The sequence below is a fragment of the Rhinolophus sinicus genome, chromosome 6, assembly GCF_057876585.1.
Source record: "Rhinolophus sinicus isolate RSI-liver-muscle chromosome 6, RSI-T2T, whole genome shotgun sequence".
NCBI classification, from domain to species: Eukaryota; Metazoa; Chordata; class Mammalia; order Chiroptera; family Rhinolophidae; genus Rhinolophus; species Rhinolophus sinicus.
In genome coordinates, this window is record NC_142506.1 from 42,297,682 (window position 1) to 42,441,860 (window position 144,179).

The 144,179-nt window shown below is 47.4% G+C and overlaps 1 long non-coding RNA gene and 1 pseudogene across 3 annotated transcripts; both read left to right on the plus strand.

Moving 5' to 3' along the window:
- Nucleotides 1–16,223: 16,223 nt before the first annotated feature.
- Nucleotides 16,224–18,885, plus strand: LOC141567808 (eukaryotic translation initiation factor 3 subunit C pseudogene; annotated as a pseudogene).
- Nucleotides 18,886–22,302: 3,417 nt separating this feature from the next.
- LOC109459874 (uncharacterized) lies at nucleotides 22,303–102,210 on the plus strand. 3 transcript variants are annotated; one of them, XR_016021525.1, is made up of 4 exons: nucleotides 22,303–22,491; nucleotides 41,234–41,323; nucleotides 72,883–73,133; nucleotides 98,205–102,210. It is a non-coding gene; the product is annotated as an uncharacterized LOC109459874 (long non-coding RNA). The 3 variants fall into 3 exon arrangements; XR_016021527.1 differs by lacking the exon at nucleotides 22,303–22,491 and adding an exon at nucleotides 29,067–32,920; XR_016021526.1 differs by lacking the exons at nucleotides 72,883–73,133; nucleotides 98,205–102,210 and adding an exon at nucleotides 63,795–64,207.
- The last annotated feature ends 41,969 nt before the right edge of the window (nucleotides 102,211–144,179 follow it).

Genomic DNA, 144,179 nt, shown 5'->3' on the forward strand with positions numbered 1-144,179 from the left:
AACCACATGCCTGAAGGAGAAAATCTAAATTCCTCTGTGCAAAGATTTCCTCGCTGTTGATCTTACCTCCTGCCTGCCTCAAAGATCCTGCCCCTGTCCTGTCTGGTTCTCCGCAATGCACCCTGCACCCCCATATTTCTGGACTTTGGTGCACGTATTCCCAGAACGAGACAGACCGGCTGCAAGGTCAGTGGGCCTGAATTCACGACCGCACTGAGGGCACCGCAGAGTGGGCAGCAGCAGGCTCGGTCAGGGGTGGGATATGGAGGGGCAAATGCTGGCAGGGTACCCCTTGGCTTAGCTGGCAGATGTGGCAGGCCACCCTCAGGGGGCTGAGGGCTTCTAGGGTAGCAGTCAGTGGCTTTGAAAAGTTCTCGTCCCATTGGCAAAATCGTCTATTGTGAGACGGATGGCATGTCATATCTTGATATTATTAGACATCCATGTCCTATCTCTCCTTATTCTCCACGAAAATACAGCAGTGTTACTATGGTTGGCATCTCAGGAAGATCCCCACAGGGACAATGCAGTGACCATCCTGACAAGCTTCCTTGCCCTTCCGACGACAGTGCTTTCTCGCACTATGTTAGTATTATACAATGGCTCCCAACTAGGAATTGGCTTGAAGTGGGGAGAAATGTACTACAGATGCCGATGTGAACATTTCTTGTATTTGCTGATTTTGTACAAGATGGGGAAGCATGCTCCAAAGACTGTTTCTAGTATCTCCCGTCAATCAGACAGCCAGGGGAGAGGTAGCATCCATTTGGCCTGCAGCGGTTGTCAGCGTGGGTCCGGCTTCCACAGGGGCATGTGTCTTACAACCCAAGAGGGCTTCTTCAGATCATTTAAACCTAAAGCACAAGTAGAACTTAGACACACACGATTTCAGAGATGACACTTGTGTCGACCATGCTTTGACAGGTGCAGGATGATAGTCAGTGTGGACAGTAAGACAAGTACCAGTATTGTACATGGCTAGTGGGAGATACTTGTGTGCTTCAGGAGCAAATACCAAAGCTGCTTTCTCACTGTGGCAACCAGGATGCCTGACCCCCACGAGCTCCCATCCGTGGGTGTAGACTATACCTTTAGTGTATAGAGGTACTTATGAGGAACTTTGATCTCCACATCAAAAATGTCATCCACCATAGCAATGACAGTGGTAATAGTTTGGCTTGACTCATTTGTTTATCAAAGGTTTTATTGGTAAAAATACATAAAAATCACACACAAAACCCAGAACCCCCAAGCTTCTCCCTTCACTCAGGTCCTCTTCCCTCGTGCCCCTTCTCTCTCCCTGATCCTCCTGGGTTCCTAATTTTCATTCTGAAATAAAATCTCAGGCCAGACCACAAAACTAGGAGGGCTGCACCCAGTTTATTATTATTGCTTATGAATGATCTAAAGTAGACACAGTCCCTGATAAGTGGATTTCCAACACATTTGATCTACACAGTTTACCTCCTTTTCACTTATTTCAGGATCTAAGGGATGAGAGTGGGGAGTGGGGCCATTATATGAGTAGTTATTGTCTTTGTGACAACCTTCAATAATTTTTAAAACTGGGCTTTGTGTGGCCGAGAGCTCACCCAAAGTTAGACAGTCCTGTCTCACCAGTCTCCTTAATGACCTCACCTTCACCCCCAAAACTGATTGGGTGCTGCTGAAAGTCAAGTGTTTCTATTTCAAAATGGAAAAAGTAGAAGGGGACCAATTATTGATTAAGTAAACAATTGTTCAGGTAAAATAATGAAAATTTTTCTTATAAAAATGTTGGTAAAGGAGACCACGGAACAGAGAAAGTTTATAAGGGGAAAAACAGTTTTGGTAAATATCGTAACATCTGAAACTTGTGAACCACATCACATGTATTTATTAAGCATGAAAAATATTTCACCTATTTCCCTAAACTGTCTAAATCTCCTCTTGATCAAGTTGTGATATAAATGAATAAATACAGCATTGCTTCTAAGCTCACACCACCCATGGCAGGCATGTATTGGATTAGTTGCTATTATCCTTGTTTATTGGAGAGTAACAAAGAGACTAATTTGCTAAGGGACTCTTCATGAGTCAGTGGGAGAACCATTATTCAGTGAGGGTATTTTAAGACTGGATTTCCCTTTTCCTTTTCTGCTCTCATATAGAAGACATTGAAGGGACCTATACAACCCCCAGTGGGGAAGTACGTGCAATGATCTATTTCAGTATAAAAATCACCCCATCACTTGCTGGGGACTTAAACCAGCAGCTGTTGGCTTGTTCTTGAGATCCCATGGGTTGGCCAGGCTTAGCTGGGCGATTCTGCTGAAGTCACATGCAGCGGGGAGCTCGACGGGGGTGAGCCCTAACGCAATGCTGGGTCTCTCTCCCTGTGCCTGCATCTGGCCTGTTTCTTTACAGCATGGAGACTGACTTCCACGAGTGTGTGCTAAGAGAGAATGCTCCAGTGTGCAAGGGTTTAGCAGCCTGTTTGCACCATGCTTGTTAAAGTCCATATGTCAAAGCCAAGCCCAGAGACAATGCTGGGTGGGAGGCGGGGGAGTTGGCACTGGGAGGTGTGTTTACCGGGGCCCACCAAGTGGATACAGTGGGAATGGAAGGCTGTGGGGCTGCCATGCTGGTGCAGTCTCTCGTCCATCCGTGTTAATCCCCGATAAAGAGAGGTGGGTCATGTGCACTACCATGCAGGTGGGGGATGCAATGGGTCTGGCAACCAGAACTCTGGTGCTAAAAGCTATAGGCATCACCTACATTGTTTTCGGTGGGGTCTGTTATTAAAATGGTTGACACAACATGTTGCCTAAACTCTCTGTTGAATCTTCCTTCTTTTGGGGGAAAATACATGCTTAAAATGAGTGGAAATGGACACCTCGCTGAGCAAGCAGACAGCTGGATGGGACAGAGTTTGGATGTTTCCATCTGCTCCCTTTTCTAGCAACAGGGACAGAATTCGGCTGTATTTGGATAAATGGAACCATACTGAGCACAGAGTACACAAAGCTCTTTCAAAAACCTTATATGAAAACTATCACCGTTACCAGTGTGATTATCAGTAGTCTATTCCGCACAAAAATTGAAACTACTCTCAACTATGTGATAAGTACCCATTTCCCAAAACAGACAGGATTTACCCCTGCTGGGCTCCTCCTCCCTAATGGCGTTTTCCTAGGTAGTTACACCCAGGGCCCTACAGGAGACGCTGTATCTTATTGTACTTCTGCCATGCCCAGTCCTCACGTGGAGACAATAGTTTGCCTTTCTCATGCAGTTTATAATGTGCCCATATTTGGGATCTAAATGAGAATGATTGCTCTTGGCAATGGCACACAGCTGAGGGAAGCCCTAGGCTTTCTTCCAGGCTTCCTGGGTCCTTGTCCTTCCTTTGCCACTGACTTCTATGCGTTTAGAGGGTGAGTTTAATTTCTCTGGGCTTTAATTTCTTCAACCTCACCAGGAGCTGAAGTTGTGAAAGCTCCATTGTTCCTTTTCCCTATAATTTTAAGATAATCACACTTGTTTTCTGCCTCGATCTCCACAGGCTTAGGAGTTTTCATCTGAAGCAAAATCAATATCAAGTTAATAAATCTGTAGTTCTCACCAAACCCCAAGGACAGAAAATTATGTCTGGAGACCGTTGGGCTTAGCCGCTCCATGTGTAGCTTTTGCAGACGTGGAAGGAGAGGCAGCTGTGGTTCTGAGTGGGGCGGCCAGTCCTGGATCAACATGAGTGTCACCCCAAGACCGAAAACCTCTAGCATTCTGATGCCTGAGCAGCTCAATGAGTGGTCTTTCCACTAATCAAAACCTGTTAAAGGATTAAAGAAAAAGAAGAAAAAGGGAAAAAGTTAGATTCAAATAGTACAAAATAGAGAAAATAATGAAGTCAATTAAAGTGAGTGTATGCCATGAGAGTTTGTTGGTTCTTATCTCTATCAGGCAAAGAATTTACTACGCCCCTCTCTCTGAGTGCCAAGGAGAACCCAGGGCCTCGGGTCCTTGCTCTTCTGAGAACTTACTGTGCTGGTTTTGCAAAGTCCTATAGAGATAAATATGCTCCCTCTCTGATGTATTCTTGCTGAAATTTCCCAAGCTAATTAGTCTCTCTTGGGGAGACAGAGTTATCTCTTATTGCTGCAATAACAATTAACTTTTTAACAATTAACCACAGCCTGCAGCCGCAGATATGCCACAATTTAAACAATATGATAATATCATCAACTGACCAAGATGTGTCAGCCCTCAAGCACTTACTCAGTGGGGACCTTTATTCCTGAAGCCCCATGCTGAGTGCCACTCTGCCAGGCCTAGGAGACTGCCAGCTTAATGCCTAACACACTGGAGAGGTCACCACTGTGACTGCAGTGGGGTGGTGACGGAGCAGGACGGGAACTGCAGTTTAGGAGGAAACAGCATTTGGAAACTACCATTAACAACGGTTTGTTTTAATACTTTTTAAATCATAAAATTAATATATTCTCATTATAAGAATACTGGAAAAACTGGAAAACTAGAAAAGAGAGAAGCAATTGTAGTCCCGTCACCTAACATTTTGGTAATTCTGTTCCAGTGTTTTCCTTCATGTCCTCATGCTTCCTCATCACTGTCCCCAACCCGCCTCTCCCTGGGCACTTTCTATATGCAGGTGTCAGCCAGATAGAGCTGGGCCAGCCTGCCGTTTGTGGCTTTGATAAGATCCACTCAAACTCCCTTCCTCCATCTGTGGGAAGTTGAGGGCCACAGCCCACTTCCTCTGAAATACCAGCTCTGATTTTTTGCCTTGTGAATTTAATCTTTCACATTCATTTGATCCAAATGAGGGCCACAGCCCCCTCCTCTTTCTTCTGTATGTGACCATTGTGCCGTGGATCAGCCCGTTGCCAGGGACACCAGGGTTTCTACCCTAAATTGCCCCACACCCTGACAGAAAAGGTTCTCCACATAGGCCTGAGCTGCCTCTAATCCTGCTATCTATAACAGCTCTGCGACAGGTGTCAATCGTACTGTACACAATTGACCAACATTCAACATTTAGCAGATCCCGTTCCCTTATTTCCATTCTCAGGCAGCATTGTAAGAAGCCAAGTCAGGGTGGGCTTCTGCACAGACGTTGAATGTCAGGCTTTCCTGAGGCTCCTTTCTGAGGCTGAGCTTCCATTTGCCGCCCACAACAGAAACCCTAAGAGACAAAGTGGCCACTGAGGTCAAGGGAGCATGAGTTTGGGGATAGCTATTGTGTTACACCCCAAAGGTTATATGATCTGCTGGAACATGGTGCTGCTGAGGACAAAACACTGCAAGTGCATCTGGCTTTAAAATATGCAGGAAGCATAATTTTTTTCAAGAGTCCCAAATTATGCAACTGATAGGAGCAGCAGTTAGTGCTCAGAAAGAATGGGAAGTCGGAGGCAGAATGTCCAGTCATGGCTGGAGGCTGGCAGGGGGAGGCAGCTAGCAGGAGGTCTTGTCCTCTCCCTGCCACAGTCCACTGAACCTCGGCTGGCAACACAGACACCAGCAAAGAGCATCTTCACCGGTCTGTCAAATCGTGAGGCGGTTCTGGCCAAACTTGTCTCTGCAGATACTCTCAAGAGAGACATGACTGTCAAGAGACCTGTGACTCCATCTGTTTCCATGATGAAAAGGTGACATGCCCATATGATGCACACACACGTGTGATGTTGCTGAGAGAACATATAATATCAATGTATTTGGATTCAATTCAACAAGTATTTGTTAATCACTTATTTGAGGTATTGTCATTCCGAAATGACTAAGGTGGCTTTGTCGTTAAGAAGCTCACATTTCTTTTTAAGGCAGGAAGCTAGTGCAGGCATCTAGTACAATAAGGCATTCTGTAGCTGGAGTCTGGATGGAACCTTGACGGACTCCCAAGGGGCTGACAGTCCTTCTGAATAGAGCTGGATCCTACTTAGTTGTGTGTATCTGTCCCTTCTGATAGACGGGACACTGCTTGAAGACAGGGATCACATCTTCTCTGTTGTTGTATCCCTACCAAAAGTACAGGACTCACCCTACTTTTTATAGAAAATTAGAAAGAAAGAGATAGGGGAAGGGAGGGAGAAAGGGCAGGAGGAAAAAAAGGAAGGAAAAAAATGCTAATAAAAGGCAACTCGAGTCAAACATCAAAGAGTGAATATAATTTTTTTCAATTGGAAAAGGAAGAGGAAATGATGAATTCTGCTTGGTTTGGAAAAAGAGTCAGCGAAGATTTCATAGAAGAGATGACATTTAAGCCCAGACTTGAAGAGCACCAGAATTTACCACTTGGAGAAGGAGAAAAGAGGCTAAGGCACACAGGCAGAGTGACACTTTTATAAAGAAATATAAGTGCTTGGAAAATGTCAGGAGAGTAAGCTAGACATGGAGAACTAACAAGAGATGAGGCTAGAAGGCATATTGGGGACCAACTGTGTAGGGCTGTGACGGTGGACCAAGAAGGCAGTTGACACAGTAGAAATAATTGATCTAGTCTTTGATTTAGAGACAGACACCAGGAAGGAGGAAAGGAAGGGTGAAGAAACACCAGGAGAGAATTAGGGCCTGTCACATGGTCCAGACAGAAGGGATGAGGGTCTGACCTAGATAAAGGGCCTTGGGAATGACAAATTGAGGATCAATGTCACATACTGGGGTAGAATCTTTAGAAATGCCTGACCACAAGAGAAACCAAACTCGACATTAAGGTTTCATCTTAAACGGAAGGTGACTACACCACATGCAGAAATACTAGGTCGGGAGAAGTTGGTTATGAGCCGGGGGGAGATGACGATTTGATTTGGGATTTGAGGTTATGACAAAACCAACGATACATGTTGCCATGATTAGGAGAGATCTGGAAGGGAAAGCTGCACCCCTGGCAGGGGTTTTTAGTGCCATCTTGTCCCCATGCTGTATAGGCCATGTCATGTCAGAACAGACTTGCTGTGTCCCAGCCCTGTCTGCAGCCTCAGCCTTCGACGACCAGTGGGTGTATTGCCCCCCACCTTCCTGACTCCCGCCCCATGAAATGGAACCTCACTGTACCCTTCCCTGAGAAAGGACAGGCATGGTGATAGTGCCATAACATATGCCCCCAAACCTCAGTGGCTTAGAACACTAGAAGTTCATTTCTTGTTTACATTACGACAGTAGGTCAGCTGGGGACACTCGACCATGCCATCATTGTCCTTCCTTTGGGTTTAGGCTGATGGAGCCGCTGTTAATAGTTGTCACAGAGTGGCAAGAGAGAACATGGCAAAGCCTATGCTGGCACCAAAACTTCTATTCCGGTGGCACAGGGACAGACAAGAGACCAAGCTCTTGTGTGGAAAAATTCCACATAATGTGCATACATACTCCTCCCTCAGGGAGCTGAAACTTAAGGCCCCTCAACATGACATGTAACGTGCTCAGTGACTCCTTCCCAAGAGTGTGGAAGGCAGAAAAGGAACTTCACAGTGGAGAAGCCCAGCAGGTGCCCAATTAGCCAGGTGATGGACATCGTCAGTGATAAGTCACGTTGGTGGCATGTAGCCTTGATATGATGTGATGTGTCGTGCAGGAGACCCTGCTCGCTGCGCCATTTGTCGGGCAGGGCGGCCTGTGGGGTCTCTGCTCCTGCTCCCCACATAAGAATGCAGGATATGGTGAGGCCAAAAAGGAACACCCACGGAGCCATCGGTAGGGGAGTCATACCACTATGGTCTCACTGGAGGCTGGGTTCACTGGACGTGCGACCTGCTGTCCACTCCTCCGCCAACTGACCGACGACTCTCCTCCACTCTCCTCGGCTCTCCTTGGCTCTCCTCGGCTCTCCCCCTTAGTGTCCCCAGGTAATGATGAAGCAGACGCCCTAGCACGGGTCCGATGGTTAGAACGGGCTCCTGCCACTGATGTGGCCCTTTGGCTGCGTAGGAAATTGCAGCACGCCAGAAGCTGAACCATGTGGCAGGTGAGCAGACGCTGGGGCCTGCCTTTGAAATGGCAGGAGATAGCAGATGCCTGCTATGACTGTGCCATCTGTGCCCAGGACAGCCCCCAAAGGCGGAGACTCCCCTGGGAGACACAGCAGATTACGCGAGGGAGGGTGCCCCTCACTCACTGGCAAGTGGATTACATTGGACCCCTGCCTAAGGCCCGCAATGCGATATACGCATTTACAGCAGTGGACACTGCTACGGGGTTGATGTTTGCTTGGCCCTGTCCGGCTGCGGATCAGCGGCATACAGTGGTCGCCCTTACACGGCTGTGCGCCCTCTATGGGTGCCCCCAAGTCATTGAAAGTGACAGGGGTACCCATTTTACGGGGTAAGAAGTGCAGCGCTGGGCTGCCAGGATGGACGTACAATGGTTGTTTCACACCCCGTACAATCCACAAGCAGCTGGCATGATTGAACTCTATAATGGCCTTTTGAAGCAAGGTCTCCGGGTGTCAAAACACCCTCCCACGATGTGTGACTGGGCCTCTCGTCTATGGGATTTCTTGAGAGTCCTGAATGAGAGACCACGGAAGGGAGGGCCCGCGCCAGTATAAGCTCTGCTACATCGAACGGCCGCTCCCATTCAGTTACAAGTTACCACTAGTGAGACTCTGTTAAAGCCAGGCTACGGCAGAAATGGAAACACTTTGCTGCCAGCACTCACATGCTTGAAAGCAGGGGACCGGCAGCAATGGACTTGGCCCTGGGAGGTCAAAAGCCCCCACTGTCGATGGTTGGGCCTGATAGCCCCATGGGGGGCCGGTTTGACTCATGATTTGCAAGTGACGCCAGGGGTGGTGGCTGAGTGGCCACCGCAAGTGACTGTAGTATACAGAGGTTCCGATACCGGGATGATTTTGCGAGGAAACTATGTGCTCTCACTATGGCCTATTATGGGGTCCCCTGTTCTGTTACATGTTGAAACTATGCAAGGGACCCCAAGCACTGCCATAAAGGTCTGGTACCACAAACCGGGAAAGGTGCCAGTGGCAGTGACCCTCCTTTCCCAGGACAAAAAGCTAGCATGTATCCTCCCAGATGGAAGGGATTTGCCATTGTTGGTTCCTAAGACTACCATTTCTTTTCGTCTGTAGGTGTCAGTAGGCTAATATGGCACAGGGACCCTCGCAGAAGACGCTTGTTGCGTAGATTATGAGGCGAGACCCTGTAGGGGTGGAGTGTGGGGACAGAGCCCCAAAGAGCAATTTCTAGGCTCTCGGCCTCATATGGAGGGGTGCTGGCTCGGGTAGTGGATGGCCGTCAGCTGTGGCTGATTGGCCGTCAGCTGTGGCCAGTTAGCCAATTGGCCACTAATATAACTGCTGCGGCTACGGAGGAGAGCTGAGGAGAAGGGAGGAGAGCCGAGGAGAGCGGAGGAGAGTCATCGGTCAGTTGGCGGAGGAGCGGACAGCAGGTCGCACGTCCAGTGAACCCAGCCTCCAGTGAGACCATAGTGGTATAACTCCCCTACCTATGGCTCCATGGGTGTTCCTTTTTGGCCTCACCATATCCTGCGTTCTTATGTGGGGAGCAGGAGCAGAGACCCCGCAGGCCGCTCCGCCCGACAAATGGCGTAGCGAGCAGGGTCTCCCGCACGACAGATGAGAAGGGCACCTCACCTCTCTGGTCCCCTCACAAAGCCCCATGACCCCAGTCTGATCATGAGAAAAACATCAGACAGACCCCATTTAAAGCACATTCTATGAAATCCCTGATCGCGACACCAAAACTGTCAAGGTCACCAAAAAGAAGGAAACCTGAGAAGTTGTCACAGCCTAGAGGAGGCCAGAGAGACACAACAACTGAATGTGGTATGTGGCTGGGCCCCTGGGCCAGAAAAAGGACATGAGGGGAAAACTAGTGAAATCCAAATAACATGTGGGAGTTAGTCACCAGTGATGCACCGAGATTGGCTCAGCTATGACAAACATGGCACATTGATATAGGATGTTAACAAGAGAAGGAACTGGGGGAGGGCAATGCGGAGGGCGTACTACACTTTTCTGTACGTCAAATTATATTCTAAAGGAAAAAGTTTATTCAAATTAAAATGAAGTATGTGTCATTTCTGATCACAAAACTGACCCAAGAACGCAGAACCACTTGCTCACACTGGTGTCTCTCTCTTAGATACAGTCACTCAGTCATTAGGGGATTACTAAAAGAAATGAAGTCTACATTTCACTTGTAAATACCGGGGGCCAGGAGTGACCAATACCAAATAAATGTATCAACTGCGATTAAAGGGAGGAAGGAAATTGAGTTAATGTCTATAAAACAAAGACAAATAGCAGAGAAATAATAGTGTTCAGAATTGTCAGCCACTCTCACTGTGCTTACTGGTGCCAGTCTCATAGCCACATCTCACCCACGATGGGAGGGAAGGGGGTTGTCGTCCCACTGTGTGTCCAGGGTACTTACCTTCTTTGGATCTAAGCTTAGTGACACTTCTCATGTTCAATGATCTCGGCTTCCCCCTGGACTAGGACTTGGATTTTTTGTCTGCACACACTGGACATCTCCCTTGGTCCAGGCTGGTCCCTAGAACACAAAGTCCCTTCTCGTGTACTCCTGCCGAGTCTGTCTGGCCTCAGGAGCCCACTAGACAGAGATAACAATGTCTGGGTCATCAGAGGTGGGGAGAAGGGCAGAACTGATAAACAGGACCAATCCTACTCTGTGGGGACACCATGGGGGACCCAGCAGGCTGGACTGGAAGACCATGCTGGAAAGTGGGGTAAGGTAGAGGGAGAGGTGGTGCTGGACATTGGGGTCCTGTGTGCTCAGCAGAGGAACAGGCACTTGGCTGAGTGGACAATGACTGGCATGGTGCCAGGTGGAGGTGGCCATGTTCTAGGACGTGGTGTGATGGTGGTGGCAGCAAGGAGTGTGGAGACCAGCTGCTGAGAAGCAGCGACACAGAGCTATTACCCAGGTCGTTCAAGTCAACACCAGCCTTCTGGAATAGAAAACAAAAGAAGACCCGTAAGAGTGAGATGGATCAGCTCCAACACGCTTCTATACACTGACACAGTCTGTCCTTGAGACGCGCGAGAAGCCCTGGGGCATCCGTGTGGGTGTTTGGTTTATAATGAAGTGCTCCAGGAGCGATTTTTGTTTTTTCTCATCTGATGTTTTCTGAAGCACTTTATAGTCCTGATTTGCACTTCTACTCTTCTCACAGCAACCTGTCCCTTTGAGTGGCTCACAGGGTCACTTGTGCCTTCGATGAATTAGTGGCTGGGCTAGGAGCCAATTTCGTGTTTGCAAATTGCCTTGTTGCCTCTGCTGAGCTAAATCCCAGCTTGTGGGACTGGCCAGCCAGGCGTGTTCATTCTGTGCCCCTGGGACTGAGTGTCGTGTTTTTCATGGCAGTTCTCTAATCAGTATCACTATGTTCTCATTTCTTCAAATGCTGCCACTGATTGGGATTTCTGTTTCATGAGAGGAATTTATTGAGTTGGTTTCTTTGCCATAAGGATGCACGGACTTGTGCAGAAAATCTGGTAAAAGGAGAGTAGGAACTGGGCAAGAAAGGGGCCAGTGCTTAGGGAGGAGTGGGAGGTGACCGGTGTCTTCCTCCCAGGTGTGTGGACACGGTGTTTGGGGCTTGCACTCGGCCACCTGCCTCCTCTCTGCTGAAACACTGTCTGCCATTTTCTTAGCAGGATGGCTGTTTAGGTAACAACCATATCAGTGTTCTGGGCACTTTGGTCCTTTACAGAGGTTTTTGTAGCATCTGTGGGGTCTTTGCCAGTGAAGAATAGGCTTGTGGACAAGGGTCAGGCACAGTGCCCAAAGCAAGGTGTAAAGAAAGGCAGTATCAGCAGTTTGCTGTCAGTTTCCAAACATCTCTTGTTTCTTTCTGTTGCCTTGGCTTGATGTTGCTTTGTTTCAGAAGACATTAGCACATACAATTCAGTTTGGCTTTCCTCTTTCCTCCATTAGAAGTTAATGAATTTTTTGGTATTTGATCTGGCCACAGGCTATTTCATTAGCTAAATAAGTTTCATTAACTTTAGCGATCTCATAATTATTCCGGATGATAGACTCTGGTGTGAGCAGATAGTCACACTGTCCTTGTTCAGTTTAATCTTTTACATTTCCCCTGGAGATGGACAGTATGGACCCGCTGATTTATATAACTACATAAATATGGATGAAAAACGGCATCTAAGATTGGACACTGTCATCGTTCTCCTCTCTGCTGTCAGGGTAATCACAGGGTGCTTTTTTGTGGTGGAGCATCTTCCTCCAGAAACACCCCACCCCTGAGACTTGTGGCAATGGAACAGGCAAGAGGACATGCAGACAAAAGCCATTAGGCACCTGGAGAATTTGACAGGCTCTGAAGAAGTACATAAGTCATGGTTCCCTTGGCATTTCTTTTTCATAAAAGAAAGAATTTTAGATCCATTATACGAATATGTTTTAGATACAAATAATTCTTTGCTCCTTGGTAGCTTTTAAGACAAGCAGAAGAAATGATTGTTCTAAATGGCATTTGAGTTGCACAGCGATAGCCTAATTTTATCTATTGCTTTACAGTTTAAAAACATTCAGAATGACAGCTCTACACAACAGTATGTTACATGATTTATTTATTTATAGAAAAAATAGGCAAAGCTAATGTGTGGTGTTAGAGGACCAGAGCATGGTTATCACCAGGGGTCCTGATGGGCAGATGTCACAAGGTTGGGCATCTGGGGTACTGGTGACATGCTCTGTTTCTGATCCTGGGTGGTGATCACACGAACCGATTTGCTTTGAATTAGGTCTTGGCAAGTCTTGCACGGTTTTGTTTTGTTTTTTTAAATTGGGGAATACTGGGGGACAGTGTGTTTTTCCAGGATGTCAAATTGTTGGTTTTTCAATCTAGTTGTGGGGGGCGCAGCTCAGCTCCAAGTCAAGTCATTGTTTTCAAAAGTTGTGGAGGGCGCAGTTCACTGGCCGATGTGGGAATCCAACCAGCGACCTTGGTGTTAAGAGCTCGCGCTCTAACCAACTGAGCCATCCACCCGCCCCCAATATGTTTTTTAAAATAGGTTGCACTTCAAAAAGTTTAAAAAAGGAAATAAACTCCTACCGAGAGAGAGAGAGAGAGAGAGAGAGAGAGAGAGAGAGAACATATTTATTCACTTAAATTATTTCACATAATTTCCTGACCACCACCCATGAAGGAGGCATGTGGGGTGTTAGGCACCCACCCCACAGGTGCTGCTCTTGCTTCTGAGCTGCAAAGTGCCTGCCCATCCATCTTCTGAGGCAGGTCCAGTGCATTCTCTCCTCTGGACCGGTGGCCTTATCAGTTGGGATGTGCCAGCAAAATTGGAAGAACTGGAGGAAGGCAGGAAGCCCTCTTGACACTGATGTGATGTAGGGAAAAGAAGCAAAAGGCATGCACCATCCTGTGCTTTGATTGATAAGCAAACTGAGACATGAAATAGGCAGTTTCAAAGCCAACTGGACCTATTGTTATCCTGCTCAGCAAGTGTATATGGCCCTTGTCTCTGACCCTGGATGTGGAAGTTGTCACAGCTGAAGGTGTTCACAAGTATGTGAGGGAGAATATCTGAAAGGACAGGCCACTTCCAGGAGCTTATTGGCACTCTGGGGCCATGTGGGGAATGTTTTCCTTTTTGGGAGAAGGCCATTGCATCTCTGGTCACTACCTGCCAATGAGTGTCTCTTCTGATGGTCCGCGGGGGTGACCCTCCTTCTGCTCTACACGAGGAGTGAATCTTAGGCCTGTGATCACTATCCTTCACTCACCCAGTCACAAGATATGTCTGCTCTGAGGACTGAGGATTCTCAATGGCCTCTGAAACACAAGGACAAGCTAAGCCGGGAAGATTTTTCTTCTTTATTTGCAGTTTCATCACATGAAGGATTGAACTAGACCTCTCCCACTTGAATGTTATATAGCTTTGACTCTTAAATTTCTGTAGGGCTTCCTGTTAAATGTAGAGGATTGAACCACTGCTCCATTCTAAAGCCCCACTGAAGTGACAGTAAGTGAATGAGTGAACCCGTAGGACAAAGAAATTGGCTGTGCTGAGCACAGAAGACAAGAGACATCAGTCAAGTTCAGGCAGATGAAAGCAGGTCAGAGACGGGTAACTGATCAACAGGACAGAGCAAACAGAAACCGCAGGTCTGTGGGGAGCAGGGCAAACAAGGAGCCAGAGCTACTGCATTCAGAAGAATGTCTTTGCTTGTTACCAGAATAAAAGTGTGAAGACCATCACTAAACCCAAATCCAAATGGAAAAGGACTCATGGCGGCATCCAAACTGTCACACCCACAGATGGAAGCAAGTCAGCCTCTACTGGCTGCCGGGTTTCAAATGTGGTGGAACCAGCAAGATATCTATGGGGAAGACGGCTATCTGCAAAGGGCTCTTCAAACACCACTGGGGCATAAAGAAATGAAGACTAAGCAGGAGTATGGACCCTGCCGATGTCTTCTTATGAGAGTTTGAGACCAGCAAGTACAATGTGACCTCCACTGACAACTAGTGTATGAATGTCCCCTTTCCTCAGGCTGCTGTAACATATAAGCACAAACTTAGTGGCTTAAAACCACACAAACGTATTATATTCAGTGTGCCCCACACGGGTCTCGCTGGACTAATGCCAAGGTGTCGACAGGGCTGCTTGCTTTCTGGAGGCTGGAGGGAGAACCCAGTTCCTTGTGGTTGTAGCACAAAGGTCCCATTTCCTTGCTGGCTGTCAGCTGAGTGCCAATCCCAGCATCTAGAAGCTGCCCACATCTCGTAACTCAAGGCCCCTTCCTCCATCTTATAGCCATCTTAATGTCCCTCTCATGCTTCAAATCTCCCCTACCTCTTGTCCCATCTTTTCATCTCTTTGACATCAGCAGTCCCATCCAGATAACCCAGAATAATCTCCCCAGTTTGAGATCCATAACCTTAATCAACTTCCTCTGGACCATGTGATGTAGCCCATTCCCAGGTCCTAGGGATTGGGGCCATTATTTAGCCTGCCACACCTTAGAACACTTTACCAGAAGCATGATCACAGCCATATCTCAGGCTGACTTCTGATCGTCGCCGTGCTGTGGGTGAATTTGTGGCTGGTGACTCAAAGAGTAAGCAGGGGATGTGAGGATGGCACTGCAGAAGTCAGATGTACATTTCAAAGAAAATGCTGTAACCCAGACACACTAGCATTTGTGTCACTTTCAGATGACAACACAGAGCCGAGTGCTTATGGAGATGGGGCTTATGGAGATGGGATGTCACTGTGAGAATGGCCACATCGGCTGACTGCTTACCCCCTCCTACCCACAAGGCCTCTGTCCGTTCCTCCAGGGCAATTGGTGCTGTCCCCGTGGGTCACATGGAGACTGGTTTTCTAAGAGCAGACGTAGGGGTCACCTTCGCCCAGTCAAAATCACAACCAAGGAGACATCTGTGGAAATGTTTTACTTTTAGTGAAGTTCAGCCTCAGGATAATGTGGCTTCAACATCAAAACCTGCCCATCAGAGACACTCGTCACAGCAAGAATGAACTCTGCTTCCATGAAAACTGTCAGCTTCTGTGCACAGGTGAGAACCCCTAGCCATTCAGGCCAACTCAGAGGTGGCCAAACCCTGGGGCTGCATGGCCATTTGCAAGGGGAAGGATGATCTGGCCAGAAGCCGGGAGAGGCACACAGCCTTGAACTTTGCGAATGACATCATCATTACATGGTTCCTAGGGGGCTTCCTGGACTATACCCCCTGGGAGAGCTCTACTGTCGGGATATGAGAGGGTCTGTAGCTGTGGATGTCATCAAGACAGTTAACAGGAAGGCAGATGGGGCAGCCAGGTAAAAATGTCTGCCCAGAAAGCTCAGAGGCTAAAAGAACATTCTTTGTCATGTGTGCCCCCTAGTCTTACCACAGCCAAAGGCTGACTTGGCAGTGTTTGTCCTGATGGACTATTTGAATAATTTTTGTTCAAGAGGAAATGATTGACTAATGAAAACAATGCATCATAAAAGCTTCAAAAGGAAAATAATGTTTTGTGTACCAGTTATTTGCAGCATTTTACGTTTTTAGATTTTAAAATTAATATTAAAGCTGGAAACAACTTGATCAAAAATAGGTCTCAAAATATTAGGACAGTTAAAATAAAATTTAGTTTTTCTTTCCGCATTTCCGTCGTTCCGCGGTGTGACTCGCAGGCTTAGTTGGCCCATCTGCATCTGCTGTAGCCCCTCAGGGCCATCGCCATGTCGTGGTTTTTCACCACCAGTTTGGACAGTGAGTCCAAGTTGTCCCTGTCTCCAAACTCAGGGGCAACTATGGCAAACAGCCATTGTTGCTGAGTGAGGATGAAGAAGATACCAAGAAAGTTGTTCAAAGTGCCGAGGACAAGAGGTTTGAGGAGCTGACCAACCTTATCAGGACCATCCATAAAGCCATGAAGATTCGGGATGTCACCAAGTGCCTGGAAGAGTTTCAGCTCCTGGGAAAACTCTTAGCATATGGGAAGGCTAAGAGAACGGTGGACAAGGAAGGTGTCCCCCAGTTCTATATTTGCATCCTGGCTGACCTGGAGGACTATCTTAATGAGCTCTGGGAAGACGAGAAATGGAAGAAGATGAGTAAGAACAATTCCAAGGCCTTGAGCATGCTGCACCAGAAGATCCGAAAATTCTACAGGGATTTTGAGTCCCACATTACCAATCACAAGCAGAACCCTAAACAGTCTGCAGATGAAGAGCTGAGAAGAATGAGGAGGTCTCAGAAGGCTCTTCAGATAAGGATGAGAATGAGAACAGAGTCAGTGCTGCAACTTTCCTGACGAAGAAATTGGAAGCTCCATCTGGGGAGAGTCGCAAGTTCCTCAAAAAAATGGAGGATGAAGATGAGGACTCAGAAGATTCAGAAGAGTGGGCACAAATTCAACGTCTTCTAATTCAGACTCAGAAGAAGACAAAGAAGGGAAACAGACTATGCTGGCCTCAAGATTCCTTAGAAAGGCCCCTGCCACAGAGGAGGACAAGAAGGACGCTGAGAAGAAATGGGAGGACAAAGCCAAGAAGGAGTGCGACAGGAAATCCAAGCGCCTGGATAAGGAGGATGAGGACAATGAGGGAGGGAGAGGGTCAAAGGTCGAGTGCCCCTCATTAAAGAGAAACCAAAATTGTTTGCCAAGGGCACTGAGATCACCCATGCTGTCATCAAGAAACTGAATGAGATCCTACAGTCACAAGGCAAGAAGCGAACAAATCGTGCAGCCCAAATTGAGCTATTACAACTGCTGTTTCAGATTGCTTCTGAAAACAACCTTGGTGTGGGGACAGAGCCCCAGAGAGTAGTTTACAGGCTCTCGGCCTCACGTGGAAGGGTGCTGGCTCGGGTGGTGGATGGCCATCGGCTGTGGCTGATTGGCCGTCGGCTGTGGCCGGTTAGCCGATTGGCCGCTGGTATAACTGCTGCGGCTACGAAGGAGAGCCGAGGACTGCCAAGGAGCTGAGCAGAGCCGAGCAGAGCCGAGGAGAGCAGAAGAGGAGAGAGGAACAGAGTGGAGGAGAGTGGATGAGAGTAGTCGGTTGGTCAGTTGGCGGAAAGGCGGACGGCAGGTCGCACGTCCGGTGGGCCCAGCCTCCAGTGAGACCATAGTGGTATGACTCCCCTACCTATGGCTCCGTGGGTGTTCCTTTTTGGCCTCACCATATCCTGTGTTCTTATGTGGGGAGCGGGACCAGAGACCCCGCAGGCCGCCCCGCACGACAAATGGCGCAGCGAGCAGGGTCTCCCACACGACACTTGGGGAAAGTGTCATTGTCAAGATCAAGTTCAATATCATCACTTCTCTCTATGACTACAACCCCAACCTGGCCACATGCATGAAGCCTGAAATGTGGCCGAAGTGCCTGGGCTGCATCAATGAGTTGATGGACATCCTGTTCGCAAACCCCAACATCTTTGTTGGAAAGAACATTCTGGAAGAGAGTGAGAACCTGAGTAACGTCGACCAGCCACTGCATGTCTGTGGCTGTATCCTGGTGGAACAAATGGATGAAGAATTTACCAAAATAATGCAAAATACTGATCCTCACTCCCAAGAGTGGGTGGAGCACCTGAAGGATGAGGCATAGGTGTGTGCCATCATCGATCATGTGCAGTGCTACCTGGAGGACAAGGGCACCACGTCTACCTGAGGCACATCCTCCACGCCTACTACAAGTTTGATTACAAGGCCCATCAGCGGCAGATCACCCTCCCTGTGGGCTCTTCCAAGTCTAACCAAGCTCAGACAGAGAACAAAGGGGAGGACTCAGCTGTGCTGATGGAGAGACTGTGCAAGTACTTCTATGCCAAAGACTGCATGGACTGCATCCGCACCTGTGCCATCCTCTGCCACATCTACCATCATGCCCTGCAGTCCCTCTGGTACTGGGCCTGCAACCTCATGCTCATGAACCGCCTGCAGGACAACATTCAGCACACAGACCCTCCAGTACAGATCCTGTACAACCGCACCATGGTTGCCTGGGGCATCTGCGCCTTCTGACAGGGCCTGACCAAGGACGCCCACACGCCCTACTGGACATCCAGTTGAGCAGCAGCGCCAAGGAGCTGCTGGGCCAGGGTCTGCTGCTGCGCAGCCTCCAGGAGCTCAACCAGGAGCAAGAGAAGGTGGGGCAGCACCGCCAGGTGCCCTTCCACCTGCACATCAACCTGGAGCTGCTCAAGTGCATGTACCTGGTGTCGGCCATGCTCCTGGAGATCCCGTTCATGGCCGCTCATGAGAGCGACGCCCTCCGGCGCATGATCAGCAAGCAGTTCCACCACCAGCTGCGGGTGGGTGAGCGCCAGCCCCTGCTGGGTGAGTGTGGGCTCTGGGGGAGCGGCGTCAGTCGCCTGTTCCGCGATGACTTCTAACCAAGGATTAAGGGAAGTGGAAGGGAATGGCTTTCCCTCAGGTGATTCCATTTGGTTTGATGACTGTCTCCATGTTGTCTCCTGAAGGCGTCCTCCTTACTCAGCGTGTCTGCAGTCTCTTAGGATACATTGTCCTGGCCTGCAGATCAAACTCTGCGGCTTCCTGTTACTCTCCCCTTCAGTCCCTCTCTGTCAGCATTAACTTTCTACCAAATTTATGGTGTTACACACTCCCCACGCCTTACAAGTCCTTTACTGCCTGCAGAATAAAGTTCAGTCTCCTTAGTCTGTCAGTTAAACACTAAAAATAAATAAATAAATAAATAAATAAATATTTAAAAATAAATAAAATTTAATATAGAAACAAAATCAAAGAAAATAGTGTAGGATAAAGTTGAAGAAATCTCCCAGGAACTAGAATAAAAATACAAAGAAATAAAATAAATGAAAAAGATAAGTAAAGTAAATGACCCATCCACAGGCCCAACATCCTACTGAAAGCAATTCATGAGAGAATGAGGAAAGGGAGGGAAGAGCCTGTCAACACATCATTTAAGTAAAGACCTGAGATCTGAGAGGCAGGCTCAGGGTCTGCCCTGTACTCAGCACACAGTGGATGAAAAACACCTTCACCAAGCCACAATGGGCATGTTTTCAGGGCTGAGGGTGAAGAGAAGATCCTAAAACTGTCCAAAAGGGACAAGAAAGTTTTTATACAGAGAATTGAGAATTAAAATGCCACTAGATTTTCCATCTGTCCCACTGGAAGCTAGAAAACAAAAAGCCAGTCTTCAAAATTCTGCGGGAAGATATTTCTGTCCTTGAATTGTGCATAGAGTCCACTGGGTGTGGTCAGGTGGTAGAGACAGGCAAGCTCTCCAGAGTGTGTATTGCCCATGGGCCCTTTTTAAAGAAAATCAAAAGAGGAAGTAAGCAAAGAAAAAATGACTTGGGATTCAAGAAATGGGATCCCGCCTGGGAATTCCCGGCACTGTTGGAGCAGGCCTGGGGACAGCCCATCCAGGTAGGCTTCAGGAGGGATATTGTCAAAAAAAGAACAGAAAACAGATACATTACCTGATGTTTTTGTCTACACAGAGAGGAATTTTGTAGCTTTGGTTGCAGAATTTCATTAAGCGATAGGTAGATAGACAACTATGAAACAAAAAGAGTATATTTCCTACTTCCAGAAAACCAGTGTGCTGCGCTAGAAACAACATGTAGTCACAGTATATTCTGGGCTCAGCCTTGGGCCACGTTCACATGGTTGTGAATAACACAACCATTGACTGTGGATTGGGCCCTACTTGTGACGTGACTGTCTTAGGGGGTGTGGGGACAGAACCAGGAGTGCAGTTTCCAGGCTCTCGGCCTCACGTGGAAATGTGCTGGCTCAGGTAATAAATGGCCATCAACTGTGACTGAATGGCCATCAGCTGTGGCTAGTTGGCCGTCCCCTAACCAGTGAGCCATTGGCTGCTAATATAACTACCGTGGCTACGCTAGCAGCAAATGGGGGCTAGCAAGAAGATGGTGGCTGGCAAGCGCGGATAGCAGTTAGGACAGCAGGTTGCGGACAGTGTGGCTCCTGCTTCCTGTGTCTCCAACCCAGCCGCCAGCAAGAATATAGAGGTATGACTCCCCTATCTATAGCTCTGTGGGTGTGCCTTTTTGGCCTCACCATGTCCTGCATTCTTAAGTGGGGAGCGGGACAGGAGACCCCGTATGACACCCTGCATGACACATGGCGCAGTGAGCAGGGTACGGTGCCGGCCAAAGCTCTCCGAAGGGCAATAGAGTAGTTTGTGTGTATGAACACTCAGTCTCAGGAAGATCAGGAGGAGCAGCTGCTAGAGAGCTGGACCCCTGTGGAGGGGTGGGAAGACATGGATGGTTCTCCAACCAGCCTATGCCAGAGAAAGCAAAGTTCATTGAGGCCCTGTGGGCTGGGAAGTGCTTGCTGAAGCCCTCATCCCCAGGTTGGGGAGGACTTGGAGCCCTCGCCCTGCAGAGAGGGCACACATTGTGAGGCTAACGCACAGCCCTGGTGAATGACTGTGGACTGTGGGGAATGGGCTCTATCCCTAATTTAATGGACCGCTTGACTGTTTGCTTGGGAACATACCACCATGTAGTGGAACTGGTGGATGTTTGCTTTTGTGTCTCGACCAGCCACCATGGAGAATATGTGAGAAAGACTGGCTGTGCCCAGGAAGACTGATAGTACCCTGAGAACCCTGGCTGAGCCCAGGAAGTCTGGCTGTGCCCAGTGAGAGTGGCGGTGCCCTGAGAGGCCCCTGGCTGTGTCCAGGAAGTCGGGCTGTGCCCAGAGAGAGTGGTGGTGCCCTGAGAGGCCCTGGCTGTGTCTAGGAAGTCGGGCAGAGCCCAGAGAGGGTAGCAATGCCCTGAGAACCAAGCTGAGCCCAGGAGGTCTGGCTGTCCCTAGAGAGAGTGGCAGTGGCCTGAGAGGCCCTGGCTGTGCCCGGGGAGGCTGCTGGTACCCTAAGAGGCCCACGAAGTCTGGCTGTGCCCAGAAGGACTGGTGGTGCCCTGAGAAACCCTGGCTGTGTCCAGGATATTGAATTCACCTCCAGGCTCTTCACACACAGTCCCTCGCAGAAGATGCTTGTTGTGTAACTTGTGAGGCGACACCCTGTAGGGGTGGAGTGTGGGGACACAGCCAGGAGTGCAGTTTCCAGGCTGTCGCCCTCACATGGAAAGGTGCTGGCTCAGGTAGTAAATGGACATCAACTGTGATTGGATGGCCATCAGCTGTGGCTAGTTGGCTGTCAGCTTTAACCAGTGAGCCACTGGCCACAAATATAACTGCCGTGGTTATGCTAGCAGAAAAAGGAGGCTGGCAAGAAGATGGTGGCTGGCAAGTGCCGATTGCAGTTATGGACAGTGTGGCTCCTGCTTCCTGTGTCTCCAACCCAGCCGCCAGCGAGAATATAGTGGTATGACTCCCCTATCTATGGCTCCATGGGTGTCCCTTTTGGGCCTCACCCTATTCTGCGTTCTTATGTGGGGATTGGGACAGGAGACCCTTCATGACACCCTGAATGACAGGGGGCTGGGGGTGAGGAGTAGGGGATCGATGGGGGAGGAGACATTGGCAGAAGACAGCTAGATTCCAACCCCATGTAATAGGAAGTCAGAAAATGATATTTTAAGTTGTAAAAATTTGAAAAGCTATGTGTGTCACTTAAAAATACAGAGGTAAGTTCTAGGAGAAAAGCTAAATGAGCTGCCTCTGGGGGTTGAGGCTCAGTGGTGAGGAGAAGGTGTCAGGAGACCCCTTGTTTTGTATTGCAGGACTTGTAATACCATTTAAATGTAAAAACTGTATACATTGCTTTGATAAAAGTAGAAATTAAAAAATGTAAATAACATTAACATTCTTCTGCTTTTACAGCAGCTGTGTTCCAGCACCATGGACAGGTGACACTGGGGTAAAGCAGAAGTGCTGGTGATGTCACACAGCAGACAAATGAATTTCGGGGTCCAGTCAAGCACCAGGCCGCACAAGAAGCTGGGCCACACATGCCTTCCCAAGTCACACGTGGATCTCCTGAGGCCATGTCTTCCTTCTCCCAGAATCACCAGGTAACTGGGAAAGAGTTGCTTAGACATGTCAATAGCCGAAAGTACTATATCCTGAGGTCATTAAGTAATAATGTGGAGTGATTACCTGGATAGTTCCGAATAACTCAGGTAAAAACCATGCACTATTTTAATGGGGGGGTGTGGGGACAGAGTCCCAGCGAGCAGTTTCCAGGCTCTCAGCCTCACATGGAAAGGTGCTGACTCGGGTAGTAGATGGCCGTCAGCTGTGGCGAATTGACCATCAGCTGTAACCAGTTAACCAATTAGCCACCGATATAACTGCCATGGCTGCGTTGGTTGGTCGGTTGGTTGGGTAGCAGGCAGAGAAGCGGACAGCAGGTTGCAGGTCATGTGGATCCAGCCTCCAGTGAGACTATAGTGCCTCCAGTGAAACTATAGTGGTATGACTCCCCTACCTTTGGCTCCGTGGGTGTTCCTTTTTGGCCTAGCCATATCCTGCGTTCTTATGTGGGGAGTGGACTAGAGGCCCCGCAGGCCGCCCTGCACCACAAATGGTGGAGCGAGCAGGGTCCCCCACACAACAGGAGGTATTTTGAATGTAATTTTCCTGATTTGGGTATCTATCCTGCTCAAATTTGCTAGCCGTCTGCTGGACACGTACTTCCCTCTGCTTGGTAGCTGCATTTAAGAGCCTGGTGTTGGAGTTCACCCCTCACCCCAACCTGACTCTGGCCCCATATAGATGGCCTTGAGGCTCTTTTGTTGATCTCAGAAGTCAGTCTCTCTGTCTGCTCAGTGGCTTTGAGCCCAAATGAGCATCTTTTGACATCTCCCTTTGCTTCTCTGTGGCTCCCCATCTTTAAGTTCTACACTAGAGGCTGTGTGTGAGGTCAGTGGTCTGTGTACTTAGATGCTAGAGGCTGACCTGGCCAGGCTACCCCCACCTGACCCGGCTGTCCTGTGCTTGTCTGTGTGCTGGGGCAGAGCCTCCCGGGCCATAGGGCAAGCCCCTATACCTGGGAGCCCTTGTCCCTGAGAACAGTCTCCTGCCAGCCTGTTTCTCAGAAAGCTGGGCTGCAGTGGCCTTATCTGTCACCTCTGGCTTCTCTACCTATGTAGACAATATTAGCCTGGCATTGACATGAATAGAACTGGACGTGGAAACTCAGCTATGAGTCTCGGAGCTGACCTCTGAGGGGAAACGGTCTGCTTTTCTATAATAGTCATGTAAAACAGAAGACTGGAGTAATGACATGTACAGTAACAGCTCAGAGGGTCCTTCTTCACCTGGAACTTCTAGGATAAGGAGAGAAAAGGATGCAATGTTGAGGATATGAGCTGGTCCCTTGGTTCTTGGCATTGTTTTGCATGGGGACACAGAGCTGGGCTCCTGGCCTCGGTCTGCTCTAAACACTTGGTCTGTCTTAGCAAACTACACGGTGACACTGAAGTTGGATTTCACAGTGAGCTTGGGGGGTTGGTCTGCATTTAACTGCACTTGCAAGAGGTATGGATTATAGCTAGTTTGTGACAGGGCGTAGCCGTGAGCAACAATCCTAACACTGAGGACACTGAGCTGACTCAGGTGACAGTGATAAGGTCCCCCATAGCTAGGCACTGCAGTATGCTTTCACCAATGTCTGCTCATTGACACTCCCTGGAACTCATTCCAGGTGCATTATATCCCACTTTACATGGGAGAAAGCTGGGGGTAAAGAGCTCGGGTGAGTTACCGCAGGTAAGCATTGCCAAAGCCTGGTTTTGAACCCAGGTGTTTGGAATCACAAGCCCAAATTCTTAACCACACCCATGTCCCTCTCCTGGAAGCCAGGTGGCCAGCTCTGTCTGGAGGGTGATGTGACCCCAGGTAAGTCATTTCTTTTTTTGGAATTCTGGTACTTTTTCTTTATAAAATGAGAAGTTCTGACAAGAGAAACTCTGGGCCCTTTTTTGCCCTGAGTGTGGCAGGAGTTTGTTCAAAAACTGTTGGGATGGATGAGTAAACAATCATGAGGAAATCTTTCTCACCTACCTGTGCTGGGGATCAACCACGCTCTGGAAGCCAGAGACCGGGGAGATTGGAGTCTTCAGGCACAAAAATGTCCCAGAGATTTTCTTGTCAAAACTGCTGAGGAAAGATGTCCTGTAGTGACTTTGTCTGCAGTTACGTCTGCTTCTCGCCTCTAGGAGATTGCAGGCTCCCTGAGACTGGTCTTCACTGAGTGCCTTGTCCCCTTTGTTCCTAGCTTCAGTGGGTGTTAACACATCAGGGAGGCTGGAAAAATGCAAACTTCCCGGCCCCACCTGCAAGGAGTCCTCACTCAGGAAGTCTGGAAGGTGGCCCAAGGACCTGCATTTTCACAAAGAAATCCCGGTGCTTCATTCTGTGGTCCTGGCTATGGGGCATCTGAGTGAACTCTGGAAGAATCGCTTACAAGATTAAAATATGTGTTTCAAAAGACCCCCGCCCACCCCTGTAGAGCCCAGTTGTGGGGACCTAGAGTCCCAGAGAGCAGTTTCCAGGCTCTCGGCCTCACGTGGAAGGATGCTGGCTCAGGTAGTAGATGGCCATCAGCTGTGACTCATTGGCCACAAGCTGTAGCCAGTTAGCCATTAGCCACTAATGTAACTGCCGTGGCGAGGCCGGCAGTTTGGTTGGTTGGCAGAGAAGCAGATGGCAGATGGCAGATCGTGTGGCTCCTGCTTCCTGTATCTCCAACCCAGTCACCAGCGAGCATATAGTGATATGACTCCCCTATCATGGCTCCATGGGTGTTTCTTTTTGGCCTCACCTTGTCCTGCGTTCTTGTGTGGGGAGCGGGAGCAGAGACCCTGCATGACACCAGCTCAGGGGTATCTAGTGGGTAAGGCAGTGCTGAATCCATAGGGACTCAGATCCCAGCTTGGTGGCCCATTTTAAGGAGCAAGATAAAAAGTAGGAGCCAAGAGGGCACAGAACAAGACAAGTAGAATGGTGAAGAGCAGATTACCATAAAGAAATAAGTCGGTTTATATGTTTGCATGGGCGTGTCAGGTGCACATGGAGGGACCAATGCAGAGTAGACACCTAAAAAGTGACACGGTAGACCAACCATGGATGTCTGGGGCCCCCAGCTCAGGGTGTCCTGGGCAGAGGGGGCAGCTGGGAAGGAGGGGCTGCTGGGTGCCAACCTGGCCTGTGCCTGCGTGGTGCTTGAGCCGGGTCCTGTGCCCTGTGTCCCCTTACAGTGGCGTGGCAGCTGCTATGCAGTAGCAAAGACCACCTCTTCAGCTGCCTGTGGACATTCAACTCAATCAATCATTGTGGACACTGGTGGAGGCCATCACATGACGACCAGGAGCTGGGCACTGAGGGGATCCAAACAGGTCAGTGAGGTCTTGGATCGCAGTGGGTGTCTAATCTAGTGGAGGGACAGGTGGTCTCTGGCTCTCACTGTCACCCGTGTACACGTGGCCATCACACTCTTGGACGCACATTCAGTGCATCCCATGCTGAGGACGCTGCAACTCCTGTGCCTGCTTCCCCTGGGCTTTCTATTCTGTCACCACACCTCCACTGTCCTGGTCACTTAGGCTCCAAACATCCGCAACCCCTCCTCTTCATTGAACCCTCTGCAATGTCAGGGGGCCACAGGGGTTCTACCGTTGAGTCCCCTGCCGGCCTGTCCCTGTCCTCTTGTGGCTACCGCCCTGCTGCTGTTCTGTCACCTCAGTGGAGGAAAGCCAGAGTGCCTGGGCTGTCCCTTAGCCCTTAAACATCAGGTGACTTTTGCTAAGTCACGGCTTTCAACATATCCTGTCCCTGCTCCAAGCCACTCCAGGGCCCCCTCAGACCGAGTTGCTCTCCACCTTGGCCTTAGCATGCCCTCCAGCCTCATCTCTACCTAGTCCACAAACGAGCCCCCCGTTCTGCACGGGTTTTGCTCCTGTGCCCCCCAGACTTGCCCTGCTCATTCTCAAGTTTTTGTCTCTGACTTATTATTGTCCCTGAACCCCTCCTCCCCTGTCTGCAGATGGGCCTGCCCCAGTCTGTTTCTTATTAGAGAGGAATTAAGAGGCCTCTCCCAGTGTCCGGCAGTGGCTCAGAATCAAGCCCCTCTTGCTATGTCCGAGTCAGCCCAGACATGGTGGCCCAGTTCCAGTCATGGGCCTGCATTTCTGAGTCCAGGCTTGTGCTGTGTTGCAGGAACTGGCCAGATTCTCTTGTATTTCAGGGCATCAGATACTCACTACCTTTATTATCTCCTAGAGCCTAGAATCTAGACAGGACTTAAGGTCACTTAAAACCACTCTCTCCCTTACGCTCACCTCCCCACATCTATCATAGGGCACCATGTGGCATTTGCTCTGTATTCTCAAGTCTGTCGCCTCTTCAGAGCCTTCCTCCCATGGTGCCAGCCAGTCCAGGCCCTGGTGAGTTCTTCTTTGAAGGACTGGAAAGGCTTCTAACTCAGCTTCGAGAACCACGCCTCAGCAGACCATGTCTCTGAATAACGTCTTCAACACACTTCTCAGGGTCTCACCTCTGGTCCCCTCCCCGCTCTGCTGCCTGACTCTCCCCAGCAGAGCCCCAAGTCTTCCCGTGCACAGTGCCGTGCTCACTCCCATTTGAGATGCTGCTGTGCACAGCCCGGATTCTGAAAGCCCCTCACTGTGCCCTAGGGTGTTTCTTATGCCCCTTTTAGTAAACCTGAGGCCCTCCTGACACGCTGCCTTGCCCCCCACAAACCACTGGGCTGGGCTGCGCTCCAGCCTCACCAGCTTCTTTCTCCTGTTCAGCCCCTGAGCTCATCTGCCAGTCTAGGCTGTGCCTAGTTGGGGGTCTGCACTTCTGCTTTTGTAGCACTTACCACAATTATTTTGTTTTGTTTTGTTTTTTTAATTGGGGAATATTGGGGAATAGTGTGTTTTTCCAGGACCCATCAGCTCCAAGTTAAGTCATTGTTTTTCAGTCTAGTTGTGGAGGGTAAAGCTCACTGGCCCATGTGGGAATCGAACTGGCCGCTTGGGTGTTATGAGCACTGTGCTCTAACCACTGAGCCAACTGGCCACTCCCATAACTGTGTTTAAATAAATATGATCAATTATTGAGTACTAACTTGTGATGGGTTTTGTGGACCTTTGTACCCCCAGCACCCAGCACAACTCCCTGAACAATCACGGTCCCCTGAAAATACCACATGGAACCTGCTAAGAAGCTGTGTCCACTGCTCACTGTGGTCAGGGACAGCAGCACCTGGACCGTTTCACAGCATCTCAGAGAGGGGCATTTATAAGGCTTTGGGGGTGGGTTTAAGAGGGTCTTTCAGTGTAGCAGGGGTGGGGGTAACTTCAGATTGGATAAAGCTCATAACATTAGAGTTTAGGATTAGGGAACACAGACAGCCCCACGATGGTTTTGAGGCAAGAGGTTCAAGAGTCTTCGGGTGAAATAGTCATCAATGCTGTCTATTGAAATGTCTAATAATTTAATGTTCCTTGGAATGGATTTTCCTAGGAAGTTTTTGAAACCAGCAAAGTTATTTGGAAATTTTATTTTCCTGAACAAGAGCTTCCTAAAAGAGCAGTCATGTTAATGTTGACAGTTAAGCCACGAGGGGATATGTGATTTGGGTCCTCAGAATGGAGGATTCCAAATGTCCTCTAGACTTCTCAGTCACACATGGAACTGCAGGTAGCAGATGCTGACCTCTTGTGCAGTACTTCCCAGAAGTCCCTTGGGATGCTTGCTTTGGGTGTGGCCCCATCACCTCTATTGTACAGGGCACTTTGGAGCCTGAGGGCGCTTTTCTCTCTGCTCCAGTGTAGCCAGTGCTGTGGTACTGATAGTCCCCAAACACCACTAACACAAGGCCTGTAGGCAAAGCTGGCTCTCTATGGAGATGGTGGTGGGAACAATTCAGCTTCAAACAGAGTATGGAGCATTTGTGCTCCTGAGGTTTGTGGACCAAAGACCCTGCCCTGTTGTCCCTTACCCTTCAGACTCCTCCTCAGCCCCAGGGGGCCTAGACCCCCATTGCCCCCATTGCCATTGCAACAGTGAGTGAAAAAATACCTCTGTCTAAGACAACAGAAACAAAACAAAAAACTTGAGGACATCATGACTTGATTAAGCAGAGTGGTTTGAGCTCCCTTTAGTCTCACATCTCTGATCTTTTGCTCCAAAATTTCCATTAAGGTATTTCCCCAAAGGAAAGATAATCCCTTCCCGAAGAAGACTTCTGCTGTTACCTCAGCAAACAGCTCTAACCCCTGCCATCTGCATAAGTATGAATTCCATCAGTGTTGATAATATGACAGTGAACCACGAGAAACCATCACTTTACAAGTCAGAATGGTCAAATAACAACTTCATGTTGTCCAACGTAAAAACATGTAAAATACTAACATAATGAATCAATTTGAATTACTGGGAAATTCATTTTATTCCCATGATTAAGCACAAAGAATTCTAGCAACAAGGTTGATAATTTTTGTTGCTGTCACATTAACCACAAGGGTAAGAAGTAGCCATTACCAGAAAGAGGGGACACGTGGCACTGGATGTGAGCACGCTGATGCTGCCACCGACCAGCCTCTCAGTCCTCGGGTAATGTCTGCCCAGGAAATCAACTGGAGTTGCCAACTGTCTGCTTGTTTCCCTAATCAGGGTCCATTGTAGGTTGGAGAGGCAGGCAGGTAGCACATTGAAACTGCAGCTGAGGGAAGGACAGAGAATCTGATTCCTGAGCACATGACAGAGAAGCCAACACAGACATAGCACGTGCTGTGAGCTTCACCCCAGATGTAGCTTGAGAGATCTGCATACATCAGCTCTGGGAAGGAGCCACACCAGGCACAGCAGGTGGCGAGGTCCCATGGAGCCCTCCCAACTCCAGGCCACAGACGCTTGGGCACTAGAGCCGTTCGCTGTTCTCTCCCCTGGGATTGAGAGGCTGTGGAAGGAAAGGTTAGTATCAGGGAAGGACACAGCTTTCACAGTTACCACTACCCAGACCTCCACAGTCAGATCCTGTCTGCTAAGGGGACAGGCCAAGGTCACATAACACACTGTGTGGGTGGGATCAAACCACTGCATTCTCCATCACGACTCAAGAAACTGAGTGTCACTCCACCATCCAAGGTAGCTGTGCACCACTCTTCCAGAACCTAGATCTAGGCCCCCCTCGACTTTACTGAGAATTACACAGCCTCACTTTTGCTCTGGTGTGTTTCATTGTGATGCATGATCTGATTTCCTGTTGAGGCTGCCCTTCTCACCTGTGGGGACAAAGGTTACCCCAGTACTGAAAGGCAGACCCTGCTGGACTCTGCTTCACCCCGCTTAGCAGATACAACCTTCAGAGTATGTGGCACTGGCTCTTCTCTATTGCTGCCACAGAAAATCCCCCCAACCCTGGGACTGCCCTGTGTTTTCCCCTCCAAAAGACCAGATGCTGGTGAGGTGGGTTGATGGGAGCAGAGCGGCCCTGAGCTGGGCGTCCACAGAAGGCAGTTAGTACTGACTTTGGTGCATGCTATAGTGCTCCCCCAGGTAACTGATACCAGGTGAATATTCTAGAAACACCACATAGTTGCATTCCAGGGTGTAATCTGCCAGTGTGGCCACTGGGCGGGGAGGTTGTCACCATCTGCATCTCTGTTCTGGAGTTGGGGGAGTAAGGATGCTTGTGTCCAGGGTACATGGCTCAGGAAAGCTGGGGTGATTCCTCAGGTGCACACTGGGCCTCTGTCACATCTTTTACCCCACCAGTGAGGCCTGGAATAGCTTTCCATGGGTCTCAAAGTCTTCCGGGAAGGCTTAGTGCCCAGGTCATGCTTTATCCTCTGTGGGCATAAAACAAACTGTCATTTGCTCACTCCCTGAGAGGTAGATCCAGCAGCAGGTGGTGAGGAACGGACTGGAGACAAAAGGAGATGACCAGCCCCCAGGGTGCAGCTTACTGGCCGCCCACCCTGTCTGTTTTAGGGAAGCTCCTGCCGGCCCCACCCCACATGAGGGGGATAAGAAAATACATGAGCCCAAGCTCAGGCAATGATGCTACTTTATATTGTTGGGAAGTTTCATTGTTTTAAGACAATATTGAGGGACTTGAGAGAAAACATGCCTGGGGGCAGGAGAAAATACTCTTCAAAACAGGGACAAGGTGAGGGGGTCAGTCCGGTCACTAGAACCACAACTGGAAGAGTAACAGGAGAAACATCCTGCAAATAAACAGAATTAAACATGTTGCTCCAAACTGGAGATGATAGTTATCCATACGTTGACATCATGTTCTTAGATGACAAAGCAGGCCTGAAATAGGAACTGTGTGACTGTGTGTTTCTGGGTGTATGGACAGGGAGATGGGAACCCAAAGGGTACAGAAATGTACTCCCTTTCTCTGGTGCTCTTCACGTAGTTTGAGAGACAGATAGATAGTTGCTTACTGAAGATACACATGAAAAAATGTTCTTTATAAAGCACCACAGGCACAATTAAATACATGTACACACACGGAATAGATAGACTGAGGAGAAGAAAGATGTCTCCAGCGCTTTGGATTAAATTTACTTTATTTTCCTTTTAGCTCCATCTATTTCCCTTTCCAGCTGTTGCTCTCTTTTATTCTGCCCATTTGCCTTGTAGAAAACACATCTGTCCCTTCCTTGGGTAAGTCACATCACCTCAATGGACGTTAGTCTCCACGTATAAATTAAGGGTGTGGACTGGCTGAGCGCTAAGAATCTCTCTGCTCTGATTTTCTGAGAGCCACACTCGCATTTTCCTTCAACCCCCTGTCAGTTTCTCTGGTCTCATTCTTGATGTGCAACCTTGGACGAAGCACAGGAATTATTCACTCTCTGACCTCTTGCCTTGCACTCAGGACAAGTTAAGAAAATTTCTTGACCTGAGTATGGGTGACGAGTCAATGGGAGCTCTTGGCATGTGCAATGGGTAGATGATTATGTCCCCTCAAATTCAAATGTTGAAACCCCTAACCCCCAAGGTAGTGGTGTTAGGCGGTGGGGCCTGTCAGAGGATAGAGCCCTCATCATGGGATTTGTGCCCTTGAAGGAAAGGCCCAAGAAAGCTCCCTCACCCCTTTACCATGTAAGAAGAAGGCGGTCTCACCAGACACTGAATCTGCTAGTACCTTGATCTTGGACTTCCTAGCCTCCAGAACTGTGAGAAATAAATTTATTTTGCTTATAGGCCCCCTGGTTTATGGCATTTTGTTACAGCAGCCTGAACAGATGAAGACAGGGAGGTATGGAGCCCCGGGGCCTGTCTCACATTTTAACACATTTTCTTCCTTTCTGTTCTTAGGTACCATGTTTGCTTACATCTCATTTAACAAACCTCAAGTGTCCACAGAGTGCCAACGCCCATATTAAGCACAGGAATGTGTTTATAAGCAGCTGTAATTGCACTCGAGAAGTCATGGCTAGTGAGGTGTGTGCATGTGGGAACAGATACCCCAGACTAGTGACACATGACCAGGGAGGTGAGTGCAGAGCGGCACAGGAGCCCAGGAAATAAGGTCTGACCAGAAGGCACTCAGGAAGGATATGACAGAAGAGGTGACATCGGAGTAGAGTTCTAAAAGGAGCCAGAACTTACAGGTGGAAAAGGCAAGGGCCTGTGCATACTCTAAGGAGTGACATGGGGTTGAGGCTTCGAGTTCCTGGGCAGGACTGGGTGTAAAGTAAGAGGGATTGGTGGCAGACAAGGTGAGGACAGGCAAGTATGGGCAAGGGCAGGACTTCTGCTATCCTATTTAGGAGTTCAGATTTCATCCAAAGGCAACAGGAGACAGTTGATGGTTTTAATGCAGATCTAAATTTTGATGGCATATTGGGGTGACTGATGTAGGAAGAGGCTGTAGACATTGTTTCCTTTGGAGGTCATTGAAGTGCTGCAGGCTGAGAGAGGAAGAGGCAATGAGGATGGGGCAAAATCATTGAGGACAGATTCTCAGGAGCTCCCTTCAACAGAACTGCTAACTGCTGTGGGCTGCAGGGAGGTAGGGATCAAGAATGACTTTGTTTCTAGTTCAGACAGCTGAGTGAAGGGAAAGGGAAATGCAGGAGGAGTGGGCGTCATCCATGGTGGCACCCTAAAGTGCCCACAAGAAGACTGCAGCCTAGCTCTGCAGTGTCTTCAGGTGCTGTGGCCCTCCTGGCAGGCCCTTCCTGCTCGCCTGTTTTGGCGTCTTGGTTGTGGTCTCACATCTGGCTCCCACATCTCTGCTGAGCCCTTTTGAAGAGAAGTCTCACTCGAGTTTTCCTGTGGATACTGACACTGGATGTCCTTGACCGTGAGGCCTCCAGCTCCTGCCTGGACCATCCTGCTCCTCCCTGTTCCTGGGCTTGGAGCATCCCAGCCCTGGGCCCTGCCTGTCCAGATTACCGAGCAGAGGAAGAGGAGAAGGAGATTGCTTTTGACACGTTGGGCATGAACAGTGCAAAGATTTCCAGTAAGCAGGTGAGAAAGCGTTCAGAAGAGGCAAGTGACTATATTTGGAAGCCAACAACATAGGGGAGTGGCCAAAACCACTCAAAAAGAGTGCCAGTGGGGGAGGAAAAAGAGAAGGAACTCTGAGGATTGACCTATAAGCAATGCCAATGTGAGGTGCACAGGGCATGAACATCAGTGAGAACAAGGAAAAGCAGTCACTAAGGTCACTGTGGACTAGGGTGGGGGAAGACTGGGGGGGGGGGAGTGTGCCAGAGCCAGTGGAGGTGACTCTGAGAAGGAGGTGACGAACATTCGTATAAAATTGTTCAAATGTGAACACATTTGCTGGCCTTCCACTCTGTGACAAATACTGTACCAGAAATAGTTTCTGCAGCCCATACCCAGAGGGCTTTGCAGTTTAGCAGAAGAGATGACATAGGTAGATTAGTGGACTGAACAGGGGGAGCAGGTTGTTACGGCTCCAGAGAGATAGCATTCAAAGTGGGACAGGGACTCTGTGTAGGTCCCCTCGGGTGGGCAAAGGAGGAGGCAGTGGGAACTGTCACAGCGCTGTCAGTGTATGCATAGCCGGGGTTGAAGCATGGGGTAATGAGCAGAAAGCCAAGCCTGAAGAATATTCAGAGTCCAGACTGCCTAAGGTTTTGTGGTTTGGAGCAACTAGGTTTTGTTCAATGTGTGTTTCCTGTAGCTACCATAATAAATCACAGACTGGGTGGCTTGAAGCAAAAGAAATTTATTTTCTCACTGTTCTGGAGTCCAGAAGTCCAAAATCAAGGTGTTGGCAGTGCCACACACTATCCGGAGGCTCTAGGGAACAACCTTGCCTGCCCCTTCTGGCTTCTGGTGGCTGCTGGTGTTCCCTGGCTTGTGACCGCACTACTCCAATCTCTGCCTCTGTGGCTGCCTTGCCTTCTCCTCTCCTGTCACGGTGATGTCCTTCTGCCTCCCTCTTAAGGACACTTGTGATTGCACTTGGGACCCCTCTGGATGATCCAGGATAATCGCCCTATCTCAGGATTTTTAACTTAATTATACCTGCAAAGACTGTCTTTTTATATGAGGTCACATGCACAGATTCCAGGGGGCCATTGTTCAGCCTATGACAGCCAGGAATGTAAAACATTCAGTATGCTCCCTGGAAGCAAAAGACAGAATGGATTGTGGGGACCCATACTGGAGTCAGGGGTGACTGTCACTTTGGAGATTACTGAAGCAGTACAGGTAAGAGGTGACCAATGGCTGACCTGCAAGTGCAATGGCAAGTGGGAAAGTGTCAGTCATTCTGTGTGATCTGTGATGACTTTAGGTTCTGAGGACAGAACCCCAATCTCATGGGTTGAAAGTGACTGGAGGTTTCACTTCTTAAGCATCTGCTGGATACTGAGCAGGCCAGTGACAAGCCTGCATGTGTGCGGTGGTGTGGGATACCCTGTCAGAAAGAAAAGGAGGACACCGATTCTTTAATCCCTGAACATCTGAAACAATCAGTGCTTTGTGGAGACATTCTGTTTCTATGTCACTGCAACTAAAAACCATCAAACAGGTAGACAATATTTAGTAGGTAGGAATTCTTTGAAGTTCTGAGCCTAAAAAAAATCCTATCTAAGAAATTTGCTTAGAAACAGGCCTTGATGAAATAGGAAATCTGGATTCCAAGCAAAGTTACTTGCAAAGTGGAACCAGGGGGAAGTGACCTGCGGCCCTGCTTTTCCTGTGTTCAGGAGATTAGGACTCACAAATCCCAGCCCCCCAGCTCCACCCACCCCAGCAGCACCACAAGCCAGGATTGAGCCACGGGGTCTCCACTCCCTTGAGACCCCAAAGGGTCCTGCAACCTCTGGATGATGCCGGAGTAAGAATCCTGGACTTCCATCCTCAAGGGGCAGTAACTTTGGGGCTGCTGAGCATGTCATTTGCCCTAAAATCATGCAGAATTGTACCTCATTACCCACAGGAACAGGGTAGTTGAGTTTCTACAGGTGCATTGGCTTCTGGGTACCAGAGGGGATCATATGAGTGTCATGAGTTCTGGAATAATGTGATCCTGTCTAGTGCTGGTCTTCTGCTCCCACCTCCCCCATCCCGGCTGCTGACTGTCTGGCTGCTGGGTGAGGCCATTGTCCTCCTGGGCACTGCCTGCCAAGGTCCTCAGGGGGCCAGAGTTGGGCTCTTTGTGGAGTAGGACTCCGTGTCACATGGAACTAAAGCTACACTGGTGGGACTTGGTGCCCCCTCCCTGCCAGCAGCCCTTCTCCCCAGGGGCACCGGACAGGAGGACCAGCATCTAGGGCAGACGTCAGGCTTCCTCCCCACCCCAGCCTCCCAACTTGTTGCCAGGGGTGCAGCCCCTCTTGCTTCTATCCTGCACGCCCTCCTTTCTTTACTCCATTACCAGAGAAGAGCCTCATGCAAACTGGTTCCCATCAGCACTCCTCAGTTGTGCAGACTCTGAGCAGCCCTCTCCAGTGTGTGTTCCAAGTCTTTGTATGGAGCACATCCTGCTTGTCAGGTGCTGGGCTAGTGCCAGGCACACACTGGTTGACAAAACAGACTTGGGGCATAAGAAATGTGTCTTGTATATTCCAACAAGCACGAGTCCTGAGGAGCTCACACACCCACAGGAAGCAAGTGTCCTGAGGAGCTGACATACTCACAGGAAGTATGTGCATTGAAGAGCTCACACACTCACAGGAAGCACGTGTCCTGAGAAGCTCACACACTCACAGGAAGCAGGTGTCCTGAGAAGCTCACACACTCACAGGAAACAGGTATCCTGAGAAGCTCACACACTCACAGGAAGCAGGTGTCCTGAGAAGCTCACACACTCTCAGGAAGCAGGTGTCCTGAGGAGCTCACACACTCACAGGAAGCAGGTGTCCTGAGGAGCTCACACACTCATAGGAAGCACGTGTCCTGAGAAGCTCACACACTCACAGGAAGCAGGTGTCCTGAGAAGCTCACACACTCACAGGAAGCAGGTGTCCTGAGAAGCTCACACACTCACAGGAAACAGGTATCCTGAGAAGCTCACACACTCACAGGAAGCAGGTGTCCTGAGGAGCTCACACACTCACAGGAAGCATGTGTCCTGAGGAGCTCACACACTCACAGGAAGCAGGTGTCCTGAGGAGCTCACACACTCACAGGAAGCAGGTGTCCTGAGGAGCTCACACACTCACAGGAAGCAGGTGTCCTGAGGAGCTCACACACTCATAGGAAGCACGTGTCCTGAGGAGCTCACACACTCACAGGAAGCAGGTGTCCTGAGGAGCTCACACACTCACAGGAAGCAGGTGTCCTGAGAAGCTCACACACTCACAGGAAGCACGTGTCCTCAGGAGCTCACACACACACACACACACACACAGGCCCTGTGGAGCTCACAGTCATGGGCACAGGTCCTGTTTATTATACAAGAGGCTCTTGGTTGTGGCCTCTACTTGTGCACGGGCTGTTAGCCACTGAAGATGCACAGAGTGGAGGACTTGTAGTTTCTCTCTGTGGCTCTTTTCTTAGGAACCAAACAAAGTGCTTGGCTTGGACATCTGGTTTCCATAGAAGGAACACTTACCTTGCCATCAATTAGGGAGGAAGCTTGGCTATAATATCATTGTAAGATGTTATCATTTTTATCATAAAATATAAAAAATTATAGGGCAAGTTTTAAGGTCTTTTTTTGCCATAAATACAAATACACACACAAAAACACATTTTAAAAATCAATCATAAACCCGTATCTTTGGCAGTTAATGCAGGGCCTAGCCACTGAGACGTCCTGGCCCACGTGCACATGTGTCCTTTTCGTGCTCTGGGGCAGTCAGGCAGGGAGAGGCTCATTTGTAAAACTACAACCTTTGTAGCCACCGCTCCAAGAAGAGGGGATCCATACATCAAAAGTGCTGTGTGTGATTGTGTGGCTGCCAGGGCTTGTGAGGCCAGACAAGGTCAGGAAAGATGAGACATCAGATAAAATGAAGCCCACGAGAAAGAGGAGCAAGGAGGACAATCAAAGGACATTGTGCCGCCACCTACGCAAGCAGAGACTAAAGACAGAAGGGGAGTGCCAAGGGGAAACCGAGGGGCTTTTTATCTCCCCGACAGCTAACACGGGTTAAGATGAGACATTGACTACATCAGCAAAGAGGAGGAAGGTCAAGGCAGATAGAAAGTGCATCATGGGAAAGCAGGTGGAGGTGGGTCTCTCTGGTGCCCAAGGCTGTGCTTGGGCCTCTGATGGGAGGAGCCTGACCAAGGAGCTGCCTGTCAGCAGGGGGGTCTCAGTACCCCAGGTCCAGGGAGAAGCACAGCTCCAACCTTTCACACCAGGAGGCAAAAGACAGACAATCTCAGACTCCCGTTGGGATGACTAAAAGTGACAACTAGTTTTCTTTAAAAGACAAGTCAGTGGAGGACCTTTAGAGGTCGGGGTCCATTCTATTAAAGCATGTCGCACTGATTTCTGAGATTCTGTTTTGTTGTGAGGCTTGTTTGTTTGTTTTATGACATTTGGCCATCAAAAAGCCAAAGGCACCAACTCTCCATGATTGGTGTTGATTTAATGGTTGTTACTTAAAGGATTACAGGGCGACTGCCTCTTTAAACAGTACGTGTGGCAGCCAGGTTCTGCCACTTGGCCATCCTGGCCTGTTCCCTGTCTGCTATACTGAGGTATCAAGACATGCCCTCTGTACACTGCTTCAGGCCCAGCTCTACCTCTGGTCAGCAGGCATTTCCGTGAAGGGCCGGGTAGGAAGTGTGCTTGGCTTTGCAGAGCATGTACTTTCAGTCTTGCTGTCACAAATTGAAGGACAACAAGTAGGGACACATGGGCCTGTCCCAGGAAAGCCTCACTTAAGGACACGTATCATTCATATGCCTCAAAATATTATCCTTCCTTTGACTTTTTCAACCATTGAAAATGTAAAAACAATTCTCAGCCGGGGGCTGTACAAAAACAGAAGGTCGGTGGCTTTGGCCCATGGACCACGGGTTTCCAAGCCCTGTTCGTTGTATGGCAGAGTAAGGACTTCCAAGGGGATGAACCTGGAATGGGCCAGGCAGGTTTAGGAATGTGGCAAAGCTGTACCACTCAGCTTGTCGGGGAGGTTTCAGTTCTCTTTTTAAGTTCTGCCCTAGTCTTTCTCTCATTCTTCCCTTTCCTCCTTAATATTCCAAGTGTGTGCTCATTTCTTCTGGAATCCTTTTTCTTGTTGTCTTCCAGGCTGTGAATCTGGGTTGATTTCCACAATAAGTGAGTGTCCCTGAAGATAGTTTTGTCTTCCTCATGTTCCTTTGCAGCTCAGTCAAGTTCCCCTTCTCCTCCTGTCACCTCTTTGCTCAATTTGCTGTTGAACTCGGGCTTCCTTACAAAATTCTACTTGTGAATCTCCCATTTTGTTGAGGGCATCTTCCTATAGTTTCTATCCTTTTGGTTTTGGAGGATTGAAATGGGGAGCTCGAAGAGAGAGAAGGATGGGGACTAATGACACTAGACATCGGACTGAATGCAGTACCTTGAATAGTCTTTCATTGACTAGGGTAGAGCTTTCCAGTCACAGCTCACGATACCAGAACAAGGCCCAGAATAGGAAAGGTCTAGGGTCTCCTCATGGCCCCTGCCAAATCGCCTTGTTCTCCCCCCGGTGGCCTGCTTTGGCATATGACACAGTTGTCCTGTGAAGTCCCCACAACACAGAATGAGTGAAGCCCTGCCATTGCTCATAGGGAAAATGCCGTTAAGTTCTCTAGTTACGCGCTTTTGTCAAACAATCAATACATAACCTTGTTCTGGGCCTGCTTCTGTTTGAAGACACCCCACTTCATAGCTGCTGTGGGTTCATTAGCATGGGACAGCTCTGTACTCAGGCCTGAATAAAACTCCTCTAACACTCGTTTTCTCCGTAAAACATCGCAGGCTTCTTGCACTTAGAGAGAGCACTTCAGTCCTGCGTTTGGGAGCTACTTTAAATAGTGATATCATCAGCAAAAAGCACAAAAATGCAGAAAATGTCATACTAAATAGGCTGTGAAAAGGACAGTTGTCTGGAGTCTGAGAGCTGGGACAAGAGGCAGAGGGTTCTCGGGTAGGACACATGGGCATCTGTTCCCTCAGAGTCTCAGCGCTCGTCCTGTAAATCACCATGGTAAGACTGGCTTGGGGGTTGGAAGTCAATTTCAGCAAGTAGGCAAATTCATAAGTACAGACTCCACGAATAATAATCCATCGTACATTTGACCCCGTCCATAATCGGCAACCCTGTACGTTTTATATTATTTATATCTTTAAAATTCTTGCAGTTATCTACACCTTCCCCACCTCAGTGCACCCCACAAACCATCTCCTCTGGCTTCCGCACCGGTCAGCCCACAGCAGGTCTTGACCTCTCCCATCTAGCATTCATCAGTGGGAAAAGAGGAGGTGGGGACAAGAGCTGTGGGAAAATAGGAGAGCCGGGCAGGTGTCAGGGAAGAGGGCATTTGGGTTAAGCAAGGCTGTAAGGAAGCTTGCTGCGCTTGGGACATGTGTCTGAGGATGCACTTTCTTTGCCTGTGATGACCTGTGGACACTGTCACAAGAAGAACGATGAGAAGAGGCCCAGTATTACCTGGGTTACATGCACACCACTGTCTCAGTTAACTGTTCCCACAATCTTAGATGGAGATACTATGATTACTTCTTTTTCCAAATAAAGAGATTTACACTTGGAGTGGTTAGTAACTTGCTCAAAGTCACGTCCAAGCGAAAGAAAAGGGGCCGAGCCCAAACTCACACTGAGAGATCCTGCACCTCAAGCAGTGGCCTCTCCTTGGGGCACCGTCACCTTCCAGCAGATGAAGACACCTGGTTTGACATGCACGATTATTTTCTGCTTAACTTCATGGAAGTGGAATATTCCAGAGAGCAGAGTGCTCTGTGATTTTCGGAACCATAAAGGACCCCTCTTTGCTCTGCCCCAATCCTACAGCTCTATTGCAAATTGTGTTAAATGTAGAGAAAAACATTCAACTGGAATTCAGTGTGAGGCACCAGGCTACTGGCCTCGGACATGAGGCCTCATGGAACAACTGCCTCAGACAGGAAAACCGCAGGGACGATTTGACAAAGGATACAAGCTTCCTGGTGCCCAACGTGACGATCATTGTCTAAAGGTGACATTTTTTTTATTTATAGGAAGCAACATTACATCTGTGATGAAGCATGAGTCTCAATTTTTGGAGGGGAAAATGACCCTCCCAGTCTCACACCTGCCCACCAGCCTCTGGGCCTTAGGCAGCGGCCCTTGGGGACAGCAGTTTATCCCCCAGAGAGGTTCTTGTGACTTTGGCTTTGAAATGGAGTAAACAGCTCCTGCCATGAGACAGGGAGCCAGCATACCAAGCCTCAGAGGATGCCTGCTCTGGGGAACTGACGTTGATTCTGAAAGGGAGCCCTTTTTCGAGCCGAGAGAACCCCATCCAGAAACTGCTTTGGGATTTTTCCCTATCAGTGTTGTGGGTGACTTTGCCACATGAGGTTGTCATCATAGCGGAGCCAGGCAGGCCCCACCCAGCCTTGCCCCTCATGTCTGCTCTGAACTGTGTGTGCTGCCATCTGCTCAGAGGCGCCCACGGCCACAGTGATGAGGGCGTGGTCTCAGGTCTCTGGTCCCCTACAGCGGCTGCTGCCAGCACAGCCATCTTTCTGTCCTCAGTTCAAATCAGGCTGCAGCCTGGTGTGAGCTGGGAAGAACTAGAGACTCAGCGACTGCCTCCACGCACGCCCTCCATCCTCCAGTTTGCCTCTTGTCAGCACTGCTCAGGGTGGGGACGCGTGCGCCCCCAGCGTGGCTCTGGCTGCACAGGGCTGACACAGTCAGTCAGTCAGGCATCCCGAGCAGTCCCTCCTGTGGTTCGGTGGCAGCTGCTGGAGCCAGCGTTAGCGGTTATTTTCACAAGATGTCCCCAGGTGCAGCATCTAAAGAACTTGGGTTCTTTCCAAAGCAGAACAGTGTGTTTTGACTGCAGAAGCAGGTGGCTCATCGGGGCTGCCCCTGTGATGCCCGCACCCATTTGTGACCTGAGACAGATATCTGCCCAGGACTTCCAGCAATAGTTAATATTAACAGAGACAGAAATAAAGGTAATGACCATTGTAAGAGGTGACCCTTAGGGGATTAGCAAGAAGTGGGGGCGAAATGTGTCCAAGGCACTGCCTGTCCCACACCTGAGGCTATAGAAGTCGCTTTTGTCCCCTTGCTCTTTGGGACAGTTCTCCCCGGGACCAGCAGCACAGCATGCCACGTTGACACCCCTATTCCTCTCTCTTCTTCCCCCTCCCAGCCTGCCGTGGATGCTCAAGTCTGGGTCCACCCTCGCCTCCCACTGTTTCCAGTGCCACCCCAAGTCAGGACAGCCAGACCCACTGCACAGGTGAGCTTTTCTGGTCTTGGGTGGGGAGAGAGGAGGGTCCATACAAGGAACTGGATAACGGGTTTCATGCCATGTGCTGGTCTTCAGGCTCAACTCTGCTTTTCTTCCCTTCCTGTCCTGCTGAGCCAAGAGTCTAACCACAGGTACGTGGGATAAGCCACAGGAGAACTTAGAGATCCAACTTCCATGCCTCAGTTTCTCTACTGTAAAATGAGAAGAATGAATCTGTTTGAGTCACTCTTACAGAAGGTTGGTGTCTGCATGGAAGCTGTAAGGAGGTCCTGGTCCTGAGATCAGGGCCCCAAACCAATGGCACTTTGATAGACAGTGACTCCTGAAAGTGCAGCCCAAGCTCATAAATTGCTCAATGGCCAGTCAGACGTCAATACCCCTTTAAGTCTCCTTTATGCATTTTATGGGAATGACAGGCATGAAGTGCTCTCTGAAACAATACAAAGATCACTTACCCAGAGCCCGCTTCATCTCTCTTGGTCTTTTTCCTGATGTTGCCCATTCCTGGAACTCCAAGAACCCCTTTCTCTCTTTTATTGATGTTTTATTGACTGATGACCTCTCTCTTACTTGCTGTTTCCTTTTCCTTTTGATGATTGACTTTTAGCATCATTTCAGTGTCTGTAACTAAGTAGGCAAAGCCACTGGGTCCTGCATATGATTCTAAATTTCACTGTAAATACAAATGCTTAGTATCCACAGATTACACTACCTTTAAAGCCCAAGTAAGCCATAGGTTTTGTTTTCAAGCCAGTCATTTCTCAGTGGTCTCTGAGGACACCAGGCACTGTGCCAGCCAGAGGAGGCACAAAAATGGCTACAAAATGGGGTTCGTCCTCCAGGAATTCACTTGTTGGGAGACAGACAATAGCTGATGAATTTAATGATGACAATCCAATAAGGGTCAGTGATGATGCAATGACTTAATAACGACAACCCATGTGCTAAATGCTATCACAATGGCAGATTAACCTGCTGGGGCAGCCCAGAGGAAGGGCTGGCCAAGTCCATGTTGGTCAGAGCAGAGACAGGGCTGCATGGATGAGGGAAGGTTTGTATGGGCCCTCGAAGATGAGGAATTGCAATAGGGTGAGAAGGGGACAAGGATTTACAGATAGAAGAAAGGGCATCAGCTCACCCAGTGAACAGAGGTAGTGAGCCTCCACCACGAGGGAAAATGTGAGCAAACAGAGATAGGACTCGGTCCCCTTGGGCGTGGGAGCTTGCGGTTGGCACATGAACAAAAGCAAGAAAACATGGCAGGTGTGCGGTTTTTAAAACATGACTAGTACGGAAAATTTCAAACGTATGTAAAAATGGAGAGAATAGTACAATAAAGCTCCATGTAACCATCATCCAGCTTTAACAAGGATCAAGGTTTGTTTCTTGTGCACATTCACCCATTAAAACCAGCCCCCAGCCCCCGCTGTTTGTTAAAGCAAACACCTGACGCCATATCACTTCATCTTTAATATTTCAGTAATAGGTGGTTTGAGTTGTGGAACTATAAGTACTGCAGCGGGACTAGGAGGCGGGATTTTTTGGGAGTGTGTGAAGGAAGGAAACTGGCTGAGACGCCAATTGCTCCCCAACATTCATCTGGGTCAGCTTGCTTTTCTACTGACACAACGCCTGCATCATTTGGATGGTATTGTACCCAGCCTGCCTTGCAGCTAGTTGTGCTCATGTGACTAAGTTCTGGCCAGGACAATGTGAGTGAAAGTTGTTGAGGAGGAATTCTAGGAAGTCTTCTTAAAAGAGGGACAGAAGTCTATAGAAGACTCCTGGCCCCCTTATTTTCATTTTTTTCAAAGGTGGGTTTGGTGTCTGGAGCCCCAGCAGCCATCTGGACCTTGTAATAACTCTGATGATGGAAGCCAAGTGCTGAGTGTGATGGAAAACTAGGATTGAAAATATGTGATGAGGGGCTGGCCCGGTGGCTCAGGTGGTTAGAGCTCCATGCTCCTAACTCCGAAGGCTGCCGGTTCGATTCCCACATGGGCCACTGGGCTCTCAACCTCAAGGTTGCCAGTTCAACTCCTCGAGTCCCGCAAGGGATGGTGGGCTCCGCCCTCTGCAACTAAGGTTGAACACGGCACCTTGAACTGAGCTGCCGCTGAGCTCCTGGATGGCTCAGTTGGTTGGAGCGCATCCTCTCAACCACAAGATTGCCAGTTCTATTCCTCAACTCCCGCAAGGGATGGTGGGCAGCGCTCCCTGCAAGTAAGATTGAACACGGCACCTTGAGCTGAGCTGCCGCTGAGCTCCCGGATGGCTCAGTTGGTTGGAATGCGTCCTCTCAACCACAAGGTTGCCGGTTTGACTCCCGCAAGGGATGGTGGGCTGCGCCCCCTGCAACTAGCAACGGCAACTGGACCTGGAGCTGAGTTGCACCCTCCACAACTAAGATTGAAAGGACAACAACTTGACTTGGGAAAAAAAAAAAAAAAGGCCTGGAAGTACACACTGTTCCCCAATAAAGTCCTGTTCCCTTCCCCCCCCCCAAAAAAAAAAAAAAGAAAATATGTGATGACTCCATGGAAGCACCATCCAGCTTAGGCATTCAGAGCTCTTTAATGCATCACTGTGTGGCTAGGCCACTATTATCTTGAGTTTTCTATTCTATCCCATTAAACTAACCCGAACAGAAGGCACCATGAGTCCTTTCCGGACAAAGGTGTGTCCTGCACTGGACAGACAGCTTCTAAAAGGCAGACTGGGAGTGTTCCCCAAATTCCGAGCCAAGTGACAAGCAGGAAATGAAACAATCTGTTAATAGCCCTGCTCATGTCAGTTATTCATATCTGGGTGAGGATCAAGGTGGGTGCTGCCGTGTTTCCCCAAAAATAAGACCCAGCCAGACAGTCAGCTCTAATGTGTCTTCTGGAGCAAAAATTTATATAGGACCCAGTCTTATTTTACTATAATATAAGACATAGTATATAATATAATATAATATAATATAATATAATATAATATAACATAATGTAATATAATATAATACTGGGTCTTATTTTACTGTAAGACCAGGTCTTATGTTAATTTTTGCCCCAAAAGACACATTAGAACTGATGGTTTGGCTGAGTCTTATTTTTGGGGAAACAGGGTAGCAGAGGTGGTATAGTATCATAGAAGAAATGAGGACTTTTTTCCCTTTTTACTTCTGCAGATGCTCCCACCAGCCCAGTATCACCTTGTTATATACTAGCTTGATTCGAAGGAGATGAGGGAGCTTTACCAGAAGCTAACAACATGCAGCATAATTGCACCCCCTGCTTCTGGAGTAGTTGGCTGGTCTGTAGAGCAGGTCCTCTAACTCAGAGGTGTTTTCTGCAGTGGGGCTCAAATCAAAGAGTTACAGTTGATCTATGAGCACTGCCATCCCAAGTTGTTGGTGCCGCTGGAGGGAGGTGATGCTTCCTGTCGGATGAGGGCATCACTGCCCAGTGAGCACCTAGGTGCTGAGACCCTGCTATGGTTCAGCAGGACAGGGGTGAGAGCCCAGCTTGAGTGCAGGGTGTCAGTGAAGGTGTCTTCTGTCCTGCAACTCTGGTCAAAGGGCTGTCCTTCCACTTAGGGCTCCCAGAGGGCTAGCTCGGTTTTATCTTCAACCTTTTGTGATGGGTAATTTCATATGTCAACTTGAAACACTCATCTAGAGGTCACTGGTGAGGTATCTTTTTGATCAGATTAACATTTAAGTCAGTAGACCTTGAGTAACAGGTTACCTTCCACACTGTGGTGGGCCTCGCTCAATCAGTTGAGACACTAGGAGAAAAGAATGAGGTTCCCTGAGAAAGCAGGAATTCTGCCCCCAGGCAGCCTTCCTGCTTGAGATGAAACATCAACTCCTGCTAGAATTTATGACCTGCTGGCTTGTCCTGCCAGGCCCCTGATCATGTCTGCTAACTCCTTAAAATAAATCTCTTTCTAAATATATACATACATCCTACTGCATCTGTTTCTCTGGAAAACCCTGGTGACTACGCCTTCCCTTAAGAATGGAAACTCAAATAACATTTCATGGATACTGTTGGTCTCTGTTAGGCACAGACACGAGAGGACAGGTGACTGCACAGTCTCTCTGTGTAGAAACTCTTGATAAATACCTCGAGCTCAGTGCACAACTGTGTCAGTGACTTATTGGCCTGTGGCCTTGGGCAAGTGACCTCACTTATCTAAGGCTCAGTTTTCTCATCTATAACATGTGGATAACGTTTGCTTTTTCATAAAGAAATATATTATCCTTGTGAGAAGTGAAAGAAATTATACGTGAAAGTTTTCACACAGGCTTGGCAAATGGAAAGACTTACCAGTTCCTAATAACAGCTCTGCTTGGGTTCATACTTAAACAATAAATTTGGTTTGAATGATGGCTGAGGACTGAAGGGGGCTTCTCTGAAGAGATGATAACGAGGGTGATAAGGAGAGTAGGTTGGTGTAAAATGAAGTGGAAGACGCTGAAGACAAAGAGGAGGAGGAAGACAGCATGACGAGGAGAAAAGATGTGAAGACGCTCAGTGGGGGGAACCCACGTGTGATTAGCAGGAGGTCACAATGCATGGATTCTGAGCTGGAAAAACTGTCAGGAAATCATGTGCCATACCTCCTGTCTTCATGAAGGTCAACTACTCTTCATTTCATAGGAAAGCAAACAACTCAGAAGAAATTGTGTTTGCACTCATCCGAAAGGCAACGAGCAGCGACTGCGTTTTAAGCCGGGGTGTATCAGGATTCAGCTCACATTGTAGGAAGATCGCTGGGTTCGCGCTGGGAACAGCACAAGAGGAGGTAAGACAGCCAGTTAGGGTCAGTGGGAAGTCCTGGAGTCAGTGTGGTCTGGGTTAGGGAACTGATGTGGGGACGTAACTCAGAGTGCTCTGGAGGCAGAATAAAAAGGTATTGTTAGATGAGGACTCAAGTGGGACAAGTGGCAATGAATTTATGGGATCCCTGCATCAGTTTGGAATACATTTGCCTTAAGAAGGTGGGGCATGTGACCAGAATTCCAACAGAGGCAGGGTTTGCCCTTGGTTCAGAGGCTCGGTGATATCCCAGCTGGGGTCCAGGCCACTCTCTCAGTCTTTGTCCACGGGTCAAAAGATGGCTGCTGCAGACACAAACCTCATGTCCTCAAGGCAGGGAGGCACGGAGACAGGGGCCTGGGAACAAATGTGGGCTAGCCCAGGCCTGTGGAGACAGCACTCCTGGAGATTATGTGATTTCTCCAGGACCTCAGACTGTCATGGAGGAGCCCCGTGTATTCACTCACCTCCAGGCAAGGCTGCTGAAGGTCAAGGGGGCTGTAATGATGAGCAGGGAAAAGAAAAGGGAGAGACACATGCTAGAATGGGGCTAATGAATTTATTTATTTAATATCTAATCAATTTATTTAGCAATATGCAATAGCAAAAGACAAAGGCAATTAATAGAATGTGCTAATGGCAGAAAGTAAAGGTGGTTAAGACTAAACTATATGCATTAATACCAATGTCATGTCAAAGGAGTACACATACATATAAGTTTAAGAGACCTCAACATGTTTACTATTGATCAAAAATCACTTGGCTAAATACACAAATAACATCAGTAAGCAGTATCCAAAAGCAATAATAAGCTTTATAGGATAGTAACTATTACAGTAGATGTCAAAAGCTCACCAAACTGGAGGAGAACAGCACTGGAAAAGTCATAAATCAAAATCTTGCCAGGTGTGTAGCTGAGAGAAACTCAGGCATCTCCCACACTGGCTGCTCGTTAGTTCCCAAGAATGTTGCTGTTGCCGTTGTTGTTGTGGTTGTTGTTGCTGGAAGTTAGGGCATCTTCTGATGCTCCAAGCTGCAAGCTGCATACAAGCTTCTAAAATGTTAACAGTTCTCAAGAAGACTAACCGTGGGGAGCAACACTTGAGAAGTCGGGAACCAGCCAGGCCTCACCAGGTTCACGGCTGGAAGTCAGGACATCCCCTGGTGTTGTAAACTGCATGTTGCTGGGAGTCTTCAAAATGTCAGAATGATGAAAAATCACCAATGACAAATGACCAAATGATGAAATAATAATTACACTGCCAACTAAGGTCTGTGTTACATATTTTCTCAGATGTACCTTAGAGTCAAGCTTCTTTTTCCTCTCTCCCCCTCCGGGAATGGCCAGTTCAGGGAGGGTCCAGCAGTTACTGATACTGATACTGCCCATCCAGCCATAGGGCCAATTCATCAGGATAAGCAACAAGGCCTGGCAATGTGCCTGTCACGTCATCCTGATATAACTTAGCTACTTCTCCACTTCATCTGCTGATGTGAGCAAAACAGACAGAAAGCAACATCATCTCCTATCTCCCCTACTCGGGAGGATGAGACCAAAGGGGGAATTTACTCAACCCCTAATCATAGAATTTTTTTTTAACCCTAAGCTAACTATCACCTCACACACAGACAGAACAAACAGTAGCCTCATCTCACATCTCCCCTACTTGGGAGAATAGGACCAAACAGAAAAGCAACCTCATCTCATGTCTCCGTTGCTCGGGAGAACGAGACCAAAGGGGGAATTTACTCAACACCTGATCACAGCACAGAAATCACCTCACATGCAGGAACAGATAAAACCTAATAGACAAAAGCTCACATCAACCAATGAAGGCAAATTTTCCTCAACATCTACCCTTCAGGGGCAAAGGGGTGGACATATTTGTAGGGAAAGGCCCACGAGCTGCAGCTTGGCATCTAAGTGACTGGAGAAGGGAGGGGAAGGCAGGAGGCGTGAGGGAGCCACAGGGGCAAGAGGGTACAGAGCATCTGGGCCTGGAACGTAGAGCTGGTCCTTGTTGCTTGGACATCTGTGCTGCAGGCGAGGAAAAGCATTTTAGGGACAAGAAGTTCAAGAATCTGGGTAGGTCATCACACACGCAGCAAAGTCACTGAGGCCAATGGCAGGAGGGTGGAAGGTGACAGAGAGAGAGGGTGACTGGGTCAGGTGCTACCATGTTCAGGAGGGCCAGGGAACCAGAATATCCGCAGATGACAGCAGATGAGGTCCCCAGTGATTTCCTGGGCTCACAGGGCAGAGCCAAACAGCAGTGCCCTCTGAAAGGGGGCAGGGGGTGGCAGAGATTTGGGGAGTGACACTGGGCCTCTCAGAATGTAGCTGTCAATATGAGTCTAGGGTCCAGGCTGGGATGTCATCTTACAATGAAAAACTTTAGAGATTCTGAACTTCTGGACGTTCCTTTTCCTGAGGACAGTCATTTGCCCCCTTCCCCTCTCCCCCGCTCTGGTGTCTTCTATGACTACAAGTAACATCAAGGTGATGTTAATTGTGGTTTTTGGCCTTGATGGAATTGTGTGAGCTGAGTTTGTACCCAGGAACACTTCAATGAACTCTGACTATTGTAAGGGCTTATTAGAGCTTTTAAGAACCGATGTGTATAGAAAACGGCCTGAGAAATGGGCAAACAGTTTCATCCTCCTCCATCATGACAATGCTCTGTGTCACACATCGCTTCTGGTACGGCAATTTCTGTCAAATGAAAAGATTACCTTGTGTCCTCATCCACCTTATTCACCGGATCTGGCACTGTGCGACTTCTGACTCTTCCCCAACGTCAAAATGACCACGAAAGGCAAAGGTTTTGAATCAATTCAGGACATCGAGGCAGCCACCACAGCGCAACTAAAAACACGAAAGAGGACTTCCAAAACTGCTTCAGAAAGTGACAAGAATGATGGGATAAGTGTGTTCAAAGTGAGGGGGAGTATTTTGAGGATTAATGGCACTGTGTCTTTTACTGTAGTAATTTTTTTTAATTTAAATATTCACTGTATTTTGTGATCACACCTTCTGTAGTATTTGTCCTTCTCTGACTTATTTCACTGGCATAATGCCCTCAAGATCTATCCATGTTGTCACAAATGACAGGATTTCCTTCTTTTTATGGCCAAATAATAGATCACAACTTCTTTATTCAGTCACCTATGCTGATGGGCACTTAGGTTATTCCCACATCTTGGCTTTTGTAAATAACACTGCTATGAACATGGGGTGCCGATATCTCTTTGACACAGTGTTTCCATTTCCTTCAGATAAATACCCAGAAGTGGGATTGCTGGGTTACAAGGTAGTTCTATTTTTAATTATTTGAGGAACCTCTAAACTATTTTCCACAGTGGCTCCATCAATTTGCAATCCCACCAACAGTGCACGAGGGTTCCCTTTTCTCCACTTCCTCGCCAGCACTTGTATCTCTTGTCATTTTGATGACAGCCATTCTGACAGGGGTGAGGTGACATCTCACTGTGGTTTTGATTTGGATTTCCCTGATGATTAGTGATGGTGAGCACCTTTTCATGTATGAGCCTGTTGCTCATTTGTATGTCTTTGTCAGAAAAATGTCTACTTAGATCCTTTGCTCTTTTTTAAATTGAATCATTTGTTTGTTGCTATTGAGTTGTGAGTTCTTTAGATATTTTAGATATTAATCCCTTAGCAAATACATGGTTTACAAATATTTTTTTTTCCCATTCTGTACGTTGTCTTTTCATTTGTTCACAATCTCTTTTGCGGTGCAGAAGCTTTTTAGTTTGATGTAATCTCACCAATTTATTTTTGCTTTTGTTGCTTGTGCTTTAGGTCTCACATCCAAAAAATAATTGTCAAGATGGATGTCAAGGAGATTTTTCCTGTGTTTCCTTCTAGGAGCTTTATGGTTACCAGTCTTACATTTAAATCTTTAATCCATTTTGAGTTAATTTTTTGTGAATGATGTAAGATAGGATCTAGTTTCCTTCTTTACATGTGAATGTTTAATTTTCCCAGCATCTTCCTTTATCCACTGAGTATTCTTTGCTGTATGGTCAAATATTAGTTGACTGTAAATATACGGGTTTATTTCTCGGCTTTGGATGAGCCCTTCTAAGATGTGTGCTGGGACTGGCGTAGACGCACGCCTTCCCTGTGTCTGTTGAGAGTATGTCCGAACCCTCAGTCATGGTGAGTGAGGAGGTCGCTGGAATGAAGTCCGCATAGGGTCTGCAGTGCTGGTGCCAAGCCCTGAGCTTGTGATGCAATTCTGGATGCTTTTGCTTGAAAGAGTAACTCTGGCTTTGTTTGTGATGACTGCTCTGGATGATGTATGACTCAGTCAGCAGGTGAACGTGGAAAACTTTGCTGAAGGCTTTGACCTGGTGCCACGCGTTGAACAAAAATGTTCTTATTATCCACTGTGATGGATACTAGGAACAAGAGGGTTGAGGAGGTGTGTTGTTGATGACTAAATATGAAGGAGAACGCTGTGCTGTGAAGCAGGTGTGCCAGTGCTGACACATCGTACAGAAATGTGGGGAGAAGGTGAGGAGGGCTTGACCCAGGTGAAAGGGGCCTTCACAGACATGTTGGTGTCCATGTGAGTCCTGACATGTAATAGGAATTCTCAGGTGGACAAGGGAGCGAGGGCTCTCCAGGCTGAAGGAGGAGCAGCTACAAGGACACATTCAGATGCGACATGAGGGGCCACTTTGGGGAGTGGGAGCTGTCTTGTATAAGAAAGTGCGGGACTGTGCTCAGGAGGGGACAGTGAAAGTAGATAGTGGCCCAAGCAGGAAAAGCCCTGTTGTTATTCAGGGTTTTTTTCATGCTTGCTAATGGAGAACTTACTATGGCTTTATAAACAATAGAAGCAAATAAGTTTGCTTCTATTGTTTATAAAGCCAATGTCACAAAACTTTGTAGCATCGATGCAGAAAATTCAAGTGAATCCTTCTGGGCTTCTCCTAGGCAGCAATTTCCCTGATTTGAGTTCTCCTACACATTAAACATTAAAGAGAAAAGAAGAAGGAAAATGAGATGAGAAGGAAGACAAATGCATTCACTAGGATCCAAACTGAACTGGAGAAATGAGAAGGGCAGGAGATAGATGGCAAACTAATGTTTATTAATCCATCATCACCGAAGTTAATTAAACATTTGGGTGAGCATAATGAAAAAACATTTGGGAATCTCGCTCAGCTGAAAGGGCTGGGTTTGTTCCATATAAAGATTTATAGTTAGAGAAAACGATAGTATACTTTTCACCTTCCAGTGTGATTGATGGCTATTTTGGGGAAGCTGACCAAGAAATAACTTCACCAGACAAAGTGACTGCTTTGTTCCTCAATTACAAACCAAACATCTTTGATCTGGAAATTCATAAAAGAAAAATTACAATTAATAAATATATAAAGAGATGTAGAACAATTACAGTTAATAAATATACAAAGATATGCTTAACCTCACTTCTAACCAAAGCCATACAAACGGAAGTATCAGGAAAGAATCAGTTTATGTCCATTCATTTTGCCAAAAACACAGTAATAGTAAAAGTTGGCAAGATTGTCGTCAGCAAGTATTAAAAATTATTCATTCAACCAAGTCACGATGCCAAAGTCTGTATATCAGACTCCAGGAAAGGCGCTGATATAAGAATACTAGAAACCCTCATTTCCTTTCATTCCGTTTTCAGAAATATCCTAGGAAATAATCTTCACCCCTACTCTACTCCAAGAAAATCCTGCACCAAGTGAATACATAAATAAAGATAATCAATGCAGCATCATTAATTATAAATGTGGAAAAATGGAAGCCACATAATTGCCCAATGATACAGAAATGTAAATAATACAAATTAAGTATTATTACATTTTAGTCCATCCACTGCATTTGTCCGAACAGCTTATTGTCGCAGTAACCAATAATTCCAGAAGTTGCAGTCACCTAACACACCAAAGGGGTGTCTCTTGCTCATGTAATGTCCAAAGTAGGTCGAGCAGCTCACCATAGAGTCTCTTGTCCATGCAGTAGGGGAATTAGGGACCCAGGCCACAGCTCTGTGTGCTGCCACCGTCTTCACACATGGCTTCCGGAAGGGGGAAGAGAAACAACAGGAAAAACTCACACCACCACTTGTCTGTCCTGACTGGAAGTGACATATTATTTCTGCACCCTTCGGGCAAACCTCGTCAGTCACATGGCCTCAGCCTCACCATTCTTTATGTGTCTTACCAGTTTTCTGACTGCATTGTTTGTTTTCTACTGTGACCCTTTAAGAGCTTTTTTCTTTAAAAAGAAAAAAATGCATTCCACATACTAGTCCTTTGCTGGATACATGGTTTGAAAATATTTTCTCTTACTCTATTGGCTTGTCTTTCATCTTCTTAACAGTGTCTCTTTCAGAGCAAAAGTTTTAAATTTTGATAAAGTTCAATTTACCAATTGTTCCTTTTATGGATTGTGCTTCCGGTATCAAGTCTAAGAAGTCTTTGCCTAGCTCTAGCTCTAAGAATTCCTCCTACATTTCCTCCCCTAAAAGTTTCATAGTTTTATGTTTTACATTTGAGTCTATGGTCTGTTTGGAGTTGATTTTTGTCCCAGGTGTGAGACTGAGGTCCAGGCTCCTTTGCTTGTGGCTGTCCCACTGGCCCAGCACCATTGCTGAGAAAGCTGTCATTCCCCTGTTGACCCACTTTTGCACCTTTGTCAAAACCAGCTGACTGAAATTTTGTGGGCCTGCATCTGAGTTCTCTTCTGCTGCGGTGACATCTCTGTCCACTCCTCTGCCAACACCTCACGGTTGTAAAGTTAGGGGACTCATTCCTCCCACTTGATCCAATTTCAAACTTGTCTAGTTATTCTAGTTCCTTTGCGTTTCCACATAAACTTTAGAATAGTTTTGTCTATAGCTACAAAAAATTTTGGTGGGATTGCCATAACAATTGTTTTAAAATTGTGTATCAATCTGGAGGAGAGCTCACATCTTTACGATGTTGAATCTTCCAGTCTATGAACATGGTGTCTCTGTCTTGATTTAGGTTTTTTGTTTCTGTCATCAGCATTGTGCACTTTCCAATATACACAGGTCCTGCATACATTTTACAGATTTATACCTAAGTATTTTATTTTTTGAACAATTGTAAATGGTATTACATTTTTAATTTCAGTCTCTCTGTGTTCGTTGCTACTACATACAAATACAACTGATGTTCAATCTTGTATCCTGTGCCAGCTGAACTCATTTATTCTAGATGTTCTTTTGCAAATTCCTTGACATTTTCTGCATAAATAATGATAGCTGCAAATAGGCACTGTTTTATATCTTTCTTTTTGAACTGCATGTGTTTTATTTCCTTTGCTTGATTTAAATACTGGCTAGAACTCCCAGCACCGTACTGAGTGGGGGGAGAGCGGGGTGTGGGGGGGGGGCCGGGTCGCACAGGTACCTGCCTTATTCCCAGTCTTGGTGAAAGTGCCCCTCCTGTCACCACTAAGTACATTGTCAGCTGTAGGCTTTTTGTAGATGCTCTTTATCAAGTTGAGGAAGTTCTCTCTATTCCCATTTTTCTGAGAGTATTTATCATGAATGGGGTTAAATCTTGTCACATTCTTTTTCTGCATCAATTGAGTTAGTATTGGAAAGGGGCCACACATTAAACCTGACAAGCTCAGGAAACTGAAAATAACCACATAAGATGTGTGAGCATAAACAATTTCATAACTAAGTGGGCCATGGCAGGAAGTCACATCTTTAGCTTCCTTCATAAAGTCAATCTGTGCCTGTAAGTGGGCCTGTCTGTTGTCTTTTTGCACCTAAGATAACATCTTTGGGATGTCAGTGATCCTTTTTCCAGACCAGAGCTGGAAACTGCAAAATCCCTTATTATTATGCTTATGTCCTGCTTACCATCTCCATGTGCTGTAAATAATCGAACTATTAACTATCCTGTACCACCCACGTAAAGGAAGTACCTGTCTCTCCAACTTACTTTTATCCAATCATAGAGATTTCCCCACTTTGCTTTCTCCCACCCCCTTAATCTACCAGCAATGGATTTCATGTAACCCTCCTCCTTTGATTTTATGCATAAAATAAACTGCAAACCATCATTTCGCAGAGTATCTTCTCAATCCCTTGAGATTTTGCTTCCCAGCAACTGTCGTCAGATTGGCTCAACTGAACTTGCATAAGGTTTCTCTTAGGCTGGATGTTTTTTTTGTCGGCAGTATAGACTCACAGGTTTAGATCACCTAAACCAGACTGCCTTCACTTCAGGTGCCAGCCACAAATTCTGGGTTTCTCAGGCTACCTGAAGTTCTGTCCAAATGGCACAAATTCAGGCCTTCTCTCTCCCACCTTGGGTTTGATAATTCACTAGAATAACTCACAAAACTCAGGAAGGCTCTACACTTACTATTAGTTTTATTATAGAAGATAAAAATTTGGACCAGCCAAAAGAACACACCCAAAGGGCAAAGTCTGGGAGGGTTCCCACTACAGAGGTTCTGTGTTCTCTCCCCAGGGAATCAGGATGTCTCCGCCTCCTGGAACCAGCCAGGAAGCTCAACCAAATTTCGGTGCCCAGAGTTTTTATTGGGGCTTCATTACAAAGTCTTGATGATTGAATCATTCACCAGATAGATGATTGAACTCAATCTCCAGCCCCTTCCCCTCCCTGGACATTTGGAGGTTGGGTGGATACCCTGTACTTGAAAGGCCCGACCTCTAATGACACATTTGGTCTTTTTATTTTAGCCAGTCTCATCCTGAAACCATCTAGGAGCCCAAGTGAGTCACTGCATTAGCAAAGCTCAGGCGTGGCCTCAGGGGACCAACAAATAACAGACACTCATCACTGGACAGTTCCAAGGACTTAGAAGCAACTTCCCAGAACCCAGAGGCAAAGACGAGACACATTCTTTATCATAGGAAATCCTGTGATTTTCTTCTTAGCCAATTAATATGGTTATATCAATATTGATTGATTTTTGAATGCTGAAATATCATTGCATCCTTAGAATAAAGCCCAATTCAGCAAATATATATTGCTGAATAGTATTTGCTAATATTTTATTAAAAACTTTTGCTCCTATATTCATGAGGACTGTTAGTATGTAGTTTTCTTTTTTGTACTACCTCTGTCTGATTTTGAAGCTGGGTAATATTTGCTTCATAAAATGAATTCAGAAGCATCCCTTCCCCTTTTATTTTCTGGAAGAGATTTTGTAAAATTGGTGTTAATTTTCTGTAAACTGTTAGAATTCTCTACAGAAACCATATGTACCTAGAGATTTCTTCTTTAGAAGATTTTAAATTATGAATTCAATTTCTGTGATAGTTATAGGGCCATTCAAATTATTTATTTCATATTGGATGAGTTGTGGTACTTCGTATTTTTTAGGAATTAGTCCATTTCATTAAGTGGTCAAATTTACATAGAGTTGTTCACAGCATTCCCTTACTATATTTCTGATGTCTGCAGAGTATGTAATGATATCACGTTTCATTCTTGATTCTGGTAATTTGTGTTTTTCTCTCTTTGCCAGTTTTTCTAGAGGTTTGTCAATTGTATTGATCATGTCAAAGAACTAGCTCTTTGTTTCATTTATTTTCCTTATTAGTTTTCTTTTTTTAATTTCATTGATTTCTGCTCGAATATTTGTTATTTCTCTTCTTCTGCTGATTTTAGGTTTATTTTGCTCTTCTCTTTCCAGCTTTTTAAGGTGAGAACTTAGATTATTGATTTGAGATTGTTCTTCTTTACTAACGTATACATTTAGTGCTATAAATTTCCTTCTGGGCACTGAATTAGCTGTGTCCCATGAATTTTAATATCTTATACTTTCATTTTTTAAATTTAGAAGTGTGTTGTTTAGTTTCCAAATGTTTGGAGTTTTTCCTGTTATCTTTCTGTTATTAGTTTGAGCTCGTGGTGGTAAGAAAACACACTCTGTATGATTTCAGTTCTATTAAATTGTTTGAGGCTTGTTTTACGGCTCAGGATACAGTTCGTCTTGGTATGTATTCCAGGAGCATCTGAGAAAAGCATGTGTTCTGATGTTGCTGGATGCATTGGTTGGCCTGCAGCTGCCAGGCTGATCCTCTGGACTGCTGCGTGGCTGAGTTCTTCAGTATCCTTGCTGATTTTCTGTCAAACTGTTCTAACAATTGTTGAGAGAGGGGTGTTGAAGTCTTCAATTGTAACTGTGGATTTGTCAATTTCTCCTTTTAGTTCTATCAGTTTTTGCTTCACATGTTTTGCAGCCCTGTTGTTTTGGTGCATTTACATTTAGAATCACCCTGTCTTCTTAATGGATTGACCTTTTCCTCATTATACAATGTCCATCTCTGTCTCTGGTAATTTCATTTACTCTGCAGTCTACTTTATCTGATATTGATATAGCTACTCCTGCTTTCCTTTGATTAATTTTACATGATTATCTGTTTTCATTCTTTAACTTTCAAGCTGCCTTTATAGTTATATAGGCATACCTCATTTTATCGCACCTCACAGATATTGCATTTTTACAAATTGGTACGACCCTCCAACAGCAAAAAGATTATGACAAGCTTTACTGTGAGATTTGCTTCATTCATTGCGGTGGTCTGGAACCGGACCTGTAATATCTCTGAGGCTGTGTGTTTTAGGAGTGAATTTCTTATAGGCATCTTATACTGGGTCATGTTTTTAATCCACTCTGTCGATTTCTGTCTTTAATGGGTATATTTAGGCCATTTAAATGTAATATAATTATTGATATGTTAAGGCTTAATTCTGCCTTTTTTTTTTTTTTGCTCAGCTGTTAAACATTATCTAGAAAACTCAGTGGGGAGAAAAGCGTGTTTTGTGTCCCCATATTTTTGCTGACCATGTTCTTCCTTTCCTTCCTTCCTTCCTTCCTTCCTTCCTTCCTTCCTTCCTTCCTTCCTTCCTTCCTTCATTCCTTTGCTGTTTTCTTTCTGTCCAGAGAACTTTCTTTGGCCTTCCTTTTAGGGCAGGTCTACTGGTGACAAATTTTCTTAGTTTTCCTTTATCTGATAATGTCTTGATTTCCCCTTCAATCCTGAAGGCTGTTTTTGATGGTTATGTGATTCTAGTTTGACATTTCTTTTTTCATCATTTGAAAAATATTGTACCACTTCCTCCTGGCCTCCTTTATTTCTGATTAGAAATGTCTTGGAGTGGATTTCTTTGGATTTATCTGGTTTGGAGTTTGCTCAGCTTTTAGCCTTTGTTTTGCTGAGTGTCTTTTCAGTCCTGCCCTCTTTTTCCTTCCAGGACTCCAGTGACATGAATATTATGCATTTTATTATAATCCCATAAGCCCCTGAGGGTGTGTTCATTTTTTTTTTCCTATCTCTTTTTTCTTCTGTAAAGATCGAGTACTTTGTATTTTCTATCTTCCAGTTCACTGATTCTTTCCTCTGTGCCATTCTGCTTTGAGCTTATCCACTGAGTTTTATATTTTGTTTATTGTATTTTCAGTTTTAAAACATCCATTTGGTTCTTCTTTATATCTTCTGTTGCTGAAACTTTTAAAAAATTTGTTTCAAGCAAGTTCATGGTTACTCGTTGAAGCATTTAAAAATTTCTTAATTGTGATACGATACATATAACAAAACGTACTATTGTAACCATTATGGAGGCATAAGTACATTTACACCGTAATGCATTATTATGGCACTTTACCGTGGCTGCTTTAAAATCTTTGTCAGGTCCTTCCTACATTCCTCATCTCAGTGTTAGCGTCTGTTGGTTGTCTTTTTCACATGAGTTTGAGATCTTCCTGGTTCTTGGTATGACAACTGATTTTCAATGGAAACCTACACCTTTTCCTGTTGTTATGAGACTGTGGACTTATTTAAACCTCCTGTTTTAAATGGCTTTCTCTGATAGCTCTGTGGCAGGGGAAGGGAGATCTGCCTCAGACCTGCCAGGTGGGGGTGGAAGTCTGGCCTCCCTATGTGGTCCACACTGAAATGGGGGAGGAGGTCTCACACTGGCCAGTGTGGATGAGAGCCCAGCTCCTTACTTGGTCTTGTTGTACACGATTCCTGAAACGGTGATGGACATTTGCTCAGCCTTTTCTGGTATGGGTGAGGGTGACATCACAGTTTATTTTCTGTGGGGTTTGGCTGGAGTAAGTGTTAATTGTCTAAAAATTTTCTGTCTTGCTAGGCTACCCTTTCCTTGCCCTTTCGCTAGAGAGAGCAAGCTTCTGTTGTGACTCTTTGGGCCTGCACCCATTGTCATTGCTAGGTAACTGGCTTCTTAAGCCCCAATTATGGGTTTATAACGCAAACAAACCAAAACCAATGAACAAACCTAGAGAATTCACCACCATGTCACTTGTTAGGTCCTGAGGTCCCTGGCCTGTTTTCCTTTCTTCTAAGGGTTTTTTTCTATGTGCTGTCCAGGCTTTTTTTTATACTTAGAAGTAAGAGTGTGATGGGGTTGAGTTAATATTTCTGGGATGTCTGCTTACTTTTAAACATCTGCTCTGCCTAGCTTCAGATTTTGAGAAATTTCTTGAGGGAACACCTGGTAGTATGACAGGTCCACTTCTCCGTCCTTTCATTCTCATTGAAATAATTGGTCCCTCAAGTGTGCACAAAATGTCCCAAAGCTCTGCTGAGCCTCTGTCCCCAACAGCAGCTCTGCACAGGCAAAGTCTAGACTCTCAGTCCTTGACCTGTGCTTGGAACCAGCAGATGTCCAGGGTCTGCATGGCTGCATGGCCAGCTCACTTCTTTATGGTTCGTCCCTCTTAGGGATCTATAACCCTCGAGTCTTCTTTGCTTTGATGGCTCTCTGATGCATGGAAAATTTTTTTTTTAAGTTTTTTATCCAGCTTTTACAGTTATTTTGGCAGGAACATCGATCTGCCCCAATCATAACTGACAGCGGCAGTCTGTTTCTCAGAATTCATGTAACAGTGACAGTATTGTTCATGAGTGGCTTGATGTCAAAAGCGCCCTTCCCATTGACTGACATATTCCAAGTAGCAAAAGGATAGTGTTGCAAAGAGTGGTGGAAAGTGTGAGCTCCTGAGTCAGAGGGCCTGGCTTTGAATGCTGGCTCTGCCACTTACTAACCTTGGGTAATTCTTTAGACTTCTGAAGTCTTGGTTTTCTCATCTGTAACATGAGGATGATATAATATCCATCTTAGATCTCTGTTGTAAGGATTAAATGAGGTGATATGAGTAAAGGACTTAATGTGCTCCCTAACACATCATAAATGAAGCCAAAATTATTAGCTACTATTTAATACCAATGTTCTAAAAGATAGGTTTATATCAGTCAATAGAATTTTATGTAACCCACAAATACCTGAATTGATTATTTACTTATTTATGACATGCATTTGTGATTTTTTACTTAAACAGTAAAGTATTCCAGGTATCCAGCCTGCCTCCCTCCTTCTAGAACAGAATGGGATGAAATAGGTAGGACCTATAGTATGATACCACATAGTATCATAGTATCATGAACCATGTATGATACTATAATATGTGGATGGTATCACGACTTCAAAACATTAGATAGAATGGAGGAGAGGAGGAACTCAATGGGCAGCCCACAGAACTGTTATGATCACGATGGAGACTTTTTGGGTAGGAGTAACGGGAGGGAGAGAGAAAATGGATTTTATCTGAAAGTTGTAGTTCTCTGAATTGTCTTTCTGATACTGATAGCTTTGTTCATAGAAAAAAAATGAATGATAAAGGTGTGGGCCACTGCTTGGGAAAGATCTATAATGTTGGATAAAGCAGAGTCTCTTGATTTCTGTTTTGCTTTATTCTCTGTTTTATCGTGATTGGTGTTGAAAACAGGAAAGAGTAGAAGGATGATTAAGAGCAAATTAAATCCCGAGATAGGCAGGGATTCACAAAACAATGTAACTCAAGTGTCTGAATCTAGGATTAACCAAGTGAGCTGCACAGATCATAGGAAAGCAGCAGAGTGCAAGGGTAGGAGTTTGGTTTTGGTTTTAGACTGGCCTGGAAGTCCTGGCTCTGCCACATACCATTGGGAAAGGAAGCGTCTCTGGGCTTTATTTCTTTATCTCTGAAATGAAGGAAATCTGTGAACTCATAATGATCATCAAGAAAGAGACAAAGACGATTGTTTTTTACATGTGTCTGATCTTTAATTGCTTGTTGTTTGTGAGTAGGTGGGGTTAACTCCTAGGCTGACTAGTTGTGAGACTTGGCTCTGCCCACCGCAGGGTGTTCTGCTCTGTGAGGGTTGGCCGCTTAAATGTGGTTTGGCCTCTATGGGCTCTTGTGCCTGTAAAGAATCCCCTCGGGGTGTGTCACTTGTAGGTCAAACCCGGTAGTAGTCTGGTTTGGTCTGGAGTTGGCCTCTGGGTATGTTGAATCTGTGTCTCTTAAGCTGGGCCCTGGTAGGGCAATTTCAGAACAAAGCAAATCACCAAGCACAAAAACAACAACAAAGAAAAAATCAAATACTCTTTAACAGGACAATATACACAACACAAGAGTCACTTTTGGAGCACACGCAGAGGAGAAGAACGAAGTAGTGCAAGTTAAATATAAAGGACACATGCTACATAAGATAACCCAGCAAGAACTAAGAACTCCAGGGGATCTACCTAATATATCGAAGCAAACACAGAGAGTCAGCCAGAATGGGGAAACAAAGAAACATGTCCCAAATAAAAGAACAGAAGAGACCTCCAGAAATGGAACCAAATGAAGCAGAGGTAACCAACTTATCAGAGACAGAGTTCAGAACACTGATGATAAGAATGTTTGAGGAGCTTAGAGAGGACATCAAGAAGGATGTAGAAATCATAACGAACAACCAGTTAGAACTAAAGAACACAATTACCGAAATAAAGAACTCGCTTGAAGAAATTAACAGCAGGTCAGATGAAGCAGAGGATCGAATCAACGACTTAGAAGACAAGTTAGCAGAGATCACCCAAGCAGAACAACAGAAAGAAAAAAGAATAAAAAACAATGAAGATGGTTTAAGGGACCTATGGGATAACATCAAGCGCAACAACATGTGTGTCATAGGAATACCAGAAGGTGAAGAGAAGAAACAAGGGATTGAGAACGTATTTGAAGTAATAATGTCCGAAAATTTCCCTAACCTGATGAAGGAAACCAACATACAAGCCCAGGAAGTACAGAAAGTTCCAACCAGGATAAACACAAACAGGTCCACACCAAGACACATTATAGTTAAAATGGCAAAGGTTAAAGACAAAGAGAGAATCCTAAAAGCAGCAAGAGAAAGACAGAGGGTTACATACAAGGGAACTCCCATAAGACTATCAAATGACTTTTCTGCAGAAACATTGCAGGCCAGGAGGGAGTGGCAGGAGATACTCAAAGTGATGGAAAACAAAGGCCTACAACCTAGGTTGCTTTATCCAGCAAAGCTATCATTAAAGTTGAACTATCTTATGATCCAGCAATCCCACTCCTAGGTATCTATCCGGAGAAATCCAAAACTCCAATTCAAAAATCTTTATGCACTCCTATGTTTATTGCAGCACTATTCACAATAGCCAAGACATGGAAACAACCGAGATGTCCATCGGTAGATGACTGGATTAAGAAACTGTGGTACATTTATACAATGGAGTATTACGCAGCCATAGAGAAGAAAGAAATCTTACCATTTGCAACAACATGGATGGACCTAGAGAACATTATGTTAAGTGAAATAAGTCAGACAGAAAAAGACAAATACCATATGATCTCACTTATATGCGGAATCTAAAGAAAAGAATAAGTGAATGAACTAATCAGAAACAGTTTTGGGGACATAGAGGAAAAACTGAGGGTTTCTAGAGGGGTGAGGGGGTGGGGATAAGGGGAAGGTGAGAGGTTTAGAAAATAGTCGGTAACCACAAGATGGCCACGGGGTTTTGAAAATTAATTTGGGGAACGTAATCAATAATGTAAAGATGTTGTAGGGTATCTGATGGACATGTGTCCCATTTGGGAGACCACCTCAGGTGGTCTGATCTCTGCACAGTACACCTGAAGCTGAACAATACTGAATGCCAACTATAATTATATATATATATTTATATTTATATATTCGTATGTATATTGTTACAGGAAGCGGAGTACAGCATTAGGAATAGAGACAGTGGAAATGTATTGGCTCTGTGCGATGTCAGAGGGATAGTGGATAGGGGGAGGGGGGTTCACACAGTGTGAGGGATATAGATGATAAATGTCTAAGTTTTGCTTTGTCTTGTGCACCTGAAACTAATAAAATTTAAAAATATAGAAAAATACCTAGATTATAAAAAAAAAAATCAAACAAGCATACCCTTTGACCTAGCAATTTTGCTTCAAGATATTTATCCTGAGGAAATAATCAGCAGCCTACGCTAAGATTTCTATATAAGGACATCTTTTGTAACAGAGAACTTGAAAGCAACCTTAAGGTCCCAAGGAAGAGGTTATTTAAGGCAATAAAAATGTATTCAAAGGAAAAAGAAAAAAAAGAAAGAGACAAAGAGAAAGAGAGAGATGCCCTCCATTTTCATTATTTGTTGCAACAAAGAATCAGCTTATCTGTAGGTCATTAAAGGACTGTCATCTTTGCATCACGCTGGCCCAAACAGCTTCAGTGGATAAAGGCAAGCTCTACTTTGCAGAAGAATGGCAGGCAATAATGATTGCAGGATTGATAGAACTAGAAAATCATTGAAAATTCTAATGAAATTATTCTCCAGTAATATTAACAGGGAAATGCTGGAAAGAGATAGATTGGTTATCTTGGCTTTAATTTCCTTCTAAACTCCAAACTATGAGTGCTATGAGAACAGAGTTCTTAATTTCAAGGGATGGTAATGTGCTCTTTGGAACATTTAGAAAAGAGTTCAAGTGACTTTGACATTTGGTATCTTAGGGACACATTGTTACCTTTGGGACACATTGTTACCTTTATGCCTCTTCCTGATTCTAATCTTACTATACCATGAAGACCTCATTTTAATAAACAAAAAAGTTTATTTTAGAATAGTTTTAAATTTATAGAAAAATTACCTAGCCAGTACAGAGCCCTCCTGTACCCTCGACAGTTTAGTGATATTAACAAAAAGTATTAATGAACCAGTATTGAAACATTGTTATTAACTCAAGTCTACACTCCATTCACATTTCCTCAGTTTTTATCTAATGTTCTGACTGAGTTCCAGTGTGCCACCCATGACACCACATGACGTTTACTCATCACATCTCCTTAGGCTCCTTTTGGCCGTGACAGTTTTTGAGACTTTCCTTGTTTTTGATGACCTTGTCTTTTGTGTGTATGTGTGTGTGTGTGTGTGGTAAAAAAAAACAAAAAACAAAAATAAACCAATAACAACAACAAAAAAAAACATGTCATTAAGACCCATGTTAAGGTTTGGTGAGGAAATGGCGAAAATGATCAAAAACTGTCAGCTGGTATGAGTTTTCAGGAGCAAATGGTGGGGTTTGAGCCCTTCTTTTGAGAGAGAGAAAACTGACACCATAGGGTCCGTACATCTAGGTGACTTTGAAATGAGATCTACCCCATGGGCCCAACAAAAGAATGTAAGCCTCTAGGCCCGTGCAATGCTCCTCTGAAAACGTTTCTCCTTTCTCTGTACTCAGCCAGACTTTTATTTCCCTTAAGGGTCACACTGATGAGCCTGTTGGAGAGGGTGTGTCTCCTGCAAGTATCTCTTCGTCCTGAATTCTGACAAGTCACAACAGTATGTACCGTGCTGTTGTGTGTAACTCAGCAGCTCAAGCTGTCCTCAGAAGGTGTCTGTTTTGCTTCCTCAGACTGACTGGAAGGCCCTTGACATCAAGGACCGGGTCTCTGACTTCTTTACACACTTTACAACAGACGTGTGGTGTTACAGGCTGGGCCTGTGGGGAGGAACAAACAAGTGGCCAAAAGCCACAGACGACTGCCTGGAACCACACACAGCAACAGTGAGTGATACTCATTTCCAGGTCGCTGGGCTGTGCTGGGGAAGCAGGGCAGGCTCTCACCTCACATGCAGAATGGAAGGGGTGCCAAAGAAGGCAGTAAGCAAGATGAATATTATTTTAATGCAGTATTTCAAAATTAATGCAATGTATCCATGATAAGCAAAATGTCAAAATTTTAAATAAAGATAAGTTGTTAGTCTTCTGACCGTGTTATTGAGCACTGAAACTGTGCTTTGCAATCAGCCCAGGATTCCCAGGCCTGTGTAGCCCCTTCCCTCTCTCCCCCTCACATACACACCAGGTGACACGCAGGGGTGACAGTGGCAACACTGGCTTTAGATAGAGTCATGTGTTTTCATTGTAGAGCTTTAACTTTTTACCCGTGGTTAAAAACAGGTGACAAGGGCCAGCCCGGTGGCTCAGGTGGTTAGAGCTCCATGCTCCTAACTCCGAAGGCTGCTGGTTCGATTCCCACATGGGCCAGTGGGCTCTCAACCACAAGGTTGCCAGTTCAATTCCTCGAGTCCCACAAGGGATGGTGGGCTCCACCCTCTGCAACTAAGATTGAACATGGCACCTTGCGCTGAGCTGCCGCTTGGCTCCCAGATGGCTCAGTTGGTTGGAACACGTCCTCTCAACCACAAGGTTGCCGGTTCGACTCCCACATGGGATAGTGGGCTGTGCCCCCTGCAACTAAGGTTGAATACGGTACCTTGAGCTGAGCTGCCTCCCAGATGGCTCAGTTGGTTGGAGCACGGGCTCTCAATCACAAGGTTGCCAGTTCAATTCCTCGAGTCCCGCAAGGGATGGTGGGCAGCGCCCCCTGCAACTAAGATTGAACACAGCACCTTGAGCTGAGCTGCCGCTTGGCTCCCAGATGGCTCAGTTGGTTGGAGCATGTCCTCTCAACCACAAGGTTGCCAGTTCGACTCCCGCAAGGGATGGTGGACTATGCCCCCTGCAACTAGCAACGGCAACTGGACCTGGAGCTGAGCTGCGCCCTCCACAACTAAGACTGAAAGGACAACAACTTGAAGCTGAACGGCACCCTCCACAACTAAGATTGAAAGGACAACAACTTGACTTGGAAAAAAAGGCCTGGAAGTACACACTGATCCCCAATAAACAATAACAAAAAAGTCCTGTTCCCCTTCCCCAATAAAAAAAAACAAACAAACAAAAAAAAAACACAGGTGACAATATTTTGATAGGTGAACATAGGATACACATTTTCCTTTTCCTTCACTCCTATATGATTCTTCATGGCACTGCAATTTACAAAGAATTTTAGTTCACTTAATTTTCAAAAGCCAAAAAAATCCCGAGTAGATACTGTTATCCTCATTTTGGAGAAGAGACTGGGCCTCAGATGAAGCTCCTAACCCAATGGTGTCGAGCTGGCGGGTGGGGACCTGGGACTCACCTCCCTGAGCCTGGTCCCCCCGGGGGCAGCCTGGGCAAACTGCCTTTGTGTTCAAACCCAACCCTCTGCCCTCCCTTCTGGGCTCTGTGCACCATATCTGTCTCTGCTATTTTCCCAAGGGGTGTGTACATGTGACTGTGTGTGTGCACATATGTGCACATGCATGTGTGTGTGTATTCAGAGTATGAGCACACGTGACACAGAGAACAGAAAACGTGGAAAGGAGGGCCGAGGATGCTGCAGTCGGGCAGAACTCCCATCTGACTTCCTTTGGCTCGGGGGTCACATCTGGAGAACTGGCACCAGATGACTCGCCTTCTTCTGTCCGAAGGAACCACCACTATAGGCCAGCATCGCTTCTTGAGCTTCAGGGAGGAGGCTCAGAATCTTGGCAGATGATGTAGGAAAAATTGCTAACCCCACAACTATATGAATAAAAATAATGTGTTATTTGGGAAACCTCGGTTTGCCTTTTCCAAACTGAGTGTCTGAAACACCCTCCCACAAATATGCAGCCCAACTTCTGGTCTGTGAATGCAGTAGTGGGGTGGCTTTTGGAATTGTCATGCAGGGTCTCTAGTCCCGCTCCCCATATAAGAACACAGAATGTGGTGAGGCCAAAGAGAAACACCAATGGAGCCATAGATAGGGGAGTCATACCATTATAGTCTCACTGTCGGCTGGGTAGGAGACACAGGAAACAGAATCCACACGACCTGCAACCCACTGTTCGCTTCTCTGTCAACCAACCAACCCCACTTGTTAGCTGTTATCCGCCCTGGTAACTGCAATCCACTGTGCTAACTGTAATCTCACAGCTAGCACTTGCTAACTCAGCCACCATCTTCTTGCTAGCCCCGCCTTTTCTGCTAGCGTAACCACGGCAGTTATATTAGTGGGCAATGGCTCACTGGTTACAGCTGATGGCCAACTAGCTACAGCTGATGGCTATCCAATCGCAGTTGATGGCCATTTACTATCTGAGTGAGCACCTTTCCACGTGAGGGCGAGAGCCTGGAAACTGCACTCCTGGGTCTCTCCCCACACTCCACCCCTACAGGGTTTTGCCTCACAATCTATGCGACAAGAGTCTTCCGCGAAGGGCCCTGTGCGAGGTGCCTGGAGATGAATTCAATATCCTGGACACAGCCAGGGTTTCTCAGGGCACCACCAGTCCTTCTGGGCACAGCTAGACTTCCTGGGCTTCTTAGGGTACCACCAGTCTCCCTGGGCACAGCCAGGGCCTCTCAGGGCACTGCCACCCTCTCTGGGCACAGCCAGGGTTCTCACATATTCTCGACGGTGGCTGATCAAGACACGAAAGCAAACATCCGCCGGTTCCACTACATGGTGGTACGTTCCCAAGCAAACAGTCAAGCGGTCCATTAAATTAAGGATAGAGCCCATTCCCCATAATCCACAGTCATTCGCCAGGGCTGTGCGTTAGCCTCACAATGTATGCCCTCCCTGCAGGGTGAGGGCTCCAAGTCTTCCCCAACCTGGGGGTGAGGGATGACCTTGACTTCACCCGCATCCTCCACTGAGGACCAAGCAAGCGTTTCCTCCTTGGACTATAAGTCCTGCACCTGGGCTACCTGGGCTGCCTCAGCAAGCACTTCTCAGCCCACAGGGCCGCAATGACCTTCGCTTTCTCTGTCCTATGCTGATTGGTGAACCGTCCATGTCTTCCCACCCCTCCACAGGGGTCCAGCTCTCCAGCAGCCGCTCCTACTGGTCTTCCTGAGACTGAGTGTTCATATACACAAACTGTTCCCACACCCTTCGGAGAGCTTTGGCCGGCACCGTACCCTGCTCACTGTGCCATGTGTCATGCAGGGTGTCATATGGGGTGTGGGGACAGAGCCCCAGAGAGTAGTTTACAGGCTCTCGGCCTCATGTGGAAGGGTGCTGGCTCGGGTGGTGGATGGCCGTCGGCTGTGGCTGATTGGCCGTTGGCTGTGGCCGGTTAGCCGATTGGCCGCTGGTATAACTGCTGCGGCTACGGAGGAGAGCCGAGGACTGCCGCGGACTGCCGAGGATTGCCGAGGAGCCGAGCAGAGCCGAGGAAAGTGGAAGAGGAGAGCCGAGGAGAGCGGAAGAGAGGAGAGGAACAGAGTCGAGGAGAGTGGAGGAGAGTCGTCGGTCGGTTGGCAGAAAGGCTGACGGCAGATCGCGCGTCCGGTGGGCCCAGCCTCCAGTGAGACCATAGTGGTATGACTCCCCTACCTATGGCTCCATGGGTGTTCCTTTTTGACCTCACCATATCCTGCGTTCTTATGTGGGGAGCAGGACCAGACACCCCGCAGGCCGCCCCGCACAACAAATGGCGCAGCGAGCAGGGTACGGTGCCGGCCAAAACCTACCGAAGCATGGTGGAGCAGTTTGTGCATGTGAGAGCCCAGCTTCAGGAGGCCCATGAGGAGCGACACTGGGAACGGGAGGCGTGGTCTGCCTGGGAGACTCAAGCCTCCAGCTGGCACACCACCTTCTTGGCCATAGAAGGCGTTGTCCTCTTTTTGTTGAGCTGCTGCGGCCTTAGGATCCGAGGGTGGTGGACATCTTACAAGGAGGCCTCCACCCAATCAGACACCTGGCACGGTGAGCAAGATTCCGACCAGGTAAGAATGGCGTCTGACTCTGGGCAGAAGGACGTGTGGCCCCCACACAGTGTATGGTGTCCGGTGGCCACTGTTCTCAGGAGTTGGACCCCCAAGGAAAGGGGGGAGGACATGGACGGCTCTCCGGCCAGTGTGGAGAGGGCCCTGCAGGCTCTGGCTGAGCGGTTGCCAGAGGAGGAGAAGGCTACAGCCGGCCGCATGGGCTGGATGTTCCTCACGGCCTTGAGTCTCAACACGGAAAATGGGCTTAATGAAATGGTCCAGGTGCCGGACCAGGTGTCCCGGTTGGAAGCGCTGGAAGCCGGGTCCGCCTGTTAGAACAGGGGCCCCAAGGTGGAGACTCTGAGGCAGAGGCGGAGGAAGCGAGTGGAGACAATGTAGCTCCCAACCCCCAAGCCCGGCCAATCTTAAAGCAAAGGGTAAAACGTGAGCAACCTTTGGGCCCCGGGGGCGTTGCTGCCGGCAACCCAGCTGTGACTGAGTTCACGACCTACACCGCTTACACTCCCACTGAGGTGCAGGAGCTGGGGAGGCGGTATAGACAGCGCCCTGGAGAGGCAGTCTCGGCTTGGCTATTACGTTTATGGGATGAGGGAGCAGACAGCATTCTCTGCTCCCCAGGCGAGATGGAAAAGCTAGCCTTCGTGACAGTGCATCTGTCCCTGCGACAAAGGTTACAAAACTTCCATAGATTGGCAACAACCAGGGCAACCATCTCTAATGGCGTGGCTCACGGCTGCGGTACACACCGTATGGGAACAGGCTGGCGAGCTGCCAGACACTGTGAGTCACTGGCAGTCATATACAGAACTTACGCAAATAATCCGTGAAATGGGTATGAGACATGCTATTTTTAACCTCAACATGCAGGGCCCAGATGACGAGCTGTTTACTGCCAGCATGAGAGATCTGGTGTTGGATACTGCACCTGTGAATGCTGTTGGATCCTTGGTTGCTATTCTTACACCGTATGTAGGGCGACGGATCCATGAAGTTACAACTGCCATGGCCACCCTAGGGGATGTTGAAAGCCAGAGGTGAAGGAAGTTAAGACAGGAGGTCCGCACAGTTGAGACCTGGAAGCCCAAACCAAAGGTAAAGGGACGAGGTCGCGGGCCTCAGAGAGTAACACGCGCACAGATGTGGCGTGATCTCGTGGCAGCAGGGGTCGATAGGAAGAAAATAGACCGACAACCCAATGCACTCCTGCTTGAACTTTGGAAACAGTTGCGTCCGGAACAATTCCGGAGAAGCATAAAGGAGGAGTCTGGGAACGTGCGACCCGTGTCCCTCCAGGACTTCATGCAGCTGCTTGAGGCCGACTCCTTTCAGCTTGATTAGGGGTGGGGCCAAGGTACCCGGTCAGAGGGACGAGCAGGGACCAGAGGCCCCACGTGGAACTGTCCATACATTGGTCCCCTTCGAATGTACAGAGGGTTTTGTCTCTAGTTGACACTGGCGCCGACTGCAGTCTCGTTTATGGGAATCCAGAACTGTTCCCTGGACCAGCAATCTGCATTGATGGCTACGGGGGGAAAACTGTGACTATGAAAGCCGTTTCCTTACCACTGGGTATAGGAAGGCTTCCTCCTCGTACCTACAAGGTTTATGTCTCCCCCGTTCCGGAGTATATTCTAGGGGTGGACGTGCTACATGGCCTCAGCTTACAGACATCGGTAGGAGAGTTCCGTCTCCGGATCCAGGTGGTGAAAGCGGTGACACGCGGGCATGCTCACCACCCTCCTCAAGTGTTGCCACAGTCCTGGAACGTGGTTACAATGCGACAGTACCGCCTGCCAGGAGGACAGGAGGAGATTGGTCGTACAATATTGGAATTGGAGAAGGCACATATTGTGAGGCCAACGCACAGTCCCTTTAACTCCCCAGTATGGCCTGTCAAGAAGCCAGATGGGACCTGGCGAATGACTGTGGACTATAGGGAGTTAAATAAGGTGATGCCACCTTTGCACACTGCAGTGCCTTCAATTCACGATTTGATGGATCGTCTGACTGTCCACCTGGGGACATATCACTATGTAGTGGACTTGGCCAATGCTATTTTCTCCATTGACATTGCACCCGAGTGTCAAGATCAGTTTGCTTTTACGTGGGATGGGCGGCAGTGGACTTTTCAAGTCCTTCCGCAAGGATACTTGCACAGCCCCACTATCTGCCACGGGCTCGTGGCCCAGGATTTGGCACAGTGGGATCACCCATCCTCTGTGGCCTTGTTTCATTATGTTGATGACATTCTGTTAACCTCAGATTCTCTTTCTGATTTAGAGAAAGCAGCTCCCTCTCTTCTCTACCACCTGAAGTCACGCGGCTGGGCAGTGAATAAGGAAAAAGTCCAAGGCCCTGGCTTATCCGTCAAGTTTTTGGGTGTTGTGTGGTCGGATAAGACAAAGGTTATACCTGAGGCAATCATTGATAAGATACAAGCCTTTCCCCGGCCGACCAAGGTCTCTCAACTGCAGACGTATTTGGGTCTGCTAGGATATTGGCGGGCGTTTGTACCCCATTTAGCACAAATGGCAAGGGCCTTGTACAATATGATAAAAAAGGGGGCCTCATGGGATTGGACTGAGGCTATAGAGCAAGACTTCATTGCCACGAAACGGGCAGTGCAGCAGGCACAGGCTCTGCAAGTAGTGGACCCCAGCCGCCCATTTGAACTTGATGTTCATGTAACCCAAGATGGGTACGGATGGGGCCTCTAGCAATGGCAGGAGGGTCTCCGGTTGCCAGCGGGATTTTGGTCCCAATTATGGAAAGGAGCAGAGGTTCGCTATTCTCTAATAGAGAAACAGCTGGCTGCTGTGTATGCAGCCCTAGTGGCCACAGAAGCCATCACAGGAACGGCACGCGTGTTGGTTCGAACAACGTATCCTGTCCAGGGGTGGGTCCGTACATGGACCCAGGGACCCAAAAAGGGGGTGGCACAGACCACCACTCTCGCCAAGTGGGGTGCCTACTTGGAGAAACGTAGCACCCTTAGTTCAAGCCCTTTGAGCACAGCGCTACAACAGGTCCTGGGTCCTGTGGAGCTTGTAGCCCAGGCTGAGCCAAGTGCTCTGCCTAGAGGGGAGGACTTGGAGCCCTCGCCCTACAAAGAAGGACAGTCCCCAGTACGTGAGGATGCCTGGTTTACCGATGGTTCTAGCCAAGGGGCTGCAGCTGTTTGGACGGCTATTGGTGTGCAGCCCAAAACAGACACCATTTGGTTTGATACTGGGTCAGGCTAGAGTAGCCAGTGGGCTGAATTACGGGCTGTGTGGATGGTAATCAGCCACGAGCCTGGGCCCCTAGTTATTTGCACTGACAGCTGGGCGGTGTTCCGGGGCCTAACGTTGTGGCTCCCTACATGGAAACACCAAAACTGGTTGGTGGGACACCGTCCACTGTGGGGTCAAGCCATGTGGCAGGACCTCTGGGATCTAGGGCAGAGAAAGGAGGTGACCTTAATGCATGTCACAGGTCACTCCCCCTTAGTGTCCCCAGGTAATGATGAAGCAGACGCCCTAGCACGGGTCCGATGGTTAGAACGGGCTCCTGCCACAGATGTGGCCCACTGGCTGCATAGGAAATTGCAGCACGCCGGAAGCTGAACCATGTGGCAGGTGAGCAGACGCGGGGGCCTGCCTTTGAAATGGCAGGAGATAGCAGATGCCTGCTATGACTGTGCCATCTGTGCCCAGGACAGCCCCCAAAGGCGGAGGCTCCCCTGGGAGACACAGCAGATTACGCGAGGGAGGGTGCCCCTCACTCACTGGCAAGTGGATTACATTGGACCCCTGCCTAAGGCCTGCAATGCGATATACGCATTTACAGCAGTGGACACTGCTACGGGGTTGATGTTTGCTTGGCCCTGTCCGGCTGCGGATCAGCGGTATACAGTGGTCGCCCTTACACAGCTGTGCGCCCTCTATGGGTGCCCCCAAGTCATTGAAAGTGACAAGGGTACCCATTTTACGGGACAAGAAGTGCAGCGCTGGGCTGCCAGGATGGACGTGCAATGGTTGTTTCACACCCCGTACAATCCACAAGCAGCTGGCATGATTGAACGTTATAATGGCCTTTTGAAGCAAGGTCTCCGGGTGTCAAAACACCCTCCCATGATGTGTGACTGGGCCTCTCGTCTATGGGATTTCTTGAGAGTCCTGAATGAGAGACCACGGAAGGGAGGGCCCGCGCCAGTATAAGCTCTGCTACATCGAACGGCCGCTCCCATTCAATTACAAGTTACCACCAGGGAGACTCTGTTAAAGCCAGGCTACGGCAGAAATGGGAACATTTTGCTGCCAGCACCCACATGCTTGAAAGCAGGGGAACGGCAGCAATGGACTTGGCCTTGGCAGGTCAAAAGCCCCCACTGTCGGTGGTTGGGTCTGATAGCCCCATGGGGGGCCGGTTTGACTCATGATTTGCAAGTGACGCCAGGGGTGGTGGCTGAGTGGCCCCCGCAAGTGACTGTAGTATACAGAGGTTCCGATACCGGGATGATTTTGCGAGGAAACTATGTGCTCTCACTATGGCCTATTATGGGGTCCCCTGTTCTGTTACATGTTGAAACTATGCAAGGGACCCCAAGTACTGCCATAAAGGTCTGGTACCACAAACTGGGAAAGGTGCCAGTGGCAGCGACCCTCCTTTCCCAGGACAAAAAGCTAGCGTGTATCCTCCCAGATGGAAGGGATTTGCCATTGTTGGTTCCTAAGACTACTGTTTCTTTTCGTCCGTAGGTGTCCCCAGGGCTCATCCTTCCCACAGTCCGCTCCAAGGCATCCCACTCATAGTCCCCACCCTAGGATGCTGGTGCCTGCTAGTTACACACTAGAAGACATGCCTTACTGACGGGAATGTCCGGAAGCTAGCCGTCTGCAGTCTCCTGATCCCGGATGGACCTTCACTGGCCCACAGAGTTTGCCCTGAGTCCCTGATCACAATGTTCTTTGGTCCCATAACCCCCAGACTGGGTGGGTCACACACCTTGGTGAGTGTGCATTTCTTCATATTATTTTATATTCATTTTGCCTTCTCTTCCTTAGAAGGAAAACTCTCAGGAACGGAATTCAATCCTTCATTTCTTCCATATCTCCTCGCAGCCTCTAAGAGTGTTCTGCAGCCCTAAGGTCCCCAATTAAAAGGGTGACTTAAGCATTTTAATGAACCCGAGTACAGATCAAGGCTGGGTGAGAATACCCTTAGAATAAGACCTGCATTCATTCCTCGGGTTTCGGTGTATTTATAGAGCAAAAAGGATCCTGGCACTATGGGCAGGTCTGCTGCAGTTCCCCAACCCCAGGAGGTCCAGGTGCCGACAGCCATCACTCAGCTGTGTCAGAGGGCATGACTGGACCACCAGAGACATAGGGTGTTTTTTTTGGTGGTGGGGGCTGTTTCTGTTTTTATTTTTTTTAAGTGTGTGTGTGTGTGTGTGTGTGTGTGTGTATGTGTGTGTGTGTGTGTGTGTGTGTCTGTGTCTGTGTGTCTGTGTGTGTCAGAACCACACAGCAGCAGTGAGAAGCTTCTACCTGCTTGGAGCAAAAATATGAGCCTGCATTTCCAGGCCCAAGTTTACTTTGTGTGTTGTGTGAGCAGCGTCAACAGGAGAAAGGAAAAAGTGGTAAGATTGGTACACACACCACAACTTTAACCCTCAAAAGAGTGCTTTCTAAATTGCTTGGTTTTGTGTTTTCATTTGCTTTCCTGAATTCAACTGGATTTGGAACCTGCGAATTCCTGACCCTACATGAGCCCTCTGGGTGAGAGATTGCATTTTTGAGTTAGTACATGTCACTTCGGAATGTGTTATCATGGTGTCAAGGATATAGTTTGTTAAAATGTAGGAATTGCCATAAAGCCTCTCGTTAAAAATAAGCAAACAACAAAATTTCTCACCGAACATAAAACAACTTTTTTCTGCTGTTCCCCAAGCAACGCCTGACTCTTTTCTGTTGTGGTGTCCCACGGGTGTTAGCTGTGGCTCCCTGAGAGTCACAGAGTTACTGTAGCTTGTCACTCCTCCTCAAGCCCTTCCTGCTGAGTTCACAGACACCCCCCCCCCCCAGGGCAGCCGGGTGCTTCCTCAGTCAGGGGAAACTGGGGTACATGGCTTTCTTTCTGTAGAATAGTAGGATTTAGGGGTTCAGCAGCAGGCCCTCCCCCAACCCAGCTGCCCTCTCTCAGGTACTGTGGGGATCAGGCCCAATCCCACCATTTTGCACATGCAGACACAGAGGCCCCAGAAAGTTAGAGGATGGGATCTAGACTCCTCCTCCCTCCTCTGGGTCTGGCGGCCTTCGTTCTAGGCCTTTGGTGGGTGCTGGGCCTGCCCCCTTACAGCGCACCCCCCATGGAGTGGGGTGGCAACAGCACCCGGCGGCACTGGGCCGGGACTCAGCCTGTCGTCTACCCAGACCCTCTGGCCTCCTGGGAACTGGAAGCAGCTCAGAGGCTTCGGTTACAGAACTGGCTCCCACAGTTATGAGGCTGAGCACAGGGAGGCAGGTGTTATTGTGGTTCTCACTTCCGCTGTGCTGAGATGTACTCCAGGGGTCACGACGAGGTGGGGGAGGTGGGCAGGTGGGTAAGCAGGCTCAGCTTGAGAGCCCGGCCTGTGGGGGCCGCAAGGGACTGGCACGGGACATACTCAGTTTACCTGCCCTGGACCGGTGTCTCGACCATTCCTTTAGCAAACTGCTGGGCTGAGTGCCTACATCAGCCACCTGCAAAGGCCACGGATGTGCTGGGCTTGGTGGCGGCAGACATTGTGCGAGGGCCCTACACACAGCACCCAGCAAGACACAGAAGGTGTGGCCACTGGCTTGGGCTTCTTTGCTTTGGTTGTTTCTTTTCCTTTCGTGTCTTACCTGTATCTACGAATCGGGCCTCTGTTTGCTTTGAGTTAGAGCCAAATTACCTCAGAGATCAGTGACTCATGCTGTCGGCCTCTGTGCACAGGTCCAGTGACATTTACATGAAGCATTTCAGCCATCTGACGGAAGGGACAGTTTGGGTCACTCTTCTCCCTGTGGTTTTGTTTGTCAACTTAAAAGTAGGTGTGTTCTGCGGGTTCAGTGAATCCTGGGCTGGAAGAAGCCCAGTGGCTTTCACTCAAGAGTTTAAAGGACTCTCTGCATGGTAATTCAGCTCTAACTAGACAAAAATGCTAAAAGGGCCCCCACCTGCAGCCACAGGAGGCCGCACTCAGGGAGGCCAAGCTCTGTTCCCTGGGCCAAGTTTTGCCGTGGCTCCCACTGTCAGGCTGTTGCACAGCCAAGGTCTGAATGTGTGTGTCTCCCTAAACTTACATGTTGGAAGCCTAACCACCTAAGATGACAGTCCTTGGAGGTGGGGCCTTTGGGAGGTGCTGAGGTCATGAGGGTGGGGTCTTTGTGATGACATTGGAGCCCTTAGAAAAGAGACCCCACAGAGCTCCCTCCCTCCACCACGTGAGGCCAGGGAGAAGGCGCCTTCAGTGACCCAGGAAGAGGCCCCATACGACCACGCTGGCACCCCTATTTCAGACCTCTAGCCTCCAGAAACATAAGGAATACATTTCCATTGTCTATCAAACACTCAGCCTGTGGTAGTTTTTATAGCACTAGGAATGGACTGACACACACAGTGGCCACACAAATAGACACTTCCCAAGGAAAGAAGGACTTTGGGAAAGAGGTGATCTCAGCTTGTATCTGACTGGCTTCTGGGCATCGGGCCTGGCTTTGCTGTACCACTCAGCCCTGGGCGGGGCAGGGGTGAGGTGCTCAGGGTCCTGAGGCTCTGAGGGTCCTGTTGCTGCCTCCCAGCTCTTGCCAAGCTCCCTGGTGCCTCGGCTGTGCCACACGCAATCTCCTTGCTCTTAGCCACCAATAGCCAGGCCAGGCAAACAAGAGCATCAGTGCAGTTTGCAGATGAGGAAACTGAGGTTCAGGGATGTTAAATTGCTCCATCATGACTGTGATTCTGCGAAACAGCCAATTTGAGACTTAAGGTCTCCTTATTTCAATGTGCAGTGCCTGTCACCGAGGCCCACCGTCTGCCATTGATGTTTCAAATGGTCAGGGGCTTGCTGAGATGCTGGGGCAGGAGAGCCATGGGAGATGCCTGCTCCTTATAGGGGCTCCTGGGCAGGAGGTGCTGAGCCCACAAGAGTGGCCAGCACCCGGGTTCGACAAGGATGGTGAAAGGTGGCCTCTGAGCACCGTGGAGGGTGTGGGGCTGGGGAGTGAGGACAAGGGAGCAATAGCATTGGAGAGTCTTAGCCAAAGGGTTTCTCCAATGTCCCATGGCTCTAGGGGAAGGGCCAGAGTGTAGATTATAAACACCTGATACTGAGCCCGCATGGGATGCTTTGCCGAGGTCCCCGGACCCTTTCTCTCTGCAGACATAGAGGCTTAGATGGCCACATACATGCACACGTGAATGCTCACACACGCACATACACACACACAGACGCAGACACACGCACACAGACACTGTTTTGTTTGGTTGTGTTTTGTTTTTGCCACCAATAACAATTTATTCTATTCAGTAAGACTAGAGCATGCAGAATTGTCTATCTATAGCTGCAATTCTGTCTAAGACTTATGCTGATTTTGAAGATTCCCCCCCCCCCCCATATTGAAACTGAGAAGACTCTGAAAAGAAAGTTTCACTCAAGGAAGAAACATTTTGAGCTTTCCAAAATAATTGCAAGTTCTTCTGACCTCCACAGTCCTTCAGAATCCTCATCACAATTTGAGTGGCTTGGTTGTGGTTATTTGACGTCTGCTTCTCCCATCAGCTGAGCTTCGAAAGGGCTGGACCAGGCCTGCCAGTCCTTCTTTCAGCAGGCCTTTCTCCAGAGCTGGCATGTGCTCGACCTTGTCCTGCCTGCTGGGGATGCTGGTGAACTGTCTCGAGTGTGTCCCGACACTTGGAAGCCCCTACATCAGGCACTTAGCGGGTACTTACTGCATAAATGGTGAACACATTTCTAGCCTGTTTCTGCACCCCAGATTTTCCCTTAATAAGAGATTTGGGTCCTCACAGTCTTCCTGGATGAGCCCCCACCAGCCAGGCCCTCGGCCCCCTCTGTTCTTGGCACACAGGTCTGTGCAATAGGCCTGGGGTCAGGACCCCCCTGCCTGCCTGAAGCATGGTCTGAGGACAGACAGGGCAAACGGACACGGGCTGTCCCAGCACGAAGGGAGGAGGGATGAGCAGAGAGGGCTGACCCACTTTTCTGGTCCAGCTGTGCGCTGGGCTCTGGGGAGGAGCCTGGCCTGCTGCCCTAACCCTGCTTTGTGCTGCATTGTTCTCAGGACAGTGATGTGTGTCAGTGGGGTGGGTAAGCAGGCTGAAGCCAACAGCCAGGCCAGGCAAACAAGAGCATCAGTGCAGTTGAAGAGCATCAGGCTGAAAAAAGAAGGTGCCAGAGAGATCCAGAATCCCGCCACCTTAGCCTGAACACAGCAGGTTTCTCCCTCCTCCTGGGGCTCTGGGCTGATCCATCCCCATCCCCACCCTTTGTAGGGTTAGCACAGAGAAACTGAGCTTTAATGGGGGCAAATGTACCCGCTACTCCTGGAACTGCCACTTCCCAAATGAACATGGACGGACTTGTGGCCAAGTCATTCCACTTATCAAAACCTTGGTTTTCTTACCTGGAAGTGGGGATAATAGTACTTCCCTCAAGAAGCTGTGAAAAGACTAGAAATCTGGCCCTTAAACAAATGGTGGGTTGGGATCTGACCCCATTTCATTCTCATGAAGACTGCATGTCACAAATCACAACTCATTCATGCCTGCCCCTGTCTGTCATGGCCGGGAGGACAGAAGAGGGCCCCAAGCACCCAGACTCTCCCTGCTTGGAGGACAAAGGCCCTGTGTGTCTTATCTGGTCCTGCAGCTCTTGGGGTTAGAGCTGCTGGGCTTCAGTTCCAGTGTGAACCTGTCACCTGAGGATAGCCGCCCCTCCACGGCCGCTATCATATCTCATCCTCTCTCCACGTTCTTCACTCTTATTGGAACTCCCTGAATTTCCTTTCCTACAGTTGGAAATGTCCCTGACCCTTGCCACATACTCCTCTTGGGTGCTCTCCTTCCGTCTTGGCTTAGAGGAGGAGATGTGCCATCTCCACACCTAGCAGCCCTTCTACACCTTGTCCTCTCCTCGGATTTCCTGCCCACCAGCCACCAGCTCTCCTCCCTTCCTCCAAACTGTCCCAGGGAACTTGTACTGCAGCATTCCCTAAGGTGCAGTCGCTGGCCACCACCCCAACGGTCACCTAAGCATCTTGTTAAAATTCAGATTCTCAGGCTTCATCCCCACCCCCTCAAACAGAATGGGGCCTGGGGACTTGGGTGATGTTTGAAAAATGTTCTCCTTTAAAACACATTGTATTTATATGTTTTAAAATTACACAAGTGACACAGAAGTGCAACACGAGGCAACGTAAACAGTCACAAAGCTCTCACCACCATGCTACCCTCTTCTTTCCAGGTAACCACAGGCAACAGATTTGTCTGTTGGCCACGTCCTTCTCAGTCCTCACACAAACTATGCACATGTGTACAGCAGGTCATGTTGTGGGTTTTTACAGAAACTGAAGGATGCTGTATGAATGACTCTGCAAACTGCTTTCCTCTTATATCAAAACATCCAGGTCGAGAGACGATGCTACCTCATTCCTTTAGAAGTTGTATAACATTTCATAGTGCAGAGGGACACAGTAGTAAAACCGCTCTCTAGTTATGGGCAGCAAGGCTGTTTCCAGTTTGTGTTTGCTACCATTAGAAATGCTGTATTTAACATCTGTGCATATACCAGTATTTACATATTGGTGCTTTGGTTTATGTAGAATAGATTCATAAAAGTGAGATAGATCTGTAAAAGAATATATCTAATTTAAAAAACAGAAACTATTATTTTCCCAAACCGGAACAATTCCCACGCCCCTAGCAATGTACTGTGCATTCTGTTTCTTGCATTCTCAAAAGCATTAGGTGTTAATCTAATATGTCTGGTCTTTTCTTCATGGCCTGTAGGTCTCATGTCTTGCTTAGAAAAAGCACCCATACTATAAGAGTATACAGTCTTCTCCTCAATTAAAAATATTTTGATTACTTGTGTTTTTATTAAAGTATAGTTGACATAAACTATTATAGTAGTTCCAGCTGTACAACATAGTATTCAACATTTATGTGTCTTACGATGTACTCACCGCACTAAGCGTAGTACCCATGGGTGCAAAGTTGTCTCACTATTATTAACGGTGTTTCCCTTCACTGTTCTCACCCATCTCTCTATGTTCCCACCTCTCTGGCAACCATGTTTGTTCTTTGTTTCTATGATTCTGTTTCTGTTGTGTTTGTCCATTTATTTTGTTACACATATATGTGTAATCATATGTGTTATTTCTTTATGTTACACATATATGTGAAATCATATGGTATTTGTCTTTGTCAGTCTGACTTATTTCACTCAGGATAATACCCTCCAGGTCCATCCATGTTGTTGCAGATGGCAAGATTTCATCCTTTTTTATGGCTGAGTAATAGTCCATTGTATACATGTACCACATCTCCTTTATCCATTTGTCTACTGCTAGACACCTAGGTCACTTCCGTATCTTGGCCATTGTAAATAGCACTGTAGTGAACATATGGGTGAATATATCTTTTTGCATTAGTGTTTTGAATTTCTTTACATAAATACCCAGAAGTAGAATTGCTGGATCATAAGGTAGTTCTAATTTTTTCATTTTTTGAAGAAACTCGATACTTTTTTCCATAGTGGCTGCACCAATTTGCAATCCCACCAATGGCACGAGGGTTCCCTTTTCTCCACATCCTTGCCAGCACTTGTTTTTTGGTAATTTATTGATAATGGCCATTCTGACAGGTGTGTGGTGATATCATGGTTTTAACTTGCATTTTCTCTAATGATGAGTGCTGTTGAGCATCTTTTCCTACATCTATGGGCATCTGTATGTCCTCTTTGGAGAGATGTATATTCAAGTCCTCTGCCAATTTTTTGATTGGATTGTTTTTGTTATTGAGCTGTATGAGTTCCTTCTATATATTGAATATTAATCCCTTATCAGTTGTATTACTGACAAATATCCTTTCATTTTGTTAAGGGTTATATCAACTACAGAATCTTTTTAATTTCATGTAGTTCCATTTTGTTTATTTTTGTATTTTTTACCCCTTGCTCATGGGGATATATTAAAAAAGACGTTATCAAGATTTATGTGAAATAGTTTACTACGTATGTTTTTTCTAGGAGTTTTATGTTTTCAGGTCTTACATTTAAGTCTTTAATCCATGTTCAGTTTTTTCTTGTATATGGTGTAAGAAGGTGATCCAGTTTAATTTTTTAATGTATGTTTCAGTTTTCTCAACACCATTTACTTAATAGACTCTCTTTCCTCCACTGTATGTTCTTGCCTCCATTGTCGTAGATTAATTGATATAAGAGGTCTGACAATTAAGTTCACGAACTTGTTGCAACAATGTTGCTAACCTTTTTTGATATCAGAGGGATTATTCATTATAAATTTGTACCAACTGGACAAACAGTTAACCAAGTTTACTATTTGGAAGTGCTGAAAAGACTACATGAAAAAGTTAGACAAAAATGACCTAAACTTTTCACCAACAATTCATGGCTCTTGCATCATGGCATTGTACCAGTTCACACGGCACTGTCTGTGAGGGAGGTTTTAGCCAGTAAGCAAATAACTGTGTTGGAACACCCTCCCTACTCACCTTATCTGCCCCCCAATGACTTTTTTCTTTACTTGAAGTTAAAGGAAATATTGAAAGGAAGACATTTTAATGACATTCAGGACATCAAGGGTAATACAATGACAGCTCTGATGGCCATTCCAGAAAAAGAGTTCCAGAATTGCTTTGAAGGGTAGACTAGATGCTGGCATTGGTGCATAGCTTCCCAAGGGGAGTACTTCGAAGGTGACCATAGTGATATTCAGCAGTGAGGTATGTAGCACTTTTTCTAGAATGAGTTTGTGAACTTAAATGTCTGAACTGTTGTAGGCGTGGATTTATTTTTGGGCTCCCTATTCTGTTCCATTGATCTATGTGTCTATTTTTATGCCAATACCATGCTGTTTTGATTACTATTGCCTTGTAATACAGTTTGATATCAGATAGTGTGATACCTCCATCTTTGTTCTTCTTTCTCAGTATTGCCGTGGCTATTTCAGATCTTTTGTGGTTCCACATAAATTTTAGGGTTATTTGGTCTAGTTCTGTGTAAAATACCATTGGTATTTTCATAGGGATTGCATTGAATCTATAGATTGATTTGGGTAGTGTGGACATTTTAACGATGTTAGTTCTTCCTATCTATGAGAATGATATATGCTTCCAATTATTTGTATCTTCTTCAATTTCTTTCTTCAGTGTCTTATAGTTTTCCAAGTATAAGTCTTTTTACCTCATTGGTTAAATTTATTCCCAAGTATTTTTTTTTGATGCAATTGTAAATGGGATTGTTTTGTTAATTTCTCTTTCTGATAGTTTATTATTGGTGTATAAAAATGCAACCGATCTCTGAATATTAATTTTTTTATCTCACTACTTTATTGAATTCATTTATCAGTTCTAATAGTTTTTTTAATGACTCTGTAGGGTTTTTATATAGAGTGTTATGTCATCTGCAAATAATGACAGTTATACTTCTTCCTTTGCAATTTGGATGCCTTATATATTTTTTCTTGTCTGATTGCCGTGGCTAGGGTTTCCAGTACTAAATTGAATAGAAGTAGTGAAAGTGGACGTCCTTGTCTTGTTCCTGATCTTAAGGAGAATGCCTTTTAGCTTTTCCTTCTTCAGTATGATGGTAGCTGTGGGTTTGTCATATATGACCTTTATTATGTTGAGGTATGTTCCCTCTGTTCCCACTTCATTGAGAGATTTTATCATAAATGGATGCTGGATTTGTCAAATGCTTTTTCTGTATCTATTGATACGATCATATAATTTGTATCCATTTTGTTTATGTGGTGTATCCTGTTGATTTGCAGATATTGAACCAAACTTGCATTCCATGAATAAATTCCACTTGATTGTGGAGTATGATCTTTTTAAAAAAATGTATTGCTGAATTCAGTTTGCTAATATTTTGTTGAGGATTTTTGCATCTATGTTCATCAGGGATATCAGCCTGTAATTTCCTTTTTTTGTAATGTCTTTGTATGGTTTTGGAATCAGGGTAATGGGGACCTTATAAAATGAGCTTGGGACACTCTGCCTCTTTAATTTTTGGAACAGTTTGAGAAGAATAGGTATTAATTCTTCTTTGAATGTTTGGTAAAATTCACCTGTGAAGCCATCATGTCTAGGACTTTTGTTTGTTGAGAGTTTCTTAATTACTGATTCTGTTTTGTTAGTAGTTATTGGTTTGTTCATATTTTCTGTTTCTTCTTGACTCAGACTTGGAAAATTGTACATTTCCAGGAATTTATCCATTTCTTCCATATTGCCCAATTTGTTGGCATATAATTGTTTGTAGTATTTTCTTATAATTTTTTGTATTTCTGTGATATCTGTTGTTACTTCTTCTCTTTCATTTCTTATTTTATTTATTTGGGTACTCTCTCTTTTTTCTTGATGAACCTGGTTAAAGGTTTATGAATTTTGCTTATTTTTTCAAGAAACGAACTCTTGGTTTCATTGATCTTTTGTATTTTTTTAGACGCTATATCATTTATTTCTACTCTGATTTTTGTTATTTTCTTCCTTCTACTCAGTTTAGACTTTTTTTCCTTTCTTTCATTCTTTTTCTAGTTCCATTACATGTAAGGTTAGATTGTTTATTTGAGATATTTCTTTCTTGTGGTAGGCCTGTATTGCTATAAATTTTTCTCTTGGAAGTGTTTTGGCTGTGTCCCATAGATTTGAGTCATTGTGTTTTCATTTTCATTTATCTCAAGATATCTTTTGATTTTTTTTTCTTGATCTTATTATTAATCCATTCATTGTTTAGTAGCATGTTATTTAGCCTCCATGTGTTTGTTTTCCAGTTTTCTTCTTGTAATTGATTTCTAGTTTTATACCATTGTGATCAGAGAAGATGCTTGATATGGTTTCAAAATTCTTAAATTTATTGAGATTTGTTTTCTGGTCTAACATGTGGTGTATCCTGGAAAATCTTTCATGTGCACTTGAAAAGGATGTATAATTGGCTGCTTATGGGTGAAATGCTCTAAAAATATCAATTAAATCCATCTGGTATAATATGTCATTTAAAGTTACTGTCTTCTTGATTTTTTTTTCTATCCACTGATGTCAATGGGGTGGTAGAGTCCCCTGCTATGACTGTATTACTGTCAATCTCTCCCTTTATGTTTGTCGTTATTTGCTTTATATATTTAGGTGCTCCTATGTTGGGTGCATAAATGTGTCCAAGGGTTACATTTTCTTATTGGATAGATCCCTTTATCATTATGAAATATTCTTCTGTGTCTCTTGTTTTAAAGTCTATTTTGGCTGGTATAAGTATTGCTAGAGCAGCTTTTTTTTTTTTTTTTTTTTTTCATTTGTATAAAATACATTTTTCCATCCCTTTACTTTCAGTCTCCCTGTGTCTTTCGATCTGAAGTGGGTCTTTTGTAGACAGCATATGTATGGGTCTTGTTTTCTTATCCTTTCAGCCACTCTACATCTTTTGATTGGAGCATTTAATTCACTTTCCTTTAAAGTAATTATTTCCATTTTATTGTTCATATTCATGATCATTTTTTCTCTCATCTTCTTAAAGAAGTCTTTTTAACATTTCTTGTAATACTGGTTTGGTGGTGATGAACTCCTTTAGCTTTTTCTAGTCTGGGAATGCAGTTTCTTTATCTGGAAAATGCAAGACCAAAACTCTGGTTTCCTCCCAGCTTGTCTGTAGGGTGCAGAGCATGTCCCTTGCCTTCCCCTCCATAGGCACCAAGTGTTCTGCCCTGGGGTTGGTCCTCCTGGTTCCAGGATCCCTAAGGGTCTCTGTGCAGACTCCTCAGCCCTCCCATCTCCTCTCTGCAGCGAGTCTCAACTTCAAAGGTCACCTCTAAGCAGATGATGCTTAGCTTTTCACTTTCAACTCTGGCTTACACTTGAGTCAATTTCTGAATTTTTAAAAACTATTATCTTAGTTTGTAGAGTTACTTCCTTAGTATTTATGGTTTTTCTTTTTCCAAATAGGATTTGAAGTGACTCAGCCATGGTTCCAGAGCTGTCTGCTGGCCATCTCCTCAGAGACTTTTCCACGCCAAGGTCACTTAATAAGCCACTCTTTCCCCCTCAGATGTCTGCATCTTTCACTATTGTCCCTTAGCCAGGTACCAGCAGCCCCTAGTCACTCAGACTGGAAATGCCACAGCTGTGATCTACTCTTTCTCTGTGATGTCCAACCAAGCACAGAGTCCTGTTGGGTCTCCCTCCACAACATCTTCCAATTAAACTTCTCTCTAAGCCCTGTGGTCCTGCCTTCACTGGGGACCTCACAGCCTCTGCAGTGTGACTGCAGCTCCTCGCTGATCTCCCCCAGTTTCCCTGCTGCTTCCTTGATCAAAGCCCCCCAGAGTTCCCTATGGCCCATAAATACCATTCAAACTTTGTACAATGGCATAAGAAACTCTCCAGTTTCTGTCTATAGAGTCATTTTTTTGGTTTGTTTTCTATTTGTAAGTCTATTTTGTTCAAATGTGTTTTAAAGTGATCATGAAAGGAAAGACTTCATCCCTCTGAAGGAAATTTATAAACCTGGTGGGAAAATGCAAACGTGAGTAAAGCATCCTTTCCTTTTCATCAGTGCCTGTGTGAATGAACAATGTCCGTTCAAGGATGAAGGCCTGGGGGAGGACATCACTCCCTTCCTCAGTAAGCTGTCTGGTAAACTGTCTCTGCAGGGCATCTGGAGAGAGGAACTTGCCAGGAGCAAAAGCCCTTCTCTTCCCTGCTGAAAAGGTGCAGGTCCAAAGAACAATTAGGACAGGGAGGAAGGCAATTAATAGAACACTCACAGTAAGGGAAGGCAATTAAACTGAAACCCCACATACTAAAGGATAACAGATAATGTGAAGATTAGCGGGAGCAAGTCCCTGTTAATAACATGGTCTATCAATAGCTGCACCACTGACTGAGTTTATTATCAGCCAGGTCCTATGCTAAACGTGAAATTATTTCATTTAATCCTCACCTCAGGCCAAGGAGGAGGAACTGTCATGGCTCATTTACCAGCTGGGGAAACTGCTCTGGGTGTAGAGTAATTTGCCCTGGTTGTCACCCAAGGTGTGGGGTGCGCCCTTCCAGTGCCTGGTGAGTTCCCATGGTGTGAAAGCTGGAAAGATCGCACTTCAGTCCATGTTGACATAATGCCTATGAGGAAGAAGAGAATCTTTTTCTCTAAGTGCCCCAGAATTTGCCACATTGCTCCCAGCTCACACAGGAGCTGGGGCTCCACATGCTAGTGCTCCACTTTTCCCTTTTCAACTTGTGCCTCCTGGGGTCTCCCAAGTATGAGAAAGCAGCCTTTTGTAGAATCCTGCAGTCCTGAAGGGTTTGCCCAGCAGCTGCACAAATACAGGCAGCCGGAGCGTTAAAATGACCAGGTCCTCACTTGCAGGGAGTCAGATTTTAGACAAGAAACATCTTCCTTCTTAGTGTGTGTCAGAGTGGCAGTGGAGTATTTCTATTTCCCCTGTTACATTTAGACTCTTGAGCTGTGCAATCACTGTAAAACATGACTACTCTTAGTCATTGCTGTTGTAGATACATGTATTCTTATTTTAATAGAACTGCAGTTTCATGAGGAAAGCTTCTTCTTCTGGTTTTTATATTAGCTGGCTCAGGCTCTGGGTATACTTGGGGAAGCCTGGACAAGCTTAGCTCTTTCTAATAGACCCATGGTGGCCCTGCTCACCGCAACTGCAGGAGTGGGACAAGGAGCAGAAGTGACCACAGTGAAGCAGCATTCAGATCCTTCTTACAAAAGCCCTGCCCTCCTGTGCAGCCTACCTGCAATGCTGGCCCTCTGGGCTGAAGGATGGCTGCAATTCCTTTCCTAGCAGGTCTGTTGTCCTTCTTTGTAATCATCATAAAAGCTTACTATTTCATCCCCTCCAGTCACCCCAGTCTTTTAAAGACATGACCTCTAATAAGGACTCAGCTGTATACACTGAGTAGCATATGCCTCATTTAGTTTACAAAAATGTATTCCTGAGATTTCACTGTTTATGCTTATTTTGTAAACAGAAACTGTTTAAATGCAACGGAGGAAGTTTTTTTTTTCTTCTTTTTTCTTTTTTACAGGATCAGTAATAATGTTTGCATTTATTTCCATGTAATCCCTCTTTGTCAAAGTCACAGTTGGCTCTTTATCTGTCCTTCAGTTCTATAATAAATGATAGCTTCGCTGGGTACAGTAATCTTGGTTGTAGATCCTTACTTTATATCGCTTTGAATATTTCCTGCCAATCCCTTCTGGCCTGCAAAGTTTCTGTTGAAAAATCACCTGATAATCTTCTTTGTGCTCCCTTGAAGGTAACTAACTGCTTTTCTCTTGCTGCTTTTAAGATTTTCTCCTTCTCCTTAACCTTTGGCATTTGAATTATGATGTGTCTTCTTATGGGCTTCTGTGAGTTCATCTTATTTGGGACTCTAACTTCCTGGGCTTGTATGTCTCTTTCTTTCACCAGGTTAGGGAAGTTTTCCATCATTATTTCTTCAAATAGGTTTTCAATTCCTTGCTCTCTTCTCCTGGTACCCCTGTGATGCAAATGTTGGTATGCTTGATATTGTCCCAGAGGCCCCTTAAACTATCCTCATTGTTTTTGTTTGTTTGTTTGTTTTGTTTTGTTTTGTTTGCTGTTCTGATAGGGTGTCTTCCAATTGCTAATTCGATCCTCTGCTTCATCTAGTCTGCTGGTACTTCCTTCTAGTGAATTCTTAATTTCAGTTGTTGTAGTCTTCACTTCTGACTGGTTCTTTTTTATGGTTTCTATGTCCTTTTTAAATACTTGCTCTCTCTTTGCTGAAGTTCCCACTAAGTTCCTTGAGTATCCTTATCACCATTGTTTTGAACTCTGTATCTGTAGGTTGTTTGCCTCCATTTTGTTTACTCCTTTTTCTGGAGTTTTCTCCTGTTCTTTCACTTGGGACATCTTTCTTTGTTTCCTCATTTTGGCTATCTCTCTGTGTTTGTTTCTATATATTAGGTAGATCTGCTGTGTCTTGTAGTCTTCTCAGGTGGCTTTATGCAATAGGTGCCCTATGGGGCTCAGTGGCACAGTCTCCCTGGTCACCTGCAGTGGGTGCTCCAGCAGGGTCCCTTGTGTGCCCTCCTGTTACAGTTGAGCATTGATTGCTATTATCATGTCAGTGGGTGGGAATGACCCTCAGGCTGATTGGCTGTGGGGTTTGGCCATGTCCAAAGCTTACAGGCTGCTGCACAGGCACAGAGGGCTGATCCCATGGAGAGAGATTTGCCCCAGCAGGCTCTGGTGCCTTGAGACCATCCTTTGGGTGTGCCACTTATGGGGATATTGGGTGGTGCTCTGCTGTGGTCTGAAGCCAACTTCCAAGTATGTTGGCTCTGAGGCCTCTTGGCAGGTGCAGGCCCAGGTCACCCATTTCCTCTAACCAGCTGGAGACTACCTGGTAGAAGCTACAAAATGATCTATGGTTGGTTGTTCCTTGTGCTGGACCTGGAGACATATGGATGAGCCCATAATGTGAACCAAGGATGTCTGCCACAAGTACCAGGCCTGGGGTAGCTCCACAAAAAGCCTAGGGCATCCCGAGGCCTGCTGCTGCCTGCCACCTGTCCATGAGTCTCAGCTACTGCTAGAGCCTTGTGTGATACATGAGTTGGTTGAGGCAGGGTCTCAAGGAGTCACCAGGGTAGGGTGAGTGGTGTTCGCCAGGTTAATGCTGATTCAGGTTTGGTGCCAGAGCTGAGTCTGGAGTTACTCAGCAAAAGTCTCAGAGTATCCTGAGGCCAGCTGCTGCCTGCCTAGGGCCTTTGAGCCCCCAAGAGTTGTCCAAGAAAAAGTGCAATGGGAGTGGGGCTGGTTGCCAGCCACAAAAGGCCTCTGGCGATGCATGAGTTGAGGTCCATTGTTTGCTGCTGAAAGAACCTCCTGCAGTATGTGGGGCAGAGCTGGCTGCCTTTTGCAGAAAGTGCCTCCAATGTGTGTGAATTGGGTGGGGCAGGGTCTCATGAGGTCACTAAGATAAAGCGAGCAGAGCTAACCAGGCCAATCAGATTCATATTTGGTCTGTGGGGGGAGGGCTGAACACAGGAAAAATGACACCCACCTGCCCACTGCATGGAAGGAGGATTCTACATGAGGAAAATGGTGGCTATGTCTCCAGTTCTCACCTGCCACACAACTCAGTCTCTCCCTGTGTGTCTCTGATATCACCTAAGTCATGTGCCTCCGCCAGAGCCCCAGGTGAGTGCCTTTAAGCGAGTGAGTCTGTTTGCGAGCCCTTTAAGAGGATATCTGGATTTCCCACCACCTTCCTTCTCACATAGATCGTCAGAATCCCTGCTGATTTTCACAGCCAAATGTGCAGGCTCCTCTTCCTGACTCCACTACTCTGGGCTGGGGAGCTCAGTGTGGGGCTGGGGTCCTTCACTCCTCTGGGAAGAATCCCCATGGCCGAGATATTCCTCCTGATTTTTAACTGCCACACATGGGTGTGGGACCAGTCAGTTCCACATCTCTGTCCCTTCTACCAGACTCGGTGTGGCTTTTTCTTTATATCCTTAGTTATAGGACGCCTGTTTAGCTAAACTTTGGATTGTTCTCCAGGTTGATTGTCCTATAAATTAGTTGTAATTTTAATGTTGTGGGAGGAGGCAAGCACAGTGTCTATCTACTCTGCCATCTTGGCCCCTCGTTCTTGTCTTGAAGATTTCTGAAGTGAAATCTACTGATAATATTATTGGGATCCTTTGTATGTGACAAGTTGCTTTTCTCTTGCTGATTTCAAGATTCTCTCTTTGTCTTTTGCTTTGGAAAATTTGATTATAATGTACCTTCATATGGGCCTCTGAATTTATCTTGCTTGGAGTTTATTGAGCTTCTTTCATCAAATTTGGGAGGTTTTTGGTCATTATTACTTCAAATAATCTCTCTACCCCTTCCTCTCTCTTCTACTTCTGGGACACCCACAATGTGTATGTTGATCAGCTTGAAGGTGTCATTTAGGCTCTGTTCACTTTTCTTCAATCTTTTTTCTGTCTGTTCCTCAGACTCAATAATTTCCTATTTTCAAAGTCATTGAGTTTCTCCTTTCTGTCAAATCTGATTTTTAATCACTCTAGTGAAATTTTCATTTCAGTGTTTGTCATGTTCAGTCCCAGATTATTTTGGGTTACTTTTTGTGTTTTTTTATCTATTGATATTTCCATTTTGTTCATACATCATTTTCTTGACATTGTCCATGTCTTCTCTTAGCTCTTGTGGTATTTTTAAGACAGTTGTTTTGGAGACTTTGTCTAATAAATTCACCATCTAGTCTTTCTCAGGGACAATTTCTGTTGATTTCCTTTTTTCCTTTGAATGGGCCACATTTTTGTTAATTGGTATGATTTGTAATTTTTGTTGTTGTTGAAAACTGGACATTTGAATCTTACAGTGGTAACTCTGGATATTCAATTTTCTTCCTTCCCCAGAGTTTGCTCTTTGTTGTGTTGTTGTTGGAGGGCGTCTCTATGCCAGGGGTCAGCATGAGGTATAAACTTAAGGCCTTCACAGGTCTTTTCTGAGCTTATGATTTTCCCTGGGTATGCACAGTGACTTTCTAAATTCTTCCATATGTGTTGTTTTTCAGCATCTGGGTCCTTAGATGTCTGGTTCCCAAAAGGAAAGAGAGACAGAGAGAGAGAGAGAGAGAGAGAGAGAGAGAGAGAGAGAGAGAAACAGAGAGAGAGAGAGAGAAATGGAAGGAGAAAAAAGGCTCTAGCCCTTCAAATCCCTCTTGAAGTCACTCCAGCCAGAGGGGAGAAGCTTGCTGTTCATCACTGTATCTTAATCTCCACAATCAGAAGTAGCAATCAGTGATCAGAGCCCAGATTCCTGTTAGTTGGAGAATAGGGTCCTTGGTTCCCAACGTGTCTCCCACAAGCTGTGTGTGAGCTGCTCCTGGAATGTGATCACAGCTGCATGTCATAGACTGGAAGTTGGAGGATAGGACACTCCCACTGTAACCCCACTGTACTGAGAGCTGAGATTGACCAAAATTAACGCTTTACTGCCCAAGTCATCTTGTGGAATTTGCAAACCTTCAGTAGTCTCTTGGTATACACTGAATTATGTTGTCGCAAAATTCATATGTTTAAGCCCCAACCTTTTTTGTAACTGTGTTTGGAGATAGGGTCTTTAGGGAGTAATTAATGTTAAATGAGGTAATAAGGGTATGGCCCTAATCCAGTTGGACAGGTGTCCTTATAAGAAGAGACAAACAACACCAGAGCACGTTCTCTCTCTCTCTCTCTCTCTCTCTCTCTCTCTCTCTCTCTCTCTCTCTCTCTCTCTCTCTCCACAAAGAAAAGGCCATGTGAGAACACAGCAAGAAGACAACCATTTATAAGCCAGGAAGAGAGGGCTCATCAAAAACCAAATCTGGTGGCACCTGGTTCAGAAAATAAGTTACTGTTGGTTAAGCCACCAAATATGTGGTAGTCTCTGATAGCAGCCCAAGCTAATACATCCCTGGAGAATTAAACTAGTTCCATCAGATAGATTTTGCCAACGCAGTTGTTGTCTAGGTGGGAAACAGACTTCCGATGCTTCCCTCACTGCCATCTCCCCTCCAGTTCCCTAGAGAAGACTTCAATGGAACAAGAAAATTGCTGTTTGTGTCCAGTGAGAAACTAGGTCATCCAGGGCCCACTCTGTCAGTTTTCTGATTCCATACAGTTTACACCTTTCATTGCCTTTGAGCCATTTTATAACTAAATTGTAGATAACTGCAGCAAAGCAAATCATTCTGGTTGCTAGACATGCAAATAAATTCTGCCTAGTGAACGACAATTGATTTCCCTCACCACCCCTACCTCCCTCTATATGTCTTAGGGTTATTGTATGTTACAGCTCAAGATTTTCCCTTTATAAAACATATATTTATCCATTATAAATTAGACCTATCATTCACTGACTTATTTGAAAATAAATTTAAACACTTTTCTTAAAAATATTTTGCCTAAAGATTTTGTTTTGGAATAGCTTTATTTTCTTTGTTTCGTATGCCAGAGAAACAACCGGTTTTTTTCATCACATGCATTATTCTTATTATGAACTCTCATCACACTTTCTATACTTAAAAATTATCAGTAACAAGTTAACGATAGTCATTAAGTCTTTGTCATGTACAGATAGTTTTTGTTATATCCTGAGGCTTGCCTGAGGTTCTGTGATAAAGTATAGATTACTGATTGTGTTTTCAACAAAGACCATCTCAGTGACTAGTGGAAAAGAAGTGTCCCCAGTAATTTAAATTACTGGCACTTCAAAGAACAGACACTTGAGTACAGGCTTTTGGGCTGACATGACTTAGACAACTTATAGACTCTGCCAAGAGGCTGAGTCAGGACTTTTGGAATTTTTTAGCTGACACACATTTGACTTCATGAGACTGCAAGCCCAAGGTCCAGCAGAACAGGAATGATTTCATAGGACTGAGGGAATTAATGCGGGAACTATTATTGTGGCTGCCTGTATAGTGTATTGTGGATTTGCTTTAATGTTCTATTTTCTGGGTATACAGAATTCTCTTTTTCTTTCTTCTTAAGCTGTCCATAATCCGCAGCAATTTAGTAATTCCATTTTTATAAAGTGAAATAAAATATTTTAAAATGATGTTTTCACTGATCTCACAGAATTCAGAAATACAGTTATTTGCATGGGCTCAGTAAGAAATTGTCTTCCTTTGCAACAGGATATAATGAAATAAATTGATGGTACAACCAAAGCTTAACTGGAGTGTTACATTTGGAGATAATGCTCACTAAATCAGGTATGACAAGCCACTTTAAGGAATAAAGCTTGTTCATACTTTTGAAGACAATGTCTATAAAATCCTTCCAGGAACACTGGCCTGGTGGTTGGTTTACAAGAGCCCAGCCACCCGGGTGGAATGCAAGGTCACTTCCTGGCAGTCCAGGAGCCTTAGGACATCTGGGAGACCTCCAGAAAAGAAGAATTCACCCAAATTTATAGGACCACAGGGGAAAGCTGAGGGAGAGAGTCAGCTGGGCTTGATTTCTGAGCCTCAGGATGGCAGATAACTGAAGCTATTAAAATCTGGTCTGATCCCTTATGCAAACTGCAGACAGAAGGCTATTGCATGGCTGGCTCTAGGTGTTGCAAAGCACCCAAGGAGGCCAGTGGTGTACTGAGCACTCTTGCTGTACAGAGAAAGTACCCAAGGGGAACCTGATGAAAGTCATGTTTTGTGGTCAAGAATAATCTTTCTTTGAGATTAATAAGATTGCAAAGGAGAGACACTATCAGGAAAAAGAAATGTGAAAGTATTTGAAATTCACCTAAAGTATTCCTGGGTGTTCTCAGCAGAAAACAAGTTTCATGCACACCCTCCTGAGTTATCTGCTTCTGTGGGATTGGCGCCTATCAGTGTCTCTGAGCTGTTTTACAGCTAGACAAGTTGTAGGTAACAGAGCAACGCAAATAATGCTTGTCTGTAAACATGCAAATAAGCTCTGACAGGGGGATGACTGACTTCTACTCCCATGGAAAAAGGTGGTTTTGTGTCTATTTGAGTTGTAAATTAATTTCACTAACTGTATTTCTGGTCCTGTAACTAGTGTAGCATCTTACTTACTCCCCAGTGAGTTAAGTAAAATCTTTGAACTGTGTTTGTTTTGTATTTGTCAATAGTAGTACATTTAAGAAACACCAGGCTGGCCAGGTAACTCAAGCCGTTGGAGCTCCATGCTCCTAACTCCGAAGGCTGCCGGTTCGATTCCCACATGGGCCAGTGGGCTCTCAACCACAAGGTTGTGGGTTCAACTCCCACAAAGGATGGTGGGCTCCGCCCCCTGCAACCGGCAACTGGACATGGAGCTAAGCTGCGCCCTCCACAACTAAGATTGAAAGGAGAACAACTTGACTTGGAAAAAAGTCCTGGAAGTACACGCTGTTCCCCAATAAAATCCTGATCCCCTTTCCCAATAAAAATCTTTAAAAAAGAAAAGAAACACCGCTCTACTATTGTTTAGTCAACATTCCATAAGCATTTGAGATATGCCACCCTGGGAAACTAGCCCACCGCTTTCCACCCAAGGGGCCCAGCATTTGGAAAGAAAATGAACCAAGTTGATGTGCAGTGTTTACATCTACAATGGATCCAGGAGCACTGAGGAGTGTGAGAGTGTGTGTCTGAGGGGACAGACCAGAAATGAGCTTGTCCCCACAGCCACTGGAGCGTGGCATGTCAGTGGTTCCACAGGCAACTTAGCATGCCTACACCCTTTCTTGTGAGAGGCTTTGGCTGCTGTGCCATTGGCAAGGACATCTTTGGGGCTGCTCACTGACTGGTGCCCAGGGACGTGGGCCATGATGATGGTTCATTTTGTGTCCACTTGACTAGGCTGTAGGTGTAACGGTGAAATTCAGGAAATCATTAACACAGTTAGATTTAGCTAACTTGCCGTTTGACTCACCGCGTAGCTTGCTATCTAGCCACCTGTAATTAGACATAGTTAGTTTGCAGTTTGATTCATCCTGATACTCAGCTGTTTTCTTTGTTTCTCCCCTCACTGATTAACTTAAGAGCTCTTTTTGTTCCCTTTTTTCAAGGCTACCCATACCTCGTTTAATCAATAGAATCCTAACCTGAAAAGAGCAATTTTGCAATCCTCAGGCGCCCAGATGCTAGAATCCAATGTACAACTCCCTTGCAGTTTTTACTGGTGACGCACTGAAGTCCCAGGCCGAGCTGGGCGAATCCGAGTCCAGAGTCCGGAGATAACATCATCTTCAAACAGACCAGACCCCAGGAAGGATGTCAGCCCTCAAACCTACCTAAACATCTGCCCCTTTCCTATATAAGAAAAAGCTAACCTGAAGTTAGGTGCAGCTGTCCACTCTGAGACTCTACGCAGGCAACACCCCTGCTAATGTTTCTCTCCTTACTATCCGGGGCAGCTGTCATCTTTGGACACTGCCATGGGCATTCTCTCTCTGCCCTAACTTTAATAAAACCTTACTTTGCTTTTTCACTGTTCTGAATCTGTGAATTCTTTCACCTTCTGCGAACAAGCAGGGATTAATTCTACGCCAGGATAATAGGGACCCAGACATTTGGTCAGACTTTATTCTGGGTGTGTCTGCAAGGTTGTTTTTAGATGAAACTAGCACTTGGATCAGTGGCTGAGGAAGCAGACGGCCCTCCCATATGGGTGGGCCTCATGCCATCAGGTGAAGCTTGAATAGGACAAAATGGCTGACACTTCTGCCGCTAAGAGGGACTCCTCCTGCCTGACTGGTTTGGGTGGGGCCATCAGTTTTTTCCTGTCTTTGGGCTCAAACTGAAACAGCACCTCGAGCCTGCCAGCTTTTGGACTGGGGCTACACTGTTGACTCCTGGGCCTCCAGCTTGTCAGCCTCCATGTTTGTGTGGCCAGCTCCTGAGGACAAACCTCTTTTTATATGTACCATCCTGGTGGGCCTAACTGACTCCCTCTTCTCTCTCCTTCCAGTGCCAGAAAAAAAATAGTCTCTGGGGCTCTTCCACGTGACACCATTTTTTCCTGAATCTCTGTAGAATAAACTTGACTCCCAAGTTCCTTATCACTAAAACAAGCTCATCACCCAGGTTTCAGCATGCTTTTTATAATCCATACACACTGCAGTGACGATGGGCCAAGCTGCAGGACACCTAAAATGAACAACTCTGGCTCCCACACTTTATTCAGACTGGTTCTGGATCTTGGCTAAACTGTGTTTCAGCTCACCCATTCAGTGTCTTGTCACTCTAGGTTCTTTCTAGGAAGTCCTGCCCAATACAAGCTCTGCTAGATTCAGCTGGTCCCTCCTGCTGCGTCGGGGTGATGCTCAGCCCTGCCCGGCATCTGTTTGTGGATGTCTGACTGTGGCCCCGGCCACCTCTCCATGCCAGGCTGCTCTGGGGACCTGCTCCTGCCCACTGTGTGCCCCAGCATGCTCCCTCTTAGGGTGAATTGGCCTGCTTTCTCTCTCTTGTTAAGACCTGGTGGTCCTCAGAAGAATGGTCCCTGAAAGATGTCCATATCCTCCTCCTGAATTCTGTGACGGTGTAGGTTACATGGCAAAGGGGGATTAAGGTGGCAAATGGATTAAGATTGCAGTCAGCTCATTGTCAGATAGGGAGACTTTCCAGGATTGTCCTGGTGGGCCCACCATAATCACAAGAGTCCTGAACTGTGGAAGCTGGAGGGAGAAGAGGATGTGAGAGTGACACAGTGATGTGATGTGACCAGGATGAGGTCTGAAGCCACTGGCTTTGAAGACAGAGGATGGGGCCACCAGCTGAGGAATGTGGCAGCCTCTGCCAATGGGAAGGGTGGTGACACGGACCTTCCCTGGAACCTCAGAGTAGACACAGCCTGCCGCCAGCTAGCTTCAGTCCCACGATACCCATTTCCGACTTCAGATCTCTAGAACTATAAGATAGTGAATTTGTGTGGTTCTAAGCCACTAAATGGTGGTGATTTGTGACAACAGCAATAGGAACATATTGCAGAAACCCCCTTCTGAAATGGTACTCTCTGGAGGCCACCGGCCCAGTCCTTGACCTTGACCTACCCCAGCCCCTGTTGCAGTGGGCTCCCATTGGAAGCCATCCTTCCCTGATGGATGGCCCACACTGCTCAGCTTCTGTTCTCCTGCCTGAGGGATTTCCTTTTCTGAGCTCAGGGTCAGGAACGCCAGCCTCATGGGTGGGGCCAGAGCACTGTGCTTAGAGGGCCCCACCCTTGGAGCCAAAAACTCTGCAATTGCTATCTAGGAATTGTCAATAATTCCATGCTTGAACTTGTGCTTTGCAAATGAAGCCCGATAGGACACTGGTGCTCAGAGGCTGGGCACGGGCTCTGGAAGGTGCGGCCATGTGTGGGTCTGTGTGGCGCAGTGCCCGCCTCTATCTGGCAGAGCCTTAGCTGGTTTGGTGGTCACTTGGGGGTGGGGAGTGAGCAGGTCATATAGCCATGGTCCAGGTACCTGACAAGTCCTGCTCTGGAGGCTGCAGTGCCCTTGGGGTCACCTGTCTGCAGCAGTTGGGGTGTTGGGTCTGAGGGAAGCCAATGTGTCTGCTAGACATCCCTGCTCCCAGCAGGGCCTGGCACTTCTGCCCACTGTCTGTAGTGGGAGCTGGCATGTGAGTAGCAGAGTGCAAGGCGGGGCCCTGTGAAGGACTGCACTGACCCTGTGAGTGCCCTGGCTGAGGGTGCAGCACATTCAATGGCAAATAAAAACATGAGACCATGCGAGGAAGGAAAAAGCTTTGTACAGCTGCCCTCCTTATCCATGGGGACACGTTCCAAGACCCCCGGTCTTGGATTCCTGACTGCAGATAGTACCAAACCTTATGTAGACTATGCTTTTTCCTCTAATACATAATTATGATTAATTTAATTTGTAAATTAGGCACAGTAAGAGATTAACAACAATAATAATAAAGTAGAACATTATACCATAATAAATGTTGTGGGAATGGGGTCTCTCTGTCTCAGAGTAAGTATCTTATTGTCCTGTCCATACAGTGTGGAGACGCTGGACAAAGGGATGATTCATGTCCCAGACGGGACGGACTGAGATTTCATCGCACTACTGAGAATGGCGTGCAATTTGAAACTTATGAATTGTGTATTTCTGGAATTTTCCATTTAATATTTTTGGATTAAGGTTGACCGAGGGTAACTGAAACCGCAGAAAGTGAAACCTCGGCTGAGGGGGAAGACTAGTTATAGTACTCTTAGTGGCACTTTATCCTGCCTTTTAAGCAAGGGGCCCTACAGTTTTCTTTGGCTCTGGGCAACTAACAAAGACCATCCTGGCGGTCATGCATGTGCTGGGCTGCCCCTTGCCTGGGAGCAGGAGTGTCTGTGTGTCTCACCAGCCCCTCCCCGCTTCTCTTCCATAACCCACTGGTTACAGAGTGACTGTCTGTCCTACAGGGACACGAAGGAGGAAAGCTGCATGGGCCACTAACAGTAACGGTGTTCCCAGGGAGGGTGGCTTGGGCGGGCCGAGAAGATGGACCAAGGGGTTAGTGTGAGCCCGTAAATCAGCACGGCTTATCCTTGTGAGTGACAGGAAAGAAGGAGACTCCAGAAAATAATGGTCTGTAGAGACAATGTCAGCTAGCTTGTCAGTCTTTATTGTTGTTTCTAGAAATCTCCAAATACAATTTGAATCGTTAATTTGAACTTAAGTATTACATATTCTGTTTTGAATCTAATCAAGCTGTGAGCAGTGTTCAGTGGAGTAAAAATGTTGAAAACTGCTGATAGTTAAATGTCTAGACCGGGCCCTCCAGACTCCTCCTCGGTCCCATTTCGGATCAGCTGGGAGGGACATGAGGAGTTATATGGAGACTCCAGTGACCACCGGCCAGAGGGTGGCTGTGTCACACCAAGGACCAGGGACGCTCTGCTTCTGTCTCTTTAATACAATGCGGGCGTCATTGAATAAAGGGGATCAGAGAGGCTACTGTGTCCTCTGCAGTGGACCCCCCACTTAGGCGTGTGTGTGGGGAGAAGGTTGTGCCCAGGACCAGGCTTTGTGTGGGGCAACGAGGTAAGTAGACCCTGGCTTAGATCACCGCGTGTGCGCACAGCCCTCGCTCATAGCGCTCTCCCAGTTTGTCGGATCTCCTTTGGCCCGTGAAGCAGGGACGCTATTGCTGCCCTTTTCTTCCTTTTCAAGAATCTGAAAAGGAAGAAATGTATGCAGAGGGGCATTTTTGTGCAGAAGAGAACAGGTGTGTCCTGGCTGCTGGTCGGAAAAGGCCCCATCTGACTAACTCTGCTCACCACACCCGTACCTTCCATCCACAGGTGTGTCGCGCGCGGGCTCCGTGCTCCATGGCTTACACCGCTTCCTCCTGCGATCCGAGTGGGGCTGTGTGATACTGCAGCAGCCAACAGCAAGAACCACAGAAGCCGAAGCAAGCAGCTTGGACTTAGTGCGTTACCTTCTTCGCCTGTCTAGGTTGGTGAGGCAGAGTGGTCAGCTCAGTTCTGGATCAGTACATCGGTCATTGGGGCCGGCTGCACAGGCGGAGTGCCCCAACACCCGTCCTGCAGCCACAGCACCTGGACTGAGCCCTGCCTGTCCGCTCCCGCGGGGCCTGTGCCTCCAGGTGTTCCCTGCCCCATGGTCCTGGGAGGCCACCTGTCCTAACACAACGTCTACAATCACTAGCGTCAAAACAGATCCCAAGGTGCAGGTGTGTGTGTGGGGTGGGGGGGTGCGTTTGAGGAGGACTCTGCAGAGGAGAGAGAATAAATGCAAGTGTGGCTGTTGCCTGATGGGTCTGAGAGCTGACCCTGGTTTAAGACCTGGTGCTGTCAGCGTGGTTAAGAAGGCATGGGTGGCATTCACCTCCAGTTAATCTCCAGTGCACCCTTCTTGGTGTCATGCTTTACTTGCAAAGAGCAGTCTCTCTGGCTCAGCTCTGCCCTTTCTGACCCAGGTCCTGTGTCTACAGGCCTGCCAGAGTGAGGAAGCCCAATTCTCCTCTGTGGAGGCAGTGGCTGTGGAAACTAGGCGGAGAGTGGATTTGTGGGCACGGAGGTAATGTCAGAGCCAGGCTACAGCTTAGAGGGGCACTGTCCAGTTAGTTAAGTACTCATTTAAATTTTAATTCATTAACGTAATAAAAAATCAGGTCCTCTGTTGCACTAGCCGCCTCTGAAGTCACATGTGACAAGGGGTTACCTCACTGGCCAGCACAGATCTGGGATATTTCACTCACCACAGAAAGTTATGTTGGACGGTGCTGCCTCATGGACCAGGTGAGGAAACTGAGGCACGGTGGACCAGGACTTGGGCTCCAGGCTCAGTGCCCCGATCAGTTTAGACAGCAGTGAACCATGAGTTCCCCCCAGTTTTGGAGGGAAAAATTCTCTAAATCCTTCAGGTGATTTTCCTGAAAGCCAGTGGAGCAAGGAAGCTATTTGTTTATTTTGACTTAGTCTTTTTCTGTTTGTTTTTTAAGGAGGAAGAGAGTTAATGTCTGAGGTCATAGATCGGGTCCAGAGGGTCCCACACCTGGGTCTGTAAAGGGCCTGGTCAGGGGGCCTGGGCAGAGGGTCTGAGCCCAAGTGAGCCCAGGGCTTTGACTAGCAGTGGTTGTCACCTGGCAGCCAGCATGCTCTCTGCTAGGTCCCGCCATCCTGTTGGTCATCACCCAGACACCCATTGCCCTTCCCTGGCATGTGCAGTCACGGCCCCCAGGAGGAGTCCTCCGACAAGGGTGCACAGCCTACCTACCCCAGCCCTCCCAGAATTTGTCCCTGGATGTCAGGATCTCAGAGAAAACACGGCTATACATTGTCTAAATACTGGGATAGACAGAAAAAGTGCCATGGGCCAGCTGTCCAGGCATTGGAGGGCAAAGACAAATAAGACCGCGCTTCTCTCCAGGGCTTCATCTGCTAACAGGAGAGAGGAATGTGAGTAGACAGCGCTCCCAGGACAGGGCTGTGTTCACTCACCATCCATTCTTTCCTCTATGCACAGGCAACTTGTGAGCTCCTGTGTGCCCAGCACTATTCTAGAGCCTGGGCCTTTAATTCCGAGTAAGACCCGCTTCCTTCTTTAAGCAGCTTACATCTAAGGGAAGCAGACATCATCCAAGCAATTGCCCCCAGTGCCAGGGCTGGGGCAGCATGGAGGCATCTAACTGGTTTGTGGGGCTCCGATGTGCACAGGACACAGTGATGGCTCCCTGGGGGGGCCCAAGAGGTGGCTGTGTGGCTGGCAGGGGAGTTCTGCTTGCCAAAGGAGACCATACACGCTCCCCAGGCTGAGCTCGAGAACCCCTTAAAAATTCTGAGATCTCAAACTATGTTTTATTTGTCTGGTTCGTTGGTTTTTCTTGACAACACTCACCGGTACTTAGCATGTGACAGACACTGTGCCAAGAGCTCCATTTGTTGTCATAAGCTGCCCTGAAAGGTCAGCTTTACCATAATGCTTTTAACTTTTTTTTTAACAGATTGAGAAACTGAGGCTCAGAGAGTAATGGCACTTCCTGCCTATCTCACAGGGGTGTTGTGGGAAGTGAAGACAAGAGTGGTGACAGGGATTTGGCCTCCTTAACCAGAGCTCTTAGGTACTGAGGTGGCCTGGAGGGATGAAGTCCCCGAGCAGAGCAGGCCTACGTGACCGTGCCCCTGTCACAGGCCGCTGTTGGGGCAGGAGGCAGTGAAGCCACTAGAGGAAGACGCTGCTGAGGGTTCTGGACCTGAGGAAGGAGGGCCGGGAGCAGAGCTGCCAGACATGGCCAGGATGGGGAGGAGCTGCCAGCTGCCCCCTCCCCGCTCCAGGCATGTTTGTGGAGAGCTTGCCTGCAAAGGCTTCCCCTTGGGGCACCCAGCATACCTGAGCCCAAGGCCCAGGTCTCACGACCAGCACAGGGGATTCTGCGGAGTTGGTGATATTTTAGAAAAGGCTCAGAATGGAGATGACTTCTCTCTGTCCTACTCCAGACACCACTTGCAAATTCCAGTGGGCAATTAGAAAAAACATCAAGATTAGAAGAGTGCTACCTTTCCCACATTTCCTTGGTAAAAGCTCTCTGGGATTTTTACAGGGAGGTGGTGGGAACATAACAAGTCCCCTCATCTCACACTTTAAAGTTGAGGAAACTAATGCCCCAAAGTCTGAGGACCTTGCGTGGAGTACAGTGTCCTCAGGGGCTGCACACACACACACACACACACACACACACACACACACACATTTCAGTACTGGTGTCCGCTAAAGAAAAGGAAAGGGGACCCCAGTTATGTAGTTAAGTCACCTTTTCCACTCGTTCATGTGCACCATCTGTAACCCAAATGGTTTGGGGGCAAGTATTTCACCAAGGAAAGAGCAGGAGGAGCCCATGAAAAGTAGAGGAGGTGAGACCCCACCACACAATTACACCAAAATCTGTGCAAACATTTGGGAGCCTGGCTGCTCCTTGCAGGACACTCCAGGTGTTTGTATTCACCCAGCGCTGGAATTGTGACAGATGATTTTGCCGGCAGGGTCTCAACAACATTTTGAGTGGTCTTGTAAAGGAAAGCAAATATTTAAGGCTTCCTCCTTCTGTCTCCGGTCTGTTTATGTGGAGGGGAGGTGTGGGCAGCCCCGGCATGCACTGCGAGCCCCCGCTTACTGCTGGCTGGGTGCTGGACTCACCCAGGCCCGGCCAGCAGGGAGCAAGATTGCTTCGAGGCCACAGCACTGGGGGACATCTGTAAAGTCACGTACAGCCTAGATGTCTTCCTCAGCACCTGCTTAGTCGAGCAGCATTTAGCAGAGGGCACAAATGGATCCATTCTGCTGTCTAAGGACACTTGGATGATTGCACATAAGCGGTTTTCATGTTTGTGTCCTGTGCACCTTGAGAGAGCAAAGCTGACCAGTTAGTTATACGTCCATGTTATCAGTTCACATGTATGGCCATCACCATAAACAACGTCTGTGGAGCACTCACGGGGGTTCAGTTAGCTCCTGGACAATGACACAGCACTCTTAGGAAACTATGATGTTACCTGCAAGGGGATTAAAGACTGTGCCGGCTGTGATGACAGCGTGTATAAGGTTTTACAAGGGACAAAGTTCTCACAACACGTGATCTTCACCAAACACTGTGAAGTTCAGTGTCCTGCACGCAGGCATTCAGTGGTTAGAGCAGCTGTGATAGGGCCACCAGACCACAGGCTTCGGCCTGCTCTCTCCCCTGGGCAGCGATGTCCTCGGCACAGGACTGGGGTGTGGGGGCATAGAAGGGGACCCTGATAGCAGAGGCCATGCTGTGCATTAATTGGGGCTCGTGGTTTCTATGGTGTGGAGATGGGCGAGTGTGGGGCAGGGGTGAGGGGAGGACGGTGTGCAGGCTGCGTCACAGAGGGGGCGTCACCGCCAGGCGGAAGCCATCGGAGCAGGGCTGAGGTCTGCCCAAGAATGTGGCTTCTTCAGGGAGAGTGACGCTGCTGGGTCCCTTGCCGGGCTGTACCAGTGGGTTTGGTAGGGCACATACAGCAGGGGCCAGCGGCACCAGGGTGACAGTAAATGCTGAGCACTTGCAGTGTCTGGGATGCTGGCTACACCTCACCTCACGTGTTCTTCATAGACACTTTTATTCCCCCAGTTCTGCCTCTGAGGGGACAGAGGGTCAGAGTGGTTGAAACCATGTTTGAGGCCACACAGACGGTAAATCAGTCAGGCTCCAACCCCATCTGCTGCCTCTGAAGCCGGAGTGCCTACCCGGTCTGCAGGCTGTCCCCATAGTCCTGCACTTGGGGAAGGGCACGAGGCTAGAGGGAGCTCACAGCTGAGAGATGGAAACAGAACTAAGGATTGAGGCTGAAACCTAGGTACACTGAGACCCTAACCCTGGGAAGTCATTTATAACCTGTCAAGTGGTGACAATGTGCTCTTGTAAGCAGCACGAAGGGAAAGGACTTGGATCTCAGTGGTGTCATCTGTATCAGTTTCCTCACCTGTAAAATGGGATAATGACATACCTTTTTTATGGTATTATAAAGATAAAGCCATAGTATATCTTAAAGTATCCTGTAAACTGCAAACTGACAAGCAGTTGTAGTTTTTTTTTTTATTTTAACACTTGAAATTTAATTTCAGTATTTGATATCATTTTAAATGTTTCATATTTAACAAGAGGTTTATGGGACCTCCTGCTACTATCAAACAACAAGAACAAAAAATAAAATTTAAAAAACAAATCCGAAGCCCAAAAAACCAAAAACCATAAAATGACAAGTATGGCGGGATGTGGGGAAATTGGAACCCTGATGTTTTGCTTGTGGGGATGTATCTGGAACGGCCACTGTGGAAAACAGTACGGCAGTTCCTCAGAGAATTAAACCTAGAACTGCCTTATAATCCAGCAATTCCATCTCTGGGTATTTACTCAAAAGAACTGAAAGTAGGATCTGGAGATATTCGTCCAGCCATGTTAATAGCAGCATTATTCACAGCAGCTAAAAAGTAGATGCCACCCACCGCTGGATGAATGGATAAGTGAAATGTAATGTTACTCACCTTAGAAAGGAAGGACACTCTGACACCAGCTACAGCATGGATGGACCTGGAGGACATGATGCTCAGTGACGCAAGCCAGTACCGAAAGGACAAACACTGTGATCCCACTCAGATGAGGCCCCTAGAGGAGTCACATTCATAAAGACAGAGAGTAAAAGGTGGGGGCCAGGGCCTGGGGGGACAGGGGGTTAGTGTGTAATGGGGACAGAGTGTCAGCTTTACAAGATGGAGAATTCTGTAGGTGGACAGTGGGGAAGGTGGCACGACAGTGTTAGTGTGCTAATGCCACTGAGCTGTACACTTAAACGTGGTTAAAACTCTAAGTTTTATGCTATCTGTATTTTACCTTAATTAACAAAAAAGCGGCTGCTGAGAGTCATGGTGGAGACTCACAGAGAAGACATGCAAAGGCACCTTGCCTTTGGAGGTGTCAGAGTCAGCAACTGGGGGCTGCCAGGCACTCAACGACCCCTCAGAGGCCAGACCATTTCCTCTGACGGGTTGTGGTCACTGCCGTGTTGTCACAGGGACTGCTGGGCCCTGAGAGCCACTGGGAGTCAGGGACATCCTGCGCTTGGCGAGGTGCTCGTCTAAGTGTGGGACTGTCCCACGCCTGCTATGTGCCTAAAAAAAACTGTCAAGCTCAATTGCTTCCTTTTTGCTCTGGGGAGGGCCGCTGTGTGCGGCATCCAGTGAGTCATTGAGCTGGTCCAGAAACCGCCAGAGGTTGTGCTCTTTTAAAGAACACTTTGTGTGTAAAAGGCCACTTGGGGGCAGAAATCTGCGTTGTGTGCATGTTTCAGGCTCAAAGCTGGTGCTCTGGGCATTTGGGGGGACAGGAGGGCTTCAGGGAGCTCCTCAGATGTGTGTCCTGATGGAGGAAGGCTGCCCCGCTGTCACCTCAGCCCCTGGTGTGGGGACAAAGGGCAGCAGGTGCATGGTTGGCTGGGAGCTCTGGCCCGTCAGGTGGTGGGGACATGGCTGCTGCTGTCAGAGGGAACAGGTTTGTGGGGGTGGCAGGCTGAGGCAGTAAGCAGATGAAAAGCCCCTTGAGCAAAGTATCCAGGGTCTCTCTCAAGACAGGCCCTTTGAGGAGTGACTTGGTCCACACCAGGCTCTGCTCCTCTTTTCAGGAAGCTCAAGTCCCCTTTCTCAGAGCATGGCCATAAGGACTGCTCACCTCAGGGCTCCTGAAAGCAGCTTTGCTGAAGCACATATTGTGATCAGGGACTTCTGTGGCTACTCCCATTAGAAGTGGCCTTGGCGTTGGGCCATGCCCTTTCTGCAGGGCCTTGCTGGCCTGGCCCCTCTGACGCGGAGGATGGAGTTTGGGGGGGAGAATGAGTAGCCCAGGGAGAACCAGAGAGTGGGCAGGTGGGCAGTGAGCAAGAAGACTGTCTGGGGACTGAAGGACATGGTCCCTGGATTCCTCTGCAGAGCTGTCCAATTCACTGTACACGCTGAGGTCACTGAGCTGCGGGTTCTGCACTGCCCAGCAAGCGGACAGCAGGTGGGAGGGCACACAGGAGCATGAATCGGCTCACAGAGGAATTCTCCCAGGAAGGCAGGAGTGATGTGAACAGAAATAAAGGAAAATAGGGGAGTACACACAGGAGCTCCTCTTCCCAGAGAAGACCTGACCACTGAACAGGGATTTGAAGGTCCTGACACAGAACTGACTTCATCCCCAGACCATTCTAGGGGGCTCCTCCAATCGCCTTTACACTTGGGAGCAGTGAGGCTGGATGGGGGCTGGGACCAGCCTTGCCCTGTGGGTCCAGGCCCCATGGCAGGTGGGAATGTGAGTAAGGGCTCCAGACCCCAAGAGGCTGGGGTGATGGGGACCCAAGGGGACGAGGGTTGGGGGTTGGGGGCTCCAGGACAGCTCTCACCACCAGGTCAGGGGAAGGGCAGCTGGCCGATGGCATGGTGGAAGGTAGGCCCACAAACTCAGGTGGACTCTGCCTCTCTGGTTTGTTCTGGTTTTGAGAATTTGGGTGGCAGCCACATAACACTGTTCTTTAGGGCACAGGACCCCTCATGCCCCTGACAGCTGTGGGGACACAGCCCCCCGCCATGACCCCCACATCTGCTACTAATCCACGTGGGCCTAGGCTGAAGTGGTCATTGGTCCAGGACAGCCAGGCTTTGCCTTAGAAGAACTGGAGCCTTGATTGGGTGTGGAGGGCTCGCTGCCAAGCCCCTGAGTGCAGCTGTGTCTTTTAATCGTATCTGCAGCCCAGGCCAGGTTTCCTGGAATCTTCCTCCAGACTGGGGCTCCTGGCAGGAAGGCTGGGACCTAGAGCTGGCTTCGGTGGTCTAAGTTCCCACAGTGGGGCTGAGTCAGGGTAGCCGTGGACGACAGTGGCAGGCCCTGCTACCTGCAGCACTTCAAGCCGGGCCAGTCTGCCCTGCTCCCACTTTGTCCACTCTTGTCACTACTTTGAGCCCTTTACAAAAGTGCAGCAGTTCGGAGGCCATCAGATTTCTTCAGAAGTGGAAAAGTGCAGAACAAAACAGGCCATGGCTCCAGGCTGTTCCCTTCAGGGCCCTAGGGCCTTCTGAGGTCTGTGTGCTACAGGTTGCACTTCCGGGACCCCGCAGATCCAAGAGGCCCAGAGAGGTAGAGACACAGGCTCCTGCTGGGCAGCCAGGGCTGGGGATCAAGCTGGGCGGGGCCTGCCCACAGCCTGTCTGTGTTCCATGTGGTGTATAGGTGGGCACTTTTGAGAAGTGTCAAGGGCTGAATTGTGTCCCCCTTCCCAGATTCATATATTGAAGTCCTAACCCTCAGAATGTGACTATCTTGGGATAAAAGCTCTTTAAAGAAGTGATTAAGGTAAACTGAGGTCATTAGAGTGGGCTCTAATCCAATACGACTGGTGTCCTTATAAGAAGGGGAGATTAGGACACAGACACACATGGAGGACGACCATGTGAGGACATGGGGAGAAGACAGCTGTCAACATGCCAAGGAGTGGCCTCAGGAGGGACCAGCCCTGGGACACCTGGATCTCGGACGTCCAGGACCGGGAGAAGATACATTTCTATTGTTTAAACCACCCAGCGTACGGCACTTTGTGTCTTTGTAAGAAACAGCCAAACCTGCAGAGAACTGTAAGAGTTTATTTGAGCCAAACTGACGACAATGCCGGGGAGCAGGATCTCAGATGCTCCCGAGAGTGACAATTTGCAGCTACTTTTATGCACTTGGAATTAAGGAGGGGACGTGAGGAAGATGACATGGGAGAGCAAGGCGGGGACAGCTCACAGGGCAGGTAACATGAAACTGTGCTCTCTTGAGGGTGGTCACACTTATTTCAGAGGTGTGTGAACCCAGGTGCACAGACACAATGGGCGGGGCTGGCTTAAGGCAAAGGTAAGGCGTTTACTAAAAAGTTGTATGCCTGGGGCGTGACTGCCCACCGTGACCTGCCCGGGTAGGAGTTTATGATCAGGTCACCCTGTGAGGTCACTGTCATGGACCCCTTCTTTCGTCCCCACCATCATGGTCATCCAGTTGCTTTCATTTCTTGGTTTTCTACAGCTCCCACTGCAGTGCCGGAGTTCTCATCTCCATCTCCCACCCTCCTCCTTAACAAAGTAGGAAAGCCTTTCGTTCCAGTCCTCCAGGAAGCCCTCACCTCCCACAAGGAATTCTCTGCAGTGGAGCCAGGCCGCTGCAGGTGACACTGTGTTTTTCATCTGGGAAAGCTGCTCGTGTGCATAGGCAGCCCAGCCAGTTGGGTGGCCCAGCGTGGAGGCAGGACGGAGGGCAGCTGCTGTCAGCCATGGGGCCCACAGTGAGAGGCTCATCTCTACCTCACATGGCCCTGTCCAGTTTCTGTTCGTCTAGGTTAATGCCTCTTTGAATTGCGTCTTTTCAGACTCCTCCTTCTAATGCGCGACCACCTCCAGAGAGCACACGATCATGTTCACGTCCCGTAATCCAGCCGCGCCTTGCTTTCCCTCATGTCATCTTCCTTACGTTCCCTCCTTAACTCCAAATGCATAAAAGACGCTGCAAACTGTCATTTCTGAGAAATATTTTTTTCGTTCTGTTGAGATCTTGCTTTCAGGTGTATCCCCTGTTTGACTCAAATACACTTATAAAAAACTCTACAGGTTTGCATGTTTCTTAACATCAATAATGAAGGGGACCAAAGTTTTGCCACCCCAAATGTTTTTTGGGATATTGATTTTAAGCTGGTTATCAAGAAACAAAAGACTCAAAGAGTTTGTTACCTCCCCTTTCCTGCCTACAGAGATCCAGGTAGAGAAACCTGCTCCAGGGAAGGACTGGCTTAGTCACCTTAGCACATTCACTTTAGCACAGTGAGACAGATGGGAAGAAGCTAGTAAAGCCTGTTTCTGGGTTGCTTAGCAGGAATTTGTTTGCCAGGTGCTCTGCCCTTGGCCACCTGTGAATGGCCCACCCCCGTGGCTCCAGAATAGCACATAAGCCTCAACTGCCCTCTGCCTCTTTGGTGGTCGCATGACATCCCCGAATGTACATTTGTATAATACACTTTGGCATGTTTTCTCCTGTTAATCTGTCTCTGTTAATTTGATTATTAGCCTAGCTAGAAGAACTTAGAAGGTAGAAGGAAAGTTATTTTTTATGTCTCCACAGTGAGTTATGCCCTGTCAGCTGTTTTCAGTCATGGGTCCTGTAGCTGTAACTATGTGCCCGACACTCTCCGACCTGCCTCTAGTTTGAATCCCATACTATTGCAGCCAAGTAGTTCTGGGCTCAAAAAGGCCATTTCTCCCTAGGCAGATTACATTTGGAGAAATTCTGTTTGAGAGAAATATTGGTAAGAACCTATTGTGCCAACAGCAGGGCTCTGGTGACTCACCTGGGTTTTGTCAAGGGGCGAGGATGACGTGAGCAGCTGTATGGCTATGGAAAATTGGGCTGGAGGACATGGAGCACACAAGGAGCTCTCCAGCATGGCTAGTGGCCGGGATGACCATTGAGAAAAAATCAAGGCCAAGTGGGACAAAGGGGAAGGGCACAATTTGTGGGGCAGTTTGGGCCCCAAATCTATGGGGACAGTGAGTGGTCCTGATAGGAGTAAGGAATGGGGTACCTGAGTGATGTCCATGGAAGAGTTTGTTCTGTTTACACTGGCCTTCTTTATGAGGATTGATTTGCTTAGCTCCTAGGTTCGACCTATTTTTATCCCTTTGGAGTCAGAAGGGACTTCACTGGAGGGATCCTATACTGTATGTTGGGCACCATCCTTGGATGCCTGGCCTTTTGGCATGGCCCTCCTATGGCTTCTGTGAGCTGCTCAAGAACCTGTGATACATTTCTGCAACAAAGAACCCAGACTGACACTTATCCAGCAAGCTGGCCACTGAGATTGCCAAGTGCATTCTAGATTATGGAAGACCCACCCAAATGTCCTTCACCGTGACTTTGAACACAACTCCTGCTCTCTCTGTGCCTTGCTTCTTGTTCTTCACTACGCTGACACAGGAGCTTTCATTGGTCTCTGAGCCCTCCCTCGTTCCTTGCAATAGAAGGTGCTGAGAAAGTTTATTGTTGAGTAGTGAAGACAACAGGCCTCATCACTGTACAATTTGTAAACTTACCTTCTCCTCCACCTTGTTTTGAATTCCTACCCTTTGTTGGGCTAGCCTGGGTGTGTCTAATTTAGGACACTGTGCTGTCCAGACCCACCATTCATGTGCAAATGATGGGTTTGAGAAATCAAAGACAGTGCCAATAAAGTTAGAAAACAATAGAGAAAGAAACTGCTCCCATCACTATGACCCCAGGACATCCCATTGGAGACCCCTTAGGATCATACCATATGCTAGCCCTAACCAGCCCTTTGCAGTCTTAAACCAGATTTTCTTATGAAAATCAGCAGCTCAGCTAATTTAAACTTGAGAAGTCTGTGGTTTTTCTGGTTCTATTCAAAGCAAATCAGCATTTTCTTTTTGGTCTTGTTTAGACAGTTGTGTAAGAGAATTCATCAGTCAGATGGTACAGAATGCGCAGCCCCTTTCACTGTAGAGGAAGGTAAAGATTGTAAGAATGATAACCATGACTGATGGCTGTGGAACGCCTATGGCTGCTGGAGCCGTCCCTTCTCCTCAGGGAGGGAGCAGCTGGACATGGTAGGTAGGAGGGAGACCTGCTTGATCTCAGAATACCACCTAGGGAAAGGTGGAGTGTGTGATGCTAGCACAGAAATCTCCACTCCACTCATATCTATGGAGCTGCCGAGGAAGGTCAGGGGTGGATTACACAGAGAACCAAACTGACAGCACAAGCTGTCCCTGGTTGTCTGGTACCTGCCCTGGGTGACTAGCACAGGTGCACAGTGGCCAGAGAGCCCCAGGAGGAAGGGGGGCCCAGCTGGTTTGCCTATGAAAGGGCCCGTAGAGACCACGAGCGAAGTGAGCACCTCTGCTTTACAGTGGAGGAAAATTCACTGGAGTAAACTCCAGAGCTCATGGCATGTGATGATATTGTTGAGACCTCTTAGGGCCAGGGGATTTTAATTATTGGGTCATATTACTCAGCATTTTTATCAGTGGTTTGGGAGTCAGCAGTGACAAAAGAAAAGGCAATTTTCTAGAGCAGAGCTTCTCAAACTTGACTGTGCATCGTCACCTGGGGGCTCATTGAACATGTTGGCTGTTCATTTGGGGACTTAATTGGACATTCCTGAGTGCCTGCTAACTAAACGTCAGAATTTGGCGGCCTTCTCGGCCAGTCAGGCTTCTCCGCATGGTGGGGCTGACCCGGCAAACTCGGGCCCAGAGAACGCCCACTTCCCGCTCCACGAGCCAGAAGTCCCGCTGAAGCTGAAAAGAGAATACAATTATTCACCCCACATTTCCTCAGAAAATGAAATCATCCCTCCCTTCAGGCAGAATGAGAATGTACAGTGACCAAGAGAGGCCAGGAGTATTACAGCTGGTGGAAGTGTCCCCTCCCAATGTCCCCTGAATGTTTCTTCATCACATAACTTACTGAGCTCCTTCTCAGAAGAAAGGAGGCTGTAGAGAGGCCCTACACCTTCAGGACTCTCTGTGGGACTTTCTTAAAGCTACAAAGGCCAGAGCAGGCCTCACAAGTTGTGCGCCAGTGGGTTTGGCAGGGGAAAGCTGGGGCTCAGTTCCAAGGACAGGCTCTTCTGTCAGGCTGAGAAGTCTGAAATCACAGCATAGGCACAGCCACTGAAATATGTTCATCACCGGGGTAGCACAGTCAGAACCTGCCTGTGGGGACAGAGCCAGGAGTGCAGTTTCCAGGCTCTTGCCCTACATGGAAAGGTGTTCACTCAGGTAGTAAATGGCCCTCAACTGTGATTGCATGGCCATCAGCTGTGGCTAGTTGTCCATCAGCTGTAACCAGTGAGCCATTGGCCACTAATATAACTGCCGTGGCTACACTGGCAGAAAATGGGGGCTAGCAAGAAGATGGTGGCTGGGCTAGCAAGGGGGGATTTCAGCTAGCAAGTGAGGTTGGTTGACAGAGAGAAGTGGATGGCAGGTTGCGGATAGTGCAGCTCCTGCTTCTTGTGTCTCCAACCCAGCCGCCAGCGAGACGATAGTGATATGACTCCCCTATCTATGGCTCCGGGGGTGTTCCTTTTTGGCCTCACCATGTTCTGTGTTCTTATGTGGGGAGCAGGACCAGAGACCCCGCATGACACCCTGCATGACAAATGGTACAGCGAGCAGGGTACGATGTTGGCCGAAACTCTCCAAAAGGTAATGGAACAGTTTGTGTGTATGAACACTTGGTCTCAGGAATACCAGGAGGAGCAGCTGCCGGAGAGCTGGAACCCCATGGAAGGGTGGGAGGACGTGGGTGGTTCTCCAACCAGCCTATGCCAGATGTAGGGACAGAGCCCCAGAGAGTAGTTTACAGGCTCTTGGCCTCACGTGGAAGGGTGCTGGCTCGGGTGGTGGATGGCCGTCGGCTGTGGCTGATTGGCCGTCGGCTGTGGCCGGTTAGCCAATTGGCCGCTGGTATAACTGCTGCGGCTACGGAGGAGAGCCGAGGACTGCCGAGGACTGCCGAGGACTGCTAAGGACTGCCGAGGAGCCGAGGAGAGCGGAAGAGAGGAGAGGAACAGAGTCGAGGAGAGTGGAGAGTCGTCGGTCGGTTGGCGGAAAGGCTGACGGCAGATCGCGCGTCCGGTGGGCCCAGCCTCCAGTGAGACCATAGTGGTATGACTCCCCTACCTATGGCTCCGTGGGTGTTCCTTTTTGGTCTCACCATATCCTGTGGGGAGCGGGAACAGAGACCCTGCAGGCCGCCCCGCCTGAAAAATGGCACGGCGAGCAGGCCTCCGCGCACGACAAATGGCGCAGCGAGCAGGGTCTCCCGTACGACAAATAGCACAGTGAGCAGGGTACGGTGCCGGCCAAAACTATCCGAAGGATGGTGGAACAGTTTGTGCGTATGAAAACGCAGTCTCAGGAGGCCCATGAGGAGCGACACCAGGAACGGGAGGCACGGTCTGCCTGGGAGACTCAAGCCTCCAGCTGGCACACCACCTTCTTGGCCATAAAAGGCATTGTCCTCCTTTTGTTGATCTGCTGCGGCCTTAAGTTCCGAGGGTGGTGGACATCTTACAAGGAGGCCTCCACCCACTCAGACACCTGGCACGGTGAGCAAGATTCCAACCAGGTAGGAATGGAGTCTGACTCTGGGCAGGAGGATGTGTGGCCCCCACACAGTGTATGGTGTCCGGTGGCCACTGTTCTCAGGAGTTGGACCCCAAAGGAAAGGGGGGAGGACATGGACGGCTCTCCAGCCAGTGTGGAGAGGGCCCTGCAGGCTCTGGCTGAGCGGTGGCCGGAGGAGGAGAAGTCTACAGCCGGCCACGTGGGCTGGATGTTCCTCACGGCCTTGAGTCTCAACACGGAAAATGGGCTTAATGAAATGGCCCGGGTGCCGGACCAGGTGTCCCGGTTGGAAGCACTGGAAGCCCGGGTCCGCCTGTTAGAACAGGGGCCCCAAAGTGGAGACTCTGAGGCAGAGGTGGAGGAAGCAAGTGGAGACAATGTAGCTCCCAACCCCCAAGCCTGGCCAATCTTGAAGCAAAGGGTAAAACGTGAGCAACCTTTGGGCCCTGGGGGCGTTGCTGCCGGCAACCCAGCTGTGACTGAGTTCACTACCTACACCCCATACACTCCCACTGAGTTGCAGGAGCTGGGGAGGCGGTACAGACAGCGCCCTGGAGAGGAGTCTCGGCTTGGCTATTACGTTTATGGGATGAGGGAGCAGACAGCATTCTCTGCTCCCCAGGCGAGATGGAAAAGCTAGCCTTCGTGACAGCGCATCCATCCCTGCGACAAAAGTTATAAAACTGCCATAGGTTGGCCAACAACCAGGGCAACCATCTCTAATGCAGTGGCTCACTGCTGCGATACGCACAGTATGGGGACAGGATGGCGAGCTGCCAGACACTGTGAGTCAATGGCAGTCATATACAGAACTTACGCAAATAATCCGTGAAATGGGTATGAGACATGCTATTTTTAACCTCAACATGCAGGGCCCAGATGACGAGCTTTTTACTGCCAGCATGAGAGATCTGGTTTTGGACACTGCACCTGCGAGTGCTTTTGGATCCTTGGTTGCTATTCTTACACCGTATGTAGGGCGACAGATCCATGAAGTTACAACTGCCATGGCCACCCTAGGGGATCTAGAAAGCCGGATGCGAAGGAAATTAAGACAGGAGGTCCGCACAGTTGAGACCTGGAAGCCCAAACCAAAGGTAAAGGGATGAGGTCGCGGGCCTCAGAGAGTAACACGCGCACAGATGTGGCATGATCTTGTGGCAGCAGGGGTTGATAGGAAGAAAATAGACCGACAACCCAATGCACTCCTGCTTGAACTTTGGAAACAGTTGCGTCCGGAACAACAATTCCAGAAAGAAGCATAAAGGAGGAGTCTGGCAAAGTGCGACCCGTGTCCCTCCAGGACTTCATGCAGCCGCTTGAGGCCGACTCCTTTCAGCTTGATTAGGGGTGGGGCCTAGGTACCCGGTCAGAGGGGATGAGCAGGGACCGGAGGTCCCACGTGGAACTGTCCATACATTGGTCCCCTTCGAATGTACAGAGGGTTTTGGCTCTAGTTGACACTGGCGCCAACTGCAGTCTCGTTTATGGGAATCCAGAACTGTTCCCTGGACCAGCAGTCTGCATTGATGGCTACGGGGGAAAAACTGTGACTATGAAAGCCGTTTCCTTACCACTGGGTATAGGAAGGCTTCCTCCTCGTACCTACAAGGTTTATGTCTCCCCCGTTCCGGAGTATATTCTAGGGGTGGACGTGCTACATGGCCTCAGCTTACAGACGTCGTTAGGAGAGTTCCTTTTCCGGATCTGGGTGGTTAAAGCGGTGACACGCGGGCATGCTCACCACCCTCCTCAAGTGTTGCCACAGCCCTGGCACGTGGTTACAGTGCAACAGTACCGCCTGACCAGGAGGACAGGAGGAGAGGAACAGGGTCAAGAGAGTGGAGGAGAGTCGTCGGTCGGTCGGTTGGCGGAAAGGCGGACGGCAGGTCGCACATCCAATGAACCCAGCCTCCAGTGAGACCATAGTGGTATGACTCCCCTATCTATGGCTCCGTGGGTGTTCCTTTTTGGTCTCACCATATCCTGCATTCTTGTGTGGGGAGCAGGAGCAGAGACCCCGCAGGCTGCCCCGCCTGAAAAATGGCGTAGCGAGCAGGGTCTCCCGCACGACACAGAGAAAGCGAAGGTCCTTGCAGCCCTGTGGGCTGAGAAGTGCTTGCTGAGGCCCTCACCCCCAGGTTGGGGAGGACTTGGAGCCCTCGCCCTGTGGAGAGGGCACACATTGTGAGGCTAACGCACAGCCCTGGTGAATGACTGTGGACTGTGGGGAATGGGCTCTATCCCTAATTTAATGGACTTCTTGACTGTTTGCTTGGGAACGTACCACCATGCAGTGGAACTGGTGAATGTTTGCTTCCTGTGTCTTGACCAGCCACCATCGAGAATATGTAAGCACCTTAACTGTGAGTCGCTGTTGTTCCAGCACGGTAACCTCAGAGGCCCAGAGAGAGTGGCAGTGCCCTGAGAGCCCTGGCTGTGCCTGGGGAGACTAGCGGTACCCTAAGAAGCCCAGGAAGTCTAGCTGTGCCCAGAAAGACTGGTGGTGCCCTGAGAAACCCTGGCTGTTCCCAGAGAGCCTGGCTGTGTCCAGGATATTGCATTCACCTCCAGGCTCCTCGCACAGGGCCCCTCGCGGAAGACGTTTGTCGTGTAGATTGTGAGGCGAGACCCTGTAGGGGTGGAGTGTGGGGAGAGACCCAGGAGTGCAGTTTCCAGGCTCTCGCCCTCACGTGGAAAGGTGCTCACTCGGGTACTAAATGGCGATCAACTGGGATTGGATGGCCATCAGCTGTGGCTAGTTGGCCATCAGCTGTAACCAGTGAGCCATTGGCCACTAATATAATTGCCGTGGCTACGCTAGCAGAAAATGGGGGGCTAGCAAGAAGATGGTGGCTGAGCTAGCAAGAGCGGATTGCAGTTAGGATGGCGGATTGCAGCTAGAAAGTGAGGTTGGTTGGCAGAGAGAAGTAGACAACAGGTTGCGGATAGTGTGGCTCCTGCTTCCTGTGTCTCCAACCCAGCCGCCAGCGAGACTATAGTGGTGTGACTCCCCTATCTATGGCTCCGTGGGTGTTCCTTTTCGGCCTCACCATGTCCTGCGTTCTTATGTGGGGAGTGGGACCAGAGACCCCACATGACACCCTGCGTGACATTGCCTTTTAGGAGAATAGTCTGACAGTTACCTGTAGGAGCGATTTGGATGGTCATTGCTAAGGTGGGGGCTGCTGCGATGTTTTAGGCAAAATGGAGAGAGGGCCTTAACTAGGGACTAACTACATGAATGCAGAAGTGAGGTCAGAAAAAAAAAGAAAAAGAAAACTTTTTTAAGAAAAAATAACCTTTCATTGTTATAAAAGCCAGACCCATAAACCAGCTCCCTTGCACATTCTTTCTTTCGAATCCCCTTCTGCTGCAACCTGGAGGCCATGTACTGGGGCTGGTGGGTCCCTGAGGTGGAAGACACCAGATCTTTGAGCAACTGTGGAAAGCAAGGCCGGACCCAATTTCCAACCACATTATTTTTATATAAGCCATTGTGTGTGTATTTTCTAAAGAATAACTTTTTAAAATTTTAAAAATAAGAAATATGATAAAATAATATATTCCCACCACCCAGATATCATACTTTTAATAGGTTAGGCATATCCTCTGGCTCTTTTTCTATGTACTTATGTATGGACACACACACACATACATATATAAAATTTTTTAACTAAAATGAGATAATATTGTATATACTACATATTTGTATATAGCTTGGTAGGTATAGATATATGTATATATACACATAATCTATCTCTATTTTTTTTTTTTTAACCAAAATGAGATTTTATGTAATATTATCTGTGTACATACTGGGGGTGCCGAAAAAAATGTACACAAGTGGACGCTTTGGTCAATGTTGCTCAAGCAGCAGTTCGCCGTATTCAGAAGTGTCTAGATGCTTATGAGAAACACTTTGAGCACCTCTTGTAATTGCAGAAGTCAAACGTGACTTGTATTCATCTTTTGTTATCTGTATATATTGAGTATTACAATTTTAATAGTTTTTTCCTTTCTGAAAATATGTGTACTTTTTTGGCACCTTCTATATATCCATACACACATGCACCACATGTATGCTATATGTGTCTTTAACCAAAATGAGATCTAATTGTACATACTATATTATAATTTTTTTAGTCAGTGATCTCCATTCCTCCATTTTAGTAAATTTTGAACTCACAGAATAACCAGACCGTATTCAACTTTTTTCAATTAGCCAAAACTTTTTCACTTACTGCTGCTTTATCTAAATAGTATTCAATCTAGTATGGCAATTGGTTTTCATGTTTCTTAAGCCTCCTTTATTCTAGAAAAGTCCCTTTTAAAATTACGCTCATCTGTTGAAGGGACTAAGCCAGCTGCCTACGGGATATTCCATTTTCTGGATACTCCTGATTACTAGCTCCTATATTTCATGGAACTCATATCTAAACAGTGTTGGCTTGAATAGGTCACAGCTGGTCAGAAGGCCCATAATACCTGTTCGACCCATGATTGTATCAAGATGATTTTACAGTTATATTTTCCCCTTGTGACTACATTTTGTGTGATATTCCTGAATGTGCAGTAGGTTCTCCATCAGCTATTCACATAATGGTTTTAACATCAACTGCTGAAATCTAAGGCTTATGAAATGACTCTTCATTACCCTATCACTCATTCTGCATTTATTATTTGTCATTCTTAATTATAGTATCAGTTTGTTTCATCAACTGGGACTACTTGAATATCCCAAATATAGTTCCTGTTAAAGGCAAGATAAATGCTTCATTCTTTCTCTTTTTCTACATCTTTTCAAAGCAAAGCAGTATTTTAATAATTATCGTAAATGGTGATAAATGAATTTTCCTGACTTTATAAAAAAAATCAGTATGAATTCACAAATTTTCACTGATTTAATGCATTTCAATCCATCATAATTACTATACTTTTTGATGTTTACATTGTTGAGACTTTGGCAAGTGGGCCTTTTTTCAAGCTGTCTCCTATGTCCTTTTGACATGACCCCTTTAATATTTGAAAGTTGCTTACTTTCTAGCACAGTGAGGTGTTACAGTCTCATCTTGAAACTGATTCAGACAGAAATTAGCCATTTCTCCTGATTCCTTCAGGGGAAATGGTCATAGAGACTTTGTTCTGGCTTTTTAAAATCAACTTTACTTATAATTTACAAACATAAAATACATCCATTTTTAACACATGTACACGCCTGTGTAACCACCACCAGAACACGGCACAGAACACTTTCATCGCCCAGAAGCTCCCTCTGGCCACTTTGCAGTCAATCTCCTCCCCACCACCACCCCAGGCAACCACCGATGTGCTTTCTGTCACTATTGATTTGTTTGGAATGTTCTAGAATTTAATATAAATGGAAAATATAGTAGCTTTTTGCATCTTGCTTTCTTTTCCTCTCAGAAAAACATTTCCCTGTGGGGTGGGGATAATTTTTTTAAAACTCAGCCAAAAACTTATAGAAAAGTTGCAAGTGTAGTCCAAAAACCATTTTTATTCTGAAGCGTTTCAAATAAAGTTCTGGGCATAATGAATACTTTAGTGTTTATTTCCTATACTACAAGGTAGGACAGTTAAGTTTAAGAACTCATCCTATAAAAAGTGCTACATACCTCATTGCTGAATATCACTATGGTCACCTTCGAAGTACTCCCCTTGGGAAGCTATGCACCTACGCCAGCGCCTAGTGCACCCTTCAGAGCAATTTTGGAACTCTTTTTCTGGAGTGGCCCTCAGAGCTGTCGTCGTATTACCCTTGAGGTCCTGAATGTCATCAAAATGTCTTCCTTTCAATATTTCCTTTATCTTCAGGTAAAGGAAAATGTCATTGGGGGCCAGATCAGGTGTGTAGGGAGGGTGTTCCAGTACAATTATTTGTTTACTGGCTAAAAACTCCCTCATAGACAGTGTCATGTGAGCTGGTGCATTGTCGTGATGCAAGAGCCATGAATTGTTGGTGAAAAGTTCAGATCATCTTTTTCACGCAGCCTTTTCAGCACTTCCAAATAGTAAACTTGGTTAACACGTTGCGTACGGCGGGGTTTAAATCCCTCATACCCCTCTGTTCCGGCAGGTTTTTAAAAGAAACTACTTTAAAATGCACTCTTCTCTTTAAAGCGTAAATGCTTCTATGTCATTTATTATTTTTCTATGGAATTTTTTAGGATTTACTCACCTATGATGTTAGTAATCCCTCCTGGTGTGATACTACAGAAAGCAGCTTCCTTTGTTATTAACGAAACACAAATAATTCAATAAAATATGCAAAGTAAAAAGAGTCAACAGTAAAAACGAGGATTCTCGTTATCCGTCCTTAACGCAAGGCTCAGAAAAAAATGAAGATTTTCGTGATCCGTACGCAACGTGTTAACTATTTGTCCAGTTGGTACAAATTCATAATGAATAATCCCTCTAATATCAAAAAAGTTTAGCAACATCGTTGCAACAAGTTCATGAACTTAATTGTCAGACTCATATACCATCAAAATCAGGATAATATTGATATATGACGACCGTCTAATCCTCAGAACAGATTCAGATTCCATTAATGTCTCAATAATAAAAGAATACAGATCAGAATTATATGTTCCATTCAGTTGTCATATCTCCTTACTTTCCTTCATTCTGGAAGAGTTGCTCAGTCTTTGACTATAATAATTTAAGATCATAGGTTATTTATCTTATACAATAACCCTCAATGTGTGTGTCTGGCATTTCCTCACATTTGTATTGAGATTGGGCAACTCTGGTGAGAACATCATAGCAGTGATGACTTGTCCTCCTTGTCACGTCCCACCAGGACTTCTGTTTGTCCCACTATTGAGGGCTGTCATGTTGCTCATTTGATTAGTGTGGGCTCTGCTAAGTTTCTCCCCTGTGAAATTATTTTTAACATAATGATAATAAAACCACAACATATCAAAATTTGTGGCAAACAGCTAAAGTTTATGGGGAAGTTTATAGCTTTAGGTGCTTATATTTGAAAAGTAAAAAGGTCTACAATACTAAGCTTAAGAAGCTAAAAAGAGGGGGCAAGTTATACTGAAAGTAAGTAGAAGAAAGTAATAAGAAAACCATGAAATAGAAAAAAGACAATTAAAATAATCAGTGACATCAAAATATTGGTTCTTTGAAATGACTAATACATCTCTAATTAGACTGATTAAGAAATATCAAGAATCAAAGAGGAAACATCACAACCAACCTTACAGATGTTAAAATATTACTACAAGAATAACAACTTATGCGAATAAATTCCACCGCTTAAATGAAATAAACAGATTCCTTGAAAGATGCATATTATCAAAACTGTCAAAAGGAATAGAAATTCTTAATACACCCATATCTATTAAATGAATTGAATTTAGAATTAAACTTTCCCATAAAGAAAATTGTAGGCCCACCCAGAGGCTTCCGAGTTGAATTTCATTACACATTTAAGGAAGGAGTTATACCAAACCTACACAAATTCTTTCTAAAAACAGAGGAGGAGAGAACATTGCCAGCCTGGCACCCCCAGCACCAAAACCTGACAAAGACGTTACCAGAATGGAAAACTATAGATCATTTTCCCTTGTGAATATAAATGTAACCAACATGTGTGGAAGACCATGTAATTATCTCACAGGCGCAGGAACAGCACATGAAGAGACCCAGTCTTTCCAGGTTGAACTAGCTCTTCCATTCTTTCTGGCAGGGGCTGGCATGCGTCCTTGCCTTTGTGAGCTCACCCTGCAGCCACCTGACCTATGCTCTTTCTATATTTGCTGTGAGAGGAGAAGCCTCTGGAGGGGATGGATCCTCCAAGGGGACAGGAGAGGGAGGGGAAAAAGCATAGAGGGCAAAGGACAGGCTCTTGTAAAGGACGCGCCTTGCGTTGAGGGTACTAGCTACTAGCAAAGAGGATAGAACTTAATGGGGAAGTTAAGGAGCTTTCAAGGAATGAGTGTTACATATCATATCTGGTAATGAAAAGATCATGTGTGAGTGCTCAAAGATTTCCAGTAACTGACGGGGGCGTGACCTCGACTGCAATGGGTTATGGGGAGTGGGCACCTAGGAAGTGGAGGAGGGGAGAACAAGTGAAAGGAAAAGCAGCGACTCTAGGGCAGCTGGGGTGGTGAATAGATGTTGTTCCTTTGGGGGATACCTAAACTCACTCTTTCCTGAACTCCTGCTGGAAATCTGACTTGCTGGTGGTGTGGGTGTTTGGACCGTAGGAACTCCTTCCTACCCATCATGTGAGTGTTTACCTACTGTGTGCCTTGGTCCAGAGGGTTTCCTTCCGTCCGGGACCCTGGGCCCAACCTCCCTGTGAGCCTGTGCTCTGTGCTCGGGGACTGCACAGGTCTGCGCACGAGTACGGTTTCTGAAGTTGACGTGCGCTATGACAGGAGCACCCCGACACTGGCCCTCCTTGCTGGGGGAGCGTAACCTTAGCAGGTAGAGCCTTTTTTGGCTCAGCTGCTCCTACAGATTGCTGGCCAGCCAGCTCAACACCAGGCCCCAGCTTGTCCCTAAGAAGCCTCACAAGTCCTGGCTACTGTGGCATGTCGTGTCCTGCAGTGCCAGCCCCAGGTGATGGGTCCTGACATGCGGACGGACCCCCTGTCCCCAGGCATGTCTCACTCTGTTTTTCTTTTTTGTTTGTTTTAATATTTATATATTTGTATTCAACTTATTTAAACTAAAAACAAAAACAAAGCCAGTTCACCCATTGTTCCCACCCCCACCCTCCTCCTCTGGCAACCAGCAATCTATGGAGACCAGCACTCTTTCAGTATGGCCTTGCTGTCCCCTGCCCCTGTTTTACCTCAGCTAGGTCCTGTCTGCACATTTTCTGCAGGGCACAAGAGAGTCTGAAGAGGATGCTGTGTCACCTCAGCGGGCCCTAGGCTTCTTGAATGAACTCTACCCGTTGGGGCTTTTTCACCAGGGGATTTCAAGAGTTGCAGATGTGAGGCTACCTTCCTTCCCAGGCCAGCTGTGATAGCTTTAGCTTTAAAACACTTTCTCAGAAAAATGCAGACAGTAGCTAAGAGCTCCTTTGCTTGTCTGTAGCAAGTGTGTAAGCACAGGCTCCAAGAGATCAGATGACGAGTCCAAGGTCACAGGGACGCACTGTGATGGAGGAAAGACTGTTACCAAAGCCTCCAGCCTCTCACTGAATTCTATGGTCTTGCAAAGGGTCTGAGTCTTACTGTCAGACAGCAGGTTCCCTCCAAGTCGCCACTCTGAATATACAGTGTGACCCAAATTAATCCACAAAGCCTGGTGAGGCCATTAGGGGATTCTGTACATTTGAAGAGAACAAAAGTTTCATCGTCAGGTCCAAGGATGCCGCTGGGCTGGGGGCTCTGAACTTAGTCTTGGTGTCTGTGGGGGCGGAGCCCCAGAGAGTAGTTTCCAGGCTCTCGGCCTCACATAGAAAGGTGTTGGCTCAGGTAGTAAATGGCCAACTGTGATTGCATGGCCATCAGCTGTGGCTAGTTGGCCGTCAGCTGTAACCAGTGAGCCATTGGCCACGAATATAACTGCTGTGGCTACGCTAGGAGAAGGAAGGGAGAGAAAGAGAAGAAGGATGGGGCTAGCAAGAAGATGGCGGCTGGGCTGGCAAGCGTGGATGGCGGTTTGCGGACAGTGTGTATCCAGCCTCCAGTGAGAGTATAGTGCCGCCAGCGAGAATAAAGTGGTATGACTCCCCTACCTATGGCTCCGTGGGTGTTCCTTTTTGGCCTCACCATGTCCTGCGTTCTTGTATGGGGAGCGGGAGCAGAGACCCTGCAGGGTCTCCCGCATGACACATGGCGTAGTCGGCAGGATATGGTGCCGGCCAAAGCTCTCCAAAGGACGGTGGAGCAGTTTGTGCGTGTGAACACCCAGTCTGAGGAAGACCAGGAGGAGCAGCTGCCGGAGAGCTGGACCCCCGTGGAGGGGTGGGAGGACGTGGACGGTTCTCCCACCAGCACAGGAAAAGCCATGCAGCTGCTGCAGAGATGGAGCCCCGTGGAGAAGTGGAAAGATGTGGACGGTTCCCCAATCGGCACAGGCCGGAGAAAGCGAAGGTCGTTGCAGCCCTGTGGGCCGGGGAAGTTCCTGCTCAGGCAGCCCGGATGCAGGACTTATAGTCCCAGGAGGTAACGCTTGCTGAGTCCTCCATGGGAGATGAGGGTGAGGTCAAGGTCATCCCTCACCCCCAGGACAGCCCTGGTGAATGACTATGGACTATGGGGAATTGCCTTCCATCCCTAATTTAATGGACTGCTTGACTGTTTGTTTGGGAACTGTTGTTAGTGGAACTGGGGGATATTTGCTTTTGTCTCTTGACTGGCCACCATTGAGAATATGTAAGCACCTTGATTGTGAGTCGCTGATGTTCCAGCAGGGTACCCTGAGAGGCACAGAGAGAGTGGCAGTGCGCTGAGAGGTCTGGCTGAGCCCTGAAGATACCCTGGCTGTGCCCAGGAAGTCGGGCTGTTCCCAGAGAGAGTAGTAGAGCCCTGAAGGTACCCTGGCTGTGCCCAGGAAGTCGGGCTGTTCCCAGAGAGAGTGGCGGTGCCCTGAGAGCCCTGGCTGTGTCCAGGAAGTGTGGCTGTGCCCACAGAGAGTGGCGGTGCCCTGAGAAGCCCTGGCTGTGTCCAGGAAGTGTGGCTGTGCCCACAGAGAGTGGTGGTGCCCTGAGAAACCCTGGCTGTGTCCGGGAAGACAGGTGGTACCCTAAGAAGTCCAGGAAGTCTGGCAGTGCCCAGGAGTACTGGTGGTGCCCTGAGAAACCCTGGCTGTGTCCGGGAAGACAGGTGGTACCCTAAGAAGTCCAGGAAGTCTGGCAGTGCCCAGGAGTACTGGTGGTGCCCTGAGAAACCCTGGCTGTGTCCGGGAAGACAGGTGGTACCCTAAGAAGTCCAGGAAGTCTGGCTGTGCCCAGGAGTACTGGTGGTGCCCTGAGAAACCCTGGCTGTGTCCGGGAAGACAGGTGGTACCCTAAGAAGTCCAGGAAGTCTGGCAGTGCCCAGGAGTACTGGTGGTGCCCTGAGAAACCCTGGCTGTGTCCGGGAAGACAGGTGGTACCCTAAGAAGTCCAGGAAGTCTGGCCGTGCCCAGAAGCACTGGTGGTGCCCTGAGAAACCCTGGCTGTGCCCAGAGAGCTTGGCTGTGTCCAGGATATTGCATTCACCCCCAGGCTCCTCGCACAGGTCCCCTCGCGGAAGACACTTGTCGCGTAGATTGTGAGGCGAGAGCCTGTAGGGGTGGAGTGTGGGGGCGGAGCCCCAGAGAGTAGTTTCCAGGCTCTCGGCCTCACATAGAAAGGTGTTGGCTCAGGTAGTAAATGGCCAACTGTGATTGCATGGCCATCAGCTGTGGCTAGTTGGCCGTCAGCTGTAACCAGTGAGCCATTGGCCACGAATATAACTGCTGTGGCTACGCTAGGAGAAGGAAGGGAGAGAAAGAGAAGAAGGATGGGGCTAGCAAGAAGATGGCGGCTGGGCTGGCAAGCGTGGATGGCGGTTTGCGGACAGTGTGTATCCAGCCTCCAGTGAGAGTATAGTGCCGCCAGCGAGAATAAAGTGGTATGACTCCCCTACCTATGGCTCCGTGGGTGTTCCTTTTTGGCCTCACCATGTCCTGCGTTCTTGTATGGGGAGCGGGAGCAGAGACCCTGCAGGGTCTCCCGCATGACAGTGTCACTGGACCTTTTAAATTTGCAGACGATAGGAAAGGACAGTGTGCCCAGTCCTGCGCCCAGTGCTACAAAACAGATATTTCAGAATCACTCGTGCTGTATACTTTGTGTATTTCAGAGTTCTTGGTCAGTGTCAGCTAATTATGTCTCATGACTTTTTGTTGGTGGGTTAGAATCATTATCCTTTATCAGAGAAATGGAGAAAACAGTGATCCACACCAGACTGAAGAGGAAGTCGGGGACATAACTGACAAGGACTCTGGGCCATGGGACTTATACACAGGCAGCGCTGACTTTTCTCAGGAACTCTGTCAAGGCCAATCTCAGAATGACATTTTGGGCACACAGCAGTCTGGAATGAGGATAACACCTTTTAATAAAAGTGGATATCTTCAGCTCCCAAATACCTCCTCACTCAGCAGGTGAGGCCAATCACCCACCCCACCTGCCCCATCTTGCTGGAAATATAAAAATACTACCTACCCACTTCTTCCTATGTTCAATCTGGAAGTAATATCATCTGCCATAGACTGAATGCTTGTGTTCCCCTAAAATTCCTATGTGGACGCCCCAACTCCCAATGTGACTATATTTGGAGATAGTAACTTTGAGGAGGTCAGAAAGGTTAAATGAGGTTATAAGGGTGGGCCCCTAATCCGATAGGGCTGGGACCCTTACATGAAGAGGAAGACACACCAGAGCTCTCTGCCATGTGAGGACACATGGAGAAGGCGGCTTTCTGCACGCCAGGAAAAGAGGCTTCACCAGGACCCAACCATGCTGACCTTGAGTCAAATGCCCAGCCTCCAGCATTGTGAGAAGATAAATGTCTGTTGTTCAAGCCCCCCAGTCAGTGATATTTTGTTGTGGCAACCCAACCTGATTAATACAGTATCCTAGAGTTAGAGGGACCTCAGACAGTAGTTATTTTATGTCTTTAATTTTGAAAACGAGGAAACTGGGGCTCCAAGATGTGATTTGGTGTCTGACTTACCACCATGCCACAGCGACTTTTACAGGCAGCTATCTGCACCCACACCTTCGACACGCTGTGCTGCTCCTCTTCAATGAGCCTCTACTATCTTCCTGACTTTGTCACAGGATCAGATAACACATATCTGAAACTTTCAGCAGGAAGTCATTTTGATCCAAAGCTTTCGAGGCCTGCAAATTCACGTGTTTAATGGAGCTGGGCAGGCGAATGTGCGACATGGCTGGGTAGAAAGCAATAGAGAGGGGTGGGGATTGTGGCAAACTGGTGCTCTGTAGGGCATTTAAATTCCAATTGTTTTCACTGTTGCCCTGCTGAAAACAAAACACATCTGGCCTGTAGGCTACAATTGCCACCTCTTTGAGGGTAGCAAACCTCAGCCACCAAAATAATGAAATTGTGATGTCTCAGTGGCTTGTCACAATAAAAGTTTATTGCTCCCTCATGTCACATCCTGATGTAGTTGGAGGTTGGGAAGAGATCTGCTGTACACAATTGCCCAAAGACCTGGCTTTTTGCTCCTTGGGGAACCACCAGCCCCAACACATGGCATTTAGGTCGTAGCAGAAGGGGATTTGAAGGAAAGTGTGCAAGGGAGCTGGTTTATGGGCCAGGCTTGGAAGTGGTATCCCTCATGCCATTGTCCAGAGCCAGTCTGTGGACTCTGAGAAAGAAGATACCTGACAAAAAGGGCTCCTGGTGGTTAACTGGGCTCAAATTAAAAACAACAACAAAAATCCCCCCAAACAAAGAAACAAACAACCCACAGTCTAGCAGCCATTTCTATACAGGGGCCTCTCACTCAAACTGCACTTCAGGGAGAATCCTGCACTGAGCTGCCTGCATCCTACACTGAACTACCTGCCTGAGCTGTGTTCCGGCCATCAGAACCAGCACTTACAACGGAGTTCCCGGAATAGTATTTCAACCAATAGGAATGAGGCTTTCCTCCTACAATCAGAGCTGCACAGCTTTGTCTCCATCAGCATCTTCACCAAACAATCAGAGTGGCTGTATTCTGACCAATCAGGACAGTGCCTTTTGGACCCATCAAACTGTAAGGATTTGAAGTCCTCATTTGCATGAGGATGGCCAATCAGGGACCAAGGGCGAGACATCTGTCTATATAAGTCAGCTGTTGCGTAGCTCAGAGAGCTCACTTTCCTTTTCCATCAGAATTGGGTGACTGCATTCCAGCTGAAGCTGAAACACCGGAGGCAAAACGGGCAAATGTGAATAGCTTGTGAGCACATAGTATTCATTGCCTGGGTCTCAGCTACTCACGGGTGCTGTGCCTCATCACATCTGTCTACCAACTCACTGTGGGAAGCAGGCAACGTTACTTCAGTCTACTGACAACAGAGGGCCAGAGAAGTCAAGATATCTCTCATGGTCACACAGCACTAAGAGGATCAGGATTCCTGCTCTCCAGCCCCTCCCACTGCCCCTTTCAGCCCAGCTCTCAGGGCCATTGGGAACAGGCAGAAGGAGGTTAGCAGCTTCTCCATTCCATTGAGAAGGGGTGTGGTGTGGCCCCAACGCAATTCCTCCAACACTGAATACAACGCACTCTTTTTGGGTGAATGGGCCAAAGCTGTTCAAAGGGTGGTGACTTCTCTGTAAACAGGGTGACTAGATGTGGAGGGAGGAGCTGGGGGCCAGGGCTGGGCTGCCCCTGGGTTTGCAGGACAGTCTGGATGCTGTTGGGGCCATGCTGGGCACCTAAAGACAATTCAGAACTGTGCCCCCCAGTGTTGCTGACCAAGGTCCAGCTCCATGTTCCAGGATTTGGTGCCTGGGGAGGACCCCAGACAGGCTCAGAGGGGTGGAGCTGGTATGAATGAGATGCAGTCAGATTTAAGCATTAATTTGTGGGGTTGTGGAAATGGAAGCAACTCCAGTGGTATCAAGCTGCAGAAAGGCAAACCAACCACTGTTTTGTTCTTTATTTGTATGTTTTGTTCTGTTCTCCTTTGTTCCTTCCATCTGGGAACCTCAGAACACACCTGTAGTACATTTTTCATCATGGAACGTGAAGCTGCGGGGCACATGTGACCTCATGGGAACCCCAAAGAGAACTGGGCCTCTGGTAAACACCGGGGTGGCAACAGGCTGGTCTGGAGGTTTCTTCCAGCCACACCAGAGGCCCTGCCCTCTGTGCTGACTGCCTGCTCCTCCCTGTCCCTGGCCAGATGCCTCCCAGAGAAACTGTCACCACTTCAGTCGTCAGGAGCAAGGGGACATCCCCTCAGTGAGAAACCTGTCATGGTGGGCACTGTGGCTGATGAGCTCAACACAAAGACATTTTATTGACCCCCCAACAATCCTGAGTGTGTTGTTGGGAAGGGGTGACTGAGGTGGGGGGGTCACTGATTTGAACCCAGTATTCTTAACCTGGGGGGGCATGAGGGGTCTGGGACCCCTAAAGTTGTGTAGGACATTATGTGGGCAGAGCACTGTTATTTTTCTGGGGAGACTATCCAGACTCTTAATCACATTCTCAGGGTCTAAACCTAAACGGGGTTAAAAACTGCCAAGCACAAGGGGCTCTGAGATGGTTAAATACATGTTTGTTGACTTTTCTTTTTCTGGTACAAAAAATAGTCAATGCTGAACTGATGTGGAAACAAGAAGAGTAATGTAATAGAAGGCTGATGGAAAAGCAGAATGAATATACAACTGTATGTCTGCCACGCAACAGCAGGTCTTCCTGGAGTGTACACTCTGCACCCTCGCCGCTGAGGACACAGTCCCAAATCACTTCACTCATGGAGAATGCTGTCTGGTGGTAGAAGAGAAATAGCAGCAGTAGGGGATGTAAGGTAGTGCCAGTGCCAGAGAGGAAACAGGAAGCAGAATCAGGAGTGGGGGTGGGATGGTGGTGGCACAGGGGAGCTTGCAGGTGAGGGGCAGAGGCAGGAGGAGAGGAGTGAGTGCAAAGGCCCTGAGGGCCGTGTTTGTGGACAAGCTTCTGGGGCGAGTGCACCTGAACCAGCTGGACCAGCTGGGCTTGCAGAGGTGAAGCAGCAGCTTCCAGACGTTCACCACTACAGCCTGATGCCCTCATGACCCATGGACTGAAAGGTCTGGAAAAGTCCATGTGTGTCACCTGTCCCCACAGGGTGACTCACCCTGGGGTCCTCCAACAGCCTGGCCGGCACGTGATCCCGAACACGGGCAGATTCGGGATGACAGGAAAAGAAAGGCATGTTCATTGTGGAAGATTTAGAAAACACAAGAGTGGAAACAAGGACCTCACGGCTCACTCTTTGCCGCCTCAGCCGAGGGGCAGGCGGAGGAATCAGGAATCGTTGTCTGGGGCTGCTGGCCACCAGCCCTGGAAGCCCAGCTCTCTCTGCCTCCAACAGCTGCCCCAGGCCACTGTCCTGGCGTCCTGAGCCCCTGTAAAATGCAAGCAGACACGTGATTTAAGAGGCTCTGCAGCCATGTCTCCCAGGTGTCATCGAGAATACTGCAGGTGTCCTGGCCACGTGGCAGCGAGGCCTCTGCACTGCCAGCTCACCTCCCCCTCGCTGTGATGCGGCTCATGCCGCGCGTGCCGGGGGGAGTAGGCGGGTTCTCACAGCCACTCCCCCTCACTTAGGTGCCTGAGGTCATTATCCAATAGCATGGCCACAGGGACAGTGCTTCCAGGCTCCTGAAGTGATAAAAGGGCCCTTTCTTGATAAGAAACAAGTTAGAATAAAAGGGCTGCCTGGCCACTGGGATTGTTGAATGCATGTTTATTGATGATTCAATGCAAACCACAATTCCAGTAAGCATATAATTGAGCTACAAAAAGTGGATGTGGGACCAGAAGTGAGCAGAGAAGGAAAACATTGTGGCGATACAGAAATTGTTTTGTTTTTTTTTTACTTGAAAGACTGTTGTGATTGAAAAAGAGTTCATTTCTTGCCCTCTATAACATAATTGTGTTTGTACTTACACCCAGGCATCAGGTGATACTTACCATTTACTGAAATATGACAACAGGCTGGTACAAATGGATGCAAAAACTTTACACCTAACCAATCTTCCCCATCCTCTCCCTCCAGAAAAAAAAATGAAAACCCCAAACAGTTGGTCGTGAGATTTACTCCTCTACTCCTCAATGGACACGAGGAAAGCTCAAGGCCACATGGAGCTAGGTATATTTGCAAGTTCTGCATTTGGGCTTAGAAAAAAATGATGGGGTTTTATCCAGGGCATAAGCTCTTCTTGACTTGTGGCCCAAGCTCCAAGTGGCCACACAGAAAAAAAACAGTGAAAGTCCACCAAAAAAAAGGGATGGGGAGAAGGGAGGGCATTGAGATGTGTTTGCTTAGACATTCTCTGTGTTTCCTGCCTGCTGGCACTAAGTATTTATTCACAGCCTATAGTGTTTAGAAAGCATCTTACATTACTACCAGGCCTGTTGCAAGGTCTTGCCGCCACTGGGTGGTTGTGGCCAGTGAGGTGTGAGTGAGGGGAGGATGGGAGGACCCCCGGTCGGTCCATCCCAGGCTCTTGCCAGTGGCAAGAGCAAAGCCTTGTTATGGTTACTTTATCAAACCTAGAACTGCTCCCTGGTCCACGTACCCAGACCACACTTGAGATTACACTGGGCCTTATATATAATATTATATAATCTTCAGAGAAATACAAAACCCACATTGCAAAGCAGATGTTTCTATCTGCCCCTTACCTTTCTCACCCTGCTGTCTCAGGCAGGACCCGGCAGGAGGGTGCTGTCCAGTGTGTGTGAGCCTGCCCAGCGTCGGTCCTTCCTGGACCAACCCCTCTCTTCCATCTGGATTATGTGATCAATCCTCTGGCATCTCGGGACCTGCAGGGTTGTGGGCATACCCTTCACCTGCCCATTGGAGCAGAGGAGGCGGGTGCTGGAAACTCTCCTGACCCCTTTGGGCCTGTAACTGAGCCACCAGTGTCATGGTCCCAGGATAAGACCATGGGTCTCATTTGAGGTTCAGAAAAGCTATTCCCAAAAGTAGGGATCTGGGAGTGTGATGAAATTGTGTGCCTGGGCTGGAGACCAAGTACTGTCCCCTAAGGCGCGCTCTTCCCCTCACTCCTGTGCGCCTGCTCCTGGCCCCCCCAGCAAGCAGCTTCAGCCTTTTGGTCTCCTCCAGCCTCAGGAGCCTTCCGGCTTAGCCTGAACTACGCCTTCCTACAGGCCAGTCACTTACAGGGCACACACCCTGCAGGTAGATTGGCCAGAATTGATGGGAGTGGGACGTGGGGACCAGTACCCTGACTGAGCTCTCATGTGCCCCAGGGCCATGGTCAGAGCTAGAAAGAGGGGCTAGAGGCCAAGGGAAGAGGGTTGTTTCCAGGAAAGCCTTTGCCAGACTCTGGGAGTATGCCACCTTGCTTCAGGGCCAGAAAGTGACCGCTGGGCAAGGGGCACTGTCCTCCCTTGCACACAGTGGACTAAAAGGGAATGTTCGGCAAGCCTTTGGCAAATAGGCCTACTCTCTGAACGAGGCAGGCAGCCTGAGCCTTGTAAGGTGACTCCCCGCTGGGGTGGGGGCACGAGGAAAGCAGGCAAGTGCTGTGTATAAGGAACAGATCACTGCCCCTTGAGGATGACGGCAGCAAGTGAGCAGCAGCAAATGGCAAGGTGCCCACAGCTGGGCTTTTCCCAGGCTCTTTTTTCACATGTCACAAGAGACAGTTTGCTGGAAGAGAGCGTCAGCTGGCAGGACTCCACTGTTTACATTTGGTCATTTATTCCCAATTCTCATGAGGCAACCAGAATCCCCGCTGGTGGCGGCTGTGCTGTGGTATCTGGGTCAGTGCCATGGACTCTGTGTGATATGTTTTCCCTGGAGGATAAAAGGGACAGATAGCCACACACAGGCCACACACTTCACAGGGGCAGCCACAGAGCTGGAGTAAGTGAACCAGTTCAGCTGAAACAGGGCCAACCCCATCATGGACCCAACACAAACCCAGGAAATGTTGTTTAAAGCAGTAAAAGGTCAGGACTCCTGTCATCACTAGGGAAACCACTTCCTGGCAGTCCCATGGAGACTTCAGGTACAAATCTCTATCATCACACTGGTGATGGTGGTGGGCACCCTTGGCTGACTATGTTCTCCCAAAGAGCCCTCCTTCTCCTAGGCGCTGGAAAGGTCAGACCCAATCTCCTCAGCCTGAGGCCCTGATGTGACGGGGTTCTTCAGAGCAAGCTCCTTCCTGGGGGGGGGGGGGGGGGGGGGCTGACCTCAGAACTGAGCTCAGCACAGCAGGCACTGGACACCAGGAGGTTCTGAGGTGCAATGTCGCCAGGGCAAGGTCACAGCTCTCCAGGCACAGCTGTGATACAGCTCTCTGATTTCTGGGACAGTTTCCTCCTAAAGCCCAGGTGGGTTGTTCCAGAAACTGCACCCTGGTGCTGGCATCCAGTTTCAGTGGGCAGTATCCCCAAAGCAGCAGCCACTGCAGCAACTTTGGTGGCCAGTTGAGCAGCATGGCTCTGGGTCTGTTCCCAAAAGCTCAGCTCTCCATGGTGATTCTGTCAACCATTTGACACTCTAGATAAATCCTTCTCTGCTTAAATGAACAAGAACAGGTCGCCTTCTCTGCAAGTCCGTCCCGGGTAACAGAGCACCAAGTGGGCACGTCAAGGTCACTGCACAGTGCGTAGGACCACGTGGGAGCCTAAGCTAACTGTGGTAAGCTGCAGAAGCTAAGCCGAATTTGAATGATAAAGGAGAGCTTGCTAACTTTCAAACTACCCAGTTTAAAAATCCTCACTGCTCCTCATCTTTATCCCTTTCTGAGATCCAGGGAGAATTCTCCACTTTTTACACTGTGCTGAAAGTATGAGGCACACTGAGCTGGTGTAGCTGTTGGCGACAGAAACATTCCAGGGGCCCAACAGGGCCTGGGCACTCTTGTCACCGACACAGGTTCTTGATGCTCAGTTGGTCCCTGTGTGCTGTGCTTGGGTCAGGAAGCAGCTCTAAATTTCCTGTTCTTTTCTTTGCGGTCTGCGCAGTTCTCGTGTCATCCGGACCGAGGGAGGCAGAAGAACAGCCCCAGAGATGTCCTCGTCCGAATCCCCAGAACCATGAAAATGTTTCTTGGAAAAGGGGCCTTAAGATTGTCAGTCAGCTGCCCTTCAGAGAGGGAGGTCATCTTGGACCATTGGGCTGGGCCCAAGGTGATCACTAGGGTTCTTAAGAGCAGAAGAGAGGCATCGAGGAGATGAGCCCATAGGAGAATGACCAGAGCAACGTCCTTGGTTTTGAAGGTGGGGGTAATGGACCCTGAGCAGAGAAACTAGGTGGCCTCTTGTTGCAGAAAAACGGCAAGAACCGAGAAACTCAAGCAGCACGTGGAGATCAGGGAGAACACAGCTTTATTACGCTGGCGGACTCAGCGGGATCCTTCCCAAAGATTGAGCCCCTAGCAAGGTTTTGAGCAGGTTTTTATGGGTTGGGGACTTCCTTGAGGCGGGGAAGGAGTAGGTGTCCTCTGGTGATTGGCTCAGGGTGTGGCTTGGAGGGGGTTATGCGGAAGTGGGCTGGGGCTTAGACTGGGGACTTCTCTCTCCACTCGGGCCACCATCTTAGGTCAGTTTCATGGGGCAGGGAACCATTTTAGGTCAGTTTCTCCCATCATTTCAAACGCTTGCCACCACGCACTGTTCTCACGGTCAGGGGTCAGGGCAGACCTCCAACCAACGTTCTGGAGGATGGGGACTGGTACTGTGCCACAGAGGACACCCTCCGGGAGCTCTGCTCCTAGGGTCCAAGAGCAGAAATCTAAGAAGTATTTGTGGGCCCAAAGGCACCCAGTTCATGCCCACCACCCCGTGCCACGATTGTCTGTGCACGAACCCTTGTCTGCAGTAGTAAGGTATGAAGGGAGCTTCATGGGGGCCAGGCACTAGCTCGGCAGGAGTGTTGCCAAGGGAGAAAGTTCAAAGTGGACACCCCTTCAAGAAGGAAGAGGAAGAGGATGAGGCTCAGGTAGCAGCCTGCGCCAGATGGCCAGAAGCCCAGGGTTGGGGTGGGGGGAGGGGGTGGAAGAAGGCCAGCAGGGGGCTCAAGGCCATTTTTCCCACAGCTGGGAGCAGCTTCCCCTCACTAGGGACTCAGAGCACCTGGAGGAGCCTGGAGGTGACAGTGGGGAGGTGGGATCATAAAGAGAAGGTCTCAAAACACCACAGTATAGCTGTGGACTGTATTTCATCCACTTTAAGATTCATGCTTTTTTCACATTTTTGCATCCTGAAATAGGACTGTGAATTACAAGTGACAACGTTTTATAATCTCTGTCACTGTCTGTGTATGTGTGAGCGTTGTTGGTAAGCCTGGTGGCCTGACTGGACCACTGAAGCTCTGTGATGCCTCAAACAAGGACAATAAGAGGAAGGAAGGGAGGTGAGGCTTCATCTGAAGCCGAGGAACTGAATTTCAGTAGAAAAGCTTTTATAAATGGATCATTTCCAATAAGGTCATGAGAGCATCAGAATAAAAGAAAAAGAAAAAAGCAAAAAACAAAAACACGGTCTTAGGGCTTGAAAGAAGATTCTGGGACACTTTATAAGAAATGCTGCATCACTAGATTGGGAACAATGCTGTCAAAAACTGAGTAAAACGACCTAGAAGAATCAGACTCTGACTGCAAAGAAGTTTTAGGAACATTTTTAACCAGTTCATTTCCGTCCTATTTTCTTTTTTATGCCTGCACAAATGGGATATTTCAGTATAGGTTTTTAAAACAATATGTCTAAAAGAGCTCTTTCAGTAAATGTAAACTAAAATATCTAAGAAAAAAAAAGGCACTGTGCCATAGTTCAATTGGCAACATTTTTTCTTTCTTAGTGCTCATAAAACAATGAGGCATCTTATGGGATCTTTGATTTTATGAACTGTTAACCATTCTCTCTTTTATTGTGTTAATCTGCTATTGAACCCGCCAAAAGGATTTTAAATTTTGGACGTTATATTTTTATTTCTAGAAGTTCTATTTGGTTGTTTTTCAAACATGCTGGGTCACTTTTTATAGATTGCTGTTGCCTGCAGATATTTTCAAGGAGGGAGCATAGTTGTTTGATAATCTTTGTCTGATAATTCCAGTAGCTAAATATTAAAGGCATATTTGTTCTGTTTATTGTTTTGCTTGGGCTCTTTCACTCTTTTCTTATGATGCTTCATTTCCTTGTACGCTTGGCTATTTTTGGCTCTTTGCTGCTTGCTGTCCTTGTAATAGTGTTTATGGGCTTATGTCGAGGAAACATTTATCCTTAAAAGGATTTGTGCTTGATTCTCCCAGGCACCCCAGGGCACGACCAGCCTGGGACCCATTAAAATAAATCTGTGGCTTGAGGTGTCCTGTGCCACCCCGGCAGCGTGAGGCTAGGATGCATGTGAACCAGCTTGTAGTCACAACTTCTTCAGGGCAGTTGTGTTTTCCTTTCCTTTTTCCTATGATCTGCCTTAGCACCAACGCGGTCTTACCTGCAGTCTCTGAAAGGTGGGAATTGAGTGGTTTCACCTCTGAAGTCCCAACGTACATGAAGAAGGTATCCTATTAGACTCGCCACCTTGGATCAGTGCTGGGCCTTCACTTCTGGCTCCTCATCCCTCAGAGTTGCCAAAGCAGAAGCCCAGGCCTGCCTGGCGTGGCTAAGGCCCCGGGCCCAAGTGTCCTCAGTGCCCCTCTTGGGACCTCAGAGGAGTTCCTCCTCTACCAGAGGCTTTTAAGGCTGGTAGTTCTTTACTATTTTATAAGTTATTTCATGTTGTTAAGGAGATGTTTTGAATATTTAATTTAGAATGTTGATTGTTCTCAGGAAGGTTGGTTCAAAAAATTTGGCTGAACTTTCTGAAAGCAGAAATCTCTATTTATCATTGTTTCTCAGTGTTACGATACTTCATCTGCTGGGGTCACATGTGGTGTGAGAATTAAAGCAGAGAGGCAAAGCTGCTGCCCAGCCACAGGGAGTGAAAGAGTGAGGCCCTTGGGAGTCCAGACTAGGTGTCGCAAAAGGGATGAACTCAATGGACCCATCCATGCCTGTATTTCCCTGTAAGAATGGCTTTCTTACTATTGTCGGGGGAAGGAGGCCAGGGCACCCTCTACCTGTGACTTTGGTCCTGTGGTACTAGGTATCAGTAACCACAATTTGGTGCCAAGTCAGACAAGGTGTAGTGTCTCTTCATTGTCACAGCAGATTCCTTGACCATGTCGTGACTCTTGGAGGGTGCTGCTATGTCTTGACTTTCCTTTTGTATTTCCTTCACAGTTGAAAACAGTGCTATGTCCTTGGTGTTTGTAGACAAAAACTAGATGAATAATGAGTTGGTTAGGTTTATTTGCAGTTTCTACTAAAGCTGAACTTAGAGATGCTCTATGATCCAGTAATCTCATTCCTAGCAATATCTCCCAAATACTTATTTATGTTCTAAGAATGGTCATAGCAGGACCTGAAATGATTCAAATTTCCATCAACAGCAGAATGGAAAAGTAATTATGGTATGTTCGTTTAATGGCGTACTATACACCCCTGAAGATGGACAAGCTGTGGTTACATGCAAAACAGAGAGGAACCTCACAGAGCACAATACATCAGAATAGGAACGTTCTCATTGTATAGCTTCACTTAAAGTTCAAAAAGGGGCAAAAATACTCTGCAGTGTTAGAAGTTAGGCTGTGGTCATCTTGGACTGCAGAGAGGAAGAGGAAGTGAGTGGGGGAGCGCCGGCGAGGGCCCCAGGGCCTCTTTCGTGGTTACTGTTATGGTGTCTCTGGAGTGTTGACTTTGTGGATACCTGTCAAACTGTATACTTACAATTTGTGCACATTTTTCTATGTATCTTATATTTTAATTTAAAATTTCAAAGTTATAAAATGTGGTTGAATGTTATTTTTTTCTTCCTAAGAGAGACCATTTTTGTTCAATTTTTGGATGTAGAAAAATCCAGTCGTTCTCCAAATGGCATTTGGGCTCTCTTGCTGGGAGTTAACATTGGGGTAACACCACCCCAACTCTAAAAGTCAGCCACAGAGTTTCGTGTCTGTCACTGGGGCATCTCAGAGCAACTCCAGAGGGCCATGCAAGAGAAGAACATGAGTTTACACACTCAGCAAGGACTTGCTAATTATTTCACTTTCCCCAAGTGAATCCGCTCGTGTGTTATTCATGGAAAATATAGATTTTCACTGTGTTCCTTCTCTCTGAAGGCAGTGATTATGGTGATGTGTGCCCAAAATCCAGCCTTCCTCCCTCAGAGGCTTATCCTCCCTTTTGGCCAGCCAAGGGGAGTGGCCTTTGTTTCTCTTTGTTAAAAGGGTGGGCCTGGGGAGAAGGATGGTGTGAAAAGGGGGGAGAGGACATTAAAAATGACATGAAGGGGTGGCCAGTTAGCTCGGTTGGTCAGAGCGTGGTGCTAGTAGCACCAAGGTTGCTAGTTTGATCCCCGCATGGTCCACTGTGAGCTGCGCCCTCCACAACTAGATTGAAACAACTACTTGACTTGGAGCTGATGGGTCCTGGAAAAAGACACTTAAAGAAAAGTTTTTAGAAAAATGAAAGAAACAAATACAAATAAAATTCTAGGCTTCCAAACCAGGACTTCCGCCTTTAAAAAACCAAATGCACATGGCTTATCACTGGTTTGCCGCTCAGGACAAAGACGGGAGGATGCTGAGCTGACCCCTGCCCCGGCTTTCTAGGCCATGGTCTGAAGGGCAACTAGGGCTGGGGTGACTTCAGGAGAAATTAAGCACATTTTAAAAAATCCAACCACAGACTCTCGGCTGGGGCAATCATCTCAGTTTTGTTGTCCTCTTTTCATTTTCCCTGAGCAAATCTGTCTTCAAAAATGTTCTATAAATAGTGGGAAAGATTTGCAAAGGGAAATAGGGGCACAGAGGGTGGCGAGCAGGTAGGAGATAGACCATTGATTTGATGGCAAATGTTCTCCCCATTTGTCAGCTGGAAAATCTTTCGAAATCATTGAGAAAAGGTGACTTGGGCTCCTGGCTTTCCAGCTCAGTCCTGACTCACAGAAGGTGCAAATCCAAATCCAGTTTGAAGGGTTTAAAGCTTATACAACTTGGGGGATCTTTATTAAGAAAAATAATACAAAATTACAATGACCCCTTCAGGACATTGGAAAGGATTCGAGAAAGTGAGGGACCTTGAAGATTTAGCTTCATTAGCTTCATAGTAATGCCTCACCTCACAGAACACTTACATTATAAAAGCAGAAAATCCTATGCTATGTTGTACTACAAATAATTGTATATGAAGTGAACAGGTAATCCAGGATGAATTTAAGGCACAAAGTGTGGTGTTACCTAAAAGGTGGTAATAGACAGAGCAGGACAGACGGTAAGTACCATAAGCAACTAATACTCAATTATTTGGCAGTTGCACCCATTTCACAAACCAGTATAACACAAAGATAGAACAAGGGAGAAAAAAGACTCTTAGCAGCCAGAAAGGAAGTCCCCAAATCCAGTTACTTGATTTTATCTAAAAGCCCTGGGACCAATATGCTCTATGAAGCAGGTACTTAGCTTAGAGGCTTCTTGGAGCCCTCTTAATCTGATGTATTTTATGCACTTCTACCTAACTACGTAGAATACTGTTTCCTGTGCCCACAAACAAGCCATTGTGGACGCTGTCCTCTCCCTCACCTTCTTACTCCTCAAGGGCCTCTCAGAGTTGTCCCTATCCCTTTCTTTCTCAATTCGTGCTCATCCTCGGTCAGACCCCCTCATATCTTATTTCGGTTATTTGAAGGATGTAAGTGGGTCTCCAGGTTTTCATCTTGCCCAGCCCCCACATTGCTGCTGGTGATAGAAGTAAGGGGAGGGTTTCCTGGGTTGGTTAGGTGTAAAATTCAAAGACTGTGAGTCACTTAAAAGTATTAATCCAACTTACGACTACAGTTTGTTTCAATTTTTTTTTAATTAAAGTTTATTGGGGTGACAATTGTTAGTAAAATTACATAGATTTCAGGTGTACAATTCTGTATTACATCATCTATAAATCCCATTGTGTGTTCACCACCCAGAGTCATTTCTCCTTCCATCACCATATATTCGATCCCCCTTACCCTCATCTACAACCCCCTTCCCCCCTTCCCCTCTGGTAACCACTAAACTATTGTCTGTGTCTATGAGTTTTTGTTATTTGTTGTCTTGTTCTTTTTTTGTTTTTGGTTTATATACCACATATCAGTGAAATAATAGGGTTCTCTGCTTTTTCTGTCTGACTTATTTCGCTTAGCATTATAATCTCAAGATCCATCCATGTTGTCACAAACAGCAATTTTTTTAAATCAAAACAAAAAAACCCACATCATTTTGCTGGCATATATTAAGTGCAATTGGAACAAAATTTTCTGAAATTTTCATTAGGAAGGAAATAAGGCTAACGGGAAATATCTGATTTAAAAGTGCAGGAGAAGTAATCCACATGTCCATTGATGGGTGGAGGGTCTATACACACACTGGGGGAGTATAAGCTTTGAAAAGAAGCACATCCTGACACAAGCAACCACATGGATGAACCTGGAGGGCATGATGCTAGCGGAATCAAGCCAGTCACAGAAGGGCACATACTGTGTGAGTCCAGTGATCTGAGGTACCCAGAGTGTCACAATCATAGAGACAGAGAGTAGAAGGCAGATGAGGGCTGGGGGTGGGGGGTGTTAGTACTGTAGATGCAGGAGTGTCTACCTGAGATGGCCCCACTCCAGGCAGGAGTCAGAGCCAGCGCTGGACCATCTCACTCCCCCTCCCTTCTCTTCTCAAGATGCAGGTCATGTAATCTGAGATGCAGGTCAGTAACCATCTACCCTCTGATGTTCCCAAAGTATTCACTCACACCCTCCATTCCAGTTAGCTTGTTTGTTAAGAGAGACGGTTTAATCATCACACAGATGGAAATAGGGTTAACAAAAGAGTAGAAAGGGATGGGGTTTGTTCACAGTGGGGTTGGCTGATAATGGGCCATTGGTCAGGGTCCGGCTGACACCCAGCTGAGGGGGTTGTGGGGAGCAGGGAGAGATGAAAGGAGACTTGCTTTCTGTGGCGTGGATGAGGCCTCCACAGGACGTCTTTCCGCAATACACTGGGGAAGGCCATGCTTTCAGTATGTCCCCACGCCCTTTCGTGAGCCTTACTCTGTGCGCATGCACTTCCCTCCGCCTTCCGCTAGTGTCTAACTTGGGGTGGGAACAGAAATCGCAGCATTCTGGGACTGGGGAAGTTCGGAAAGCTGCTAGGACCCCACAGAGAATGCATTTCTGGTCGTTGTCGGTGACTCCAGCTGATGTTCTGAAACACAAGGCCCAGGCCCCGAGCACACAACTGTCCCCAAGGGATGCTCTGTCCAGAACATGCTCTTGCGCTCACAAAGGACTCGTAACTGGCCTGGGAGAAGGGCCAGAATGAAGCCCGTGCTGGGAAGTGCGTGGTGTCACCGTGAGTCAGCGTCGGTAATGAAAACCCAACACAGCTGTGTTTATTGGAAGTCACTTGCGGTCAGCAAGAAAGGTCAGCCCCAGATGGCCTGCTCCTCTGCAGGAGTGACCTTGGAGCTGGGGATCGCTTCTGTTCTGTTTACACAATGACGTCTCGGGTGGACACTGACTCTTTGAGTTCACATGCTACTTAAGCTCAAGAAACACAAATTTGATATTTTAGCATATGTGAACTTGCTTCCATTTTCTTCTCTAGAAGTGCAGGTGGCTGGGAGCTAGAAACGAGATGAAGAAGAGCCAGATCAGAAAAGGGTTCCTACAGTGAAGTTTAGGGAGCAAGATTGGAAACTGAGGATTGTATTGTTCGCCTCTGAACTGTCCCTCAGCCTCTGACAGCGGGGAGCGGACTCAGCAGGGTTTTGGGGTGAAGACACCACAGGGAAAGCTCAAGCTGGACCTCCAGGCATTGAGAGGGGCCCTGAGAGCACCCTCACCTCTGATCAGCAAGTTGGGTAAGGGTCAGGCCAAGCTCACTGGACCATGGGGACCCCTGTCTAGGCAGCACGGGGGTCCAAATGAGTCTGCAGTTAACAACTCCAAACTGCAAATCAGAGTGCTTTGGATAGCAGACACACCCATTAAAAACAAGGAGGGATGGAAGGAAGAGAGAGAGGGAGGTAGGAAGGGAGGGAAGGAGGGAGGTCCTAGAAAATTTCAGCAGAAGGCTGAGTCCCCTTGCTAGACCAGGACGTCCTTGAATTGTATGGGGTGCCACTGTCTCTGTCCATGGACTCCAACTAGCTGGTCCAGTAGGACATGGGACTGGTGAGGGGATCAGAGGTACAGAATTAACCCCAAAGCATGGCCAGATGGCCTTTTGCTCACAGCAAGAAGAAAGCCACCAGTCTCAGCAATAAAATTAGCATTTATCAAGTGTCTGCAATTCATCAGGAATGCTCACAAGTGCTGTTATGTCTTAATCCCCTGCTGGGTGCCCATTATGTGGCTGGCCAGTCGACATGCCCATGCTCCTACCCTGAGGCCATTGTTCTTACCGTGACATCATGGTTTTTCAAACCCCTGGAAGTTCATAGCAGATTGTTAGGGAGGCTGTTTTAAAATGTACCCAGGATTTGTTTTACTCAGGCAAGGTGAGATATGCAGACACGGAAATGACTGCCATCAAGGAAGAAGTTTTATGTTCACAGATTCCAAGAGACAGGAGGCATGCAGGGCAGGGTCCCCAGGGAAGCACCAGGGAGGTCCAGAGGAGGAGGGAGACTTTACTGTGGTTTCCACAGAACAGATGGGTTAGGGTCAAAAGCTGCAGGTTTGGCTAGTTTGAGTAACTCAGGGTTCTGGGGACACCCTGCATTGTCTGGTAACCACCCTGAGTAATTAGAGCCTGAGGACAGTGGCCCAGAGTGAGAGTGCCATTGGGAAGGTGACTGGGTGTGGGCTGAGTGGTCTCGGTTTGCATTTGAAAGACTCACTCTCAGGTGAGTTATTTACTACCCCTAGGGGTTGGCTAACCTTGGGAGGGGCGGTCCCTCCAGCATCAGCAAGGCCCCAAATGTCAAAACAACTTGAGCACAGAAAACTAGTAACAATCGTTAATATACAGCCTGGCTGTGCTCAATGAACATGTCTAAGTTCAAAGATAAACTTCTGTGTTTCTCAGCCTTGGCTCCAGTGACCAGACGTACTGGTGACAGTGACAGAAGGAGACATAAGAAGGCCAGCTGAAGGCCGAGTGACACCCCCACATGCTCTACCTGTGGAGAGCAGGCAGTGATTCATGTAGGAAGACTGGTGGAAGACAGCAGTCCACAGGAGGATGGGGACACCAAACTGAGAAACCTAAAAACTGGGGCTATGTTGACTCTGAGAATATCTCTTCTAGGTTTGTTGGTTCCAATTTTATAGATTTGTAAAGCTATTTTATATTCACTTATTTGCTAGGTTTTACAGTTGTATAAACTCTATGAGGTCAGACAATTAAGTTTGCGAACTTGTTGCAACAATATTGCTAACCTTTTTTTTTTTATATCAGAGGGATTATTCATTATGAATTTGTACCAACTGGACAAACAGTTAACCAAGTTTACTATTTGGAAGTGCTGAAAAGGCTGCATTAAAAAGTTAGACGACCTGAACTTTTCACAAACAATTCATGGCTCTTGCATCACGACAATGCACCAGCTCACACGACACTGTCTATGAAGGAGTTTTTAACAACTAAACAAATAACTGCATTGAAACACCCTCCCTACTCACCTGATCTGGCCCCCAGTGACTTCTTTCTTTACCCAAAGATAAAGGAAATATTGAGAGGGAGACAATTTGATTACATTCAATACATCAAGTGTAATACAACGACAACAGCTCTGATGGCCATTCCAGAAAAAGAGTTCCAAAATTGCTTTGAAGGGTGGACTAGGCACTGGCATCGGTGCACAGCTTCCCAAGGGGAGTACTTCGGAGGTGACCGTAGTGATATTCGGCAATGAGGTATGTAGCACTTTTTCTAGGATGAGGTCGTTAACTTAATTGACCTCATATATATAGAATATAAACCCAGATTTACATGTGTGCTTTTTAATGAAATATGCACACAAATATAAAGACAAAAAAGTCAATATCAAAGAACTGTCAAGAAATTCTTTTCTTAATAACAACAAAAAAGTCAGTGTGTTCCTGTTTGGAACTGCACTTGACAGCTCCTCCTTTCAGCTGCCCAGTGGGAGCACAGTCCGCATTCACATGGGGTGGCCCTTGTGGAAGACACACACAGTCACATGTGTGACTTTCTCCTGTATGTGACATGTGCAAGTGTTGTGATGGCTGCAACATGACCATGGACAAAGGAAACAGGACACACAGAGAATAACCGAAGAGCAGACCTTAGCAGCCAAGAAAAGAGGCAGAACAATGTGCAGACACTGTGAGGTTATTTATTGTGGTAAAATATACATCACACAGTATTTGTCATTGTAACCATTTGTAAGTGTACACTTCAGTGGCATCAAACACATTCACCTTGTTGTGTAACTATCGCCACTGCCAACACCCAAAACTCTTCATCTTTAACAAAAATTCTGTCCTCATTATACTAAGTCCCTCCTCCCCCCAGCTGCTGAGAACCTCTATTCTTTCTGTGCCTACAAATCACCTATGGTAAGAAGTCCTTCCATGTTGGACTTTCACTCTGCACATGTCCTCGGGGTCCATCCATGTGGTAGCATATGCCAGAATTTCCACCCTTTTTAACGATGAGTAATATTCCATTGCATGTATACACCTATATGAGTACAAGAAAAACCTACAGCCTTTCCTCCTCCTGTGCATTTCTCCTTTAATTTCACACAGAACACTTCACTTCTGACACTTCTGGTCACCAAAGGTGTGGAAGTTTTCCCCAGTCCAAGCAATTCTCCGACTCAGCTGGGTGTCCTACCATTTAACTCTATTCTGACACTATTTACTTAGAGATAGTGTCAGATCCCTCAGGTTAAAGGCTCAGTCCCACAAGACTGCCCCCCACTTCAGACACCAATCACAAGTACCAGGTCCCCACGTCACCCACACTTCTGCTGCCTTGGCTAAAAGGGGAGGTTTCTGTCAACCAGCAAAACATAACTCTCAAAAAAATCCACCAAAAGATCAGTTTATTCGGGAAAATAAAAAAGAAACAAAGCCACCAAGGAGTGTGTATACACACACTTGCCAGCCAGTGTCCCAACCAGCCAGCCACGTGGAAAAAGAGTCCGGAGATTAACATGGCTTCCCCCTTTATTTGCACCCCTCACCCCACCGGAAGTTACCACAAAGTTCAACAGGAAGTCTAGACTAGAGAGTTAACAAGGGGCCCAGCTCCACCCCATAGTCCTCCCAGCTCTATGGTTAAGCATCTTAAGATGACAGTTCACTTTTATCATTTCCAAAACCCCCACCTCGGGTTTGGTTAATTTGCTAGAGCTGCTCTCAGAACTCAAGGGAATGTGTACATATGTTTACCAGTTTAGTGTAGGAGCCTGACTCAGAGAAACTATGCTATCCCGCAGCACATGACCTAATTCCTGGAACAGTCAGTTTGCCCTTAAAAGGTCACGTCTCTGATAAGTAAAGCCCCTTCCTCATTCCGCTCTCTCCTTCCTCATTCACTCCCCGCCCAGTTTACCCTAACCCATATAATCTTGTAGCTGCAATAAAAAAATTTGAGGCTTGATCAGAACTTTGTCTTGCCTCCATTTCTTCGCGCCTCCTATTTTCTCTTTTCAGGGTGTCTCCCTTCGGTCCCTGTTGAATGCCCCGCTGGTTGGGGCAGTTTAGTAAAGGACATGATAAGGTTACAGATGAACACTTGAGCAAGAGAGACATGGGCGAGGTCTGGGAGAGGCCCAAGCTCAGGAACCTGTGTCCCTGTGTGTTCGGGTGTGTCATCCTCTCGGTGTGGATGTGTCCATCAATGTGGAAATTCCTCACACCCCCTACTATTAGGATTTTATGGAGATTTTATGCCTCAGTAGGCATGAGCAGTCATTGACTCTGGTTCCAGCCCCTCCACCCTCTCTGGAGGCGGGGGTGAGGGCTGACAGTCCCAAGCTTCTAATCACAGCCTGGTCTTTTTGGTGACAGCCCCCATCTAGGAGCCATTCAGAGCCCACGGATGATCACCTCATTAAGCAAAAGATGCTCTTATCACTTAGGAAATGAAACGATTTCAGGAGCTCTGACAAGGAAGTGAGCAATACACACATTTTCATTATCTCACATGGGTAGCTCCGATCTTTCGGCTGTTGTGGAAAATGCTTCTGTGGACATAGGTGCGAGTATGTGTTTGAGGCCTTGATTCCCATTCTTCTCATATAAGCTGAGGAGTCAAAGTGGTGTGGGGACAGAGCCAGAAGTGCAGTTTCCAGGCTCTCGGCCTCATGTGGAA